The sequence below is a fragment of the Drosophila eugracilis genome, unplaced genomic scaffold (assembly GCF_018153835.1).
Source record: "Drosophila eugracilis isolate 14026-0451.02 unplaced genomic scaffold, ASM1815383v1 contig_2154, whole genome shotgun sequence".
NCBI lineage: Eukaryota > Metazoa > Arthropoda > Insecta > Diptera > Drosophilidae > Drosophila > Drosophila eugracilis.
In genome coordinates this window covers 10290565-10427340 of record NW_024573038.1, presented here as the reverse complement: position 1 = coordinate 10427340, position 136776 = coordinate 10290565, and the positions used below count along the sequence as shown (strand labels likewise).

The 136776-nt window shown below is 39.7% G+C and overlaps 23 protein-coding genes and 5 non-coding genes across 29 annotated transcripts; 9 read left to right on the top strand and 19 right to left on the bottom strand.

The window, feature by feature from the left end:
• Positions 1–23816: 23816 nt before the first annotated feature.
• On the bottom strand, positions 23817–24703 carry LOC108114095. The gene is made up of 3 exons (XM_017224854.1): positions 24551–24703; positions 24083–24486; positions 23817–24024 (listed from the first exon to the last, which is right to left on the bottom strand). The coding sequence occupies exons 1-3, from the start codon at positions 24701–24703 to the stop codon at positions 23844–23846; spliced, it is 738 nt and encodes a 245-aa protein (XP_017080343.1). The 3' UTR covers positions 23817–23843.
• A 318-nt stretch (positions 24704–25021) lies between these two features.
• On the bottom strand, positions 25022–26289 carry LOC108114035. The gene is made up of 3 exons (XM_017224781.2): positions 25770–26289; positions 25288–25712; positions 25022–25221 (listed from the first exon to the last, which is right to left on the bottom strand). Exons 1-3 carry the CDS (start codon positions 25914–25916, stop codon positions 25050–25052), a joined length of 744 nt encoding a protein of 247 aa, XP_017080270.1. The 5' UTR covers positions 25917–26289; the 3' UTR covers positions 25022–25049.
• Positions 26290–26313: 24 nt separating this feature from the next.
• LOC108114036 lies at positions 26314–27272 on the top strand. Its single transcript, XM_017224782.1, has 4 exons — positions 26314–26445; positions 26502–26621; positions 26699–26988; positions 27066–27272. Exons 1-4 carry the CDS (start codon positions 26344–26346, stop codon positions 27211–27213), a joined length of 660 nt encoding a protein of 219 aa, XP_017080271.1. The 5' UTR covers positions 26314–26343; the 3' UTR covers positions 27214–27272.
• Positions 27273–39947: 12675 nt separating this feature from the next.
• On the bottom strand, positions 39948–40767 carry LOC108114572. The gene is made up of 2 exons (XM_017225623.2): positions 40304–40767; positions 39948–40243 (listed from the first exon to the last, which is right to left on the bottom strand). The coding sequence occupies exons 1-2, from the start codon at positions 40392–40394 to the stop codon at positions 40026–40028; spliced, it is 309 nt and encodes a 102-aa protein (XP_017081112.1). The 5' UTR covers positions 40395–40767; the 3' UTR covers positions 39948–40025.
• Positions 40768–40873: 106 nt separating this feature from the next.
• On the bottom strand, positions 40874–42915 carry LOC108114570 (syntaxin-12). Its single transcript, XM_017225621.2, has 3 exons — positions 42785–42915; positions 41797–42468; positions 40874–41256 (listed from the first exon to the last, which is right to left on the bottom strand). The coding sequence occupies exons 2-3, from the start codon at positions 42464–42466 to the stop codon at positions 41078–41080; spliced, it is 849 nt and encodes a 282-aa protein (XP_017081110.1). The 5' UTR covers positions 42467–42468; positions 42785–42915; the 3' UTR covers positions 40874–41077.
• A 403-nt stretch (positions 42916–43318) lies between these two features.
• Positions 43319–45580, bottom strand: LOC108114571 (40S ribosomal protein S4). Its single transcript, XM_017225622.1, has 6 exons — positions 45512–45580; positions 45269–45301; positions 44878–45136; positions 44715–44812; positions 43881–44052; positions 43319–43652 (listed from the first exon to the last, which is right to left on the bottom strand). The coding sequence occupies exons 2-6, from the start codon at positions 45269–45271 to the stop codon at positions 43399–43401; spliced, it is 786 nt and encodes a 261-aa protein (XP_017081111.1). The 5' UTR covers positions 45272–45301; positions 45512–45580; the 3' UTR covers positions 43319–43398.
• On the bottom strand, positions 43708–43851 carry LOC121530031. The gene has a single exon (XR_005993734.1). It is a non-coding gene; the product is annotated as a small nucleolar RNA psi28S-3327 (small nucleolar RNA).
• Positions 44178–44320, bottom strand: LOC121530029. The gene has a single exon (XR_005993732.1). It is a non-coding gene; the product is annotated as a small nucleolar RNA psi28S-3327 (small nucleolar RNA).
• On the bottom strand, positions 44357–44499 carry LOC121530030. The gene has a single exon (XR_005993733.1). It is a non-coding gene; the product is annotated as a small nucleolar RNA psi28S-3327 (small nucleolar RNA).
• A 547-nt stretch (positions 45581–46127) lies between the features above and the next one.
• Positions 46128–47388, bottom strand: LOC108114553 (40S ribosomal protein S9). Its single transcript, XM_017225600.2, has 4 exons — positions 47297–47388; positions 46994–47239; positions 46684–46870; positions 46128–46390 (listed from the first exon to the last, which is right to left on the bottom strand). The coding sequence occupies exons 2-4, from the start codon at positions 47214–47216 to the stop codon at positions 46213–46215; spliced, it is 588 nt and encodes a 195-aa protein (XP_017081089.1). The 5' UTR covers positions 47217–47239; positions 47297–47388; the 3' UTR covers positions 46128–46212.
• A 296-nt stretch (positions 47389–47684) lies between these two features.
• LOC108114552 (serine/arginine repetitive matrix protein 1) lies at positions 47685–50392 on the bottom strand. The gene is made up of 3 exons (XM_017225599.2): positions 50002–50392; positions 49327–49934; positions 47685–49262 (listed from the first exon to the last, which is right to left on the bottom strand). Exons 1-3 carry the CDS (start codon positions 50211–50213, stop codon positions 48244–48246), a joined length of 1839 nt encoding a protein of 612 aa, XP_017081088.2. The 5' UTR covers positions 50214–50392; the 3' UTR covers positions 47685–48243.
• Positions 50393–52226: 1834 nt separating this feature from the next.
• LOC108114473 lies at positions 52227–59407 on the bottom strand. The gene is made up of 5 exons (XM_017225482.2): positions 59070–59407; positions 53354–53541; positions 53110–53267; positions 52823–53006; positions 52227–52710 (listed from the first exon to the last, which is right to left on the bottom strand). Exons 1-5 carry the CDS (start codon positions 59103–59105, stop codon positions 52527–52529), a joined length of 750 nt encoding a protein of 249 aa, XP_017080971.1. The 5' UTR covers positions 59106–59407; the 3' UTR covers positions 52227–52526.
• A 2282-nt stretch (positions 59408–61689) lies between these two features.
• On the top strand, positions 61690–63406 carry LOC108114470 (zinc finger MYND domain-containing protein 10 homolog). Its single transcript, XM_017225477.2, has 4 exons — positions 61690–62418; positions 62474–62663; positions 62724–63163; positions 63222–63406. Exons 1-4 carry the CDS (start codon positions 61748–61750, stop codon positions 63274–63276), a joined length of 1356 nt encoding a protein of 451 aa, XP_017080966.1. The 5' UTR covers positions 61690–61747; the 3' UTR covers positions 63277–63406.
• On the bottom strand, positions 63335–64623 carry LOC108114474 (40S ribosomal protein S12). The gene is made up of 4 exons (XM_017225483.2): positions 64582–64623; positions 64462–64504; positions 64122–64256; positions 63335–63725 (listed from the first exon to the last, which is right to left on the bottom strand). The coding sequence occupies exons 2-4, from the start codon at positions 64476–64478 to the stop codon at positions 63458–63460; spliced, it is 420 nt and encodes a 139-aa protein (XP_017080972.1). The 5' UTR covers positions 64479–64504; positions 64582–64623; the 3' UTR covers positions 63335–63457.
• On the bottom strand, positions 63798–63868 carry LOC121530032. The gene has a single exon (XR_005993735.1). It is a non-coding gene; the product is annotated as a small nucleolar RNA U18 (small nucleolar RNA).
• LOC121530033 lies at positions 64335–64405 on the bottom strand. Its single transcript, XR_005993736.1, has one exon. It is a non-coding gene; the product is annotated as a small nucleolar RNA U18 (small nucleolar RNA).
• Positions 64624–64688: 65 nt separating the features above from the next.
• Positions 64689–67958, top strand: LOC108114471 (adenosine kinase). Of its 2 annotated transcripts, XM_017225480.1 has the most exons (4): positions 64689–64778; positions 64979–65288; positions 66167–66650; positions 67102–67958. In XM_017225480.1, exons 2-4 carry the CDS (start codon positions 65272–65274, stop codon positions 67636–67638), a joined length of 1038 nt encoding a protein of 345 aa, XP_017080969.1. In that variant the 5' UTR covers positions 64689–64778; positions 64979–65271; the 3' UTR covers positions 67639–67958. The 2 variants fall into 2 exon arrangements, with proteins under 2 accessions (XP_017080969.1, XP_017080968.1); XM_017225479.1 differs by lacking the exons at positions 64689–64778; positions 64979–65288 and adding an exon at positions 66002–66099.
• Positions 67959–68451: 493 nt separating this feature from the next.
• Positions 68452–70058, bottom strand: LOC108114472 (protein-S-isoprenylcysteine O-methyltransferase). The gene is made up of 4 exons (XM_017225481.1): positions 69950–70058; positions 69506–69872; positions 69073–69444; positions 68452–68934 (listed from the first exon to the last, which is right to left on the bottom strand). Exons 2-4 carry the CDS (start codon positions 69746–69748, stop codon positions 68647–68649), a joined length of 903 nt encoding a protein of 300 aa, XP_017080970.1. The 5' UTR covers positions 69749–69872; positions 69950–70058; the 3' UTR covers positions 68452–68646.
• A 182-nt stretch (positions 70059–70240) lies between these two features.
• Positions 70241–70971, top strand: LOC108114501 (39S ribosomal protein L20, mitochondrial). The gene is made up of 3 exons (XM_017225521.2): positions 70241–70435; positions 70500–70708; positions 70765–70971. The coding sequence occupies exons 1-3, from the start codon at positions 70349–70351 to the stop codon at positions 70919–70921; spliced, it is 453 nt and encodes a 150-aa protein (XP_017081010.1). The 5' UTR covers positions 70241–70348; the 3' UTR covers positions 70922–70971.
• A 263-nt stretch (positions 70972–71234) lies between these two features.
• LOC108114503 (10 kDa heat shock protein, mitochondrial) lies at positions 71235–72098 on the bottom strand. The gene is made up of 3 exons (XM_017225522.1): positions 71972–72098; positions 71614–71775; positions 71235–71552 (listed from the first exon to the last, which is right to left on the bottom strand). The coding sequence occupies exons 1-3, from the start codon at positions 71972–71974 to the stop codon at positions 71406–71408; spliced, it is 312 nt and encodes a 103-aa protein (XP_017081011.1). The 5' UTR covers positions 71975–72098; the 3' UTR covers positions 71235–71405.
• Positions 72099–72689: 591 nt separating this feature from the next.
• LOC108114498 (MICAL-like protein 1) lies at positions 72690–76015 on the top strand. Its single transcript, XM_017225518.2, has one exon. The coding sequence runs from the start codon at positions 72878–72880 to the stop codon at positions 75899–75901; it is 3024 nt and encodes a 1007-aa protein (XP_017081007.1). The 5' UTR covers positions 72690–72877; the 3' UTR covers positions 75902–76015.
• Positions 76016–76116: 101 nt separating this feature from the next.
• Positions 76117–78767, top strand: LOC108114499 (cullin homolog 1). Its single transcript, XM_017225519.2, is given in 3 exon segments — positions 76117–78093; positions 78096–78301; positions 78363–78767. Coding segments are annotated over 3 exon segments (1998 nt in total). The 5' UTR covers positions 76117–76673; the 3' UTR covers positions 78735–78767.
• A 111-nt stretch (positions 78768–78878) lies between these two features.
• LOC108114500 (histone-lysine N-methyltransferase PRDM9) lies at positions 78879–80257 on the bottom strand. Its single transcript, XM_017225520.1, has 3 exons — positions 79956–80257; positions 79538–79898; positions 78879–79455 (listed from the first exon to the last, which is right to left on the bottom strand). Exons 1-3 carry the CDS (start codon positions 80158–80160, stop codon positions 79107–79109), a joined length of 915 nt encoding a protein of 304 aa, XP_017081009.1. The 5' UTR covers positions 80161–80257; the 3' UTR covers positions 78879–79106.
• A 9836-nt stretch (positions 80258–90093) lies between these two features.
• Positions 90094–92400, bottom strand: LOC108113963 (P protein). Its single transcript, XM_017224677.2, has one exon. The coding sequence runs from the start codon at positions 92384–92386 to the stop codon at positions 90263–90265; it is 2124 nt and encodes a 707-aa protein (XP_017080166.1). The 5' UTR covers positions 92387–92400; the 3' UTR covers positions 90094–90262.
• Positions 92401–115511: 23111 nt separating this feature from the next.
• Positions 115512–116718, bottom strand: LOC108113988 (malate dehydrogenase, mitochondrial). Its single transcript, XM_017224730.1, has one exon. The coding sequence runs from the start codon at positions 116614–116616 to the stop codon at positions 115573–115575; it is 1044 nt and encodes a 347-aa protein (XP_017080219.1). The 5' UTR covers positions 116617–116718; the 3' UTR covers positions 115512–115572.
• Positions 116719–116840: 122 nt separating this feature from the next.
• On the top strand, positions 116841–118128 carry LOC108113989 (malate dehydrogenase). The gene has a single exon (XM_017224731.1). It carries the CDS (start codon positions 116920–116922, stop codon positions 117961–117963), a length of 1044 nt encoding a protein of 347 aa, XP_017080220.1. The 5' UTR covers positions 116841–116919; the 3' UTR covers positions 117964–118128.
• Positions 118129–121364: 3236 nt separating this feature from the next.
• On the top strand, positions 121365–128640 carry LOC108114044 (putative odorant receptor 69a). The gene is made up of 4 exons (XM_017224792.1): positions 121365–122339; positions 125739–126713; positions 128377–128532; positions 128590–128640. Exons 1-4 carry the CDS (start codon positions 121365–121367, stop codon positions 128638–128640), a joined length of 2157 nt encoding a protein of 718 aa, XP_017080281.1.
• A 5746-nt stretch (positions 128641–134386) lies between these two features.
• LOC108113938 lies at positions 134387–136118 on the top strand. Its single transcript, XM_017224646.1, has 2 exons — positions 134387–135064; positions 135135–136118. The coding sequence occupies exons 1-2, from the start codon at positions 134387–134389 to the stop codon at positions 136116–136118; spliced, it is 1662 nt and encodes a 553-aa protein (XP_017080135.1).
• The last annotated feature ends 658 nt before the right edge of the window (positions 136119–136776 follow it).

Here is a 136776-nt window from a genome sequence, read left to right as displayed (position 1 = left end):
CCACCAAAGCTTCTACCTCCTGCAGAAAATCATGATGTTCTTCTGTCAATTACCATGCCACATCGAAATCAACTCCCAAGTCGTGAAGTGCATCTTTGCTTTGTCCTTGCAACTCGCCCACGGAATCACTTGGGACTCGAGATCTTGAGTCGAGAAGTGCACTTATGTCAATGCCGCATTAAATAACTAAATCAAGCTCAAACATGGACTTCACCATGAGATTGTACCACCAAGATGTGCAGTTGAGTTCGGCGGGTGTATATAGTATACCCAATAGGGCGACAAACATCGAAGGCTGTGGCTGTGGCTGTGGCGGCCCAAAGTGGATGCCAAATAACCATAATGGTGTTTATCCACAAGTTCATTTCGCTGTTTAAACATGCCTCCGAATTCAGCCCCGACACAATAAACAAGCCAACTGGATGCGAGATGCCATCGGCCGCGGCGCCCCAAACATTTTGGTGTGTGTGTGTGTATGTGTTTTTTTTTTTTTATTCCATTTGCGCTGGACCCTCTGGGGCATAGACTTTGGGATTCGATGGATGGATGGATGGATGAATGGCTTGGATGGGTTGGGGAACAGAGGCAGTAGCAGAAGGAAGAGAAGCAGATTGGACCACTCGAAACCAAACGCGGTAGCCACTCACGAGTATCGCCATCGAAGTGCATTGCGCTGTTATTTTAACGATTATGCTGATGAGCAGCGATGGCCAGCGATGGCGACGCGGGCGATGATCCATCAGAGTTCTGGACATGGAAATGCAATTTGTGTAATTTATGCCGATGCTCAGCGAACGCAACCAGATATTCAGTCAATGTGTGTATCTGTGTGTATGCCACCGATTAGCCAGACGATCCGCCAGATACAAAATGCTATCCAGCTATCAGAGATGCAGAGCCAAAACCACTTGTCTACCTCGATCAGACTCCACCTGAAAGCTATCCCCGATCCCCGCTTTTGATTTATGATTTCAACAACACACACAAAATTAAAAGCCTTTCGGGTTTTAGAGTTTTCTTTATTTTTTTTTTTCGGGATGATGTCTGGGCCTGACCTGCAGCAAATGTTGTCATCGGTATAAAGAAATGGTACCCGAATGCCATCATCAATTAATAAAATTCCTCTAATTCGTCTTCTCTTTGGATGTTTGTCCAACCAAAAGACGGACATCACATCAATCAGCTTATCATATCACTTCGGCTGAGTAGACAGTTTAAATGTCAATTAGAGGTAGGGCTAGTCTAGCTGCGGATCATTAAATATAAATTATGAGGGTCTTGAACTGGTCCAAAGCTATAAGCCAGTAAGACGGGTAGCTGGCTGCCTAAAGGCTAAGACAACTTTTCGGGAAAATCTCTGGGAGAATCAATCAGAATTATGGTAAGTGGTCGGAAGACTTACCTGTAGAGAAATCTCAACTTTATGTGCCATCATTTCCCACACAGAAGTATCACTGGAATGGTAATGGATTTTGTTTTTCTGTATAAGTTAAGGAACTTTTACAAAAAGTTAACTTTGTTAAACTTAAAATAGTGTCATTCCTTGGACCATCTACATAAGCAGTGCTCAAATTCGTGTTACGGCAGAGTATTTACTTACACAAATACAAGAAAACGTTCACATATTTAGTCACGCTTTTGTGTTGGCTTGCAGATATGCACTGAGAGAAAGGGAAACACTTCGTCTTGCTTACCAAATCATCATTCAATTTAACACTCACGTCGATGGTCCACTGCAAAATAAACTTCAAAGTGTAAACAGAAGTTATAAGGAATGATTTTCAGTGCAAGTGCTCGAGAATTATCGAGGAAGAAACAAGAAAAGCACTGAGAGAAAGAAAAACAGTTTGCCAATTCCACTGCGAAATAAACTCGAAAGTGCAAACCGAAGTTATAAAGAATGAATTCCAGTGTAAGTGTTCGAGAATTATCGAGGAAGAAACAAGAACAAAATACATTACAGTTATCGACGGAATGGGGCGGAAAGAAGAAAACGAAAATTTTTTAGTGGAATAGCAAGGAGTTTGAGGATAATCGAGGAAAGAAAGCTCAAAGCTACAAAACTAAATGAGCAATCAGAGCATAAGTGTTGAGCACCCCTGATCTAGATTATATTTCATCTTTTTATACATTTATAGTATATATTTCTTTCTGTGCAGTCACACGTAACTTGCAGTGGTTTTCCCCCAAACCATCGAAGAGCGGAATTTACAATTTGGCAATATTTTTGCTTTATGAGTGCATCAAGGATATATATGCGGGCAGGATGCAGGAAGGACGCGACGCAACCTTCGACTGAGTTGTGTTGACTCGGCGACAAATCGTTGCCAACTCGAGCGAGCGTTCCGGCCAAAAAGCAAAGCAAATCAGAGCAGTAAAATCTCAACTGCAACGAAGAGTGAGTGAGGCAAGGGGCAGGCAATAGCATTTCATTGACGTTAATAAATGACCGGAAGGACATTGTATGGCATGCCATGGCGTGGCAATAAACAAACAAAAAGCAAAGACTGGCCAAACGGAGTTGGGAAATGGGACCTGTTCGGAACCACTGTCCACTATGTCCAGTAACGCGAGTCCTGGATCCCTACCAGCGACCAGGTCCTGTTGCATTTTTGGCCAGCCGGAAGTTTACTGCAGCGTCTGGCACCCTTTTCTCCTTTTTCTGTTTGTTCTTCACTCCCGGATTGTTCCTGTTCTCTACTCTTCTCTTCTTCTCTTTTTTGTATCCTTTTGCCGCTGCTAAAAATTTCATTTCACTGCGAATTTTTCACAGGATGGTCGGTGGAAAAAGAAGGGAAAGCAGCTGCTTCCCAAGATGCTGTTTAGGTGTGGGAACCGAAATCGCCTTTTCTTGGCTGGCAAAAATCAATCGCAGTTAGTCGGAAGTACTTGCGCACTTTGCGCTGAACATTTTATGCAATGATTAATTGCCATCCTTGTTAGTGCAACGATACCAAGGAAAGAAAATGGGTTTTTTTCTGTTCTTAGCTGGATAGCGGTAAAGGATCTTAAGGAGCTGTGGAAAGATTTTTAAATTAAATTTAATGTTCTAGAGTTAAGGGAACTTTAAAAACTGTAGCTTAAGGTTAAATAGTCTTACCATTAAAGAAAGTATCTGCAAATTTCCTAAAAAATATCACTATTCCACCAGCATAGTTAATCCAATAGCTTATTGACAATCATCCTGTAAGACAATTTGTTACTCGTAACGTAAATTGTTGCCACAACCTACGCCACGCCAATCAAGTTTCAATCGGGGAAGCAGAGGAAGCTCTATAAATTCCTGGCTGGCCAATGTCAAGGCAGTTGGTTGGTTATAGAGAAAGGAGAAGGCAGGAGAAGGCAGGAGCAGCAGCAGCAGCAGCACATCCTGTTAATGGCAACAAACTACGTAATAATAATTGTCAATTGCCAACACGTACGATGATTACACATGTTCCAAAACGGCCAGCTGCAGAATTCAGACTTCAGACTCGCTTGGCTCTTGGCTGCTGTTGGCTGCTATAGAAGCCATTTAACGTAATATGGGTAATATGTGAGACAGGCCCCTAAGTAGCCTTAAGGCCAGGATAACACAGGGAATTACAGGCGGACACAGACAGAGAGAGAGAGAGAGAAAAGCGACACCGACATCGAGAGGAGTTGCCCCGTCGCAGTGCCCGGTAATCCCCAATTAAATTTTATTCTAAAGCAATTTGCCAAAATAGTTTTCCTTTCGGCAGGAAGATAAGCAAACAGCTCGCTCCCGTTCGTAACCATTCAATATTTTCCTTTGGGTTATTGTAAAAATTGTCATGGGCGCGCTACCCGTAAATAGCCTCGTAAACATGAGGATTAGCCTTTGTATTCCCTGCCGACAGAACGAGAGAGAGCAGAGTCTTGGCCAAAAGTGTCACTCACTCGAAAGACAAATATTGCCTTTGGCTTGAAAGGAAGCGGATATGTCGCAAGATTTTCCAATGGCTCAGAGCAATAACAACACTGCATGGTATATCCTGGCCTGTATCCTTATTTGTCGCTCACAATTGTATGCATGACATTGATGGTCCTTCGATGCGAAATCCAATTGCACAGCTGCCTGGGCCAAAATTCACACACACTCATTTTTTGACTTTTTAGTCCTGCTTGGAGAACACCTTCTTAGCCAATGATTTCACCCTGGAGACATGGCTGCTGAAAAATTGTCATGAAATTGGCCAACAATGAGCAACGAATTCCCATGTCATCTCTGGCATTCAATTGTATTTTTGAGACATTCAATCGGGTTTCGATTTCTATTACAGGTAGGTTTAGATTCTTCACCATCCGGTAGCATTGTGTCATGGGTCTAATAAGCGCATCTAATGTTTTGCGGAAGACTTATGTGGTAAGAATGAGGATGACACACAGGAAGTTGGCCGAGACAAATTCTCAGGAAGCGGCGGGATGGCATTATGTTCCCTAAGAAACTTTATGCTATATATATTTTGATTTATAACCTTATTTAATGGCTTTCCTATGGATTCTATTCTACATAATGGTCAGTTAGTTTAAGCCACTGCTAAAAGATGTGAATATGACTAAGTTAGAATGGCTTTATCCCTAACCATTTACACACTTACCAATAGTAAAACCAACTTAGCTTCTCCTTCAACCAAAGACGCATCCCTCAAATTCGATGATGGGCTTGTTTATTATTTAAGATTTCATTAAAACTAGATTAAGGCTAACCACAATCTTTAGGCCTTCACCTAGACCCTCTAATCGAGCACACTTAACAGCTAGGCAATCATCTCGAAGTGATCCTCATTGACAGCCACTCATCGAAAAAAAGCAAAATTGTAACAATGAAAGAAAAAATCACTGCAATTATGTGAAACGATTTTCCGAAGAGAAACAATTAGGTGGGGTAGCCAGTACAATGGATAAACCAGTTTCAAAGTCATATTTTGCTTTAATTAATACATTTCTGGGCGGGTATAAGGCAAGGCCAAGATCAGAAAGGGACAATGTATACCCCATGATGATGATGATGATGGTGATGGCTAGGCGACAGGTAAGCAAAGATCCACGTACCCGGTACCTTTAAGGATAAGAAACGCCTTGAAATCCATCCAATGTTGATGTCCGTTATTAAATAAGGTAAAAGGTAAAAACTGGTTTTAATACAGGTCTAGAGCACACGCAAGCGATTACGGAAATTATGGGGTCAGAGCCAGGACAATGCGTGAAGGCATTTCCTCCCGAACCCGATCCTTATCATCATGAGTTTCTGACATGTGCAGGTGCATTCCACTGAATGCGAAAGTGTTTTCCCCGCACTACTCCCGTCTCGCTGTTGTAATTAAAATTGCCAAAATAGTGCACGAATCCAACTCGGTGGCAAGCTGGAAAATATTTCAAGCAAGCAAGCTGATCCAGCTGATAGCCAGGTCGAGAACTACTGGCCAATGGCCAAGGGAAATGCACTTAGGAAAATGTGGGTTGTGGGAATAAGTGAAAATTTAACTTTAATTCTCTTTTTGGTCTTTACAAATTAACTAAAAACTTGTAATTCCTGAACACTACACAGTCTTTTAAGTCTTTAAAAAACAAGTTGCTTGGAAAATGAAGGCTTATTAAAAAAGTTTACAAATTCTGGTTAAATAAAAAGAGTAACTAACATTCGCTTCTACTTCTAGTCAAATATTTTCCAACTGCAATTTATTTGTAGACTTTTTAACATCAATAAAAAACTTCTTTATTTATTTTTAACGTCGATACTAAGAGCATTTTTATACTCCTAATAGGCATTAATTTACCAGAAAGCACTCAATTTTCTGTAAGTACAGGCATCGAAATTGGGCTGAGACGTGGCACACATATTTCACCCTCCACTCGCAAGTGTTTCTCTTGGACCAATAGCAATATACCCAATCCGAATCCGAATCCAAATCCAAGACAGCGGACCATTCCGCTGATAACGGCATGAATAATGTGTCGGTGCACTGCTGCATTTGTCTCTGCCAACAGCAGCTCGGTTTGGACTTGGCTTGGACTTGGACTTCAACTTTGGGCCTTTTGGATGCTGGCCAAGACACATGCGGGTCATTGGCTTGGAGACCTACGAGGGGTTTCTGTTTTGGGTTGCTTTGCTTTTAATTAAAAGAAACTTTGGCTTAGATAAGGCCGCGTAGATAGGAGCCCCAAATGAGCCAGAGTGCTCCGATTGACATTATCGGCGTTCTTTATTTTTTTTTTGGGTTGGAGAATATTTAATAAACGTTATCATTGAAATACGAGGCAAGTGGACGGAAATCGGAAAAAAAAAACAAAGTTTAATTTTCACCGGCAGGAGACATTATTAATGTGATTCTTGATAGGCCAAACAGGTTGTACTATCAGCCGCTAAACATGAGCTTTCCAAATTAAATTTATGTGGCAAAGGTAGTGGGCCAGAAGATCACAAATGGTAGCCAAACGAGTGAAAACATGTGCAGTTATAATTCTCAAGCTATTTAGATCTATTAATAGAAAGTTAAGGGAGTGGTATATGAAGAAGATTTACTGAAGTTTTGATAACGAAAAAGTTATCTTAAAAGGTTCTGAGAGTTGTTTTAGGTACTACTTGATAGGTTGACTTTGTAAGAAATGATCACTTTTATCATTTCTCTAATAGATTTTCTTGATTTTTGTTAAGTGTACTTGTTAATTACACATCATTTACCTTATTGAATTACTTCTAAAGGCCTGCTAATTACTACCTATCTAAGAGAAAACATTTACAATGAAACCTTACCCCAAAAAACCATTGCAAAAACCATAAAACCTTAGAGAGTTTCACCTGCTGAGCTAACCAAACTGCAAGAGCGGGCAATTAAACTAATTGAGTGCCTGAATCTGAAATTCAAATAACAAGAAAACGCATCTTTCGGCAATCATTTTTGATGGATGATGATCCACGACCGAACGGCTGCAATGTCAAAGGATTTCCAACGAGAGGCAGACTAATGCCCACAAACATATATCAAAAAAACAAATATCGATGTACGTTTCGGTTCTGGGCTGTCTGGGCAAGAGAAAGAGAGATGATGGCCCAGACAAAGGGCAGGAACAAAACTGAGGAAATCCAGGTGCATTTACAAATTTGACGCCGCTGGCTTTCAGCTAAAAACCAAAAACAAACCGAGTGCGAAGAACAGGCCAGAATGAAGAAAAGAAGATGCACAATGCCAGATAAATGCCACGATGTGAGCGATGATGATGTTGGTCGGTCGACCACGTCTGCGGTTCGATAATGCAGAATGCACCTTGCCAAGGCCCAGAACCCAGAATATCCCAGTACCGTAGCAATGCCCAAAAAACCAGTCCAGGCCAGCAGCATCGAGCCCGGCTAATGATTTCAAATGCTAATCGAGGCAGACGGGGCACGCGTTTTATACCTGCCTCATCGCCTCATCGAAAAAAAAAAGAAAGGTTGAAGATACAAGTATAGCGATACTGTTGCCGGTCGATTCCCTTGAAAGGATGCAGGTGGAAACTGATTTCTGAGCGAGGAGGACAAGGAAAAGAAAAGGGTCTTTTGTTTGTCTAAGGCGTGTGTGGCTGCGAATTAAGGGCGCCGCTAGCCCTGACCATATATCGACTTCTACAAGACAAACCCCTATCAGAAGTGGTACGGATAGTGATGGGAAAAGTTAGATAAGATTTCGTGGTAAAAACAATCCATATAGAAAGAACTGACCTCATATGAACTTTGCTTAAGCAGCTGACTTACACGTTAAATTTGCAAGCCCTTTGAGAGAAATATTTCCTCTTGCCATGGCTGCTTGCTTAATAAAATTTCCAAAAAATATATAATTTTCTTTCAATTTATAGTCTCTTAATTCTCTCGATAACTTTCGAACTTCAGCACTTACTCATAGACAGTCCACAATTGGCCTTCTGGCCATTCTGATCACTAATTGTCTGACATTTGGCGCGTTTTGGTAGAAGTTCACTTTTCAATTGCAGCTTTCTTTGGCCATTTCGAATGTCGTTTGTGTGAATTTATGCATAAAATATGAATATGTCTAGGCGAAAAGTTTATTGAAAACGTGTCTTCGGTACCCCATAGCTAACACCCCAACGGCTTTTCCGACTTGGACACGCTCTTTCCCATCGAGTCTCCACCCAACAGCATGCGTTATAAATCACCAAAAAGTTTCACAGAAAAGCGAACTTTACGCAGCACTAGCAGAAGTTTTATGTCATCAAGTTTGGCAAGCCACGCCCACCCATACACTTGCTGGCGAAAGAAGGGAAAAAAAAAATTACTTTCAACTTTAATTTTTTACTTCTCGCTGCTGGCGGCGAAGCGATCATAGTTCAATGAGCAAATTGCACGTTGATTTGTTAGACTTGAATGCTGGCGACGACTTCCTCCGGCGCTCCGATATTTGCCTTCTTCTTTTCGGTTCTCGGTTCTCGGTTTTCGGTTCAGAAAGTTCCATTTATAGGAGACCTGGTCCTTCTTTGTGCCCTGTGATTAATGAGCTAAAACCGCCAAAATGCAAAAAAAAAAAAAAAAAAAGCAAGCAAAATGGAAAATTTACCTTGAGCTCGAGCATAAAACGCAGCTCAGAAAGTTTGAACTTTTCGCTTTTGGCCTGAGAGAGTTTTTTTTTTTTTTTGCTCACCGGCCAAAAGTTATTAAAATCAACGAAGCAAAGTCCTTAGGTCCTTGGACGTATAATTAAGCCCTCCACGCAAGAAGTTCAATATCAAATCAAAGTTAATCGGCCTCGTCTGCATTTGAGTTTCAAAAGAAGGAAAAGAAAAAGGTTGATGGCTTGCGTGACAAATGTCATTTGACTTTGAATTCCTTCAAATGCCACCAAATCGAGTCTAAACTTTTGGATTTCGGTGCCCTAATGGGGCAGGGTATAATTTTCCAGCACACGCATTCATCCATCTCTCTCTCTCTCTACTCCTCTGGCTAAATAATCGACGGTGAGAAGTACACAGCCAACTGACAATTGTTGGTAATTATGGGTTAAGCACAAACAAGACGAAATAAACCAAATCAAATACCATTTCATGGCATTTAAATGTAATTGGAGTTGAATTCGCCTCCTGAGAGCTGTGATTAGCTGCTTGACTTGGCGTCCGATTGGGTTGTTGCTAAAAAAAAAAAAATAGCAGACCATTTAGATTGGCATGCAGAACAGTTAGGATTGGGGCAGTCGGTATGGTCTTAGATCCATCATAACTAAGGGTGATCGTTAGCCTAGTCTGGACTTCAAGGTTGAGTAGTAGAAAGGTTAAGAACTAGAGGCAATAAATGTTGGCTGAGAAATTTTTATGGATACTTAGAGTGTTTTGACCTGAAAGGAATCTTAACTGGGATAGTTAACTATCTACATACATATGTACATATGTACATACATACATAATTACATATGTCTGTATACCAAGGGAGCTCAAATTCGTCTTACGGCAGAGCACTTACTAACACAAATACAAAAAAGCTTGCATATCTTCTGTGAAGTTTTTGTGTTGGTAACAAATTCATCACCCATTTTACTGATCCGCCAAGTGCGAAATACACTCTAAATTGCAAACAGAAAGGTATAAAGAATGAATTCCAGTACAAGTGTTCGAGGATCGAGGATGATCCACAAAGAAAAGGATGGAAAAAACAAAAACAAATTATATTGCACTTGGCGTCGGAATAAGACGGAAAGAGGATAACAAAAATTGTTCAGTGGAATGGCGAACGCTCAAAGCTTATGGGCGAACAGGAATTACTGTATGTCAAGAAACTGTTCACACAAAGCAATTTAACTACATTTGTTTACTGCGCATTCAATGTACATTTTTTACATATTTTAGCTCTTATATAGAATGTGCTTAGTTAATAAGTGCAAAAGCTTAAACATAACAGAGCAATGGTAGGAAATAAAAAATAAAAACTGAAGTTTACACAAGTTGGACACTGTCAAGAGACTGTTTACTCACTCGTGTTTCTGGATTATGTTTTGCTCATCTTGAGAAAAGCGGTACTTTACCGTTAGAAAGGCTTTTGCATTGGGGCGATAATTTTGCTTTTATTTTATTTGCTTGTAAACAAATTGTTGATGTATTGTTTCACCTTACTATTGAAGTTAATGTTAACATATCCCAAGTTTACCTTATAAAACGCGTTCAAGAATTACCATCCTTATGAGTCACTTTATTTCCAGTCAATAAATAAGTTTTACTTCCTAGAATAAACTCAGATAGTCTTTATTACGACAGAAGTTAAGTTGTTTCTCGGCCTTCCCTGGAAGTCCAATTCCTTTTGGTAAGCTCCAGCTTAGATTTCAATTTAACGACTTTTCCCCAGCATAAACCGATCTTTACAGCTTCCAACAAATCAAAAAATAGAAAATGAAAACTTTCAATGAAATCCAAGCTGCGCCATAAATATTTGGACAGCAGAGAAAAGCGATCTTCGTTTTATCATAGCTCTTATCTATATGGGTTTTTCCATCCGCTCGAAAGCCGGAAACTATAGAGTGCACATTTTAAGGCCAAAACGAATAACTTAGGCGATTTTACGAGTATAAACTCGTAACATTCCGAGACAGAGTGGTGCCCTCCTGCGCCCTTCGCCCCGCCTGTTTAGCATTTAAATGATGGCCACATTTCCGCCGCCCTCAAGGGGAAAGCCAGCCAGCCAAAGGCAAACACAATCGACTCGAGTGCGATCCGAAAGAGTGCCAAAGAGTTGAACTTATTAACATTTAATTCGAAATCAAAGTACTACTCTGACTTGGCTGGCCTGGCCCCGGGCCAAACTCATTACGGATGCGTGTGCATTTACGGATCCTGACCGTTTGGAAAACTCTTTGTCGGCCGACGGAAGGTGACAAAAGTGTATTGCCTTGCATTTGGCAGGTGACCAGGTATGTAAGTAGTTGGCTCCCCAAAGACACTCCTTCATTAGCATTTCCAATGGGTTCGGTTTGGTTCTTTCTTTCATTCCTACAGCTAATGAAATTTAAGCAGCTATGAGCTGGATTGAGCTCCCAAAGAGAGCTACCGCCCAACTCCAAGGCGGGTTCAATAGGTCGACAGAATGTCTAAGGTTGGGTTTTTCGGCTGTTTTTTTTCTTTTTCGTTGGGCTTCCCGCTGACAGAATTCGTCTTTTATGGGTCTTATGCAAATGCCGCACGGGTGCCAACAAAGGAATTATTTAATTTACGCTACGCAGCCAACTTCTCAGTCAGTTTGCTTGATTCGCATTATAATTTACACGCATGTTAGGCGCTCGTCTTTCTACATTTGTGGTTTTTACATAAACGACAACATAAATATCATTCTTTTCTTGGTACGAGGGAAAGGGGAACTCCTTTGTTTGTCGTAACAAAAGGTGGAAAATTTGTTATTTAACTGGCAACGAAGAAAGAGAGAAGTTGTGAAAAATTGTTATTGATTTGGTAAGCTTTGTCTGAGCCCGATCTTTACGATCGTTTCGGTTAACGATCTTAGGAACTTGCCTTAAAGTAGCTTTACCAACTAACACTCAAACAATAAAAACACAAAAAGAAAGATTAAATTCTATGAAATGATCGCGAGAAAATTGTCCCCCAACTCGAACCAAACAAATTTTCACCGAATTTTCATTTGAAATTTTCAGCTGTTGGACTTCTCACCAAACAAAAGTTGGCTTAAATGAGGTTGGAGGGTCCCCCGGAGGACCTCCGGCTATCATCAGCTGCCGCTGCCTGATGATGTCGTCCTGTGACACATCAAAATAATCCTCGACAGCTTAATTATGTGCGCTCCTCTCTCTATCCCTGTGTGTGTGTGTGTGTGTGTGTTTGTGTGCCAAACAATAACCCACGAGCAAACACATCCTTTCTCTCATTATATCTACGTATATTTTCCACCGTTTTTTTGTGTTTTTTTCCGTCTGAGTCTGAACCCAACGGAATGAAAGGATTTATGCGCAAAATGCCACCCGCAAGTGCCCGGAACAGCCATTCAGCAACCAAAAAAAAAAAAGAATATATTTTCCTCACCGAGTCGGGGGGAATGAGTGCTGGATATTATGAATTTTCACAACGCTCGGCTGAGTGGCTTAAACGTCCTGGTAATTATTTGCCGCCGCTGGCCCCCACACACACACACAAATTGAGACTGGGACCCAAAAAAAAAATGTTTTAAATGACAAAAATTTTCACTGGCGGCCGCAACTTTTAATGAGAAAATTTACCTCGTGAAGAATGAGCAGCGGCAGCACATACCAGACCAAAAAAAATAAAATAAAAAAATGTATATAATTCTTATCATTTTTGGACTGTCAAATATCACACCATGAGGAGATGCCGCAAAGCAACCGCAGGCCGTAGGAACTAACACCTCCGTGCGGTGCGCATCCTCTTATCTGGTGGAAACAAATTGTCGGGATCAGGACTAGCAGCATCCTTATCACAAGCCTCGCTTATAAATAAATACTATATATGTATATTCTTTAAACCGTCGACCTCTGCATACGTTCCTGGTTGTTGTGCGTAGGTGTTGGACAAATGTTTGCCAAAGATTTACGCCGTCGGGCGGAAGTTTTCCTTTCTATTCTTTTTTTTGGAGCTGGTGCTTGTGCTGTTGTTGGTCTTACATGCTAAACGCTCTTCCAGCTAATCCTACGAAGTGTGATAATTTTCAGTGTGTGACATTGACATTGGGTGGTGTGAGTTTTGGTAGATAAGTTTCCAGTAACATATGTCGGTAATGATTACGCTGAAGCTGATGGATGTCGCGATGACGGGAAACCCAACCCATCCGAGACGAGCTATGATAATGAGCTGTAGAAGTTGCCAGCATCTAATGTCGGTTGGTGTGAGTTACCTCACATTATGCGGCTAGATAGTCAAAGTTTTATTGCGGGAATCGGATTCCTTAAGGAGCTCGTTGCAACCTGACTTGAATGAGCTATGAGTTTGGAAAAGTTAAGTATCAATGACAAACTACAGCTTATATAATGTGCAAATCCTTTTCAATTTAGATCATTCTCAGGGCAGTTAAGTATCAAATGGGACATTGTAGAGTAGTAAAAGGTTTTTGAATTGTACTCAAAATTTGAAATCCTAAATGGAACCCCTTAGTATATTTTTAAACTAGAAATATTAAAAAGTCTAATCCCGTAATGAAGAAAAATAAATCAAACAATTGGGATGTCTAAAAATCTTGGCTGCCGTTTATAATTTGATCTCATTAGTATGCATTTCCTTTTATTTTTTATAATATTCATTTTTTATTAATGAAAAGTACAACATACCTAACCATCTTCCTGTAGATTTTTCCTTTTTATAGCTCTCACCAGAACAAAAAAACGTTAGAAACTATTTCCCAGGCCCAAATGCTAAAAAGACGTTAATAATCGACAAAGGTCCATAAACTTCTGATTCAATTCGTTACGCAGATCTAGAAAGAAGGCTCCGTAAGGCGGTCGTCTGATGGCGGCGTTATCACCTTTTAGGGACAATCAACCCAGGAGGTCCTGCCGCCAGGACTCACCTTCGCTCCATCCTGGGCTCGTTAAAATTTCATTCGTTTGCCCTTTCATTAGCGAAGCTGTGATAATTTTACCAAGAACAAAAAAACCGAGAGTCTACGAAAATGGGAATCGTAGAATGGACAAGAGTCGGCGAATGGAACTGATCTCATCTGATCTGGTTTAAATATTACGGTGGCTGTCGGCAGTTCAAAAGGATCGGCGTTCCAATCGCAGGGCGAAAGAGAGGCGCTGCCCTACAACACATTTTGATTAAGCATGAAGTCGTGTCTCGGCCGTGGGTCTTTGGGCTCTCCTCTCTCTCTCTCTCTAAGTCTATTCCCTTTGTTTTTTTCCGCATTAAAATTCTTAATTTATTTCATCCGAACATCAATGATGAGCATCGGACGGAGTTAAGCAAACAGAACTCAAGTGCAGACCGCGCATTAGGCACAGTCATTCTCATTCTCATCGCCCTGCCCTTCAACTCATCCATCGAAAACCATTCCCCGAATCATGCTAGCAGTGTCTATTGGTGAATCTCCTTCGACACTTGAAGAAAATGAGCTATAATTGTGATTTGGAAATATAAAAGTTACTTTAAGTAGTCTAAAATTAAAAAAAATTAAACTGAAATCCCCAAAAAGAAATCAATTTTTTCATTAATTTCTCTTTCAAATCACACATTATTTTCCCCAGTGTAATCAGTTCTAGATTCTAGAGGAGATGGGTGTGAAGTTCGGCACATTTAACGTTCAAAGGTGTGTGTGGGCCCGATGCGTGAAGTGGGGCGTGGCGGCGCCCTCTTTGCAACTGCAGCACTTGATTGTGCAATAAAAATGGAAAAGCAAGGGCATTGCAAATTGCTCGACACCCCGCCCTTGAATTTTCCCGGCCACAGCTGTGGCCCATTCGACACGCTTTTCCATTTCGATTATTTATTTATGTTCGTGTCGCGATGCGGTTTTTGGTTTTCTTTTCTATTTTTTTTTTTTTTGGGAAGGCGCCAAGTCATCGACGATCGCTCAATTTGCCAAGCATCTGACGCCATATGGCGCCAAGGCAGAGTTCGCCCCGCTTAATAAGACAATAACAGATTTCTTGTAAATTATGCGAACAAGGGTGGCAGTTTGAAAAATGAGTTGTTAAGGTGGCATAACGCGTGCACCGGGGGTTTTCCTTAGGAAGTCTTTAGATTTAATTAAAAGGCACCACCCCAAAAGGAAGTCTAAAATAATATCAAAGGAAAACACAACCTGAATGCATAGCCATGAAAAGCTGCACGAAGAAAAGCCCAGACATATGTTTGCCCAAGGCGTACACAGGGAATATGCAATGTTTTTTACTTGAAAAAAAATAATAATTTTAAGTATTTAAAATGTTATAAATTACATAATAAAAAGTATATTCAGCTTAAATCTATTCCTTTTATTAAATTATGTTTAATATATCATTTACATACAGTTTAAAATTGACCCCTTGCTGACCTTATTCCCATTTAGATTGACATTTTTCCCTCTGTGCAGGAAAGTGCACACATGACGTAGGTGGCAGCTGGAAGAGATGCGAGGCAACTGAATGCCAATGACAAATTTATGTATAAACTTTAGCGCTAAAGTGCCACTAACTAACCTCTTCACACTCACACAGACACGCACACCCTCTAACACCCACCGTTAGATAAAAGGTGAGTGCAATGGCACGACGCTTTATGAAGGAATCAAAAGGATCTATGAATAGATGCACCTGAGCATCTGGATGAGGATGAGTAAAGGGACTCGAGCACTCACAATGAGCGCTCCCCCGTTGATTGCTATCAAAAGAGCGGCCTTCCGAAAGATAGAGGCCGGAAGAAAGGGTCTCCAAAAAAGGGGGTCTCCACCGGCGCACAGAGGGGGGGTCTTGTCCCCCTGAGTGGGTGCAAAGCCTCTGACAATGTCAATGTGCTGTGGCTGCTGCGCAGCTTTTAATGATTTATTTGAGAAAATTTACACGTGAGCGCCGGAGAAAAGCTGAGGTTGGGCAAGAAGTATGGGCTTCCAGTGGAAAACAAACACTAGCACAGACACCGGCAAACAGAAGATGAATGGAAATGGAACCCGCATGGGTGGCGAACAAGGTGGCAGCACCTCGAAACATATGGTTTCGAATGAAGAGGGAGGGAAGTGGGGCTATCCTGGTGAATTAAGTTGCCAGACCATGAAATGCTTTGGCACGTACGTAGCGCCAATTCCGCGAAGCTTTTTGCATAAACAAAGGACAGGGACGGTGGTGAGGGGTATCAGGTGAGGCCCTACCAGTTCGACCCCCTTTTTGGTATCTTCTCTTCTTCATCGCACTTTTGCCCTCCAGCCATGGGTCGCTTTTTGTATGTTATTTCTGTTACAATTCACGGGTTTCTTTTTTCATATTCCTTTAACGATTTATCATGCGAAAATTGTCTGGGGCCAAAGCCACGCTCACTTTGCATATGCCAAGCCACAGCTATGCACATTGGGGAAAAACGTATTTTTTCGGAAATATATATTTATTAACAATATAAAATACATCTAGTCAAAAGTTTTTGTTATTAAACACTTTTTATTCTGTAAGTTTTGGCAAAGCAAAACTTCGGAGCAGTATATTGTAGCAGGCGGTCACACTAACTTATCTATACACAGTTGTAAGCTAAGAATGTATTCCTCTCCCTTACTTTTACAAGACCATGCTTACGAACACTATGTGTGTCCTGTTCGCACGATTACAAATGTCACTAATACTTGTTCAAATTAGGATAAAAGAGAATAAGATAAAGGAATAAAGAACAGTTCCTTTTTGACCACAGAAGAGAACAGCACATTCAGTACGACGCTTGAAATATTTTAATTTTTAAAATATTGCATACCCCAATCGTCTTTTAATTTTTTTATTTTTGTTAGTTTTAAACCAATATCACTGCCCTCAAAATTTAATTTTAAGCATCCATTATTTTCGCCACCCTCCATATACACATATGGCATGTTCCATTGTGCAAACGTTTACTATTATTGTTTTACCACCTGCGGGTGTTTTTCTCCACCAGAATCTCACTCTCCTTTGGCACTACGTAAATTTAGTCACGTTGTTTAAATAATAAACTGCAGTTCACACACACGCCCTCGCAAAAACTCACTCATCCCCAGACGGCATTATGCAAAGTAAAGAAAAAATATGTATATGTATATCTGGGAGTCGGAATCAGAGACAATGGCCAGAGTTATGATGACAATGTGCATACGTCATGATGGCGGTGGTGGAGGAGTAAACCCAGAAAGGGGCACCATCCATCCCACGGTTTGATTTGGTTTATTGCGCCCGAAACCAACTGAAACTGATTCCACATAGATACAACTCAATCAGTGGAAGCTTGGATGTAGGGGAAAGCAGGTGGAGAACTAAGAGAAATAAGAAATAAGCACAATTAATTATTGTTTATCGCTAAACAAATATCTTGGCGTTTTAATTAGCATGAAATATACGAAAATCTACGATAAAATCTAGGTAATTTAATGTGACCCTTAGGGAAACGTTTGTGACCGTTAAACTCTAGTAGCGATATAGATCAAGTGGAAATGCCATCAAAAGTCATTTCGAATTGAGAGATAAAAGCCCAGTAAAAAAAAACCGCCCAGTTGATGGGAAATTAATGGGTGGAAGTGGGTTAGTTAGTGATGATGCCAGGGGTCGGGGTCACCGGTGTGTCCACCCCATTTGGGGCAACATAGTGACATAGCTGGCATTTGCAGTCGGTGAATTTGCATACGCAGCTTCTCCCAGGTACGAGCACAACAATTTGTTACATTGTTTTTTCCCAACTTAGTTGTGGACCAAGAATTATTACGCAGCATAAATTCCTGACTATAGAGGGGGTAGAGGACTGTAACCCACTTTCCTGCCCAGAGGCAGCAAAAGGGTTACCAAAAATAGCAATCCCAGCCATATAAAGCGACCGAGTGCCGAGTGCCACACAGCATCCTCCACACATAAGGCGGAAACAAATTGTCGGGATCAGGACTAGCAGCATCCTTATCACAAGCCTCGCTTATAAATAAATACTATATATGTATATTCTTTAAACCGTCGACCTCTGCATACGTTCCTGGTTGTTGTGCGTAGGTGTTGGACAAATGTTTGCCAAAGATTTACGCCGTCGGGCGGAAGTTTTCCTTTCTATTCTTTTTTTTGGAGCTGGTGCTTGTGCTGTTGTTGGTCTTACATGCTAAACGCTCTTCCAGCTAATCCTACGAAGTGTGATAATTTTCAGTGTGTGACATTGACATTGGGTGGTGTGAGTTTTGGTAGATAAGTTTCCAGTAACATATGTCGGTAATGATTACGCTGAAGCTGATGGATGTCGCGATGACGGGAAACCCAACCCATCCGAGACGAGCTATGATAATGAGCTGTAGAAGTTGCCAGCATCTAATGTCGGTTGGTGTGAGTTACCTCACATTATGCGGCTAGATAGTCAAAGTTTTATTGCGGGAATCGGATTCCTTAAGGAGCTCGTTGCAACCTGACTTGAATGAGCTATGAGTTTGGAAAAGTTAAGTATCAATGACAAACTACAGCTTATATAATGTGCAAATCCTTTTCAATTTAGATCATTCTCAGGGCAGTTAAGTATCAAATGGGACATTGTAGAGTAGTAAAAGGTTTTTGAATTGTACTCAAAATTTGAAATCCTAAATGGAACCCCTTAGTATATTTTTAAACTAGAAATATTAAAAAGTCTAATCCCGTAATGAAGAAAAATAAATCAAACAATTGGGATGTCTAAAAATCTTGGCTGCCGTTTATAATTTGATCTCATTAGTATGCATTTCCTTTTATTTTTTATAATATTCATTTTTTATTAATGAAAAGTACAACATACCTAACCATCTTCCTGTAGATTTTTCCTTTTTATAGCTCTCACCAGAACAAAAAAACGTTAGAAACTATTTCCCAGGCCCAAATGCTAAAAAGACGTTAATAATCGACAAAGGTCCATAAACTTCTGATTCAATTCGTTACGCAGATCTAGAAAGAAGGCTCCGTAAGGCGGTCGTCTGATGGCGGCGTTATCACCTTTTAGGGACAATCAACCCAGGAGGTCCTGCCGCCAGGACTCACCTTCGCTCCATCCTGGGCTCGTTAAAATTTCATTCGTTTGCCCTTTCATTAGCGAAGCTGTGATAATTTTACCAAGAACAAAAAAACCGAGAGTCTACGAAAATGGGAATCGTAGAATGGACAAGAGTCGGCGAATGGAACTGATCTCATCTGATCTGGTTTAAATATTACGGTGGCTGTCGGCAGTTCAAAAGGATCGGCGTTCCAATCGCAGGGCGAAAGAGAGGCGCTGCCCTACAACACATTTTGATTAAGCATGAAGTCGTGTCTCGGCCGTGGGTCTTTGGGCTCTCCTCTCTCTCTCTCTAAGTCTATTCCCTTTGTTTTTTTCCGCATTAAAATTCTTAATTTATTTCATCCGAACATCAATGATGAGCATCGGACGGAGTTAAGCAAACAGAACTCAAGTGCAGACCGCGCATTAGGCACAGTCATTCTCATTCTCATCGCCCTGCCCTTCAACTCATCCATCGAAAACCATTCCCCGAATCATGCTAGCAGTGTCTATTGGTGAATCTCCTTCGACACTTGAAGAAAATGAGCTATAATTGTGATTTGGAAATATAAAAGTTACTTTAAGTAGTCTAAAATTAAAAAAAATTAAACTGAAATCCCCAAAAAGAAATCAATTTTTTCATTAATTTCTCTTTCAAATCACACATTATTTTCCCCAGTGTAATCAGTTCTAGATTCTAGAGGAGATGGGTGTGAAGTTCGGCACATTTAACGTTCAAAGGTGTGTGTGGGCCCGATGCGTGAAGTGGGGCGTGGCGGCGCCCTCTTTGCAACTGCAGCACTTGATTGTGCAATAAAAATGGAAAAGCAAGGGCATTGCAAATTGCTCGACACCCCGCCCTTGAATTTTCCCGGCCACAGCTGTGGCCCATTCGACACGCTTTTCCATTTCGATTATTTATTTATGTTCGTGTCGCGATGCGGTTTTTGGTTTTCTTTTCTATTTTTTTTTTTTTGGGAAGGCGCCAAGTCATCGACGATCGCTCAATTTGCCAAGCATCTGACGCCATATGGCGCCAAGGCAGAGTTCGCCCCGCTTAATAAGACAATAACAGATTTCTTGTAAATTATGCGAACAAGGGTGGCAGTTTGAAAAATGAGTTGTTAAGGTGGCATAACGCGTGCACCGGGGTTTTCCTTAGGAAGTCTTTAGATTTAATTAAAAGGCACCACCCCAAAAGGAAGTCTAAAATAATATCAAAGGAAAACACAACCTGAATGCATAGCCATGAAAAGCTGCACGAAGAAAAGCCCAGACATATGTTTGCCCAAGGCGTACACAGGGAATATGCAATGTTTTTTACTTGAAAAAAAATAATAATTTTAAGTATTTAAAATGTTATAAATTACATAATAAAAAGTATATTCAGCTTAAATCTATTCCTTTTATTAAATTATGTTTAATATATCATTTACATACAGTTTAAAATTGACCCCTTGCTGACCTTATTCCCATTTAGATTGACATTTTTCCCTCTGTGCAGGAAAGTGCACACATGACGTAGGTGGCAGCTGGAAGAGATGCGAGGCAACTGAATGCCAATGACAAATTTATGTATAAACTTTAGCGCTAAAGTGCCACTAACTAACCTCTTCACACTCACACAGACACGCACACCCTCTAACACCCACCGTTAGATAAAAGGTGAGTGCAATGGCACGACGCTTTATGAAGGAATCAAAAGGATCTATGAATAGATGCACCTGAGCATCTGGATGAGGATGAGTAAGGGACTCGAGCACTCACAATGAGCGCTCCCCCGTTGATTGCTATCAAAAGAGCGGCCTTCCGAAAGATAGAGGCCGGAAGAAAGGGTCTCCAAAAAAGGGGGTCTCCACCGGCGCACAGAGGGGGGGTCTTGTCCCCCTGAGTGGGTGCAAAGCCTCTGACAATGTCAATGTGCTGTGGCTGCTGCGCAGCTTTTAATGATTTATTTGAGAAAATTTACACGTGAGCGCCGGAGAAAAGCTGAGGTTGGGCAAGAAGTATGGGCTTCCAGTGGAAAACAAACACTAGCACAGACACCGGCAAACAGAAGATGAATGGAAATGGAACCCGCATGGGTGGCGAACAAGGTGGCAGCACCTCGAAACATATGGTTTCGAATGAAGAGGGAGGGAAGTGGGGCTATCCTGGTGAATTAAGTTGCCAGACCATGAAATGCTTTGGCACGTACGTAGCGCCAATTCCGCGAAGCTTTTTGCATAAACAAAGGACAGGGACGGTGGTGAGGGGTATCAGGTGAGGCCCTACCAGTTCGACCCCCTTTTGGTATCTTCTCTTCTTCATCGCACTTTTGCCCTCCAGCCATGGGTCGCTTTTTGTATGTTATTTCTGTTACAATTCACGGGTTTCTTTTTTCATATTCCTTTAACGATTTATCATGCGAAAATTGTCTGGGGCCAAAGCCACGCTCACTTTGCATATGCCAAGCCACAGCTATGCACATTGGGGAAAAACGTATTTTTCGGAAATATATATTTATTAACAATATAAAATACATCTAGTCAAAAGTTTTTGTTATTAAACACTTTTTATTCTGTAAGTTTTGGCAAAGCAAAACTTCGGAGCAGTATATTGTAGCAGGCGGTCACACTAACTTATCTATACACAGTTGTAAGCTAAGAATGTATTCCTCTCCCTTACTTTTACAAGACCATGCTTACGAACACTATGTGTGTCCTGTTCGCACGATTACAAATGTCACTAATACTTGTTCAAATTAGGATAAAAGAGAATAAGATAAAGGAATAAAGAACAGTTCCTTTTTTGACCACAGAAGAGAACAGCACATTCAGTACGACGCTTGAAATATTTTAATTTTTTAAAATATTGCATACCCCAATCGTCTTTTAATTTTTTTATTTTTGTTAGTTTTAAACCAATATCACTGCCCTCAAAATTTAATTTTAAGCATCCATTATTTTCGCCACCCTCCATATACACATATGGCATGTTCCATTGTGCAAACGTTTACTATTATTGTTTTACCACCTGCGGGTGTTTTTCTCCACCAGAATCTCACTCTCCTTTGGCACTACGTAAATTTAGTCACGTTGTTTAAATAATAAACTGCAGTTCACACACACGCCCTCGCAAAAACTCACTCATCCCCAGACGGCATTATGCAAAGTAAAGAAAAAATATGTATATGTATATCTGGGAGTCGGAATCAGAGACAATGGCCAGAGTTATGATGACAATGTGCATACGTCATGATGGCGGTGGTGGAGGAGTAAACCCAGAAAGGGGCACCATCCATCCCACGGTTTGATTTGGTTTATTGCGCCCGAAACCAACTGAAACTGATTCCACATAGATACAACTCAATCAGTGGAAGCTTGGATGTAGGGGAAAGCAGGTGGAGAACTAAGAGAAATAAGAAATAAGCACAATTAATTATTGTTTATCGCTAAACAAATATCTTGGCGTTTTAATTAGCATGAAATATACGAAAATCTACGATAAAATCTAGGTAATTTAATGTGACCCTTAGGGAAACGTTTGTGACCGTTAAACTCTAGTAGCGATATAGATCAAGTGGAAATGCCATCAAAAGTCATTTCGAATTGAGAGATAAAAGCCCAGTAAAAAAAAACCCGCCCAGTTGATGGGAAATTAATGGGTGGAAGTGGGTTAGTTAGTGATGATGCCAGGGGTCGGGGTCACCGGTGTGTCCACCCCATTTGGGGCAACATAGTGACATAGCTGGCATTTGCAGTCGGTGAATTTGCATACGCAGCTTCTCCCAGGTACGAGCACAACAATTTGTTACATTGTTTTTTCCCAACTTAGTTGTGGACCAAGAATTATTACGCAGCATAAATTCCTGACTATAGAGGGGGTAGAGGACTGTAACCCACTTTCCTGCCCAGAGGCAGCAAAAGGGTTACCAAAAATAGCAATCCCAGCCATATAAAGCGACCGAGTGCCGAGTGCCACACAGCATCCTCCACACATAAGGCCATAAAATAGTTGTCGCTGGCTGGCTGACTCTCTGGCATCGGATAAGCATCTGGAGTTGGCCTCCTCTCTGATTACTTCGTTAAGTTGCATGTTCCTACAAATTGTTTCCAAAGAAAGGCAATGAAAATGAAAATTATTGCCCTTCCCCTACTCTTTCAAAAAAGGGGATCCGTAGACCATAAAGGGGTTAAAGGTAATCACAACATGAAAATTGTGAAAGGTGCATCTCGCCTGTAGTTTATGTTTTGGATCCCCATGATCCCGATCTAGGTCTGGACCCCAGACGACAGCGTTGACTCCTGTCAAAATATATTCCGAGCTCTTATCGGAACTTTGTCATCGCAGACAAGTGCCTCTGTCTGGGAACTGGGGATTCATTAGAGAAAGTCTCCCCTCCAGCCACCGCCCCTCTCCAAACCAACACGCTACTAATTTTTAGTAGCTTTGTTTTCTGTTGTATACATTTTGTCAAAGCTAATTAGTACGTAAGGGCATTAACTATGCAGCTACCTAGTGATGAATATATGACTGAGCCCGACCAAAACCCTAGGCCGAGTGTGAAATGCATATTTTGGTCTTTCTTTCTTTTTCGGGTTTCCTCAAGTCATTATGACATTGGCATTAGCATAATACGCGTATTATGCGTATTAATTACAGCGCAGACATTTGCATTTAAACGCCTATTTGTCCCAGGTACCATAAGCAAAGATCCCAAGACGGTGGTGGGTCTACCTCTATCTCTGGGTCTCAAAACATTTCCCCGGTAGCCAAAGCTCGGGCTGTAATTATTGAATTAGAAGACAATAGGCCCTAAAGAGGTTGATATGGCCAAGTCGGGAGATGCGTACGCTTTGATAGCTGGCGAGGAGAAAAGACCACCCGAGCGTGGCGAGATATCCGAAGATGATGATGATGAGGCCAGGACAGGAGAACAAAAAGAGTTATTATGTGGATATTTGCATAAATTTCACGCTCTTGCCGGTGAAATCAACCGGATAGGAAGTGCCATGGGTCGACGCTGTTCTCAGAGTCGAAAAAAAGGTCCCAAACGGAAGGCAGCAATCTTCTACAAAGAAGTATTCCTATAAGATAGGGAGGTAAACTCCAAAAATATATTAAAACATTATCTAATTATTAACGAGTTAAACTTTAGGTTAGCCTACCGAAAAATCCTTTAATATTAAAATCAATTATTAAATTAACTATTTTTTATAAATATCACATTTGACCAGCTTATCTAAGCCACTATCTCAACCCAACATGCGAAGGAACTCACTGCCCAGATGATGTACATCACTAAAGTGCTCCAGCAGGGACTTGGGACACTTTGGATACACCTGATCGCAATCGCTACCAGCTGCTCCCAATCTCTCAGCCTGCAGGTAATCGTTGTCCGAGTGCTCCGCCAAGGGATCCACAGAACTGGATGGTCTAAAAGGGAGATAGAGAGGAGGTTAACATAACGCCGATTCCACGATCATAAACTCACGTGAGCAGGATGTGAAGCAGTTCGCCCAGCAAACCATTTCGATCGTCGAAGGGAGCCGCCGCACTTTCGCAGATGCTCTTCAGGACACATACTCGGCCATTGAGCTTCATGCGAATGGCCAGGGCGGCGAAGGCCTCATACACCGACCAGCGATAGCTGCCGAAGGCCTGAAGATCTTCTTGCAGGATATCAGGATCCAGGCCCAGTTTCTGTTCAGACATCTGCATTACCTTATCGAAGATTGTGGCGTTCTCCAGCAGCCTTCCTTTAGAGATTTCGTGGACATCCTTGGTCCTCAGTTGCTTAACGGAGTATGGTAAGTAATATTGAGCTTTCAGAACGTAACCTGTGACCACAGATTCAACAGTAAGGTCATCTACGGGTATACCAAAGCCAGCTATCATCTGGAAAATATAACATTAACATTTTAATTTAAATTTGTCCTGATGCTACTTTAAGTTTACTTACCTCTAATCGAGTAGGATTGGCTCTGGGATATATTAAGGGCAACCATCGGGCCTTTCTTACTAGAATATCACTCTGACGGATCGAAGTATTATTAAAAGATCCAAAAACATGAACACAACTTATAACTAAAATCAAGGATAGAAGAAAGTTCATTATGAAGTCCTTAAAATACGCAATAACCTCTCCGCTTAAGAGAAGACTGCTGACTAAATTAGCAAACGCCAAAATGTTTTCACTTTAATAGCCTACGAAATCAAACTTCTTACTTTCTTCGATTGGGAAACCGAAAGTGTCATTAGATGCTGGCAATATGGCACACTTGAGTCACGATCAGAATTGGGAACATTATTTTCCACAGAGACTTTGAGCTTTGCTGCCTCTAAAAACGATCACGGCATCTTAATTAGCACAATACAAGTTTGGTTTACCAAGCCCTATTTGCCACAAAAGAACACTGAACGAAAGTTTTTGGTACCATTTATGCACTTCCTTTATTGGCTCAAAATAAAATCTTATCCAGGTTGTGATGGAGTTCACTGAAATGTTGGAGCAGACTTAATCGACATTCCTTAAAGACACGATCACAGCCAGCGCCCGATTGACCCACATTTTCCGCATAGTAATACTCGTTATCCGAATGTTCTGACAGTTTATCCACTGAGGAGGAGGGTCTGTGGGTTGAGGGTCAATTACTATATGGTTAGGTAATCCTAAAATGTCTTTCCTTCTTAACTTACGTCAGTAATATATGTAGAAGATCCGCAAAGAGTCCATTTGTGTAATGGAAGGGCTCCTCGGCTGCTTCGCAAATGCTTTTTAGGACACAAATTCTGCCCTGATATCCCAATCGATCAGCCAATCCCTCTAGTCCCTTATAGACTGTCCATCGATAGCTACTTAAGACTTTGTTGGTTCTAGTCAGCAACTTTCTGGTGTTCTTGCCGAGTTCATCTACTCCCACTAGAAAGTTCTCAAACATGGGTTTCTTCTGTTTTCTGGCTCCTGTGATGCCAGGTGTGGCCACCTGTGTAAGTGGCAATGCTGTGGGTGTTCTCAGTTCATCCGGATCGGTGGGCAGCCAGTACTCCACCTTCAATACATAGCCTGTGGTCACAGCTTCATAGTTGAGATCCTCCAAAGGAAAACCTATGCCACCAATAAACTGAAAAAATAAAAATAGGTTAGTAATGGAATTTCTATTAACTGAATTATTTTTTACCATAACACGAGTGGGTGATGTGGTGGGATATATAAGCCAGGGAATGGGAGCTCTTTTACTCCTCTGATGCTTGGAGAGGCTGTCCAGGGAGGCCATAACCTGGTAAATCAGGCAACTGGCCAATATGATAACTATGCTAAATTTCATTTTTTGTGTTCTTTTTTATATTTTGATCTACGCCCGAGCTAATCTCAGTGCGTGTTTATGCTAGCTCTGGTCTTAAGATACTAATCCATGTTCTTGATGTTCTTTTTCTTGCTCACGAGTTTTTCATTTTAATTTCTCAATAAAAACGGCTTCATCAATCGCTTGAAGAAGACTTTCTCGTCTAAGAATTTTACACATTCTAGCAATTAGCACCTGTTGGGTATAGACAACGGCGATCCATTGGAGACGGGGTCATGTGGTAACCGTGTAAATCTTGCATATTCCGGTTTCTTTCTCTTAGCTAAGGCAGTACCGTAAGCCACTTCTCACCCAGTTATTAGTGGGGCTCCCAATTCTAACGCCCATCGTTTGTGCAACCTGCAATTTTAGCAAACTGCATTTTAGTTGGCTTAGAACTTCGGCTAAGATGGGTGCCTTTCAATGGTATGTTTATTTGGGTGTGGTCTTGGTTTTAGGTTTGGGCTTAGCACATTGTTTTCTGGTGTTTCCACATCAAGGATCGTTTGGTGTGAGTATTATTAAAGAGAATCTCTTTAAGGTAAATCAATTTTGATGAGTTTTTAGTTGCTAGCTGCTGTGGCCATTCCTTTGGAACTTGGACCCAAAAATGTCTACATGGCCTTCAACTTTGAGTCCAACTATGGACTGCCAAACAATGACACATACAACCAGTTTGTTGATGAGGTAAGTTTGGCTAAAAATCATTTCCAATATTTATAGATAACTTATGATACTTCTATCTTAACAAAATACTTCCTTAGTGGGATCTTGATGATCACTACCTGGGCCTTAATGGCAATGTCACACCGATTAATGCACGACAGGATGGAAGAGACTATATAAACGACGAGGACAACGAGGTAAGGCGTCGGTCGGTGGGATCCCCACCACCCTTTAAGCGCCACGATTTCTACCGCTGTATTATAAACTTCCTGACCCACTATGGATTCAATGGCTCTGCCTGCCTGCTGCGAACAATCTGCGAGGTCAGCGAATCGCCCCTGGATGCCCAAAACGGACTGGTGGGCAGCCTGTTTCAGATTCTATTCATGTGAGTCTCCCCAACTTGTCGTGGCTTCAAAGGGGTCGCCACTAATTATGGTATCCTTTAACCCGATTTTGTTGCAGGCCAACGACGAGTGCTGCAGAGCAAGAACTACAGCACGTGGACGGACTGTACGAGGCCTCCGATGCGGGCACGCGTGGCCTGGGCTGCTCCGATTACGTGGCCCACTGCGAACATAGTGCTTTGGACTTGATAAGCATTGTGTTTTAAATAACTAAAATGGATAAAAAGTTGAAATTTTACATAAAAATGTTTAGCCTTGGGTCGAGATAGAGTGAAAATTTATAATAAAACTAATTATTTTATCCAAATATTATATTACGTATTACGACAAGGGTATATCATTAAAGCGTTTCAGGTCACATGCAGTTTTGATTTAAAGGATATATTGATATTCCACCTCAACAGCTTTGAGTTAATCGAAACTCGAGTTCGAGTCACCTCCTGCTGCGGCGTGAAATGTTTTTATTTCGCTTAAAGAGCTTAAAGACGACGACGCAATGTGGTGGCAACAAAGCAGATGAAACCAGCAGAGGAAAAAGAGTCCTAAGCTGGCCGCAAGGATCTGGTTTGGAATTTGGCTTGCTTAGGGGGTTTTCAGATGGGTTTACCTCACGTCGGACATGTGATGATGGCCCTGCTTTTTTTTTCGAGTTCTTTTCTTTTGCTTTTTGTTTGGCTCTTTGATCGCTTTTTCCGCTCCTTTTGTGCAAATCAGCTCCTCGGCTCCTTTGTCTGAGTGTATTTTGTGGTCTCCTTTTTTTCGGCGGCCTGTCAACAATACCATAGAGGAGTCTCCTTTTCCGTTGTTCTGAGTGGTTTTTGTTTGTTTGTTTGCTATTTCTTTGATTCGATTTGCCGCCTTTAAGGAGCCCCGAAAACGTCCTGGCCGGTGATGGTGAGAGCGAATTACGCCTTCTTTGATTTTGCCAAGCCATTGGAATCATAATTAGAAGACAAATGATTCCTCTGTTCTTCTCGAGATCCTCGAACAATGGCCAGGCATCGAAGCTGAAGTGCTTATGTACGTCACAGTTTGAGAAAGGTTTTTGAAAAAAAAAAAACAAACACAGAAACTTGAGTTTTAATAAGCTTAGAGACGATGTGTAGAAAGGGTTGGAGTTTGGGTAGAAAAAGAATTCAGATCGGGTTAGGTCTGATCCTTAAAATAAATTTGCCAAAGACCTTTAATGGTTTTCATTATTTCCTTAGCAAGTTAGTTATTTACTTTATTTTTTTGCTCAAACATTTCTAAAATAAACAAATTATTTCAACAACCAAATTCTTTCATCTTTTATAAGACAGATAAATTATTACCAACCTAGAGTATCTACCACAATTTCCTATAACTTATCATATCATAAGCTCCTATCTCACATGTCCAAGAACAAGATCCATCATTTCATCCTTAAACATATCTGCAATGCCCTCCAACAGACCTTTCATATCTCCATCTTCTCCTATATCTCAATTGTGGGATCATAAAAGACAGCCATCAAAAGTGATCCATCTCCTCTAGATTCCTTCGGTTTTTATGACTTTTTCTGCTGCCTATTTCGTCACTTCAACATCGTTGAATGTCTAAGTTGTCTCCTTTGATTTACGGCCAGGCTGAAATGTCAATTTATTTTTGTGTTTTCTGTTTTTAAACTTGGCATAGACACTGGCCATATAACATTTTAATAGGCGGTCGGGCAGGTGTTAAGGAGGTTCTTATCCCCACGATCCCACTTCCTGTGTCGTTGTGCGGTTAGCCTTGGGAAACTCTCTACGGAATTCATTTGGCTTTGGGGGCTGGTTCAAATTGATTTGTAATTAGTTGCAGTAGCAGTCAACAATGTGATTATCCCGGAGTTTTGGCATGGGCCTAACCACAAGGGATCTTTATAAAGGAGAAGAAGGAGCACTGGGAGCTGGGGGCGTACTGGGATCTAGGGTTACACAGATGTGCACAGGCATATACCGAGAAGCAGATCCACTTGAGATCCGTATATGCATAAATTACGAGGCAGAGTCAAACATTATCCTCAGCAATTGACAGCTCCCTTAAGTAGTCATCTAGCCATGACATATGCTGGGCGTTCTAGTGAGTTGTAAACGCATCTGTGGGCAGGATTCGTGGACAACCGATCCCCTGCCATGTGTCGGCATACTGCTCAAATCCCATATACTTACATAGTATCCATAACCGATGACAACAGTTCTGTGGTGTAAATCATTGTGCGGCAACTGTCACGCATTCTGAGGTTTTCATTTTAATAAAATCGAACACTTTGTTTTTGCTTTTGGTTTTTCCTTTTTTTGCGCACCCACCAGCTGGGTTATTAAATTAGAGTTTAATCCACTTCGGTCACGCGTCTGCGAACATTAATTGAATTCATAAATGAGCAGTTTATATGATATTTATAAATTAACTAATTACCGTATCATTTGATTGTTGTTTCTCTGTTTTTATTGCCGTCCTTTGTTGTTGTTTTTTTTTCCACCATCAACAATTGGATTAAATTCATAATGCAAAATGGCATTTAAAATGACGCTTTTAATAATGCTAAAGCGCTGGAAAAAATCTGAAAACGAAAATGCAAAATTCCATTTGACTGGTTGGGGATTTTCGGTTTATTTTAATTAACTTAATGAAATGCTTTTTGCAAGGCTTATGAATTTATAAAGCATAAGAAGATTGGATTGGTTCAAGATTAATTTTAATATATGGAAAAATTGGGAAAAAAAACTTACAACTTTCCTCACCTGCCTATCGAATCTATTTATGCTCCTTAAAAACGATCAAAGTTTCCCCAGCATGAAGACTTGAATTTTACCTTTCTTATCAATATCCAAATCTTAATTAAGAACTTTTCAGAAGGCAATATCTTAAGAAGTTCTCCCATGAATTTCTAGATTAGTTTCATCTGGCTGAACCACTATTAATACCCTAACCACCATATCAAATTGATGGCCAACAGTAATAAAAACCGAATCATTAAATGATAGCAAAAGGCATTCCCACAACTTCTTTATCGGGGCAACATCAACACCTCGTATTCCGGCCCTTTAATAAGGTTGAGGGTAACATCATCGCTCATAAAAACATTCGGGTCATATGAATAATGTCAAATTACTTCATTGCAGAAACCGCTGAGGTGGTTGCATTTAAATTTTGATCGATTGCAGGCGAAACCTGAAACTAGTTTGACATTAATTGACTGCCAAATATGCACAAGCGCATGAAATTATGGAAAATCCTATTAAAGTCAACCCATCCTAGACCAAGTCGCAGCCCTTGGCAAGTTGGGAAAAAATCAACTTGGCCAAAAAGTTCATAAATGCTAATGTGCCCCGTAGCCTGACGATGATTGATGGTGGCCTTCTCCTTCGACGGAGGAAGAGTTTCGTTTCCCGCTTCACATTTTCCGGTTTTTGGGTTCTTGGGGTTTCCCGCCAGGCCACAAAATTATGCGAAGGATCATTCCTTGATGAACTGTATTCATTTCACCTTTGTGCTCATGGTCCCATTTAAGCCAATTTAATCCCGAGCCGGCTTAGGACATTACGATCTGGGATTAGGCCATGTTGCAACATCTTCTCCCGCGCAAATTTACTTGTTATGCCTTGGCAAATATTTGCACAGGATTTGTTTGTAGGCGGTGTTCCCCTAATGATCTTTGCCTAGAAAGGAAATCAGATTTTCCAGTTCCTGGGAAAGTAGGCGGCTCACCCAAATATCCTTTTGTCTGTTTTGGGCCAGACTGAGTCGTTCGTGAAGGCCCTATCTTGGCCGTTGTATTTGTCTGTTTTATTTGGCCAACAGCACGTGGCGGGCTTTTTGTTCGAGCCCAAAGTTAACATGTTAATAACAGTGTTGGGCTTTTAGAAAGAAAAATTAACTCGTTATTAGAGATAAGGACTTAGAAAAGGTTATTAAAGTTACGGAATTTCGTAAGAGTAGTGACGCCGATCGAAATCCAGGAAGTTGCCTCTAACACTCCACCCTTTACCAACTTGTGGCGTAATAATTAGCGTTGTACTGAGCTTTTTATTCTGTTGGTGGGATATATGTATATATATATGCTTATATTTAGCATGAACTTAACTTATACTTACCTCAATACATCCTTCCTTTATTCTGGGGATCACCGATCGGTATGCCCTAGGCGCCAAACTTAACAAAGTTTTAGACCACAACAACAGTGTGGCCAATTAGAAACAATCACAAGTACAATACTGAACTAAAATACTAACTATCGATATACTTTTCGCGACAAATAGATTTTATGAATTTAATCGATTTCAAAGACATAATTATTTTTAAAATCGCCAAAAATATATTGTTTACAAATAATTTTTACGTAATTAGTTTGTTTTTAACATTTTTAGTTTTGAGTTTATCCAATGTTAACCCTTTAAAGCTAAAGGGACAGCACTAGGCATAAATCCTAGCTGCGAGTCCCCCACATTCCTAAAATCCCATCTAGCTCTGTGTTTTCCGTTGGAGTTCGCATCGCATAATTTTTCACTCGCTTGTTTGCTGCGTATATCCCTTGCTGTCTGCTGTTTTTGTGCCCTTCATATTTTTTTTCCATATATGTCCGTGTTGATAAATTTGCTTAGATTATTATCCTGGATCCTTGTGAGTCCTGGCGTGGCTAGCTCTGCTTGCTGTTATCTCCCTGTCGTAATTAGTCTCGAGCTTGTTTGCGCCGCATTTACACAAAATGCTTTTTCAGGCGCCGCACGCACTCACGGACAATGGACAGTGGGTGAGAGGGAACTCCAATCCGGACGGAGAATAAGGATGGGCCTGGACAGGCAAATTGCTCTAGAATATGAATAAGTGAAATTCGTTTTTTTTGCTGCTACCTTATAGTCAAAATAGATAACCCTAAGAATTGGAGGCCTTAAATTGCTAGACATCTCGGGGAAGAGAAAGACCAGCTCGTCGCCAAGTCAAACTGGCAACCTTTTAGCATAAATTTCTTCAGGCAGAGGAGTAGCAGCACGACAGGAAGTCGTCGCCAAACGCCTCCGCTAACCGCAATTTCCATTAGCAGCTCTCGATGGTATGGGTACAACATATGTGGGCACGGACAGAACGGATGGATGGATGAATGGGATGGTCCCCGAGAACATTTGACATTTTAAGGAGCGCCAAGTGAGTTGCTTGCCGAGCAGGTAGCTCAGGTAAAATACGCCACGGTAAAAGCCCCCAGACACTAACCAACACACACACACACACAGCCAACGCCCATTGGATATGTCAACTGTTTTTAGCACGCACAATTTGAGGGAAAGCCAAACACAAAAAGCTGGGAAAATGCTCTCTAAGGTAACATGAATATATAAACGATGGACTCTAACGCTAAAATACACAGCCAAGAGAGATTGCCAGCCAACCTGCTCCAATTCCAATTCCCCTAAGCCCACACCTGTGGTGGGAAGGTCTCGTATTACGAATGCAATGTTGAAATAGAAATTAAATGCCGGGGAAAACCGCATTTTAGACAAATGCCAAATACAGGGATCGCACACTCCCGTATCAGCTTTCAGGACACTGAATTCGGGTTTCCACCAGCAGCATCCCTTGCAAGGAGCAGGTAATACTCCGAATCAACCACAACATGTACACCTACTTCCTTTTTGTCACCTGAGAAGTTTGCCAAAATGAAAAAACACAAAAACAGAAAAAACGCGCCACAATGCCAAGGAAGTTGCGGCTTGAACAGGAACCGAGCCAAAAACCGAAGGAGAGGAAATGCGGCCAGATCGAAGATATAGATAAGAAGTATGTTAAGTGCCCCTGGAAGGCGATGGATTACCGATAAGTTCAAGATACAGATACAATTTGGTCGAAGCCAAAATGTGAAATTAGCGAACAAAGCGGCTAAACCGAAACGTTAAGTAAAGATTGATCTAGATTTCCAGGCCAAGATCAACTGTTAAAGATTATCTTTGATTTGGATTGGGGATTCCGACTTGTATCCTATTCTCAAATAATGAGATCCTGGAACTTATTAATCCCATTCCCCTTCTTACCATAATTTTCTTAATACCAAACCAATTTCCTTTTCCTCTAAAAGCTCACAGTTACGAACTCTTCCACGTATTTCCATTTCTCGAAAGAGAATGAGCTCACAAATCAAACTCCCATTGCGGTGGACAGTGGACATTAATTACAACTCAGTAGAGCGCCGACAATAGTCCTTGGGAGCCATGTGCGTACCCCCATACCCGGACCATCATCGAATGCTTTTCAATAAAAGTTGTTCCAAATGGTTGCCGATAAAGGCAGGCTGAACAATTGGCCAACACAAAAAAAAAAGTGGAGGTCGAAATTACAGCGCACTTTCGATTGCAAAGTAAAGAAGAGAGATGGGTGTTGGCCAAGGCATTTGTCATGAGCATTTCGCAAGCGGGCCAAGAGGGTCGAACAATTAGTATACGCCCCCGAGCTGTGTGGAACAGTTCTGACACTCTTCTTACACCTGGTAATTGCTCCGCAAAAACGTCATGTAATTTTTCTTTAACGAATCTCAAATGACTTTGCGACCTTTGTCCCTGCCGCCTTGGCCTATTGTGTTGACCAGAGACTCCTGTGGTTTGTGGCCAGCTGCAAGTGTGTGAGAAGAGAGGTCCTGTTAAAAATCAGCTTGCTCTATTAAAACTGCAGCGACATTTATGGCCTTGATCTACAGAGAATTCTGGCTTTTTTCTTGGTCAACTTATTGGCCCTGGAATTGGTCCTTGATGATTAATGTTGCTGTTGCATCCCATTGGAAAACCATTTCTGGCAAATTCCTTGTCAGTCAGAGTCTTCTGTTTCTATTCACGCATTGTGACCCTGAAGGCGTTGGGCACCTTTCAGATCCTTTGTCCTTGGGTCAGCACCTTTTCTTTACACCTTCGAGGCGGCAAACTCTTTTTGGTATTCCATAATTCTCTTACAATGAGCCTCGGATGACTTTGGAATTGTTTGTTTGCCAGCAGCTGAAATTGGCTTGCAATGGATCCAAAGAGAAGATCTAAGGATATATTTTGATTGGACTATTCTTGTCCAGAAAGTTCTTTACAAAGATCTTTTTTCACACATTCAAAAGCAGTTTTATTATTACTTTTATTTAAGCAATTTAAGCCAATTCATTTGCTAAATTTACAATATCTAGTTTTAGGGATTTACAAGGCTTTTTAATTTAAAAAAAAAAATAAAGAAAATTGCATTATAAAAGGTTTCCTTTATCTTTAAATCCACAATTTAAACATTTTCCCATAGAACGTAAGCCTTATTTAACCTTAATCAAAGTGCTTAAGTGTTTTCCTTTACAACTTTCCTTTTTCTTAATGGATTTTTCATCTTTAATCCCTACCCCAACCCCAATATATTTGTTTAGTAATATTGCACACTTTGTGGGTCAGCAGTGATGGTGATGCCTACCCTATAATAAGCAACTGTTTAAGCACTTACCCCATCATGGTAAGGGGAAGATTTAACATTTTGATGGATTTTCAATAAGGCCCATTCAGTTTGGGAATCACTTGGCCTGATGACATGCCTCATTATTATTATTCGCCAGGGATCCGCTTTCGCAAAGGGTCCAATTAGAGAGTGCAAGATGAGTTTAAAATTGAATTTAAAATGCATCAGGCTGTTTACCGTAATAATATCGACACATTTATGGGACTCTCCAATCGGCTCCACTCCTGTCCAAAATTCCCTTGACTCCCTCGAGGGCCCAATTCAAGGTGATCTTCGGTTCCAGTCCAGGTGCTATACCTTAATGGGCTTTTGTTTTCTGATGACCGAAGCCTGCGGCTGCTTCCTCAATGCATATACGATGCTCCTCTGCCTCCTCTTTATGGCCAACTTAGTTGGACGGATTTTTTTCTTATCCCTTTAAAAGCGGACAGATGTTTTTTTGCATAACTACAAAATGTATTCCTTTTAGTGGAATCGCTTGAAATAAATCGCAACGGAATTTGTTTCTCTTTTATTTTAAAAACACTCTCGTTAACTTACTTAAGTAAATCAATGGTGACAAATTTGTTTTAAGAAGTTCTTTTTTCATAAAATAGTAAGAGGAAATTTGAAATTTTTAGATATTTTTTAGTCAATAAGTAAGTGAGAAATTTATAATTCTTCTTTAATAATGATTTTTATGATTTAAGTCATATCTTACAGAATACCTTTTTAGATAGCCAAGTTCTGCTGCTTTAAGACCACACTTTTTAACCTTGTCGCGTTTTTTCTTGAGCTGGCTTAAATAAATTTCAAACCTGCTGCATGTTTTTTTTTTTTTGCTTACATTTTTTCTTACTCCTTCAAGGGAAGGACAGATGTTTCTGGCTTGTGCTTTTTTTGAGGGCCATGATTTTTTTATCTTTGCCATCCTCCCGCACTGAGTTAACTGATATTGTGGATGCTTTACTGTTGTGTGTGGAGCTGCAGAGCTATAGAGCTTGAGAGGTGTACCTGCAGTCGATGCCTTTCCGTGCATCTGTTATCCTGACAGCAGGACTCACCTCACCCGCACACTAGGGAGGTAATCGATCTCATGTGGTTTATTTACATCCGTTATTGAAATTCACTTTTCGCTCTTGCTTTTGTTTTTATGAATTGGCTTTGTATGGCCATACCTCACCACCCTCCCCGGAAACACCCTTCCCCCCCGTGCTCGTATTGATGACAATTGCAGTTTTTGGCATGCAGCTGGGCACATTTACATCCGCTTGTTGTGTGCGCCTTTTAACAACAGATTTTTTGCGCTTCGCTTTTCCTTGCTTTCTTTTCTTTTCTTTTTTTGTTTTTTTCTCATTTTGAGGAATACTCTGTTTTTTATTTGCAACAAGCGGAAGTGAAATGCTTCCCGGTGCTTTAATATTTCAGTGAGGAGAATAATGTGTTCGGTGATTTGGGAAATGATAAATGCAATTTTTATTTGCCCAAAAGTTGTGCTGGGTAGGGTTATAAAAATATTGCATTAGCTTTGAATAGTTTAGTTTTTAATTCAATTTTAACCACATGGTTTAACATTTTTTATCAAAAGCAGTAGCCTCATTATATTTGGTTCGTTAAGCAGGTCTTAGAAAATATCCTATCTTTATTTTTTAAACAAAGTCATACCCAGCAAGACCATGATAAGTCATTTTTATCTGACAGTTAACCAGATAAACATGAATATTTCCATTAAAAAACTATGTTAGATAGTCAAGGAATATGACTTTAGGGGAAACTCCGTCGAAATGGCTGTTCTTAACTATGAAATTCTCACCAACAAACACACCTTTCAAAATGTAAATGCCAAGAAGACATTTAATAACGAAACCATTATGTAATCTTGGTGCGCTCATATGCTTTATGGAGCACATCGGCAAGGATATCAAATTGTATCCACAAGTCCAATTTAATTATAAGCCAGGCAATGCCCATCAAAGTTCCGATCCGTTGCAGGTGCAAATGCAGAACCTTCGCTGACTGACCAGTCAACAGTCGTCAGCGATCCGAGCTCATTTTCGGTTCCACATTATTATTATCCACGCTCGGCACAGTCCGGTTTCTTTCTTTTTTTATTCGTTGGGAAATGCCGCCGCTCTACAATTCATTTGCAAAGCGTATCCAAAAATGCTGATGGGATTATTATATGTTGCTGGTTGATCTGGGACTGGTAATGGGAATGCGACTTGGAAGCGACTGCAGGTGGAATATCTCAATGACCGGGCAGGTCTTTATCTCCTTAATGCCGTGGATTGCTTTGTGTTTTTGTTTTTTTTTTTGTTTCTTCTTCTGCCCCTACATTTCGGCTTTAAGCCTTAATTTATGTATTAAAAGTTAGAAATCCGTGTGGACAGGTGAATTTTCGTTGCCTTCACTTCTCATCCGAGGTTCTGCCGAGAGCAAGGTGTAATTTGGAAGGTATTGAAGTTGTTCATTAATAATGCGGTGGGATATTAAAGGAACAGGTATGTGTGAAGAATTTATTGGAATGATAGCTATGCGATAGGAAAGATAGATCAATGGAGAAGAGTTGAAGTAAAATTATTTTCCTCAGCGATTTACTTAGAACACTACATTAGCCTTCGAAACTAGACTTTTAGTTAAATATTTAAGTACAGTATGAACTTTACAGGCACTTTCACATATATACATTTTTAAAATAAAACGTGAGAATATCCCGAGGATTAACTATAGATATATTGAAAATATAATAATAAGCAAACTTCCCCTAAACTCTGCACTGTCCTTATCATAAATAATCCCCCCATGAAAGGTGTAAAAAACCGAAAAGCGGAAAACTTAATACCCAAAAACGAAATAATAGGCAAAACCCAGCTCATTGTCATTCATCATATAAATCAGAATTCGCAGACAGACGGTCAGGACATAGAATTCGAACCAGGAACCAAAACGTTCGATTGTATGCAAAAACAAAAAACAAAAAACAAAACAAAATAATGAAAACGGAATCGAATGGAATGGGTTTTTGGTATGGTCATGGGTTTGGTGTGGAATGCCGCAGGTGGCCGCCAGCAGTGGGCCTCTGTCGCTCGCTTTTCAAGTGTTTGCCATTGCAGTTGGACAAATTTACATGCGCGCCTCGCACACAATGAGACAGCGGACGACCTGACCAGGTAACCAGGTAGTCGTGGTCCATTCTATAGTGCACTTGAAACAAAAAAGGGGGTGAAACTGATTGAGATCGATCTGATATATCTAACATAGGAATTTAATTAGAAATCAAAAATACGTCCTTAATTTCTATAGCCATTTGATTTGAATTTCATTAAAATATAAGTTTAAGACTGAAATAAATATTTTTCTGAGTGCATTAAGAGCTGAAGGCTGCAGAAGCAGCTACCTGGAATGTCCGACACTGGGACACACGTCGCTATTCAAATAGGTCGCCGACCGGCGGCTGAAGGCAGCCAGCAAATGCAAACGCAAAGGCAAAGGCAAACAGAAACGCATCATTTAAATGATGGAAAATGCAAAAAGGATGCTGGGCCGTGTGATTTCCGCTCTGGACACTGCTTTTTATCCTTTGTGAGTGCGGGAGTGCGTGAAAGGTGTCCGCTTCTTTTGTTCGAAATATATTTTAATTAAATGGACTGAGTTAAGCCCCATGGCCAGGGGAAATAATGGGTGAAATGGATGGTTGGTTGGCTGAATGACTGCAGAGGCAAATCAATCAATTCCTGCCAAATGCGGTCAAAATGCAATGCTCAATTAAATAAGCCATAAAATGAAATGCCAAAGAGCCTATATAAAACAATCACTTTGATGTGGGAACTACGGATTCCGAAACACACAGGTTTAAAGTTAAAATTCGTTGCATTGCGTTTTTAAAAGCTTTTTGGTTCGTATAAATTTCCAAGTGTTTCTGCTATTACCAATTTATTTTCTAATTGGAAAAGTGCGAAAAGATTGAATGCTAATCAAGTGAAACGTCAGACTAAAAGCCCCAAAAAGTTTGGGAAGTGTTTTTAGAAAGCATGTTAGTAAAAGGTAGATACTCTAGAAATTTAAAAAAAGCTCCATGAAACTATTTCTCTACTTCCACCAAATGCTAAAAGAATTTGTATATTTAAATTAAATGGATAAGTAAATCAACCCGATACTTAAGCAATTTATTAAACGATTTTACTTGAAAATGAATTATTGATCTTCAATTTTTAAATAGTTTTTATAACTACCTCCAAGACAACCTTATTGACAAAACCAACATTCTCGTATAAGTGAAGGGAGTGCGAGGAATAGGTGTCAAAAAGTTCCGAACAGCTTCTTTTGAATGCTAAAACTACATAGCCAAAAAGGTCTACTATCAAAACCAATGGCAGGTTGAGTGCAAAAATGCATTTGCATGCTGGAAGCACTTTAATTCTGGTGCTAAACTAAAAACGCAAAACGTTCAAAAAACGACTAACGAGCACCCGGGGATCCTGTCACCTTTTTCCACAGGTGAATGGGCGGCAGGGGGGCATGGCTCATTTGCATGCGATTGAAAAGCGCGCGGAATCAAAGTGCTTGATATGAGAGGGGGTTAAAGGAACAAAAAACAAAACAAAAACAACCAATTGGCTGTGGATTTTTCCGGATGCATGTGAGTACGGGATGCTGGCTAATTAAAAGCGCATCAAAAGCGGACAGAATTTGCATAGCAAACGAAACGAAACGTTGCGAAAATTAAATAGAAATTGTTAGTTGCACTTTTTCCTTTTCACTTCGTCAAAGCTGCCAATGCCAAAAAAGTTTGTCATGAATAGCTGTCGTTAAAGGAGCGGAATTACGAAAGGGAATTCTGGGCTGGCAGAGCCACAGCGAATCGTCCAATAAATGTCAGCGGAACAAACTTTGTTTGCCAACTATTTTTATAATTAAACAAACTGATTGTGATAAGTAGGAAACTGAATGTAAAAGTTATTCCAAGAGCGGGACCCAAAGGTCCGGTCATAAATTGGGCAAACGTCAAAGTTAGCAATGTAGTACTTGTTCAACAAGCCCTTGAAACAACGCAAGGAAAAATCCAAAGCTCACAACAAGAAAACTGAATGATATTAAATATTTGCTGCAATTTACATAATTAATAGAAGTTACAAGGAAAATACAACTCGTTGATAAAGGAGATTTGGTTGGAGCATACACAAATGTAAGAAAATAATTGTAATTGTAGCTATCGCGAATCTCAAAAATATTAAATACCATTTTCATTTAAAAAAATCAGGATTTAGAGAACAATCTTGTTTTTGGGCATTATAACTTCTTATTTCTGGAAAGCCTAGATTCTGACAGCGAAATTCCACAGATTTGGAACTACTACAATACAGTTTTAAGTAACCTTTCGATAACAATGAATTTGGCACTAAAACTTAACTGTTCCATAGATTTCTACATCAATGTTTATACAATTATCCTTTTTGAAAGTCTCGATTGGTTTTAGTTCAATTAGAAACTCTAGCACTTCAATTTGTTTAAAAAGGTTTTACTATCAATATGCAGGTCTTTCGGTTATCAACAATGTACTTAGTCCTAAAGTAAACTATTCTGTGGATTTGGAGGTGCTGGCCGCCGCAGCCGCCTTCGCCTGGGATGCGTGGTGCTTCGCTACCGCCTCCTGAGCCTTGCTCAACTGGATATATCCTTCGTGGGCGCGGGATCGTAGTTCACTTTCCACACTTTTGTTGACCGACTTCGAGATGACAGACTTAATTTTCTGGGTCTCATTAAACTTGGCCTTTTTCGCCTGAATAGGTGCATCTATAAAATATTGTAGATATTATGGTATTGCTGATGATAGGATTACTTGTTGATACTCACTTGAACGGCGGGTGAAGGGAGCCTGTTTTTGATTTTTCTTTTTCTGTATGCTGGCTGGCAGTTTTGCCTTCTTAAATTTTCCCTGTGGCATACTTAGTCTTTAGTTTATCGAGAAAACAAAAATTATTATTCTATTCCGCAGCACGTTGTTTTGGTTTTGGTTAAGTGTGACCCTACACCAATTCCACGTATCGATAGCCTACCTATCGATAGTAGGGTGCTGCTAACCTTTACCATTCTATAACTACACTTGGCGCTCTTTTTAAATAAACTTTTTATTGTTTTGTTCGATTTATTTTTATTTCGATTGCTGGCTCACTTATTTGTAACTTGAATCATTTAACATATATTGAAGGGATTCCTGAAATCATAGTTTGCTTCAGCAATCCCTCCATCGCTTGCTTTAAACTAAACACAAAATTTTACAAATTTCAATGCAAAACTTAAATGGTTCGCGATAATAGATTTTAACAATAATTAACATTTAAAAGCGCTGAATATTGTTTATATGCAATTTAAGTGGGATGCAGTATCCTTATTTACGTATGTATATATATATATATGTATATATATATTTATAAATATTGTATTTGTTTATTTTTTAGCTTTTCCTCTACATGTTTGTTGTCTTTGCTCACTTGGTGATTAAACAGAGTTCTCAACGTTCGAATATTTTGTTTCTTATAAAAATCGTTTTACAAAAATCTATGCATGTGTGGGTGTGTGTGTGTGTATGTTTGCGTGTGTTTGAATGTGGGTGTACAAATAAAACAATTAACTGTTCAGTTTGGCAACAATAACGCCAGTTACGATTAAACCTATTATCACAGCGATCACCAAGAGTATCAAGATCTTGCGCCTGTAGCTCTGACGACTCCTGGCCGCCTTGGCCAGCTGCGAGGTGCCATCCTCAACGTTTGCGGCCGTCTGCTCAATATTGTTCTCGATAAAATCTGAGAAAAAACATTAAAAAATTGTAATCAGTTACATTTTTTTCACGGAAATTGCCCATCATTCTCTCCTTATTTTGAAAAACAGACAAACTCATTGTTATTACCAGTTTTATATTGCTGACCCAATCAAAAAATTAAATGAATGATAAGGGTATGAAAGATAAGTTTAAACATGACTCTGTATTTAGAGTAAACTAATAAAAAAGGTCATTCACATTGTATATTAAAAGTTGTTTCACTAACGCTTGAAAAATAATATTCAAAATATTGGAATATATATAAACATATTTATTTTCACTCTTTTCAACTAATACATTTTTTTAAACAAAAATGCATTACTTATAAACTCGATAAAGCACTGATACACTTTCGATATTATGTTTCACGAATGAATTTCTCCATTTCTACACTATTGGATTGCAATGACCCATCAGAACATCGAAACTGGAGAACACTAATTACAGTTTGTGGTTTGTCAATTTGCGGTTGCTTGAGCCCCTTTAAGGGTCTGCTTTGAAATGCATTCAGTGGCTTACTCACCCATCTGCTGCCCCTGATCGTGCACCAGTCCACTAAGCTTGGTCATGACCTGGTTGACATCGATAATATCCGACTCTATTTGTTCGACCTGTCGCCTTCGCTCGTCGAGCATATCGTGCTCTTGCTGGAGATGGGCCTGCTCCAAACGCTGTTGATGGAGCAGCTCAGCTCGGGCGTTGGCCTCCACATCCTGATCAGCAAAATGCTGGGCCTGCTGAAGGGTCTGCCGCATGGCTGACGAAATACGTCGCTGTAAATTGGAATACTTTTCGACAACCCCATGAAACTCCCTTGTGAGCTTCTCCAGCTGGAGTTTCTGCTGGCGATCACCATGACGGACTACAGCCTGTAACCTTTGCAAATCCTGACTGGTTGTTTGCACCCGGGCATTGCACTTGGTGTTAATGGTGTGCACTTTCTCTCGCAGATTGGGAAGTTCCTTTGATGTCCCTATCAGTTTTAATTGCTTCTCCAACTGCTTAGTGCTGCTATGGATCGCAGTTATATTGTGGCCAATATCCTCGCTGAGAGACATGAATTCCGTAGGACTAAACCCCGAGGATCCACCGGCGGCTGCAAAACTTACTTCGGGAGTGGAATCTGCCATAGCTCCGTAGTCACGATGGGGGCCACCTCCGCCTCCTCCTGGATTGTTCAAGGCCTGGGACATGTCTGTAAGCACACATATCTCTGTGAGTTCAAAGCATGGGTCTTAAAAAAATAGGCCGACATTTAATACCACTCTAGAGCAAACAGACAAATCCCTACAAATGATTCATTGTTGTTGTTGCTGTTGTTGTTGTCGCTAACTTATCAACATATGATGTTTGCCTGTGTACGTGCGTGTCGGTGTAGAAGTGCATCGGTGTATTGGTGGGCAAAATTTACGTGTTTTCTTCTTCGCATATGATTTGCTTCTGGGGGCGGGGGTTCTTTTAGGGCTTCCTCCCGGCTGAGGAATGCACAACCGGGATAGCTTGGTACTTACTTCAAAGCGAGTTCTGTTCCGTGGACGCACAATGTCAGCGCACAAAACCAAAAGCCTTTCACCACACAAAATACAATGATAATACAATAAGCAGAAGCAGCAGCCCACTGAGCAGTGTGACCGGAGCTTTCGGTGCGGGCGTTCTATCGATGCTGTGGGGGGCGGCTTATCGATTAATTGGGCGCCAACTTTAGTCCCCACGCACCCCAAAGGGGTTAAATTGAAATCTAAATCTTCTAAATAAAACTTTCTATAAGGATGTTGTTTACTAAAAACTTGAATTAAATTTCAATATAACAACTTCCGTTTTATACAATAACGTTTATAATTCCAGATATGATACTGAAATTCATTTCTCTATGATATAATATAGTCAAACATAATTCAAATTGAGGTTAATTTATCTAGTGTATTTTATCACTTCTATTAGCGTTTCCTTTTGGCATTTACTTCTGGACATTCAAACACAATTTTATCTATTTAATGATAATTCCCATTGATTCACTTTTCCTGTTTTAAAAGAAAACACATTTGTTACGTTCTTGGCTTGTAATTCCGTAGCTTAACGTACAGAGTGTTATGCTAAAAGGTAAAAATCCTTAAACTCCTGGTTCTTAGTGGGTCTTGGCGGCCAGACGCTTGTCGCGCTCCTCCGAGATGCTCAGCTTGACACCCTTGCCCTTGGGCAGGGAAATGTAGGGCTTGTTGCCCTTGCCAATGATGAACACGTTGGTCAAACGAGTGGCGAACACATGGCCCTGGGAATCCTTAATGTGCACAATGTCGAAGGATCCGGGGTGACGCTCGCGGTTGACAACGGTGCCGACACGTCCCAAATTCCTGCCTCCGGTGATCATGCAGAGGTTGCCTGTGGATCAAAGATAATCCAGTTAGTAAAATCAAAATATTAATGAATATTGGGCGACTGTCATTGCACGTAAAAGTTACTGGAACGACTGTGGATTGCCGAATCAGAGACCGTCGTGACAAAAAATGCTTTTGGCTTTGTCAGATTTTGAACCACTCAACTTTGATTAACGTTTTGTGGTCTTCGAACCAGCCAATGAAAATCGCTAATAACATATATTTTTCTTACCGGAATCGAACTTGATGTAGTCGGTGATCTTGCCAGTGGCAATGTCCACCTGCACGGTGTCGTTGGCGTGGATCAGAGGATCCGGGTAGCGGATGGTGCGGCCGTCGTGTGTCACCAGGAATGGGACTCCCTTAGCGCCCAGCTGGTTCTTCTTGACCTTGCACAGCTTGTACTGCAATAGAGAAAAGGAAGATTGGGTTACTTTCGATGCTTCGATTTTTCTATTTTTTTCAAATCTTGTTTATAAGGAAAAATACTAATCTTCTGATTATTATCCTTATATATTCACGTTGAAGCCTTTGTAATTGCACGTAAAAGTTACTGAAACGACTGTGAAATGCCGAATCAGAGACCGTCGTATCAAAAATTGCTTTGGGCCTCGATTTGAACCAATTAACACATGGTTGCAGGCGAAAATCGGTCTTCGACGAAGCCCACAAAGATATTAATTATATTTTCTATATACACTTTGATGCTTTTGTAATTGCACGTAAAAGTTACTGAAATAACTTTGGTTTGTCAAATCAGAGACCGTCGTATCAAAAATTGCTTTGGGCTTCGTTTTGAACCAATTGACGCACTATTTGAAACGCAAAACAGTCTTCGACAAAGCCCTTTTAATCACTCAAATCTTTTTATAGTTGGATTACAACATAAAATACTCATCTATAGGCTGATATGAAAACCACTTTTAAATATTGTATATAATACCAGTCTTGATATGAAAATATAGCTTACTACAGTGGAATTTACTCAGAGTTCACTTGAACTAATCTTTAAATGGCAAGAGTAACCTTTAGATGAAACCTCACTTAAAATGAAACCAAATCTCACCTTGGCCTCCTCGGCGGAGATGCGGTGGATGGTGAAGCGGCCCTTCACGTCATAGACCAGACGGAAGAACTCACCGGTCTTCTCGAGGGTGATGACATCTAAAACGAGTTAAGAATAACATTACTTTGGGACACATCCTTGGCACTTTAATTTAAGAACTTACCCATGAATCCAGCGGGGTAAGTGGGGTCGGTGCGGACCTTTCCGTCAACCTTCACCAAACGCTGCATAACGATCTTGGTGACTTCGGCACCGTTGAGAGCGTACTTCAAGCGGTTCCTCAGGAAGATCAGCAGGGGCAGCGATTCACGCAGCTTGTGTGGACCGGTCGAGGGACGAGGAGCGAAAACTCCTCCCAGCTTGTCCAACATCCATGCCTTGGGGGCGGCTAAACGCTTCAAATGCTTCTTGGGGCCACGCGCCTGCAAAATAATTGTGTTTTAGTTATATCCACTATCCATTACAATAAATCACGAGATCCGTTGGCAGAATTGTCAAACAACCATTGTTTTTTACTTAATTTCATACCAGATCATTGAATTTGCAACACTCACCATGTTTGATTCACTATATTGTACGGGCGATCACTGCAAATAGAAAAATTAAACCTTTAGTTTCTTGTAAACATTCAGAGCCACCGCAAAAAGCCGCATCAAATCACAGAAAATCTCCCGGACTTTGCCTCCAAATAATACCACTATTGCTTTTTTTGGACTTTCGGCTGCCCCATTCCAATACCGATGAACAATAACAAACCCTGATGGCCATTATTTTATATGATGAAAAATTACACGTACCGTCCGTCGGGCAATACAACAGGAAAAGGAAGATATTTAAGCGTAGTGTGGCCAACAGCCAAGCCAGGCGGAACGGTAAAATACTAGATTTCTACCAGCACGCAGGGTTACTTTGCTCCAGTGTGCAGAATTATTGGCGGTATTCAATTAAAAGTTGATTAAAAATATTGGACACATTTTTATTTCTATAATTCTTGCTTACTTGGGGGAGTAGTTAAAAAAACTAAATCGCAGAAAATATTAAGAAAAGAATGAATTAAAGATACAAGTGAGGTAAGGTTTTATTTAGGGTTTGCGTGTATTACAAAATACAAACAAACATTTGAAAACAAACAGCATAGTATGGAATGTACATCTGGAGAAATTGTAATTTCTTAATATTTTCGTTATTTAATTCTTTATATATGATTTCTATTTTCAAATATTTTGATTTGTCTTGTTATTGTGTAGACTGGTCTCGGCACTGTTTTCTGTACTGTGTCAAAACTATTAATTAAAATTTTTTGAAATACGTTTTTAAGAACTGAAAAAGCATTTCAATATCTGCCCAACAACTTAAACTCATAATACTACTTAAATCATAATATATACACCCAAGAGAAAATATTTCAGAATATTTTACATTTGTTTGTGTAAAACAAGCATATTTTTATTAAAAGTCTGAGCCATGTATTTTTCTGGCTGCAGCTGGCTGTCACTGCTTAATCCTCCTCCTCTTCAGCAGCTCCACCGCCACCGCCCTGGTTCTTCTTCAGATTCTTCCTCTTGACGCGGCCCGGACGGCCGCCGCCGAAGGGCGACTTCAGGGAAAAGTCGATGTGCTTCTGGGAGTCCAGACGCACTACGAACGAAGGGATGTTCACCACCTGCTTGCGCACACTGTAGAAAAAAGAATAATATCAAATATCTATTAGTAAAGGGTCACAGGGATAGATAACCATTAAACGGCGACTGTAGGATTAGGACTAAAAAACGTTCAGTGCAACTTACGCTTGGCGACCATTTGGCTTTCTGGATTGGAGTGAACGGAGTCACATGCACAATCTCAAGACGTTGAGAGCCGGTGTAAGCATTGGAGCTTGTTCGACTCCCAAGTGGTCTTACTGAACAAAACCGAGTTATAATTGAAATAGCCGGACGACGCTGTCGTCGCTTTCCCAAGCGATATTTACCGAATGTGACGCTGTCGGATCAGGACACGGGCGTGATGAATCGACTTGGCCAATCCCAACTTGAACACCTGAGTTTGCAGACGGCGCTCCAAGAAGTCCTCGATCTTCAGACCCAGCACGTAATCGAGCTTCATGCGAGACTCGTCCAAGACTCCGATACGGACCAGACGTCGCAGCAGGGCGTTACCTAAGGTTGGAAAAAAAATACATTTAAAAAAATTCAACATGGTCCCCAGATTTTTGGACACGCTACTGTGTTAAGAGCGTATTAGAACATTTTCTTGTTGGATAAACAAAACGTATCACTTACCCTGGAACAGACGTTTCTCGTCCTTTTCGTCGAGGGTCAAAAGCTCACGGGCGGCCTTACGGATCTTGGCCAGGGCATATTTGACACGCCACACCTCACGCTTGTTGCGGAGACCATACTCGCCGATGATCTTTAACTCCTGGTCCAGACGCGCCTTCTCATAAGGGCGGCGGGGAGTCACGTAGGTCTTCGAGAAGACCGAAGGTATGCGGCCGTTTACCATGGTTCCGACAATTCAATCGGTTACTGTTATGTAAAAAATTTATTATTTTTAGTTTACATACAAAATTTTCCAATTACAACCTTTCCGGAAACGCAACAAAAGGAAAAGGAAAGAAGAAGAGTGGCTAGAGATGTGCCAAAAAAAATGTGACTGCGTTCTGCGGTAGTGAATATCGTATAGCACGAGTTGATTCATCCATTTTGTTGTAACCATTATTAATCAAAAATGTTCGTTACTTTGTTGACCGTTTAAAATTAACGTGGGAAAATTAATGTTAAAATTAAGAGCTGAGAACCCAAATGAATATAATTTTATAAAAATATTATAAGCGGAAAAAAGCCGAATGCTGCAGAACTTTAAGAATAACTTAGTAATAACAAAAAATACCAGATTCTGCACGGCTACATTGGGCGCGAGAAATCGGATAACCAGACCCATAAATTATCGAAATTTGAAAATATCAGTTCCTTTTCGGTAATTTTACAATTGTGTTTATTTCCTCTTTTAGTTAATGCCTTGCAAACACACAATTCGTGCTTTAGGTATTATTAATTACATTCTGTAAAACCTACTTATAAATTAAACTGCGGCAACAATACAATTTGCCAAACGGGTTTACGCTTGTTTTTGTGTATCCTTGCTTTTTTTGTTGTTTTTTTTTTACGATTTTATACGGGAATTTATGTATTTAAAACCACTGGGGGCTAAATAGTTTTTATGGTTAATTCAGTTTCTCAATTTTTTTTGTACATAATACAAACTGTATTCAATCGCTTAATGTTGGCTCGCTAATTTAATCGCTACTGTTTTGTTTAGGCGAAAGAACTTAACGGTATGTGAAATACATACATTTTAAGAAATACAATGCATGCAGTTAATGAAATGTATAGTTGGTTTAAATGTATATTTCTATTTTAATGGCTACATACGTCTGTCTGTGAGGGCGAGTGATTCTCAATGGGGGGATGAGTGGTGGATCAATATGTTGGGGTAAAGTGGGCAATCATACTCGCACATAGTCTGTCGTTCAGTCCAGCTTCTTCATGGATTTGAGGGCACGTTCTCGCAGCTGCTTCTCTAGGTCCTCGTTAATAACCCCAGGTCCAGAGCCGCCCGGCAGCAATAGCGGCAGCTTACCCGCGTTACCATTTCGCTTGGCCGCTACCGACGAGGGCTCCTCCTCTTCATCGCTGCTGCCCTGGGAACTGCTATCCGCACGCGATTTGCCGGCACTGATCTTTCGCTTGTGCTTCTTATGCTTCTTGCTTTTCTTGCTGTGCTTCTTGTGTTTCTTATGCTTCTTCCGTTTTGATGAGGACTCAGAGTCGCTTTCGCTTGAGTCCACCACCTTCTTGGACTTCTTTCGCTTCTTTTTGGGCACATGATCGTCTTCGGAGTCACTGTTACCGTTGCCTGCCTCTCCAACTGTCTCTTCCCGACGCGTCTTCTTATGACTGCGCTTCCGGCTGCTCGTCGACTCTTCATCACCACTAGATGTTGCAGCCCGCTTAGGCTTCTTATCTGAACGTCGCTTGTCCTTTTCCCGATCTTTCTCCTTTCCTTTCAAAGCTGTCACCTCTTTTACTTTTTCTTTTTGTTTCTGTAGCTTTCTCTTAAGCCTCTCATCTCCGCTTGAATTGTCCTCATCGTCACTCTGCTCACTGCTGGAAGAGCTCTCCGAGCTGTGTCGTGATTTTTCTTTTGTTTTACCCTTAGACGCATCCACATTAGATGGCTGCTTCTTACGTCGCGGCTTTTCCTCGCTATCATCGCTGTCTGCGCTACTGTCTGAGCTGCTACTCTGGCTCTGGTCGCGGGATTTCTTTGGTGGCACCGCCGCCGCTGCCTTGGCTGCAGCGAGCCGTTCGTGAGGCTTAAGGAACGGAGATGGCGTGCGGGACAGGCTGGCGTAGCTGCTGCGCTGTACAGCCGGAGCCTCGTCTAACACAATGATGGTTTCTGCTGGCTTGGCTTTTCGTTGCAGTTCTTCACGACAGAGATCGATGGTGTTTACTGACGGTCCAGTGAACTCAACTGAGGAGCGTCCTAAAGGAAATTGTGTACATTTTTTTACTTTCCTTAAAAGTGTACTTTATTGGTTATCACTTACCAATTGGACTATCTCGTTTGAGACTGCGCCGCGAACTAGACCGACTACGACTTCTCTGACGACTTTGTCGACTGTGGCTGCGACTGCGGCTACGTCCGCGATTTTCGGGCGGACTCAGGCTGCGCTGTCGTTGCTGGCGTCCACCCCCTGAGCTTCCCGATGACGAACGTCGATTTCTAACAGGTGGCGGGTTGTCCCACCTATTCATGTGACCACCGCCTGGTGAGCTTCGCCTTTCTCTGGAGTTGGGGCGACGATCTCGCGAATTTCGACGCTGCTGTGGTGAGGAGAAGCGACGTCCAGGACCCGGATGCGGAGAGAATTGCTTGCGGAACTGTTGGTTTTGCTGCATCGGCGACTGACGGTGATCGCGATTATAGCGATTCTGCTGCGGCGATTGGCGTCTGTCGAAACGACCCATCCCACCGCCACCACCACGCCCTCCACCGCCAGGACTATGCCTGGCCTGCCAATGGATGCGTCCGCCACCTCTGAAGTTGGGTGACCCACCGCGATGCTGCCACATCTGCCGATGCCCACCGCCTCGGCCACCACCACGTCCGCCGCCTCTGAAGTTCATCATGGGCGACCGGCGACGATTGTTGAAGCTGCTTGAAAATAGGTCATCAAAAAAGAATTAGACAAAGTTAGAAAGTCTGGTAATAAGACACTTACCGTCTTGGTGATCTAGAGTACCGCATGGGCGAGCGGGACAGACGACGGGATCTTGATCTACGACGAGAATTTGATCGTTGAAAGCGGTTACCACCACCTCCACCATTGTCCTGTCGCATGGGACTGCGTCCTCGTGGTGAGAAACGTCTACCCCCTCGACGACCACCGCCTCCCCCGCCAAATTGCCGGCCGCGATCATTCCCGCGCTCCATGGAACTAGCTGAATCACCTCGATTATTGCGGTACTGCCGCTTGTTCTGCACACTATTTTTGTTCCGCCGATGCTCGAAATGATCCTGGTTACGCTCCGGAGATAGGGAAATGCTGCTGGACCGACCACGTCGGCGACTGCGTCGCGACGAGCTGCGCGATCGTGACCTTTGGGGCTAGGGAGAACGGGATCGGCTGCGTACTGAACGGGATCGAGACCGCGAACGGGATCGCGATTTGTCCTTGGTGGCCGGCAAAGGAGACGACTTGTCAGTTGAGTGACGGCCGTTGACAGTCTTGGCGGGTGCGGGCTCCACTGAGCCAGTCTTTTTGGCCGAGGCTCTTGAGCGGGATCGCTGAATAGAACGTGAACGTGGCCGCCGGCTATTGCGTCGCTCCCTAGAGGCGGGACGGGCGGCCGAGGAGGAGCCGCGCTTGCGGATCTTGGCCGCTGCATTGGCTGCCGCTTCTCGGGCGGCACTGGGTACTGAACCGTTGTTATTAGTTGGCTTTAATGAGCGCGATCTAGAGCGCGAGTTAGATTTTGAGCGCTCACGCTGGCGATCTCGGCGAGAGCTACCTCGCTGGGAGCGGGAACGAGAACGGGATCTTGATCGGTCCCTCTGCCGCTGCTCCTCTTCCCGTTTGAGTATCTCGTCCTTCTTTTGCTGAATAAACTCCGCCGGAATCCCCGAATCGCTTTCCTGGGCGGAGAGAAGTAAGGCCCACAGCTCACCCATAAACTGCCGGGCATTGCGTCCATTAAGAAAACCCGTCATATTAATTTGCATCTTCTTGGGGCACGGATACTTTTCCTCCTCTAGCTGATTGTATACAAACTCCACCACTACGTCGTCCTCGATGTGCAGGATATCAGTGATCTTCTTGCTGATCCAGGGACGTAATACATCCAGTTTTACCTTGGACATATCCACCCGTTTGTTTAGGCAATCTCCAAACTTCATTTGTTTCATCAGTTTCTTCTCCTTGTCGCTAAACCGCGTATCCTGCTGTTGGTTTGTGCCCTATTTACGTTTTTGGGGGAATATAGGACATTTGCAGGATAGAGGCCAAGAAAAAAAATAAAAGCGAATGTATAATGAGGGAAACCATTTATCGATTGGTTTGCGGGGGGGAGTCGTTTGCTTTTGACTTACCGTGAACATCATCTTGGCTGCGTTTTTACGAATAGTCTTCTGCGGGAATTTGGGTGCACTGCCGCCAATTTGTGGCCAAACTTTAGGCCAGGCACATTTGTTTTTTTCGGAGTACGAGAAATCGAGTTAAAAATTCAATAAAAATATATGTAACCCGGCACCACGCAAGTCGATTGTCTACAGGAACACACACACACTTGCGCAGCGTCTTTTCACCGTGTGTATGTGTGATGACCGGGGATGCGATGCTCTTTTGCACCGATATAAACTATACGTTAACACTGTATTATTGCTTTTATCTTATGCTTCCACCTGTAGTCGTCCCAAACACCTTTAAGCAAATTTTTTAGCAATTTTTATCCACTTTTTCTTTGCAAAATATATTGAAAACGGTCTGCGACAGTGATGGGAGCAGTGACCCAAAACACGAGTAATCGGCATGAATTCTAAGCTATCGAATGCATATATCCAAAATTATCTGGCAACGCCGTGAGAACTGGGTAAGTTAAGTGGCATCATAATTTTTAATTTTTTGAATGCGGTCGTTACATTTTAAGTTTTTCCCGATTAGATAAAATTTAAAAAACTTAATCTACTTTTAGTAAAATCCTTATTTGAACATGGAATTTCAATCAGACATGCAATAGCCACAGTTTTTATGTCATTAAGATTCTGTTAGGCATAATAGCTTCCGTAAAATTTTAAAATTCTATTTTATAAAAGTATTAGACGCATTTCAACTTTAAGAATCTTTAATAAAACAAACCCAAATACAATTCGAAACGAATGTTTTTATTTTGCATTTTAAAATGCCGTAATTAGGGGTTCTAATAAATACAAACTACAAATGCACGCAGGCATTAAATCAATTTTTTGTTAAATTTAGACTTAACATTAGGATTTGATTATTTTTCGAGCAAAATTGCATTTCAATTTTATACAGCTGAAAGGGAATTAAAGGAGAATGAGAGATGGGGGAAAACATTAAATAACATTGCAAAATTGATTTCGCTACAAAAAATAATTCCTCTTTTTAAGTACACATTAATTTAGCCAGCCAGCCAGCTCAGCCCAGCTCCGCTACGACCCAAAACTCGCTCAGTTCTTTTGGTTGCTGTTGGTGTTCCTGGTGGTTACCGCCTTTTCGTCCTCTTTTTTCTAAGGTATCATATTGGGCTCCTGGGCTGCGCCCGTTGAATACTTGGGCTTGCACACACATCCGCTCTCTACCAGCACGTAATCTTGGCCAGTCAGCGTCACCGGACCGAGGGGAATGACCAAGAACAGATAGGGAACATAAGTTTGCGTACATTCGCCTCGAACCACATCACACTCAGAGGATCTAGAAAAGATCAAAGAAATCGTTGGACATAAATTTATTATGTTATTTATAAAAGTTATATTTTTATATATTTTTATATTTATATAAGTTATATAAACAAACGGTTACTTACTCGCACACTTCAAAGACCACCTGTTGGAGGAGATCGGGGAACTTCTGGACAATGGTCACCGGCTGTCCAGAGGTTAAGCTAACGCCGTACATGGGCGCCGTGGTGTTGTAGCGGGTCTTGCAGAGGCGCGCCGGCGTCTCGCTCTTGCATTGCTGCGCCGGCGTGGCATTCTTTAGCGATCGACCTGCAATATATCGGTTGAGATGAGATTAAGCAATCAATCAATCAATCAAATGACCGATCGTTTGGTCAATCAGTCAGTGGTGGTGCGGTGATGACCGACTTACCATAGCGACTGCTTCCGACGGCCTCGTTATTCACCTCGTCGTAGGCCCTCAGCAGAGCACTGGTGGTTATGGCGGGGTCCAGTGTGCTGGGCAATTTGCTCTGGCGGCCACGTCGCGAGTTTCCGTTCCAGTTGGAGAATGTGCGCGCCACGGCCGCGCTGCAGAGATCCCAATTAGGGGGTTATGGGCGTTAGAAAAGAAAGTTACTGACCGCTGACACACCTCTCCCATTTGACTCACTCACCTTGGATATGGCGCATTATTTGGGCCCAGGCAATCGAGCGAATCCGTAAGCGCATCGCCGGACAGGTACTTCAGGCCACGCCCACCGCTGCAACGGCTGGCAGGCGCATCATCGCTACTATAGCTCGGCCACAAAGCCGCGTTTGCGCAGGTGAGTGCGATACTGATGACGCAGAGAGCCGTTAGGTGCTGCAAGCGAAATGATACGGATATGGGTTATGAAACGGTCGAGAAAGATTATTCACCAAGTTAACGGAGTCTTGTCTTGTAATTGGAAAAGTTTAACTTTGCTTATAGGTGGTTATTTTAGAAGAATATAGATAGCTCTTTTTGAAAAAATGTCCAAATAATGACTCAATCTTGAAGAAGATTTAATAGTTACTTTGCTTTTTTCTTTTCTGCTTTCTATTAATGCAAAGCATTAATGAGTCACCACCATTATGGAAGAATATTGAAAATGCTTAATCTTCAAAGCCGAGTAAAAATATTTAAAAAATAATAATCCATAAACAGAAACAATTACTAGCATTAAATAACTGGGAAATATATGTAAGTCGCTTACGAGTATGTATAAGCTTTGTTAGAATAATTACACTAGGCCCGTGCGGATAACGGATAGGCGGTCGAGGGAACTGCTGTGTCATACAGAAAATACAACTAGTCTGTGTACTGCTGTTCCGTAAGAGTTGTAACGTGTTTTATGGCCTGTCGTTGAACCGATGACCCTGACCATGGCCCCGTGTATATGTTCTTGTCTAGTATCTGGCTGGGGACTCCACAGAGTTCTGGGAAAAGACTTAAAAGTACGCCAACCACTGCAGACGCAGACGATAGCCAGTTACAAGGGTTTTTTCTCGAGGGGCTCAACCGATGAAAAGTTTCTATTTTCACATACTTGACCCGCTTAGCCCCGAAATCCATAAACAAATTAATTAAGCTCATAAATAACCATCTTGCTGGGCATCGCACGTGAAAGTAAAAACAGAAACAAGAAACCCACATTGAGAAGAAATGTTAATACATACAGCATTTTTTCAACGGCATGGCATGCAAAGCTGACTTCTAATATGGTCTGAACTTTTTATTGCCTCTTCTTGCGGTTTTTATTTAGCCGCTCGCATGTATTTTCTTTCACTTTCTCTGTGCAGATTTGGCTGGTGATCAAGTGCCCGATCCGAGCCGAAAAACCCGTTTCGATTGAATTAAAATTGCAGCACAAAATTTGCCATTTTATTTATTTATTTTTTCTTTTATCGCACTTGACTTTCTGCTGAGAAAATCGCTGCACGTACGAGCATGCGAAACGATAATCGTAGCGTTTCTTGCAGCCTTTGTCCGACTGTCAATGGCGGAATACCGAAAATATTTCTTAATTGATATAAATATTTTCTTTCTACTATTATTGTTTTGTTTGTCGGGCATTGGGTTCGCACATTTGGTAAGTTTGTTAGCCGACTTTCTTTTCAGTTAGACATCTGACAAAACTAAAAAAAACAACATCCAAGGGGCCATATTGGTCATTGCGTGCGCGCTGCGGTGGTGGGAAAAAAAATGAAAGCGAAATTCTATTATTTAATTCTTTTCACATTCATTACACGAATTTAATGGGCCTATGGGAAAGGCGCTTACATACACGTGCAGAGTGGCCTTAGAGCTTGATAGTGCAACGGTGGCCACCGCCACTCTCACCGTGCCTTTTGTCGAATTCTTCTGTGGGCTCATTAAACGCGCTTTTCTCGGCATTGTCATTTCGTTGGTCCGACTTTCCGTTTTTATGACTCTTCAGCAATTTCGTTTAATAAATGCTCGCGGTCCCCTCTTAATTCGACATTAAAGCAGACGGTACGGACCCCTTTGGGACCCGGAGAAGCCATTGCCATTTGAACCTGTCACAAGACGTATTTCTACTTGGTAATTGCCCTCTTGATTGGGCCTCCGTCTCCTAATGAGGCGACTTTCTTAGGTCTGAGAGGGTTCATTGAAGTGATTGCGGCATGACTGTACCGAATGCAAATAATTTTGATCATAATTGGTCTTTGGAAATCGGCAAATCACGCATTAATCAAAAACCCATTGACGATCCGTTGACAATTTCATTTTGCCCTGTCATTAGGCTTACATAACAACAAAAACACGATCAACAACAAAGTGCACTACATGAATTTCTATGCTCTGCTTTGTATTTGCCCGCAAGGAAAAGAGATGACTAAACTAAGCAAGAAAGAATTTAGAGATGAGAGCATGGCTCCTTTTTGTGCAATAGCGGAAGAAAAATGATGCAATTTGTATTTTAATTTTAATATACTTATTTGCATTGAATTGTATATTTTTTATTAAAATCTTTTTTTAGTGTTACATTTAAATAAAGATCGTCTACTGGGACTCACGAGAAAAGCACGGCTTGAACCAATCTCTATAAAGAACCGAAGGCAGCAACAAACGGCAAAAAGAGACAAAGCGTCGAGCAAAACTGTCAAGAGCAGCGGCTCTGTTCGTGGATCAGGTGCCGTTATAACGAGGTTAACGACCCACATCGCCGTCTCCCTCTCTTTCCATCTTTTCCTCTCTGTCTCTCTTTCTTGCTGGGATAAACAAACATTGGCGTTTAATAACAAATGAAATTAAATTCTAACAGCTTAGCTGCACGGGTGAAAATTGGTTTCGGGAAAGCATGGCAATGACGACAGATTATTGACAGCTTACAAATAGCCGCCAGTGACTGTGACTTTGTCTGCGATTTCGATTGCGACCGTTGCACGCGATGTGGCTATAGTTGCAAGTTGCTAAGAACTGGTTTATTGATAAGCATAGCCCATAGCCCCGGGTATTCCTCTCAAAAGCCCCTGCCCGATCTTTGGCACTCGAAAGAGTTCCACATTCTCAATGGATGTCAGTGATAATGCATTGTGATTGAAACGAATCAAGAGAGAATTGTGCTTGGCCGTTGGCTTCGCTTGACTGACACAATTTCCCAAAGGCTTTTGTTCGACGATTGTGGATCAGTTGGTCAGGAAAAGCCGATGAAAAGCAAAGACCAATTGTTTGGGAGAAGCTGTCAACACTGGGTGTGTCGAGAAACTGGTAAGAAATGATGCTAAATGGAATTTTGGACTTGGAATCTTTAAACTTTTGCCATTGTAATTCTTGTTTTTTGTAGCAAATTTTCTTTAGTCATTAGTAGTCGTTAATACTTTACGTTGTTTTTAAGTTTTCCTTGAAGACCAATTATTTATTTTTCTGGGTTTAAAAGATTAATGGTCTTTAAGTTTAAAACCACCAAATAAAAAAGATAATTATAATTAAATTTATCTATAAAACGTAAGACTTGCAGTTATGCAATATTTTATAAATACTTTCTCTTAAAGACCAATTTACATCCACATTTTGCTTAATATTTGTATGTCGATTATGAAATTTTACTAAATGTTAGCTTTTAAAGCTGATGGTTTCATTTATCGATCATTATATCAACCCAAGAACAGTATTTGCGTGCAACTCTGGATGTGTTTTTGCTGGTTCTCAGCACCGTTGCGCATTAGACCGTTGTTTTATGTTGTGTATTCCATTATTTTTTTCGTTCCGCGACAGACAACAAAGCTCGATGCCGTGATAACCCCGAAGCGACAAAACTTTCAATGGGTTTTTTTCCCCGAAGAAGCAGCCGCTATGCAGATCACGTTTTCCCAGACCAGAAAAAAAGACCAGACCACAAAGCTAGAGAGAGACAGGTGCAATGGACCTGGCTTATTTCGCCCCTGAGCTATCGCCGCCCCTTTCACTCCCCCGCATTCGGTTTTGGTCGACGACAGCGCGACGCTTTCATTTTTGGACTGCGTCCATTGTCCAGATGGTGGGATCCGAATCGAATCCGAAGAATCCGTGGAAACGGGGCTAAGAGTCGGGCTTAGCTGACCAAAACTAGAACCGGGGTATTTTAATGACCATGGAGGTTGAAAGAAGAGATCTGCCTGCAAGCAACACTTTTACTCATTACGCTCTCGGTTTTAATGTCATAGATCTAGATACATATCTTCTGGGCAGAAGTTTCACTGAATAATTCGCCTCATTATTTTCTACGTATCCAAGTACTGTTACCTTTTGGCGCTACATTAAAGCCGGCAATTAACACAAATGCTTGACAATATTCTTAAACGTTACTTGCCAATCTGACAATCAGAACAAAGATGTTGAAAATAGTTAACCCATAACGCCGTTGTGGCTAACAGTTTATAACTCCGCTTTGCAAATAGTTATAGGCACCTAAGGTTCGCCAGTCAGACCAAAAGCCATATAACCAGAACACGAGACGCTCGAATGAGAATATTCTACCTGTAGGTTAGACCCAGAGACAGACGGCCGCAACCCATAAAAATCAAAGTATGAATATATTTAGCCTACTTTTTATAAAATTTTTATTTCGCTTTTGCCCACGGCACGCTCGGCACTCAAGCATTTAGGCGACGCTTAAGGAATCCGCTTTGAATCATCGCTACAGTGACACAAAAATCCGGTTCTTTCCATATTTTTCCTTTTAAAATTAACTTCGTGAACAGTGATTGTTGAAAGAGTTAATTTACAGAATGAACTATAATTGCAAAATGTGTTTATTGATTAAAGAAATACACAAATCCGAAAAATAACATGACACTTTCCTTTAATCATTCCTCATAACTTATAGTATATATAGTATTTAAAGTCACACTGATCATATTTGTTTCCGTATTGATTATGGGTTAAGCACGAATCGAATTGCCGAAAGAAATCCAAAACTCCATTCAAGGGAAATCGTTGACTAAGCAAATTGTTTGTGGGCGTGTTTTTGCTTTCTCGCTATCCGCTTGATTAACATTTTCATGAGTCCGAAGTCGGTCAAGTTCAGAGAGGTATTTTTGTTGGTACCTAAGGGTTCTTAGCCTCCTATTTAAGGGCTTACAAAACCTCCGTTTGTGAAAACAGACAAGTAATTCCCACAGGAATGCAGCTGCATACCGGATACACTGTGCCCAATCGCAGGGTCAGATCTCCTGCCGCATTCCTCGACCTCCTGACAGAGCCATATATCATTTGTAACCATAAGCGCGACCGCTCTCTAACCCACACACAACACTTCTTTTGCCAATTTGAGTGCCAGGGACTAGACGTGAGTCGACTACCTATGTAACATATGTAGTATACATACGCATTTGCGGGGTAGAGCGCATAGCCTAGTAAAAGTTATTTGGCTAAGGCAAATTCATTAAAAATTCGTCAAGACCGGGCAAAAAGAAAGTCCAAGAAAGGTGCTAATTCATGCCATCGGCCGATCGGGCCGAAAAGAAATGGGTCGAAGTGGGCGAAACGCCAGAGCCCAGTTGGAGAATTCCCAAGCCGTCCTATCACATCCAAAGTCAGCCCATCGGAACCCAACCCATGCCATTATTCCACACCAGGCACTTAGTGGACCACCGAAGGTGTTGCCTGGCTGTGGGCTGCATGTGTGCACCTATGGCCGCACATATAGCCATATTATATGTGTTCTTTATGCCATACTGGTTTCCAAAAGGAAGACGACGGAAGACGAGAACAATGCCAAGTTCAGGCAAAATATATATATATATAAAAAAAAAACTAAAAGATGTGTAAAGCGAAGAGAAGTGTAAGAGATCTTGCAGCTGCCTCTCCTTGTGGGCGCTACGGCTTTAGTGTCTTTATTTTTTGTGCTTATTGGGGTCACTTACTTTGACAGAACTTCTACTTAAGCACCGGTATTCCATTTTGTTGCTGCGTGTGTTGGCTGGTTGGATGGTTGATTGTTGGGTTATTGGCTGTACTTGGGCACTTGAGGTGTTCTGTCTCGAACGTCTCGTAAATCGTGTCTTCTGTCTGGGACTTGTCCGATTCGAATTGGCTTTTCACTACACTTCACGAAACGATGAATATCACACGAAACGTATCGCTTAAGCCGCTGATTTCACTGGAAGCCCCTTTATTTTTGAACTCTTTGAAGACAACGCGCGTCTAACAACCGACCAACTCGAGCGCTCAACCTGAACTGACGGACCAGGTAACGTTTACCATTCCTTAAGCACTTGGTGTGTCGCTGCTGCTAATGGGATCTTCGGCAATATCGCACTCGTAACCTGTTGCTGTCGTGCCAAGTGTTGCTGCTGCAGATGTTGCTGTTGCTGTCGATGTTGCTGCTGCTATTGCTGCAGATTGGGATGCCCGCTGACATTGTGGGTGCCGATCTGGATACATGTGAATGCTACGCATGAAACAGTCGATGCAAAAGCAAGCCAGGACTATCAGGAAGTACCACAGACACACGATCAGTACAAATCCGAGCAGAACTGATAGGATTACTGTCAATAGAAAAATCATTCTAAGCTATATTGATTACGTTAGATTTATTACATTTCGTCTTTTGGTAACAGAATCAAGGAGGCCGTCGTTATATACTTAAATTTATTTTGGTAAAAAAAAATAAAATTACAATTTATTATACTTATAAGATTTTGTTTTGGACCCCATTTACGCCACAACTTGGCTTTATTCACTCATATATGTATTGTTAACACTGCCGGCTCTGTTGTAAGGGACTCCAGCTCCACCACTTGTTGAGGCTGCTCTTGAGGACGAGCCACCGAAAGAAATGGCTTTAGATGAAGTGCCAATATTATGTTTCGGCAGTAATAAGAGCATAAGTAGCAAAGGACGCAAGCGGCACAGACAAGCAACACGAGGACTATAGTTATCACAACCAAAACCATGAAAAATCTACCGGTCATGTTTTTATAATTTTTATGTGACAGGAATTTTGATAAAGATGGATGCCCCAATAGACTTTTTACAAATTAAATTTAAGAATGTCTTCACATACACATTCAAAGTAATTTTCCTAATCGATCTTGGTCTTACAAATATTGATTTATTTTTTTAAAATAACGTTAATATCCCTCTTTGTCAAGACAGCTGAAACAGCAGCAATATCCAATGCAGAAGAGCAGCCCAAAAATCATCACTAAAAGCCCAAAAAAGGCAAGAAAAGTTAGATCAGGACCAATCCTATTGAAAGGATCGGAGTGGATATTAGGAGCACTGAGAGCCATCGTTTCATTGTATCAACAAGAAAATTTGTAAATTTAATGACAGACGAATTGAATTTGACAAATTTTCCCAAGACAATGTGAGAGATAATCACACTAGGTATAAAAATGCATTGGGAATTAATTTTTAAATCCTATTTCAAAAAGTGAAAATGAAGTTTTAATATTTCGCCAAGAAATCAATTTGTAATATATTTATAATTCAAGAAAAATGCAATAATAATACCTATGAGAAAAAATGTATAAATGACGGCAAAGGGTTTCTAACACCTTTAGATGAATCTGAAAGCATTGCAAACTTACTTATCTGAAGGGCTACCGTTAATTGGTTATCGATTAATAGCATTATGCAATCACATATTCTGTAAATGCTTCTCTTTCCTTGTCTGGCAATTAAAAGACGCTTTTCAGTTTTCTTTTTGGGAAAGTTATCAAGCTATATAAGTTTCAATTCGCTTCGGTTATTATCGAAAAATGAAGAAAACGCCGAAAGGCCACAAAAACTTTCATAGTGGTTGTAACTTTTTCCCCTCGGCCAGGCGACATTTAAAGTCAATTGTCGTCGCGTCGTGCAGAAAAAGTGCTCGACTGGTGTATGGTATATAAATAAAATAAAATTAATAATAACAATTGAAACAAACGCAGTGGCACAATGAAGCGAAAGAAAGATCGTACGAAATGAAACATGAGAGTCGTCATCCCCATCCCCAACCATCTCTCTTTCGAATGACACGACACGCATGCGCGCAGTGTCAACGCAACTTTTCAGCGAAAGTGACTGAACGAGTTCCAATTGTGCACGGCCGACGATCCAAACGTCTTTATCAGGGGGCCAACAATTAGCTGGCCTGGCGTAATAGTTGCCAAAATAAATGAAAACGAATAGCCAGCAGACTGCTGCCAGAAACATAATTTCTTTTCTAACAAGTTACAAGCTTAATGGGTCTAGACGCATAGTCTAAAATCTTTTTAATTTATTTATTAATTAACTAGTAATAAGCAGTTAATATAGGAATTGTTGCATTTTCAATAAATCAAATATATTAATACCAATAATTCGTAACCACTGAAGGTGGCCCTTAGTTACAAAGAACATTACCAATCCCTAACCTTTCCAACCTTTCCTTAATATGTTTTCAGGGTTGTATGTACCTTTGGATAACAATACAGAATCCTAGCAACCGTTGCCTGCCATGGTAACCCAAAATGTTTACTTTAACTTTGAAATTGTCATTAACAAAAGTAACTTGAAACAAACAAGTTTAAAAAACTTGCTAGAGAAATAAAAAATAAAACTTTTTATTACAAAAATGGTGAACTTTGTATATCCGGAGGAAATGTATCTCTTTGTGGAGAGTATTCGTCCATTTGAGGTGCGCGAGGTGGGCAGCAGTAAATGGCTAGAGGTGCACGAGATGATCATCAAATTGAGCCAGCAGGCGTCCTTGGAGCTGGCTCAGCATCGTGAGGAGGAAGTAAAGGAGTTCCTCATTTCGCGAGACAAGCTGCGCCTGTTGATACACGAAGCCTATTGCATAACCCTCTGGAAGACCCGTGTTCTTCCGCATCTCTTGGAGATCGATCCAAATCCACAGGCCACATTTCTCATCTACACGGTGCTTTATCATGAGGCTGCTTTGGTATCTCTCCTTGATGTCTGCCTCTATCATCCCAGTGGTTGTGAGACGCTGCAGGAATCGGTGATGGATTTGATTGATTATTGCGCCCAAGCGATTTCCCAGGTTATTGGCTTGGTCAGCATGGGTTATCATGAGAATGAGTCTAAGCTGGATGTGGATGAAGCGGTGCTCACAGAACTAGAGCGCCAGAAACGTGACTTTATCTATAAGATTGGGCTGCGCTGCATCTCTATATTAAATTATCTGGCCGATAATGTGGGATTATTTCACCTCAGCGCCGCCCGACGTTTACTTGTTACTCATGACATCCCTTGGCTCATGGTGGATGTGCTCTGTTTCCGGTAAGCATTGAAGATCCTTAGTGGTTAGTATATTAAATATTATTTGTAATCTTAGCCCATGGCAAAGGAAGACTAGCAAGGGGATGCAGAAGTTCATCGAAGAGAAGTGGACCAATGTGGATGATGTCGTCAAGATTGTCAAACCAGAGGCTCAAGCCTGGTTTTGTGTGCGTCAGCTTCTTCTAAATGCCCAAATCATGGAAAACTATACGCTTAATGAAGCCCGCTGCAAGCAGTTAAGCAAGGTAAATTTCGACATTACTTTTATTCTAGAAACCTTACTTACCATCTAGCTTTCCCTTTAGCTTTTGGGCCTAATGCATGAGACTTTGCTTGACCAATTGCCACCGCTAATAGAACTTAAGATGTTCCTTAGCCGCCTGACTCTCAGCGGTAATACAGCCAAGTCCCATTCTCTTTTGCTTGAGGACATTCCCCAGATCCAAGAGGAGCTACTGAAGGATGTAGAAGAAAACGGGGGCTTTTATCAGATAGCCCAGGAGCAAGACTCAGTGTTCCTTAACAAAAACAAGGATGAAATTTCCGCTTTGGCCTCTCGCCTGAGCAAAGCTTACGGTACGGATTTACTCTGCGAACTGGAGCAGAATATGGAGGACCTTAAAGTGGAAGAAGCAAAGGATACCGGAGCAGGTGGCGATGCAGAAGTTCAGCACAGCTGTGCCACTTGCCAGGCAAAGGCCAAAAAGAAGTGCGCCAGTTGCAAGCAAGTTCATTATTGCTCTCGGTGAGTTGGATTTAATCAAAAGTTTAATTTTTTTATTATATCTTGCTTTATCTTTTAGTGATTGCCAGCTCAAGGATTGGCCGCAGCACAAGCAAACCTGTCTTAAGAACTAATTTTTACCCAGTTTAAATTATAAAAATCAAATTATTAGAATAGAACATTCCAAAAATGTAAAAAGGTCAACTTTCTTTTATTTTCATCTGGATTCAGGTGCATTACGTTTATTTTCAATTAGCGAATAGCTTAAAAAAAACTTTCACGTAGTCTCTCATTCAACAGACAGGTTACAGCAGTTTAGCTGTTCTGTCTGAGATGGTCCTTAACCACGTCCAAAGCGGGTGTCTCCTCACCGAAATCCTTGATCACGACCACGGAGCAGCCGCACACCTTGCGGGGCTTGCCCTCCTTGTCGATCTTGCACAGACCGGACCATTCGCCCAGCTTCTTGTGCGAGTCCACGCGGATCAGGGGGATCTGGTGCTCGTTGCACAGAGCGGTGACCAGCTTCTTGTAGTTGGGCTCGTCGAAGGACTCGGCCAGGATGCACAGAACAGCCTGACGCCTGTAAATGAAAAAATACGTTTTGATTAGGCGACTTGTTCTATTTGTGTTTAATAATTCCGCAATGCTGACATTTGCTCAGTAATTGGAAGGTTTTTAATCAATATAAATTCATAAACACGGACCAATTAATTTCATCACAGACAGGCAGATGATCAAAAACGAAGGTGGGATCACTTCTTGGGAATTAAATTTAAATTTTATGTATCTCGAGAAAAATTTTAGATGGCAGAAAATCCCTATTTAAAGGGAGTCACCAGAAAGGTTAAGTAGAATGAAGACCGGCATTTTTAAAAACGTGGGTTTCAAGTCTCAGATTTTGATTAAAGGCAAGTTAAGAAAACTCAAGAAGTGAATAACTCTGCCACCTTCTAGACTAGATTATTGGACTACTTACTTGTCCAGGGCCTTGCAGGCCTGGTGGATGCCATGGACGAGTCCATCGGCGATCAGGGACTTCTTCAGGACCTCCTGCAGGGCGGTGTTAATGTCCATGGCGCCATCGAGCACAGGGGCAGCGGAGGGAACATCACTGCATCGAGAAAACAAGTATATTAGTATTAAATCATCGCTCAGACCACATCGCATAACAAAGAACTATTTAGCCTTGCTTGTTCAGTAATTGGATAATTTATAATCAATGGAAATTCATAAACACGGACCAATTAATTTCATCAACAAGCGGTTTGCCAAGCAAGGCATAAATTATGTTTTTCGTCTATGAAACATCCACTTACACATCAACGTCGGCCATTGTTTAGCGGTATAGGATGCACTGCACTGAAAATGAAAGTAAAAAAGTTTGTATTAGTTGGGATGCCGGGAGATTCGACGAATTAATTTTAACACATCTGTACCTTTTGACAACCGGAAAGAAAGAGACCAAAATTGGCTGAGCGATGGCGATGTGAGTTTTGACTATCGAAAGTCGCAGAGGCGCATTTAAAAATAATCGATGTGTGGTAAAAGACTTGTTCGCACTGTTATTTAATTATTTTATTTTTGCTATCCAAGGTGATCTACATTCTGTTTTGAATGTTCAGCAAAGAAAATGGTTAGTTATGTGTTTGATAAATCTACATAAATAATTTTAAAATAACATTAAAGATTTAAATATTCAGATAATATTACACATAAATTTAAATTACTGAATTCCAGTGCCAACCGTTTATGTGGTTATGATCCCATTTTTGAAATTAATGAACATTTTTTGACAATGTAAATTTTATCACCCGAATTTCAAATTTCTTACAGGGTCCAAGATATTACTAACTTACGCGTTAGTTAAAGATAACTGACCCATGGCACCTGGTAACACTGAGATAAACAATCCCAAATTCCCAAACGCCCGCAACTCGCGCTTCCAACTATAACCGCTATTCTAAATTGCCTATAAATATACGCATATATATTTTGGATTCTCACCCGGATAGCAATTTAATCAAGTTGAGTTGAAGGCGCAAGCTGGAGATTTGAAGTGCAATAACTTGTTTATGTTTACATAAGAAGGCAGCCGAGGCAGCGCAGCAACAACAACAACGAACAGAATGACGAACACGCTAGAGTAAGTTGTATCTGAGGTTGGGTTTATTATTAACAAAAAAAACTCACCATGTGCTCCCGATTCTTGTATCGCACAAATGTACACACAACTGCTATATAATTGCCGAAATTTACAGCGACATGTGAAAATCGTGTGCTTCGTTTGTCTGTGTGCGTGTGTTTGCTTTCGTTATCTGGAATTTAGAATCTACAACGTCTCCAAATGTTAATTTGTATCTTACGAATACAAAAAAAAAACTCGTGTTGGGGGGTGTGAAGATGGTTCGGGCGGCATATGAATGAATTAATATATATATCCGGCCGTGTTCTTCGGCGCCACAAGCTCTCGAGTCCGAAATATGCGAATGATAAGGAGGGCGAATTCTTGCTAGCAACTACAAATATAATCGTAAACAAGAACACACTATCGTCCCAAAAATTGAGCTTGGCTGATTATAATCTAGAATAGTTTGATAAGGAACCATGGTACATTTATTTCCTTTAAGTCTATAAATCCAAAGCAAAATTTGGTAGAATGATCTTTGTTAAATCGCTTATCTATTTGGAATGGAATGGAATAGGATTAAAAATTTAATAACTTATTTGAATATTGCTCTCCCAGAGTATTGTTCTTTGTGCACGGGCGTATGCCTAATATTTCGACATCTAGTCTTTCTTTTTACTGGGGGTAGGGCTATCTCTGAGGTTCATCGCATGCTGATTGCGCTGAAAGCTCTTTACGTACTTGGTGTTGAATGGAACCGTTAATTGGGCGCATTAGCGTCAGGCCCTCAGGCGAGTAACATGTGCGATCGTATCAATAGCAACGTTAGGTGGGGATTTTCGACGTTTATATACCCAAGATAAATATAAGAATTCCTCTAATTTTGTTCACTGCAGAGAAGGAATCCTAGTGGGTTGTGGCAATCCACTTCTGGACATCTCCGCCGTTGTTCCTTTGGAGTTCCTGCAGAAGTACTCCATGAACGAAGACGATGCGATTCTGGCTGAGGAACGACACATGCCCATTTATGGTGAGCTCGTCGAAGGTTACCAGGCGGAATTCCTGGCTGGTGGATCCGTGCAGAATTCGTTGAGGATCGCCCAGTGGATCCTGCGGCAACCTAGGGTAGCAGTCTTCTTTGGTTGTGTTGGAGAGGATAGGTATGCCGAAATCTTAAAGGAGAAGGCTCAATCCGCTGGTCTGGATGTCCACTATCAGGTGAAAAAGGATGTGCCCACGGGTACCTGTGCCGTCCTGATCACCGGCACTCACCGATCACTCTGCGCTAATCTGGCGGCTGCAAACCACTTTACCATCGATCACTTGGAAGAGCCCAGCAACAAGGCTGTGGTGGACAACGCCCTATACTACTACATTTCGGTGAGTGCAGTGCTTCTGTTATGAAATAAACCGTAGAATCGATGCCGGAAGTAATAACTAAGTAACCTGACGGGAAGTAAGTTCGCGATTGCAATTGTTTGATATCAGCAAAATTGTTAAATTCCTTGCTTTTTAATGTTCTTGTGACGTGCGCTATTAATTACTTAACTAACTGCTTTGGTCACAATGTTATAGTCAACAGACAAAACTATTAAATTGTTGTTTTTATGTTTTTGTCCTTTATTTAAAGACATTTGTTAGTATTTTTACTTCACCATTGCAAATGACACAACTATACTTAAAATATTTTAACAAACAAACAGGTCATTAATTTACTCGATATTATTTATTTGTAAGCTGGAAAGTTTTTAAAAGATCTCTAATTAAATGTAAATTATTTATTAAAACTTAAGTACCAATAATCATCCTTTGCTCTGTTTTATCTTCTTAGGGCTTCTTCCTCACCGTGAACCCACCGAGCATCATGCAGGTGGCGGCCACCGCCCTTGCCAAGCAGCGACCGTTCCTAATGAACCTCAGCGCACCATTCATATCGCAATTCTACATGGAACCGCTGTTGGCCGTGATGCCCTATGTGGACATAATTTTCGGCAACGAGGCGGAGGCACAAGCCTTCGCCGAGGCCCAGAATTGGCCAAGTGGGGATCTTCGTGAGATTGGCAAGCGTCTGGTGGCGATGGGCAAATTAAATACGACGCGGCCGCGCATTGCTATCCTCACGCAGGGCTGTGATCCTGTCCTGCTTATCCAACAGGACTCGGTACAGGAGTTCCCGGTCACGATATTGGCGGAACATGAGATTGTTGATACCAATGGCGCTGGGGATGCATTCGTTGGAGGTTTTCTGTCGCAGTTTGTGCAAGGCAAGTCGCTAGATGTCTGCATTCGGTGTGGTAACTATGCAGCCGGGCACATTATCAAGAATCCTGGATGTACATACTCCGGCGAACCAGAGTTTGTCGAGTAAACCCGGATACGGAAGCTACATAAACCTTACACACATCGATGACCGAGAAAGGAGGCCGGCAAAGCGCAGCAAGATTTGCAATTGTTAATTAAGTAAATGAGAGTGACTAAGACATTTTGTTAACACTGATAATTGTTTGTACATATAACCCACACACACAGACACATACAAAAGCATACACATGTGGAATGACATGAACAAATAGCGAGAGTGAGGCTTGTGTCTTATAGATAGAGCAATATTCGAATTTAAATTGATAATAAAACAAAAGTGACACACACGAGCGAAACACAAAAGTCAACAGTTTGCACAACTTCAAATCTTTGTTTTGTTTTTCAGATTAGCGGTGTGAGTGTATCAAGAGGATATTGCCTCATAAATATTGGGTATTGGTTTTTTATCAGACTGTTATCAAAATGATTCAAGAATTCTGATATCACTTTTCAGAATATCATTAGGCTGGCTAATAGGTGTAATAAATCTACTGAATTTGAGCGCTAAAGTATTGCGAAAGGTGAAATCATCTAAGCAATGAGATTTATAGAACATATATAAACATAAAAAATAAAACAAAAAGCTAAATTGGAGAATAACACAGAGGTATTACAAGTCATATTGATGTCCCAAATATATGATAACTAAGGATCGTCAGTAGATAAGATTATTAGCAACAAACTTTAACTGATACTGATAAATCATATAGATAGAAATGGCTGATACCTGGATTGTCAGCGAAAACCACGTAAAACCAAACATCTGTTAAAATGTTTCACTTATAAGCCCCATAAATTCACATTCAATTGACTCAATAGATTAGATTATCAGCAACATGCTTTGACTAGTTTATGAATACAAAACAACATGCAAGATATTAGAAAAACCTATTTTCAAAAATACAATGCGATTTTAAGATTTGCTCAAAGACAATTGTGTACGTTGTTTACTTAAATCTAAAAAAGAACTTGTTTGCTTTGGCGACTTGTGACATTGAACCCAAGATCAGTAACACTATTCGAGCAGATAGCCCTTGATGAAAGGCAGGCCTGTTGGAACACGCTTTTGATAGCGTACGTAGTCCGACTGGAAGAAGTTCAGCAGGGAGTATTCCTCGACGTAGACGCGATCGTGGAAGAAGAGCCAGCTGACCAGTGTGTAGATGCAGATGCAGATAGGGTTTAACAGAATGATCTGGGTTCCGATAGACCACCAGAACCAGCCGACATATGACGGGTGCCGGCAGTAGGAGTAGATCCCGCTTGTTATTAGTTTGTGATCCGAGTGTTTCTCATCCTGGACCTGCAGGTAAAATGTAGAAAATATGTACATACTAAAATAGAAGCTCTTTCTTTTTGAAATATCGTTAGTCAGTTACTTTTCTTTAAGTAGTAACATTTAGACAACATTATTTCAAGCTTCATATATAAGCCATCTTACCAAATGTGTGAAGCTCCGTCCGGCTGTGATTATAGCCGCCTTGCGAACCACTTCGCCTAATAAGCACAACACCACGCCCACCAGCCATATGTTTCCGAAAGTCTTAAACTCCGGCAGAAAGTAAACCTCCAAAGAGAATTCGATCCAGCTGGCTGCAGCAGCTAGACCATAGTGCACCGAGTGGTTTAACATAAAGGAATCAAGACTTAAACTGCGCGGATTTGCACAAGCGATTACGAGAAACTCAGAGTAGTGGAAGAAGGACATAAAGCAGCCATAGACGCCAAACTGTTGCCATTCGGTGGGGGCAAAGCAGATGACCAGCACGCTTACGGCTATGGCAAAACCCAGGAAGGACGCCCGAATGGCCACCTGTGGGATTGAGATAGTAATTGCTGCTGATAGGGTTTATATACTTTAACAAGTGACTCACCTGGTAGTCGTGGTTTCGCAGTACGAACCGTATTATCATGTTGATCAGGGCGTAGTATAAAGCAGGACCCCAGAGCACCGCTCCCCAGACCTGGGGTACCATTCCATAATAGATCTGGGGAACCGAGGGGATCAGAATCAAAGCTGCGGTGATTAAAAAGCAATATAAACTAATGCGGCCGTCTAAACAAAGGAAGGAGCCTCCAGTCCCTTGGACAGGAACTCGGGGAACATTTGCACACATGATCGAAGGATCAGAACTCTATTTGTGCTGGTAATGTGCGCCAAAACACAGAAATTGATGATTTTCAAAACATTTGCTCGTTAAATGCACCGGAATGTAAATAAACCGGCAAAGCTTTCGATAACTATATAACGATAACAGAATAAGCAAATAAAAGATGGGTTAGCCTCCAAAATTGCCTTGAATATTTTTAATATTTACCTTAATTATCAAAACCTTAATATTATACTCTTAATTCTGTAAAAAATATTTGATTTCCTAAATTCGTTTCACTTTGTATTACAAAATTGTTTATAGTTTTTTAGTCAATTCCCACTTTAGCTACAAACGATAGCTGTGTAGACGGTAGAACTATCGATATACAAGAGTTTAATTTTCAATAATTAAACTGAAAATGTTTAAGACGAAAAGTAATATAAATAAAATTTTAAATATGAAATATTAATAATATGAAATTATTTCTTTTTATTTACCACACATATTTTCGATATTTTATCGATAGCTTGAAGAGCACCGTGCAGGTTATGTAAAATAAAAAGTAAAATTGTTGTTCAATTAAAAAACCAAAGAAGGCGACCAAACTCCTGTTGATACCAAGCCATGGTCTTCCTAAATCTGCCACTTTTAGTGCGAGCCCGCGGTCCGGATGAATTCTGGCGGAAGAGACGCATCTTTAAATTGGCCGCGGTAGTTTCTCCAACTTTGCATACAAAATAACAATAATATACCGGTACTTTCATATTTCCTACAGCATTATAGAAGTCGCACCCGCAATGTTTACTCCTTCGCCATTAGGAGTGTCCATAGGGCATTGGCATATGCCACGAAGGGACGAAAACTTAAAAAATTGGACATGGCACAACTGTGGAGCACACGCGTAGAAGCGGGATGTCAGCAATATGGTGTGGATCTGGAAACCTTTAAGGAGGGCTTGGCACGTTCCGATATTTTGCTCAACAAGTACGTAGCAACAGTTAGTACACTGGTTTGTAAATGAAATAATATTAACTTTTCAGAAAAACCCTTTCCGATCTGGCTATTTGGGAGCCGCGATCCTTTGAAACTCTGGTCAAGATCTCCCGAGAGCGGGCCGCTGTCGAAGGAATGCCGGGTATAAAGCGGAGGTCGGCCTTTAACCAGGTTTACGGCCTAAGCAACTTGAAGTTGGATTAATATAGCCTTAAGTAGGAGTTCAAATATAGACTTTTATATATTTTAACGAATAACAAGGAGTATTATTTTCAATCTTTAGAATATTTTTACGCACTCATTTTTCATTTACTTATCGTGCGAAGTTGCATCTCCAAATATGTTATATAATATATTTCATATTGGATACCAAAGAATATAAAATTTTTTGGAATTTCTGAAAGAAAATGTAGTTTTTATTTACTATTAGGGCACCCGTCTGAACTAGTCTTAAAAATGTAAGGTTCCTCTCAACGAGCTCATCTCGTAAGATAAAATGACAAGTGTAACCTTGATGTAGATTTTAACAAGTAACTCGAAATTTATTCAATGGCGGTCCATGTGCAATGCAAATAAAAATATTGCATCAGCGTTTATTGTAGTTTTGGTTACGGGTTTGTGGGTGTGTTACGTACTAATAGAAAACATAGAATTCATAGAATTGTGAGACAGTTTCCGGCAACGAGATCTACTCAAGCTTGGCCAGGATGTCGGATTCGCGGAAGAGGAACAGCTCCTTCTGGTCACCCTGAACGTTGACCTTGGTGCCTCCAAATTCAGGCAGCAGGACACGATCGCCCTCCTTCACGCCAATGGGAATGTGACTGCCAGTTGTCTGCGAGTTAAGGTAAACGTTGAGATGATTCTTAATACACAGATAATGTTGAAATACTCACGGTATTACGAGTGCCAGGGCCAACGGCAACAACGGTGCCCTCGAGAACTTTGCCCACAGCATTCTCCGGCAAAACGATGCCGCCTTTCGTCTTGGTCAGAGCCTCGGCCCTCTGGATCAGGATGCGATCCAGCATGGGGATGATCTTCTTGATAGCTGCGGCCTAAAGAGCATTAAATAAGACCCAACAATTATTCCATGTTTCATGTTTCGTTTCTGTCACTGATTACACAACAGCCCGGTAAGAGAGAGAGGTGGACCACCGATAGTAAGTTGTGGAACCTTCTCGAACAACCGTGCATCCGAGAGATCTCCAACTTCGTTTGAATGACTTTCTAAGCCTTACATTCTTAACTCACCATTTTTGTTCTTAAATGCAAACTGGAGCGCTCGGAAAAAGTTAAAGATTGAACTTTTTACTGAACTACACGTGCCGGCGTAACTTCGATAGATGCAAGACTGATTATCGTAGGTGTGACCAGGCCTCCCGATCTAAGCAGACAAAAATTATTTCGCTACACTGAGAAAAGGAAAATAGAGAAATAAAATTTAATTATGTTTATGTGGTTTATGAACAACGGCAAAAATAGTTTTGATTACAGGCATAAACTCTATAACTTTTGAACATGTTCAATTTTATTTTGCAATGCTTTTTACGATATTAAGTTATAAATAAGCTTAATATTAGAGTGTCTGTCAAAGATTACAGTTTTCCCGTAATTTGCTTTGGTTTGCTCAAGTAACCAATAAATTTTAAATATATATATTAAATATATACATATAATTAATCAATAAAATGTTAAAATTGTAAAATCAAATAAAACCAAAGATGCTTTTAAAAAACTTTGAAAGTTTCGGTCAAAAAAGAACACTTAGAGGTGAAAAATTTGTCGTTGGCAATAAACTACTGATGATTACTACAATAAAAAAAAACAATAGTTTTAGTTTACTCTGCCGCTGTTATTAGGACAAGTACTTTGGTACTTAGGTCCTGTTGATCTCTATAATATAAATACGCATATAAATCGATTTGTATATCTATATATCGATAGATTTTTGGCAGTCCCACCACCAAGTCTGATTGTCTTGAGAGTTTTGAGTCACCGTTTTGCCTTGTTTACATTTAATGTAATATTTACCAGATAAATCCAAATTGATTTCATTTCCAACTTAAGTGGCATGTTGTTCGCTTTGTCAAAAATTGGTTTAAGTTGTTTTCGTTTAGTTTAATTTACTGATAAGACAACAATTAACATACTAAAATAATGGATCGTCGTGGCACAAAGGTTGGAACTGGTACTAAAGCTTTGGAGTACTGGTGCAAAATTGTAACACAAGGATATAATGGAGTTAAGGTGGAGAACATGACGACTTCGTGGCGGAATGGACTTGCTTTTTGTGCAATTATACATCACTTTCGACCGGATCTTATAGATTTCGATCGATTAAAGCCAACCGATATTTATGATAATAACGACTTAGCCTTTACTACTGCTGAGAAGCACTTGGGAATTCCCGCATTACTTGATGCAGCTGATATGGTTTCGTATGAAGTACCTGACAGACTATCCATACTAACGTATTTATCCCAGTTTTATAAGGTGCTTGGAAAGAGCCTCAAGCATCCGAAGCCAGATGAAACATTTCCTGAGGAAAGTGAGCCCCCACAAAAGATGATGCATATTGTGGGAATGCCCCGCAGAGATAAGTGCCAGAAATGCGATCTTCCGGTTTTTCTGGCCGAAAGAGTCCTCGTCGGAAAACGGGCTTATCATCGAACATGTTTGAAATGTGCAAGATGTTCCTCATTGCTCACACCCGGGAGTTTTTATGAAACTGAGGTCAATAATATATATTGTTGCGAGACGTGCCCCGATGAAGAAAGTGAACCGGAAAGCGACATTGTAAAACTGAAGACAGCCAGTATTGATACTACTAGTGATCCAAAACCTGTACCGGAAGCTCCTGATTATTCTAATAATCAACAAAAAGACTTGGAAGTAGATGCAAAACCTGTATCGAAAGCTCCTGAATATCCTAGTAATCAACAAAGGGACTTGGCCTCTTTAAGTACACGTGAAAAGGTTTTGATCTTTGAAACACCGTCCAAAATAGATAACAAATTAAATGAAACGGATAAGACAATAAGTATTGAACAAAATGATGAAAGGACAGTTGATCACTTAAAGCCTATTTTACAAGAGGTTTCTAATATATCTACTGTTCCTCTAGACGAAGAGGATGGTGGTCTTCTTGAACAAACTGATGACCAAGCAGAAGATCCTATTGAGCCTGATTTACGTGAGGATCCTAAGGATTCTACTATCTTATTAGGCAAGGAAGATGATAGTCTTCTTGGAGAAGCAACATCTTCGGACAAACTAGATGAAAAAGAAGTTATTAGTTCCAATAATACGTCAGAACTCATTCCAGAACCACAAAATGCTCCTATCTCGGACGAAAAGACTCAAGAAGTCATTAAACCTGAAAACAGTAGCACAGAAAATGAAATTTTCTCAAAACCAGAAACCTGCTCTAAGCAGGAAGGTGATATACCAGAACAAAAAGATCTCGAGTCTCACCAAGATAATATAAATGAGACTAAAGTAGCTGAAACAGAATATCCAGAGGACTTAAATCCTTTTAAGGATGATGATATATGCGAGGGTGCCAACCCTTTCGACAGCTCCGACGATGAAGTGGAGCTTTTAAAAGGCATTCCAGCCCATGAACGCAAAGGCTCGATTTTAAAAAGAGTCAAAGTTGTCCCTCCCCGTCCACCTCCACCTAAAATAGGCCTAGCCGTATCTAAACCATCAGAGAAACAACATTCCAGCCCTACACCTTCTCTAGGGAAAAAATTGCCGATGCCCACACCCAGAATATCTATATCTAAACCGCAGACTCCAGTACAATTAATGACTCACCGAGGCCATACAAGTAATATTTCGTCTTCGTCTTCGGATCATTTGGATGACTTGAAAGCATTTGACCGTGGTGCAGATGACCGTATTTCAAGTATCTCTTTGCCATCAGATAACGCCCCACGCAAGCCACTTCGTGCCGCAGTTGGGACTCCACTAAAAAGTGAAGATTCAAGTCCCACTACCAGTCTTAGCTCTATTACTTCTCCGATGCGAAAGAAGCGCCAAGCGCCCTTGCCCCCAAAACAGGGCGACTTTGAGAGTGATCCGGGTTTCAGTAAATTATCTGATGAACAAAAGGCCATGTTGCATAATAATCGCAATACTCCAAGTCAGAGTGATTCGACTAGGAGATTAATACCTCTTGACCAGAGCTTGCTCTCTGATGAAACAACCGAGTCGAGTAATTACGAAGATAGTTTGAACACTTCAAATGCAGATGAAGAGGTAAATATAGTATATCGACGTATTTTGGTTCCACCAACTCAGCCCGACAACACAATTGATCGAGGCAAAGAAGATCAAAAGTCTCCGATCGTTTATAATGATTTCGATAGCAACGTAAGCCCATTAGGGTACAATAAATCTACTCATGGTAAATGGAAGAGACGGAAAGGACCAGCCCCAGCGGTGCCTATACCCCCGCGAAAAGTTTTACAACGGCTTCCGCTTCAAGAAATTCGACACGAATTCGAAATTATTGCCGTACAACAGCTAGGTCTTGAAAAACAAGGTGTTATTCTCGAGAAAATGATACGCGATCGCTGTGAACGATCTTTAGATTCAGAATCTGTTGATTCCGAATCAATCGACTCTCAGATAACTAACTCAAAGGAAGTAGAAGATCTTATTCTGCAACTGTTTGAACTGGTAAATGAAAAAAACGAATTGTTCCGCCGTCAAGCGGAGTTGATGTATCTTCGGCGGCAGCACCGCTTGGAACAGGAGCAAGCTGACATTGAACATGAAATTCGAGTATTAATGGGTCAACCGGAGCACAACAAAACAGACTCCGATAAAGCTCATGAGGAAGTATTAATAAATCGCCTTGTAAAGGTAGTTGAGATGCGTAACGAAGTAATTGATAGCCTTGAGACGGATCGAGTTCGTGAGGCACGAGAGGATATGAGCATTAAGAACCGACTGCATATTTACAATTCGGAGCGCGAAGAACCAGTAGACACGAAAAGCGCAGACAAGTCGTCAAAAAAATTGTCTAAAAAGGAACGAAAGAAACTTAAAGAAGAAAGTAAATTGGGCAAGGGAAAGAAGTCGGATCTGGATAAGGATGTGGACGAGTCAGAAGCAACACCAGCTTTGGATAAGGTTAAAAAGAAGAGAAACTTGTTCTTTTTAAAGATGTGAAACAGGTGGGGGAATACTTTTGTATGCGTTGAACAATTATATTTTATTTTATGTATAACCTATTAAGTTTTTCTATTGCCATAAATGAGCATTTCAATAAATACAAGAACTACATATTTTTATTTAAAAATTAAAACGTTATTTTTCATGGGAATTATTCTTAAATAATTCTGAACATGTGGATGCGAATGTATTCAAAGGCGGACCTTCAGGGAACATATCATAATATTCATTTTTAAATCGCTTTTATATTTGATGTTGGCTTTAGTTAGTGACAACAAAGATACAAAGAAGTATCGATATGCACAGAAATCTTTCGATTTAAGGGTTCTGAATTAAGAAAAACTTTGCTTAAAGACGTTGAACTACCGATAAGTTGGAGGTTATTAACTTATCTTGTTAAGAAGAAATAAGGTTTTATAAAAAATGTCTATGGTTGTCAGTATGCTTTTGCATATATTGCTATCGATAGTGCAATTTTATAATATTAAGCTGTCGATAATAGAACATCTCTAAACTGATAATAGCAATAAACCTTTGTCTAGATATAAACATATTAGTAATCGAAAAAAGTGCAGCGTGAACTGTTTCTTTTAAATTAAAAAGAAACATAGAAATTAAGCAAAAAAAAAAAAAAAATTGGGAACAAATTTGGGGTTTAGAGAATATTTATTACTAAAGGTGCAGGTGATCTGGTGATTAAATTTGTGTGGTTCCCCTTTTAAATTTTTTTTCATGTCATTAATGTAAAATCAAAAATATATTATTAACAATGAATCGCAAAGAAAAACGCCGTGATCTTCGTAATTCTTTGGAAGACTTTTGGCTGAAGGAGTCCAAATTTCTGGAACAGATCTTCGATAGGCACATTCCCTTTGATTGCAAAAATCTGATGAAGTTCCACGACCTTGTCTATCACCACTGCTCTAGCTTTGTTCATGATCCAAGTGTGCGATCCCAAGATCCCGGAAAATACTTTTATGAAGGTCTGACTTTATTCTTAAATTCACGGCTTAAAGCAATAGCGTTGGATATGGAAAATATTGGGGATGACGAATACCTGATCACTAAATACGTCGAAGAGTGGGAGCCGTTTCGGAAATCCTGCGAGATATTGGACCGAGGATGTCGATACTTCAACAACAACTGGGTGAAGCGAGAGCACTTTGAAGGCAACAGCTATGTTCATGAAGTCTACCGCATGGCAATGATTCAATGGAAAGAGCTGGTGTTCAGCCCTATTGACAGGGCCTTGGTCACTGCCATAACCCTGGTGGTTAATCTAAAATCCAAAGATTGCACCAATATCAAATCCCTGGTCTATAAGGTACTTAAATCAATTGTAGAGCTATATGCCAACGATGAGAGGCAAGAAGTGCCGGTGCATATTAAACTCAAGAATGTGTTCACTGACAAAGTGGTGGCTTTCTACAAGTCGGAGACTTTGTCTGAATTCCAAAGGGTCATCTCCTCCTATAAATACGACGGGCTAAAGCACTTTTTAAAATATGCATATTTAGCAATGCCAGAACACGAATATGGAGTTCATTTTGAAGCAATTCTAAAAACACTAATCGCTCCGCACCTGCAGGAAACTATTGCAAAATCATTGGGTGGTAAAGACTACATTCAGGCCATCTTGGAATACAATTCATTAAAGAGGCAAATGCAGGATCACAAAAGGCTGTTGGCCGTTATCGATCAGTTGTGCCAGGATGAAATAAACAAAATGAATCAGAAGATGAATCCCATCAGTGTTCTGGTCTTATACTCCAACGAACTGATGATCAAGAAACACCAGACTGATCAAATGATTACTGATGAACTTAAACGAATCGTTCAAGTGGTGAGGTTTCTAAATGAAAAGGACAAATTTGTTCAACAATATTTGCAAGTCCTAAGGGCTAGACAAATCCAAGAGACATCCACCTCGGACGAACTTGAGTCTACTATGGTTTCCCTTTTGAAAAAGGAGTTCGGACATGATCTCACAGTTACATTAACAGAACAGTTGGCGGAATTAGATCGATCAAGAATCTTTAAGGAACGGTTTGAAAATTATTTGGATGGAAAAGGCGTAAAGCTGGAATTTGATTTTCGTCTCAAGTATTTTACAAACCGCGGGTTTGATGAAAATTGCAAACTTATTTTGCCCTTGGAACTTAATCGAGCTGTTCAGGAATTTACATTATTTCAAATCAGGTTATAAAGAGCGGAAAGATTGAATTCAATTACAATATATCGACTGGCGAAATAGTCTGCAATTTAGATCGATCGACTCATATCCTTGAGGTAAGCACTTTACAAATGGCGATATTGCTCCAGTTCAACGAACAGAAAACATTTACGATCAATGAATTGGCGGACAGGTTGGGCACAAAGATAGAGACTTTGCAACCGGTGAGTTAAAATCTTAGCTTAATTATTACTTTTAAGACTAATTATTGCACACGTTATGTAGGTACTGGACTTTTGGATAAGGATCAGCTTACTAATTTCTAGCGGCACATATGTGAAAATTAACACTAACTTCACAAATAAAAAGCGACGACTTAATGTAAGCAAGGTTGTAACTAAAACTAGAAAGATCGAAGTGAGAGATGAATATGAATTAAAAATAAGGCGGATACATATTACAAATGCAGCAGTAGTGCGCATAATGAAGAAGCATAAAGTCCTGGAACATTCGCAGTTAGTTGGGTATGTTCTTGAGGAGCTAAAGAATATATTTACACCAGAAATAGGATTCATTAAGGATAGAATCAATGATTTACTTAAAAAGGACCCGGCAGACTTGGAGCTTGTTGGGGCTAGTACGTACAGATACACTTAATTATCGTCTAACATCATTTACAGATATACCAATTGCCATTTATTTTAACTTGCAATATAACTATGTAATTAGCTTTCAGTAATTGTAGAATAACTGATGATGTTATGTTATATACAAAAATAATGGGTATTTGGAACTTCGTTATTTGTATCGTATAGAGCGTGCGATCGTATATTATGTATACAATATTGTTTATTAGATTTTAGGTTTTTGAAACTTATTTAACTTTAAGGTGGTTTTTAATAAAGTGCCAAAAATCATATAGCGTTTTTAGGGGAGGGTAAACCTAAAACTACAGTTATAAATATGGATATGAAGGATACCTTCGATGAATATTTTTTAACAGTGCTGAAGTTTTTAGTTAATCATGTTTTATGTCGGCTCCTCTTTCTCCAACTTAACACAGATTAGTTCTGAGCCATCGGACACAGCGTCTGGAGTGATGACTTCGTTCGAATTAATGATCTCAGAATGGTGATCCTTTAGGTGCTTTTCCAGATGAGATTCATTTGAGAAGGCTATAGGACAATAGTTGCACATTCGTTGTTGTTGAATACGCATTTCCCTGTGCATCATCCCTGCTCTCCGTCGGGATAACTTCCACCTTGGAGTAGGTGAGTAGTTAAACACGAAGTTAGTTTTGGCCGTAGGCGCCTTCTTTTCTGGTTTCGGAGGTTCCAATTCCGGTATGGTCTCGCCCTTTTGCAGTCTAAGGTGGCTTCTGTTGAATTAAATAAAAAATCGTTTCGATAAGTATGAGACTAGAATAAAATTAATGGCACAACAAAGTTTTTTTAACTCACTTAAGGTGTATGATTAACAGAGACTTGTAACGGAACTTTCGTGGGCAAATTCTGCATGAGAATCGATCCGCATTGATGTCTTTGCATTCGTGGGTAGGAAACTCATCGATGGGAAAGCCTTCTAAACATTTTGAACAGACTTTTGGTGGGCCTGCTAAATGATAGCTTATTTCATCCTCCTCTTGTGTTTGGTTATTGCAGACATGGTTGGAAAACTTTTCAATCGGGAATGCCTCCCAGCATTTTGAGCACAGTTTGGGTGGACCTGGCAAACGGTAGCTTATCTCCTCTTCCTCCTCTGGATTGTGTTCGTCCTCGTCACACTCCTCTTTAATAAGATTGTCAACATTTAGCATAGCCACTGTGATATAAAATGTTATTTAGCAAATTAAATGTTTAATCCTGGTTTCTAACTTACCCTCATAAAACTCAGTCTCCGGGTAGGCTTCTTCAGATGGATCTTCTGTTTTTATGAACACTGGGGTTTCTGCAACCTTATAGGCCATGTTCTTTATGTCTATTTCACTTGATTCTCCAGTATCTGGTTCATTTTTAATGATCTTCTGGATCAGTGGCTTTCTTGAGGGTGTATTTCTAGATTTCCTTCCCATGTTTCTGGTCATCCAGATTTAACATGGACCTAAAATATTTATTGAATGATATTGTTTATGTTCCCCATTCTTTCTGTACTTTCAGCTGATTTTATTTTGTATTTAGGGTGGCCGGATTTCTAGAATATCGATCGAAAAAGATTGGTAGTCGAATCGAGATCGATAAATTTCACCGGGTACACTTAAAAAATGTTATTAATATATATTTTGACACAATTTTTTTATAAGCTTAAGATATTACTTTTATTCAAAATTTACTAATTCTTGTTTGAATTCTATAAATGCGTTTTATAAGAAAATAGATCTGCAATGAAGACAAAAGTCTGGAAGGTGTACTGGCTAAGTGAGGAGTAAAACTATGCTATGTATGAATACGTAAAAATATGAATCACCCTGTATAATTATTTTACATGGCTTAGGTGAGTTCATGTTTAGCGGGGTTACCATTTACCTTTAACCAGTGCACTCTTCTTCACACTGTGCGAAAAAAATATTTCTATGTTGACAAATAAGATAATAGAGTTATCTTAGCATTCATTAGATAAATCTCTCTATATAATATCCACACCTTACTGACTTTGACACTTGAAATAAGTTCAGGTCTTTGAGGTCTTAGTTAACTTGTTTAAAATAAATTTTAGAACAATGTCAAAGCAAATAATTAAATTCTACCTTAAGATTCATGATGTTAAATCAAAATATTGATAATGGGATGCACCTTCCACTGCCCATTGCTTAGCCAAATTGAATGAAGCTTGGCTGCTCACCACGTTTTGAGGAGATTGAGAATGGAGCTGGATGGGTTGCTAAGATATTGATTCGCATTTGATTTGACCACAAGTTAATCGACGACCAAGCTCAAAGATTTGTCAGTATTCGATCGATTTGCTAATGAGAGGCTAAAGGCGAGGGCCCGACTAGGTCTGTCAGCACTGCAAAATGAGACAAATAAGTGCTTCGCAAATCCGCACCTTTTGGCCGGGCTAATAATGAAACCCGAAGCGATTACACTGCAAAAGGTTAATTGGTTTGTAAGCGCATTGGATGGGAAACGACAGAAACACAAAAAAAAAAAAAAAATGAAAGAAAGGCGAAGAAAGTGTGCACACAATACTGGCCGTAAGTCCAGGCAGCTGACTCAACCTAATTGGCGCACGCGGCGCATACTTAATGCGCTTAGATGCGGGCCAAGCGCTTCGCTTTCGTCATCACCATTTCCATTGCCATTTATATTGCCATTGGCGCTGCAGGAGCAGCTTTGGCCCTTGTAATTAAATCCCGGCCAAGGCAGCCAACTGCAACATCACAAAATTGAGCCGTTCAAAGGGCAAATCAGGTTTAATTTTAATACCCTTGCTAAGTAAATTGAGTGTACCAAATATATCGCATTTGCTCATCTTATTTCGGCTGTTGGAATTGCAAATAAATTGGAATTGGGTGCTTTGATGTTTGCCAAAGATATATTTGTGTGTTATATTGGTGGAAGAATCAAGAAAAATGTTTAGTATTAAATTGGATTATTAATATTGTATTAGAACTTATTTTTGTATATTTTAACATAATATAATTTTGAATATTAACAAAAATAACTTAATTATGTTCGTAGTTTGTATGGTAAGTAGGTAAACCTCTTTTACTATTACAACTTTTTTCCCTAAGAACATGTTATTATTAACAAGCCACCAAAGTTATCAGCTAGCCATTACGATACAAAAGAAACCAAAGAAGACAAATTCCCTTATCATAATTAATATCATAAACAGCATTTTTCCATTGAATAATGAGGCAAATAACCAGGACTCCAGTTCAAAGCTCCCCCCATTTTCGTTTAGTTTGCGTTTTGTTTCCGCTTTGCGCGTTGTCAATTATTGTTGCATACTTTGTGGCGAACAATGCAAAGTGGTTAATGAGCGCGGTGGTGCGGTGGTACTCAGGGTTTTAGTGGGGTAGTGGGGGTCTTTGGGTAGTGTTAGAAGGCTAACAAGAAAATCCCTCTATGCCAACACGCGCACACCGTAATTAAGAGACACTCCACTCCATTCCGGGCACTGGGGACGATGGCCCTGGGGCCGATGGGAAAACAATGGATGAACACACGCTGGCCCCAAGTTCTCCCCTTTCCATGCCCGAAGCTGACCCAATTAGTCGACGAGGTCCTTCCATCCTTCCTCCGAATCTTCGATATAGACGCTGTTGGATCTTTCTTTCTAGTTGCCAGGCTGGTTCGTGGGTTGCCACGTTAATTAAATTATCACGTGTCAATTAATGTTGCCCGGCCCAGCGAAACGCAGCCGGAAAAACCATTCACTTTGACGTTCGGCAGAGGCACAGGCACAGGCACAGCCACTGGCATACGGTGCGTATGAGCGATGCCTGTCAACTATCAGCTGTCGCAATTTCTCATAGACGAAGCTTTTTTCGTATTCGCCACAAAGCAACCAAAAACCAGGCGATAAAAACTGTCGCTCAAAAATCCGTTTGATGATTTCCCGTCAAAGTTTTCCCAGTTTTTATAACCAATTTTTGGAGAATGCAAAAATTCAATTCCAAAGCCTGGATTCAGTGGATTTTCGTTGAGGATCAGCAATGCGGAATGATTGCGGTTAAATCCAAAAATAAAAAAAAATTATTTTTTCATCAAACCAAAAAAAAATGTTTCGTTAATGAAATTGAAAAGAAATTTCCTTACAAGTAAAAGTTATATTTAGAGATAATTATTTTTTAATTTAAGTATTTAACTTAATATTAAAAAAAATAAATTTATTTTTTATCTGTCTAATAACTCGTACAGGGTATCCCCTAGTCTTTTTATTCATATAAAACTATATTTTTGTAGGGCATGGCAATCCAATTTCCATTCTGTTATTTTCTCCTCCACTCGCTTAACGGTTAAAGTTTTTCAATTAAACGATTAAAATTCCAACGTTTTTCGCGCGATTAATTAAACTCTGCCGGAGGCTGGCAAATCAGAGTCTAGCATTTGTTTGGATTTATGCTCAATTTAATTGTGAAAATGCCTTTGGGCCCAGAACTGAACAATTACCGATTGCTGTGCGACCACTTGATGATGATTTCTTTGTACTTTTTTGGTTAAACAAGGGACTTTACATGTTGTTTTAAAGGTAACATATTTATTTAATTTTATTCCTTTGTATTTAAACTTAAAATGACAAGAAATATTCATTGAGAAGCGGATGGAGAGCAATCGAAGGGATGACAAAAGTTGGAATTGGATTAATACAAAATAAATATGACTATTTCGCAATGTCACTGCAATTTAAACCAATATTTTCTTTAAATATTTTCATAAAATCCTTTCAAAAATGGAAATTCTTTTAAATTTTTACCTTAAATACAAAGCTGATAAATATGTTTCATGCTGAGATATCCTTTTACCACAATCGATTTGCCATTTCCCGGTAAAATGCTATTTATTTAATATGTAGCAAAACAAAATGGCAAAAATAGGCGCTGCCAAAAGCATATTTCACACCTAACAAGCTTACAAGCTATATACTATTATTGCCGTTGCAGGCTGGCTGCTTAAATGGGATGCCCGCAAAACCGCAAAATTTGTGTTACATTTGCAGGCCGCTGTGTCAGCGAATTGTTATACCCCTTCACCGCACGCACATGTAGCGATTGCCTTTATTTTTTCTTTTCTCTTTTTTTTTTGGCAGCATTTTTGGTGGTGGTCTTGTGTGGCGGTTGGATTTTTTCACCCTGTTTAATAGCATACTTCTGGGCGCTGCGCCAACCACCTGTAAAGAAGCAAAGGCACTAAAGGGGTGATGGTGGGAAGTAGGGTGCGCTATGGGTCTCAGGTGCAAAGTATCAACGACGCGTTATTGTCGCCATTGCAGTTGTCCATAATGGTTTCGGCCATAAGCTCGGCTTGGCGCCCCGCAGGACAATTGTCCTGGCTTGCCGGCGGCATAAACATTAACACGCATTTTTATCGCCACACCTCCACTGCCGTCGAATTCCGTCTGCACTGCCATTTGAATGCCCTACTGCGGGAAACCATCGGTCATTAAAAAATCCGATTTTGTTTGCTATGGCAACCCAATAAGGCTGAGAATATTTCTGATAAGCTTGGATAAAATCGGTTTATGTGATTAGTTAGTTGGATAGTTTGTTTCGGATTTTAAGTCTTTATTCTTTACCTATCTTTAGTTTGCTTTCCTGAGTCAAAAAAGATCAATCTTTCCTTCTTTTTATGAATCCATAAGTTAAGCAGACTCCATCCTAATAGCAGAGCAATGTTATTCCAGAGTTTCCCTTCTATTTACGATACAGAACGAAGCTAGAAGATAGTCTTTTACATTTATGTTGCCCTCAATTTGCATTGTTTGCGTGTGCGTGGGAATATCCTATAGCCTTTTTATAGACGGCATCGTTGGGCATGTAATTATGTGCAATATAAATGCTTAGTGGGGGAAATTATGATGCAATAACTTTTCACCCCACACGCAACCACTTACATACATTGAAAATGCCAATCGAATGCCATCAAACGCAACTGTGTGTGTGTGTGTGTGGGCATCCTTTGATCCTTTAAGCAACCAATGCGTATACTCAATTTTTATGGCTTGTCATTTGCTTGCCTGCTGCTGCTGCTGCTTTCCGCTTTCTTTCTTTCTTCTTCTTCTTCTTCTTCTACTTCTTCACTCTTGAAGACCCACTCGACTTCGTCTGAAGCAGGAAATATGAAAAAGAGGCAGTGGGCCAAGGGGTGGGCGAAAGTCTGACGTTTGGGGCTTCTTTTACGGAATTTTCGGGCCTGCAATCTCAACATTTGTTTCACCCACTTGGACGAAATTACGTAGCTTGAGACGCCACTCCCACCACCTATCCAGATTTTCCTTCTGCTTCCTCTTATTTTTTGCCACACTTTTCCCACTTTTCGGCTGAGCCCTTGTATTGCCCGGATTTTGTGCCTTTCATTTGCGGCTTGGGGATTGTGTGTTTTATGCTAACCAAAAGATTTTCGTTGCATTTACTTGACAAACGGGTGGAATCAAGAGGGTTTTACTTTGAGACTCACATAAGCTGCGCGTTAGTGAAATAAATTCCGAATTACTTTTATATTTAATGTATTTATTACTTTGTATTGTAAAAGATTAGAATTTATAATTTCATTCACTTCATTAACTGCAAATTTAACTTAAAATTCCTAAAATAAAATCCATCAATTAGACAACCAACTAAAAGTCTCCTGTCAAATTCACTTCAATCAGTAAACTCCCTAAGGAATTGTGATCCTTCTGCTATTGGAAAATTGTGAATCGGCATGCCTAAGCCATTTCACACATAAAAGTGGAAAAATCGGAATTGAATAAGTGTGTTGGGGAAATATGAAAAATACTGTAAATTCCGTTTGGTCCATTGGGGGAGGATTTATCAGTTAGGTCAGAATTTAATAAACGAAAACCAAAAATGTCCTTAGAGTAGGTTTTTCAGCCCATACACAGGCACACACACACACACACACACTAATCGACTTATCCTTGCAGAGAGAGAGTGTGTATGTGTGTGTGTGAGAGAGTTTGACTGGGCATCATTCAATTGCTTTGACTTGGATCGAAAAATTGAATCGAATTGCATAAACATTTTTGTCCCTCGGGGTAGCTTGAGTTTGAGGACACACTGAACGACGACAGCAGACGTCTAATCAAATGAAAGGCAATGTAAGGTTTTCTAGGGCAGTGGCAAGATGGTTATTTTCTAAGCCGTTGAGCTCTCAAGTGGCCCAGTAATTCCAAAGTCCTCCTTTCCGCCTCCGTCCTTCCACTCTCACCCAATAAACTTTGGCCAATTGACTTTTGTTCTTGGACTTGGCCAACTTAATATTCATGATTTATTTGCTTTTCTTATTTGAGTAGCACATCAAATGGTCCTTCTTTATATACCGTTTAATTTCGCTTTGGCTGTGTAATAATAATTTAAATACACTTAATGCGATCGTACTTAAATGGCCTGGGCCTCGTGATTTTGCCTTGGCCTCATAAAATAATTTGTCATTAATCATTTCAACGGCCAGGACAGGCAGTTGAGTGGTGTTTTTATTGTGTTTTTTTTTGGTTTTTGTTTTACTTAATGCATTTTAAATCGCGAGCATTGACCAATTGTCAAGCGGCGGCGAATTAATGAACATCTCTATGATTTATGAATTTCCTCTCTCTTAGCAGTCAAGGAACTTTCTTGTGGCCTTCTCTGGCTTGCCTATTTGGCATTCATTTTGATTTCCTCCTCCATTCCATTAATCAAAAGTGCAAAATAATTTCGTGGTTCTTCAGAAATATGATGAAAATTGTAAATTTCTGCTTTCTTGGTACCTTTTGAAATTCATTCATTTTACCTCAATCCCATTGTGTTTATACATTTATCAAATTATTTTATTATTACCGAGCAAAACTCATTTCCGTTTTAATGCAGCATTTTAATGGTAATGTGCTGTGCTGGCTTTCTCATAAAATATTTTCTTGAGAAACACTCAGAAATCTCACCATAAAACTGAAAATTTTAATTACCGTTTTTGCTAGGCAAAACCTCAAGTAAATAAATGGAAACAAATAGCTAAAATATTTTCGGTAGCTCGAAGCAAAGGCGAAGAAATCTTTAAAATGCTAAAGCAACCAGCTAAAATTTCCCGAATGCCAGAAAGACCAAAATGCGCAATAAAACTAAATGAGCGTGTTTCGAGGATGTGGAGTGGGCGTACGATACGAGTATTCTTGCAAATCCTGAGCAAATAAACCAAGAATGCCAACAAGGCAAATATTAACAAGGCCAATAAAACTAGCCCAGCAGAGTAATCCTCGAAATAAGTAATCATTATGACCATCAGTAAACAATGTAAGGCAGCCTCAGAAGAGCTATGTAAAAAATGCAATGGGACTATCAAAATAACAATAACACCAAGGACATCTCGTCCGAGATATATGTTCATGACCCATACCCCCTACCCAAAGAAACGTCTGTGTATTAGTCCGGAAAACTATGTCCGGGGACATTAGTGTGCGTGACCAAAGGATATTTCGTTTCAGTACTATAGATGGCATCGTGATGGGTTTTTGTGGTAAAGGCTGAATTTCAAGATAAATATTTATCATAATTGAAGAAGAGATTACATCAAGCTACAGCAAAAGATGTTATTAGTAAGCTGAAGTGGTTTCATAGTGTATCTTATCAATCAAAGGTTAGGCCAGAAAGGGAAAGTGCTGAGCTTAGTTTTAGAGAAGTTTGGGAATCCAAGAAAAGTTCTAACCAAAAAATGCAAATATTTAAGTCTCCTACCACATTCTTACAACTCTTGTTGTTATAATTCACTTAAGTAAGTCATATTGATTAGTTTCCATTTATCTACCAAACGTATTTTCCTACCAAACTAACCTTTCACTAATCCCTTATGCCCATCACCAGGCAAACAAACATTCCGGACATCCACAAAACAAGGATAATCACTGCCAGATTTAATGGCATTTTTATGTCGGCCTAAAGGATTTTTAACTGCTGGCGTGGTCTTGTGGGTGGACAGGTGAATTACACATTAGACGAGAATTAACACCAACTCCCGGCGGAGAGTGACAAGTTGGGAAATTGATGATGGCCTCGGGCATATATACCATCGAGGTCGAGTTAATTACTTTTGTGTCCTCAAGTCTGGGATTTCTGATTTAATTCATGATTGTCCATAGACCAGGTGAAAGCCGATTTTCTAAGGCTTTTCATGTGTGTCTCTGTGTGTGTTTTAGTTAGGTTAATTCTATGCATTCTTCAGTGTCCCTGTCGCTGCAGATGTAATTAGGGTCGACGTTTGTGTTTGCCCGTTGCCACTACTGCCAGCAGACATACATAAATCATTGCTGTGTGCGGCGGCTGATCCTCAAACATCTGCATAATTACACTTTCAGTTCGTGTTGCAGCATTGCCTGAAGTTCTGTTTTACTTGCCATTTTATTAAACAGCACAGCTCTCTTGGCTTGCCAACACGCCACATTCATATGCCGCAGCCCATTGCCCATTGCCCGCTGCCGTTTTGCTTTTTCGCTTTTCCGGCTGCGGCGGCATCTGCAGACAGCCAACTATTAAAGCGCACTTCAGTACAAAACCGCCAGCGGTCTGTCTGACTAACCTTCCCTCTGTCCTGCGGACTGCTTAAAATTTCATCTACGTGCGCGATCTACGTGCAAACCACACCTGAAACCCCCATCTTTCCCACTCTTATTTTCAACCAACAAAAAAAAAAAAAAAAAGGGTCAGAGGCGAGAGACAATGGGCAACCTGCCAGCTGCAAGTAAAAGGGTAAGGAGGCCAAGAGAAGCAGCGAGAATCCAATGTAATTTAATGTTTCATTTCTACACATTTGGCCGCCTTGGCGTATACGTTATATTACCTAACACACGTTGCCCCGCACGCGATGAAAACGTGACGATTTCGCGTAACCCGGCAACAAGCTCTGCTCCCCCTCAATGGAGTTGGCAAAGTGATCGGGTTAGTATATCGGTTTTAATTCTAAATTTAATAACCTAAAACTTCTTAGTTTAAATTTTAAATTCTAAACCTAAAAAAGTGAAACATACTTAAATAAGCATGCAATATTTTCACCTTAATCTTATAAATCAAAATAATAATTCATATTTTTAAGTACATAAACTAAAAAGTAGACATTTAAAGTAAAAATTGTTTAAATTTTTAAAAATGTTTTTCAAACACGCAATCACCACTAACCCGGGCACAGAGTTCCGGCCAAGTAACATTAGAGGCTAGAGGCCAAGTTAAAGTTTTGTCCTCATCGCCTTCATCAAGTGCTTCTACACGCCCTGAACAATTAAGGTAATTAGTGTTACGTTGCCATTTGCTTTTGCTTTTGTTGTTGCTGTGTTGCTGTTGCTTTTGTTGTTGCTGTTACTGTGTGGCTGCCACATATTGTTGCTTTGGTTTATTTTTTTTTTGTTTTTCTGTTTTCGTTTTTTGTTTGGCGTTCTGCTCACATGCAAAGCCGCTTTCATGTTTGCCATTTGGGGGGAGAAGCAAACCTCTAAAAGCCAAAAACGCCAACGCAATCAGACATTCCGTTTCGTTTCGTTTCATTTTATTTCATTTCATTTGATATTATTTCACTCATTTTTCCAGCTGTCGCGTGTTTTCATATATATATATATACATATATATATATCTGTTGCTGTTGTTGTTATTAACTGATGTTGATTCAAGTCGCGACATCAAATCAGAGTCAAAATGCAAAGGGTCGTTGTTGTTTAAATTTGCAAAAATCAAATACTTTCCCTCCGAATTGGAATATTTAATTAGTTGATTTATTGGCGGATTGCATGTGTTGTTGGTTTGGGTTTGCCCTTGTTTTTCCCTTGCGTTTTTACCAAGAATTTCTTTGATTGGCACAAGGCAATTTCCATTCAACGTGTACACGTGTATATTAAACATTCGAGTGGCTTTAATTCGTTACATTTGGCGCAGTTTTAGCTTAGCCTAAAAGCTACTCTAGGTGAGTTTTATTTCACTTAACTTAATTAGCTTTTTAAGTGACTGCAATTATTTTGCAACATTTAATATCTCGCTTGCACTGATCCTTGATACTATTTACAGTCGGATTTATTTTTAGCCACAAGGACGCTGCGCAGCAGATGTGGTTAAGTTGTTGCTGTAGTAAACACACAGATCTAGTCTGTTGTAATCGCAGTTGTTGCCTTTGTTGCTGCTGTTTATGCATATTTAACACCCTTGAGCTATTATTGCGCGATTAAGCGGAAGAATTTAGCCAAGCTACGCATTGTCATTGCAGCTGGAGTTGTTGGGGTCGTTGCGCACCAAAGTATGCTATATAAAATGTTACAGTGGGCCAAAAAGCAAGAAAATTATATTAAAAGTTTATAAATGAAAATATACTTGTAAATTATTAAATAATAACTATCAATCGCTTTAAAAAAAAAACACATAAAAATCTTTATATTGACATTTTTACCATATACTTTCCAAAATGTTTGCAGTATTTTTTAAGGTGATCCAAAGAATTGATCTCATTTCAGAATCTATTACTTCAGCCCAGCACAACTTCGAGAACCGCCTTTTGAAGGAGTTGCAATCGTAGAAACTATGTATCATGCCAACTGAATGCAGAGTGTGCGATTAGGAGGTAAACCATAGCGATGGAAATGGTGGCCAGCATCATTGGGAAGCCGTATCTGAAGAACTGTACAAAGGAGATCTTATAGCCATATTGATGGGCAATCGCCGCTCCGACTACATTGGCCGATGCTCCGATCAGGGTTCCGTTACCACCAAAACAGGCACCGTAGGACAAGGCCCAAACTAGCGGCGTTAGGGGGACTTTGATCTCGTCGTTTTGATACAGCTGAACGTTCAGTCGTAGGATCATCGTGGTCACCGGCACATTGCCAACGAAGGCCGCTAAGATGGCGCTCATCCAGAGAACTAACAGAACGGACACAGTTATCTGATGTTCATCGTCGACGCTCGTTATCAATTTGACTGCATTTTCACTTAACCAACGAATAAATCCCAATTGATCCACCGTTTCGGTAAGCACTAATAAGGCGGCCAGAAAGAGCAGGGCTGACCATTCAACCTGGTCGAGAATCGCTTCGATATCTTCCATCTTGGCCAGAATGAGGAGAAGGAAGGCGGCCAGAACGGATACCCAACCCAAAGTTGCGCCAGACATAAAGGGCAGGGAGTGCATTAGGAAACAAAGGACAACAAATACTAGAGTAAATATGCATTTGATCAGCAACGTCTTGTCCTGGATGCGATGATGTGCCTCCAAATAGCCCAGGGTTTCGAAATAATTCGGAGACGGTTTCAGCCATGGCCGGCTAGGCTGTGTTTCCCGCATAAGCAGGACTCGAGCTGAAATCTCAGCGCTCATGCGAGGTCTATTTGCCTCCCTCTCGGCAGCCAGCCTGAGTTGCTGCTCGTCCAGCTTAAACAAAGACTTCCTCATGGTTAAATAGATTATACCATATCCGATGATCACTCCGAACACAACTCCCGGCAGCATATGTATTGTGAAATTAAGAAAGTTGACGCCTTGGCCAATAACATGTGGATTGGTCGCTAGAATAACATTTGGTGGATCTCCCACCGGAGTGAGGGTACCACCAAGATTTGAATACAACACCACCAGTATCAAGACGAGTGACGTCTGCACTGCCATAACTTCGCACAAACGGATCGCAATGGGTGCCATCAGAAGCAACATGGTAACATTATCCAGGACACATGACATGACGGCGGTAATCGTGCAAAGTAATATCACTAGTGGCCAAGGATGACCCTTTGAAATGCGATAAGCCAGAACAGCCATCCAGTCGAATATTCCTGTCTCGGATGTTATGGCCACAATAATCATCATTCCGAGTAACAGCATCAATGTCTCAAAATCAATCCAAGAAATTATGGTTTGTAAGGACGGTCGATTTCCAATCGCTGTGATGATTGCTATGCCAGTAGTGGCCATCAGGAGAGCGGCGAATGTACGATCCGTAAGCTCAAAGACGATCAGAATGTACAGGCCAATAAGCAGAAGGGCCGAGTAGAAAACACCATGTTCTGTTACCATGGGGTATTCGGAAACCATCATTAGTAGGGAAACCGGTTGGTCATTACTACCCGTTAACTTGATAACCGCCTTGGTACCTTCCCTAATTGCCTTGGAGTCATTGTAATAAAAGGGAGGCAAGATTTTAATGATCTTGGTGACTTCTTCGTAACGTGATTCGTCCTTTAGCAGATAGATGGCCCACATGTCACTGCTCCGGTATGTTTTATTCACGTTGTAATCCCGATACTCAACTCGTACACCCACAGTGGGTGTATTCTCGCCCTGGGTCTTTTCCGAACTAATGGGACCCTTAAACGTTATCTCAATCGCATCGATTGGTAATTTCACCGTAAAAAATTCAACTTGATTGGGCAATAATGTGATCACCGTTGTACGATCCGGTGAGTTTGCAATCCGTACTAGAATGTAAGTAAAGAAACCCCAGACCAGTAACAAAATTCCAATCTTGATAAGTTTGAAGATAAGACGCCATACGGAAAATTTCTCCGGCTCATCTAAGTAGTTCGGTTCCAGTTGGTCCGGCATCCGAAGTCTACGGGGTATACTGGATTGGTACGACGAAGGCCATGCCTGGAACACTCCGTCTACTGGGCTTAAATTTGCTCCAAGAAAAGTAACACTCATGAATTTCATTTGATAGATACATCAAAGTGTTAGTTTAGAAATGAAATATATAACTTATTGATTGAAGTAGTGAAAGTACTAGACTTGACCATAGTAACTGTTTTTCTAATGAAAAACTTATATATAAAAATATTTATAAAGTTAATTATTACAGAATTCAAAGTAGTTTCTAAACAACTTTCCCACAGTACCAGAGTACGAGTAGGACGTGCTTTGAGCAGAAGTTAAGTGCCGTTTGAGCCTTTTTAAATATAGAGAAACCCCATGTACGGGTGCACAAGGACCATGGCATAACTGCAGCCATAATACGCACCATTGCTGGTACTGATCCCCCTCTGAATCCTGAATCCTCTACCCCACACCGCTTCCCCAATGGACCATTGTCAACTGACAATGCCGCTGGCAGATGTGTTGATAGTTTCAAGGAGGGCTGAGTGGTAAAAGGAGAAGAGTTCCACCAAGGGATTGCAGATGGGAACGGGGTACTTGGGTCTGGGCTGTTGCCAGTTGAATGCAAATATTAATAGCGCAAATTTTCTGTGGCACAACAACAAGGCTGAGAATATGTGCCAGGGCCAAAAGGAGCAAGAGATTGTGTGTGTGTGCTCTTTCGCTTGTTTTACAATTTTAAATGCATGAAACGCATAAATTTCTCAGGCCCCTCGACTTTCAGTGTATTTGTTTCGCTTTTGCACTCGTTTGCTGAATGCAAATCAAATTTATTTGCCATTTTGTTTACATTCACTCTTACACTAGCCTGGTATATTTGGTCTGTTTGTGTTTTTAATTTGAGTGCAGCAAACATTTTCGATTGAATTTGTTTCCCCTGTTTTTGTTTTTTCCTCTTGCCTTTTTTGCTTTTTTTTTTGTTTTCTTGTTTTTCGATACACATGCAACGCGAGGAGAACCAATATTTGCTTTATCTCTAGAGAATGGGGTGTGAGAACTCTATTAAATTGATTCGTGTTTTAATGGAATTGGGATTCGATGAGCAGTATGCGGGTTTATGTGGGGGGCATGTTGTCTTAGCCATTAATTGAAAACTGCTGATTGAATAATGAATGCATGGACAGGTTCCAGATTATTGTAAATAAGCAATGTGACTAAAAACAATAAGCATTCAATTTTTCATTTCATTCATTGCAATCCTCTAAATAGTTGTAATCCACATTCGTTGTTTAATTATCTGCACTCAAATGCCAGACTACATTTCCCTTCTTCCATTTCCACTCGTTTTTCCCTTTCGAAAACAGAGTAAATGAGCATTATTAAAAGAGACCGAGCCGGTCAAGTGCAGAATAATGAAAGTGCTTAATAAGGCGTTGGCGAGGAACAAATGTTGGCTTCTCCATAAAGTTTAATTAGAGAGACAGGCGGTTGACAGGGTCAGCATATGGAAATGAAATGTAAGAAAATGAAATGCAACGGCAATGGTAAGACTGTTATTAAAATTTTACAAAAGGTCTTAGTTCCATATGTTGTCAAAGAAAAGTTTAGGCAGGGGAAAAGGGTTAGTTCATAAATAGAAAAGACGTTTTTAATTAAACAGCTTAAAAGCAATGAACAGTAACATTTTATATTAAATTTATTATATTTTAAAGATATTTTAGTACTTATTAAGTATAAATTTAAGCAATTTTCTTTGAGTGTAACTCATTAACCGCTTCATATAATTTCAATCTGGGGAAACGCAATCAAATGGAAAGCCATGGCCACACCTTGACCTGACCTATGGTGCGGTGGTCTGATTAAATTTCGGCTACCCAATGCGATAATTATGACACCTCAACACACTCACATCCCTTTAGACATTACACAGTTAATTTTTAGAGTGGACCTTATATATGGGAAATACAAATATTACAAGAACTTAAATTTTTCTGTAACTTTAACTTATAAACTTAACATATTTTATATTACATTTTACTTATTAGAGTGGACCTTATATATGAAAAAAAAAATATTACAGGAAAATAAATGTTTTTGTAAATTTAACTTAAAAACTTAACTTAAACTTATAACCATAAACTTAAAAACTTTTAGCCTTTACTTTAAATTTAAGGTCCACCCTATAGCACACACTCGAAGGACACTGGCTAAGCTGAGCTAAGCAAAGCTAAGTACTGGGTAGGGTCCTTTGAAATATTGCACAATCAGCGCATTAAATAATTAAGTGCTTAATTAAATAGAGAGCATGAAGCAGCAAGCAGGAAGTAGGAAGCAGGAAGCAGCGATCCAGAGGTAAGCAACTCATTTTTCCATTGTATTACATTTCTGTGGTCAGTCTATGCATACAAATCGCAAGTTTTGGCCAGTTTTCGATGTGAACGAAAGAGTTATTTGTCTTCATTTATCCATGCCCATCACGTGCTACGCCAAAATTCGTAATGAAAACTAAATGAGAGCGAAGGCCACAGAGCTTGACTCGGCCTGTTGCACGCTGGGCATAATTAACTATTCGATTACGAAGGCAATTGTGGCAATTAGTTGTTACCGAGTTGATTGTGTTATTGGGATCAAAGAAGGCTTTAAATGTCCATTGAAATTAAAGTTAATCAGTACATGTAGAATAAAATTAAGTTCTTAAACTAGAACTTTAAGCATATATGTAAGATAATTTGATATTATCTATGTTTTATTTAATAACTGTTACAAAACGTATTTATGTTTAAGTTATGATTTAACAGCTAACTTTTCAACTTTATTTTGACGGCCTCTGGTTCTTAGTGCTGGACATTCTCAACGATCTGTTCGATAAACGGCACTATTCGATATTAGTAGGGCTGCCAACTGATGTGCATAACACCACCTCACATATACATATACATAACTTTAAGGATTTGTTTTTTTAACCCTTTACTTACTTTCCAACTCGCAATTGGACTTATTCCCTTTACAAGTCAGCAGCTTTCCAAAAATCTCTTTAATATTAAATCACCCCACTTAGTTGAACATAAAAATAGGGTTTCCTAATGAATCCATTAACAATCATTAGCCCAAGAACACTCCCATTGCGAATAACTTTGGCAAGCCTTTAGCACATTTACTTCAATTAGTAAGAAGCCTGCATCGCGCTCGTTCTATCTCCCTTTTACATCTCCTCCTGCATCTCTTTCTCTTACTCTAGGCTTCCCCCCGAGTGGGTTAAGACCAGCGCAGACATCCTAAAACAAGGCTCTCTCTAGATACAGTTATGTATGTTGTGTAATTACACAAATGCATTTATGTTTCATACTAAACAAGACACAATGTGCAGACGTTTTGTATTTGTGTAGCCATTCAGACGTAGAACAAAGCAACAAACGAATGCATGGCAAAATGAGGGGGGAAGGGAAGGGGAAAGGAGAAAGTTGAAAGGGTCTGAGTGTTGGCGGGGTGGGGGTTGCTAAAGTAAAAGTAGAAAAGTAAATGCATATTGTACGTACAGAAAAATCGCAAACAAATATGTGTTGTGCCAGCATTTCAACAGTTTAAGAGCCATTCAAGCATTATACTGGGCTAGGGTAGACATATAGTTACCTCTTAGGTTAAAATAGATTAATGTTTAGATTATTGTAAGGGTTATATTCGATACTGATTCATTTTTATACTTCTCAGATGAACTAAGCACATAGTCAATTGAATTTTCAGTACTTGCGAGGACCTTTTCGTTCTCTTATAATATATAATAGGAAATAAAATGATTTAATAGCCTCGCTTACCCTATCCCCTCTGAGGTAGCTAACGGGCATACAAACATAATCAGTGGCATTTCATTCGGCTGCATCAGCACAAAGCGAGTCCCAGCTCAGACTTAATTAAAATTTCATTGTGTGGCCCGCTTTGGCTGTTTCTGTTATTTCATGTTGTTGCGTATTTTTGTATTCGTTCGCCTTGTGTCTAAATCCCATTCAGATTTCACCCTTCGTTTGCTGGCTCTATTGTTTTGGCCAAAATGCGTTTTAACTTGGTCCATGGCATTCGTAAAGTACTTCTGTATGCGTGTGATATTGTTGAAAAGGCATATATACTACTTGAGACGGCGTTGACAAAAGTCAAGCTGTTAACCTTGCCAACAGCAGTCGACATTTGTGCATTTCGAGACTCAGACTTTCGCTCTCACTATATGCAATTGTCTTTTTGGTACGGTAATTAGCAACAGCAACTGCAGGAAAGTGGGCTAAAATAATTTGCATGGAAAAGAGAGAGAGAGAGAGAGAGAGAGAAAAGAAGGCTTGGTAATTGCCGCCTTTCGGGGGGCTAGCCAAAAGTGACTTGGACCACTAATTTGGCAAATTGCTCAAATAATTGGCCAGCATGATGTATTTCGTTTTAAATTAAACGTCAACGCTACCAAGCCAACATAGAACCACCGTTTTCCAACCAAAAACCAACTTCAATTGCCAGCAGTTTGGTATGCCCTTCCCATTTTAGCGCTGTTTTTCGTTTGCATACTTTGACCAAGAAGAGTCCTTTGAAAAGGTGATGAATTACCAATATGATGAATATGTCAATAAGCTGATTATAATCATAAACAATATTAGTACTCAGTCATACCTACTTAACAAATTAAAGTATACTTATAATTAATATATGTGTTCTTAATACTAGCTATGAGACGTATAAAATAATCTTTAAATTACATTTTCAATTAATTTTCCAATACTTTCTCCATTTATTGGCTAACTAACTGCCCCATTAACTTAACCATACTTAACCATAGAGTGCTCATAGTTTTAGTATATTTTTAACTGGAAAAAAAATGTTGTTTTTCCGTTGAGTTTTTCCAACTCGCTTTACTGCTTTGTGGCTCACTTTTTGCTGGGTACTTTTTCCCCTTTACTTTGCTTGCACACATAATTTGGCCAATTAAGCGCGTTTATGGGTAAAAATTAACAACGCGGGCAGTTAAATTGACTTAAGTTTAAAGACCAACCTCCAATAACAATAAAAAAAAACAAGCCCAAAGAATATATAACATCGTAAAATCAATAACAAATAATACATATAATGCAAATGGGAAAAAATTGCCAAGGGCTGAGTGGAATTTTTATGCCTTCAACGACGTCATCGATATATAGACATAAATTCTTGTAGCTTTTATGGCCAGTTGATTTGCTTGGGGTTTTCAAGGATCTTTTTGCCTTTTTGCGTTAACGGCATTATAAGTAATCATTTATCATCGATTGCCAACATGTGTTTGGCCTCAAGTGGATCCAGGCCAATGTGCGTTTACGATGAACTGAAGCGTCATGATGGAGCATATTTCGGTTCACTACCAATTAAGGCCATCGATTTCGATTTCGATTTAAGTTCCCAACAAGAAGCAAAAATTAAATGATTAAAATTTTAGTTCATCTCAGAGTCCAGCTGTAAGTGTATATTTATCTCTCCCCAAGCGAAATGAACTACATAAGTAAGCTATGCTCAACTTTTTCGATTTGACAAACTACACGACTAACGCCCACTGAGATCGATCAGATGAAAATGATTGATTGACATATCATATCATTGAACAACGACAACAACAACCGCTCTGACAGCCGGATGAGTGCGAATTTGAAAAGCGCATTGAGGACAAAGTACAGTGCGGAATCGTCAACCAATTAGTCTTACAAAAAGCTGATGAAGTTTTGTCGGATTTTGTGATTGGGTTATTGACTCGTGATATGAGTGCTCTCATTTCCAGGGGCACTCGCAGTCACCCTTCAAAATAGTTCACATAATTTGCAATTGCAGTCGAGTGATTTAAGTGCTTGGAGTTCACTGAATGGTATGGTAATTTATACTGAAAGCTGGAAAATATTCTTTAGAATAGAAAAATGAGTGAACCAAGACAGAAACTCTGCAATATCAAAACAAATATACAAATGTACATGAAAAGAAGGGTAAATCTTGTTAATATGTTGTTTAAAAGTATAAAACTCACTACTTGTTAGCTTTTAGCTTTTCTCAATTCTTGTTCATCCCTCTGTTTGCTTGTCCGTGAGCGAGACGGATGTACATACAAACCGATCTCTTAAAGCGAACTTACATGATAGAAAGAGATAACAGGATATCAGGATAATATTTACAAGTTAGTTGTTTCTTAATTTAGCTTACAGTGGGCTTCACACATATACGTTATGCTAAAAGTTGTACAGTGGGCGTTAATAGTTGTCCTACTACATATATTTTACCAGTTTATTTGACAAGCTCAACGTTTTCAACCTTCGCCCAAAAAGGATATGAAAACAACACGTACAAAATGCAAAAATAAATCCATTTTTATGATTTGCAATGCAAAATGATTCTTTTTACTCTGCCTGCCCTTTTTATCAGCTCAATCTATTTTTGGCCTTGGTTTTACTGCTTCACACCCATACTATATGTTTCCTTTAAACTTATTCTTAGACATTTTCCCCATATTGTTGCTGCTATATTGTTACAAAGTTGCTGTCACTGCGGCGGCTTTGTTTGTGTTTAGACATTTTTACACTAGCCATCAGGCTGGCAGTTTCTGGTGTTGCCCATATAAGTCCCGACAAACTGCGCAGCACGTGATAGCCGAGATAATACAGATATACACATATGTCTATATAGCTGGTAGCGCCATCCCACATTCTCCCCCTTTTTCGTTATAAAAATCATATACACACGTTTCTGGTTGTGGCATTTTATTGGCAGCACTTTTATTTGCAAAGCGTGAGTCGCACAACAAAATGTTTTGTTTTCATGTTTCGTGTTATTTTTTTATTTTGTGTCGTATAAAATAAAATGGAGGATGAAGATTTATTGCTGAAAGCAAGGCAGTTTTAATAATTTTTCTAGTTGCACAACGAAATATGTTATAAAATCTCAAACGCTTAACAAAGGAAAATATTGCCTTGAATTTGTATATGCTTTAAATTGAAATGTGAAAGAACTTTGAAAGTTCTCTCTTTAGTGTTAACCCACATTCTCCAAATGAGGGTTCAAAAAAGATTTAGCATTGAGCCAAAACAAGTTTTCGCCTGAAAATGGCAAATAAAATTAATGGATTTTATGCAATTAGCAGGCTTTCCCAAAATGCAAAGCTTTTTAAAATTCACTCCGAAATTCTCTGCCATATCTCTTGATTCAGCCAAATGTAGAGCTGGCAAAAAATCCGTGAATAATTTTTGCTATTCATAAACGTTTGCGGGGTTTGCGGGCAACCTGGTTGTATTTTCCGTTGATGCTCATATGAATTTTATTTTGCCATAAAACTGAGGGAAACAAGTGGGTAATAAATGTGAAATGTCAATTGGCTTGCCGGCGAGGGTATCGCAAAAATTTAATAAATAAATAACAAGCAAAATGTGATGGCATACTTGGCACAAACTGCACATGTGTGTCTGCAGCTACGGTAGTCTCGATTTATTTCAATCTGAGTGCAAAAATTGCGCATACGCCCCATCAGACAGGAACAAGTGCACTGTAGACCGACAGATAAAATCATTAAAGTAAGAGAACCAAGTCAACGCTAAAAAACATATATATATATAGATATCGACATGCTGCCTGACAGTTTGACTATTTGACTTAAGTACGCCCGGATGCCAGCAGACAGAGCATGTGCGTCCTACACCGATGCTCCACTGAGATCTGGAGCATGGGTATTTCCCCGAGAAATGCGGGGTCCGAGGATGAGGCTGATATACAGATGCTGTTGCCAGTACTGAATAAACTTGTAGACGATGAAAATCGCAAACATGCAGTTTTTCCCCTTCTCCCAAAGAACCTCAATGCACCACTTTTGCCATAGCCCCAGGCCATGGCAAAAAGTTTCGCATACCGATGTGTGTCCGTGTGTGTGTGTGTGTGTGTGTGTGTGAGCAAATAAAATTTGTTTAGTGCTGAGGCGCAAACTACAGTCGTGTTGACGTGATGCATTGTCGTTTGTTTACCCAGCCGGAGCGGTACAGCAACAGCAGCCAACGGATCTGGAGGTTTAGGGCCCAGTTAAAGCGGAAACCATAAAGTTTGCATTAAATTAAAAATGGAATCGTACTAACATTTTCTGCAGAGGGAAAAATAACATCATCGAACTTGGACATCGCATAAAAGTGGAAGCAATCTACTGGAAACCACATAAATTTTTAATTTTAAAGAAGTAAAACCATCATTATTGGTTTTAAGAGCAATTATTTTATATTTTTATCGGTAAATTTTCTTTCTTCTTTCTTTTTCTTAAGGAATTAAAATCATATCACCACATTAAGTTAGTTTTGTTCTTTAACAAAAGAAAATCATTAAAAAAAATTCTTTCTTTTAAGAAATTTCACAGAATCTTCCACTTTTTCCACAACTTTCACTTGGCTGACTCCAGAGAAAGCAGACCATTCCATTATCTTTTACCCCGACAGACTTCGGCGCTTGATTAATTACTGCTTGTTAACGCCTTGGCGGGATGCTCAAGGGTTAACCGGCATCAGCATTCGTCCGTCAAGGATTCGCTTTAATTTTACAGTTTACTTCCCACAACACCGATGCTACGATGCTACTTTCAGGCAGTCCATGGCCAGGTCAGCTCACTGAAATTGAAATGCATTTTTAATTAATTGAGAGAAGGCAAAAACTCTGCAGTGAATCCCAGAAATTCGTGACCTTTCGAAGGCTGTTACCAGTATTCGCAACTTGGCAAGGTTAACCACGATTAAAAAGTTACGCCAGCCAGTTGGGTTTAACTGGATTTGTTTTCAGTTAAGTCAACATAAAGGTACTAAGAGTTAAGTTATACTGTTGAATTAATAACTGAAATATTAAATATTGAATTTTAGGGTTTTATTTTGCAAAAAATGCAGTTTAAATTGGGGAAAATTAGATATAGGTTTGATAGCCATTATGATATTTCCCTAAAAACCAAACAATGTTACATGAACCTCTGGTTTTCCAGCTTAACTTGTCTAAAAAGATTAGAATTAGGTAGCTTCTAAGCAACCTGCTTAGACACAATGTTCTGCATACAAAAACCTGCTTAAGAAAAGCTAAGATCAAAATCAAGAAGCACATTCAAGTAGCTCCCAAATGAGCTGAAAAATAGCAGAGAAAGTTGTATTTCGTGCATTTTACTTTGCACTTTGAACTGGCACAAAGTTGTCAAGCTTTTTGTTCAGGGAGCCAAATGAAACTGAAAGTACTAAAAGCCGAATGAAAATTGGACCCAAAAATCGTGGACATTCTGCGATGATTTTGGTTGTAATATTCGCTTTTGGGCGGAGAGGTGAGTTGGATAGCAATTTGGGGGAGAAGGAAAAGTTTTCAACTGTGCCCAAGTACTTCAATTTAAACTTTTTAGCCAGGCCACAAGTTAATTTTTTTCTTCTTTCTGTTCTTCTTTTGCCTGCCATTCATTTGGCTTCAAGGACACTGAAGATTTGGCATTAAATGAAGAAGGAAAATCTGTAAGGTTTTCGGATTATGAGGCATTAGAAAAGGGTTGCAGCTGAAACTAAATGAATTGCTAATTAAGTTGGGCAAAACGAGGGCTAAGTCAAGCTAAGCCTGGCAAATTGTTAATAATCCAGAAAGAGGCAGCATTTTTATTTCAGTTCCATAAACGAATTTGCCTTCTTTGGCTAACTTTGCCTACTTTTTGGTCAGCGACGCGTGTCGAACTTCATTTTGATATGGGTCCAGGTCACTGACATATCAATTTGACCACAAAAGCTTTCAGACAAAAGGCCAAAAACCCAAGTTGGCCGCAAAATTCAATTTGGCCACGATGAGACAGACGAACATGAGAAATCCTCTAAAATATCTTTCTTGCCAATAGTTTTGGGGAATGCCTGCAACTTTTATATGTTGCCTGAGATCAAAAAGGTGAACATCTAGTGAGAAATTCAAAGTGCAAAAGAAATTTCTAAATGGATTTTAGGAATGGCAATTTCACATTTCGATATGGAAAATTCCAAGCAAGTCCGAACCGAAGCCATTTCAAGCCAACAAAATATGTTTCAAGTATTTGCTGATGATAAACTTGGCTACCAAAGTAGAGCATAAATATGGGAACAAATTTTTTAGTTTACACACAGAGAAATTAAGTGATTTTCTTTTGTGGTAGGACAAGTACTATTAAGGCCCACTGTAAAACTTTTTGCATAACCTATATGTATAAGGCCCACTGTAAGCTAAATTAAGAAAGAACTTAACGGTAAATATTATGCTGCTTTAGTGTTATCTCTTTCTGTCATTTAAGTTAGCTTAAAGAGATCGGTTTGTATGTATATCTATCTCGCTCTTGGACAAGCGAACAGAGGGAGAATAAGAAACGGGACTTGGGTTTTGTCTGCTATTGTTTGTGAGAATAAAAGACATAAAAGCCAAAAGCTAGCAAGTAGTTTTATAGTTTTATACTATGACGTTTGTATATAGCTTTAAAGGGGAAATCAATCGGAAGAAGGTATTATAGATATATATTTGATATTTTAGTTAAAAATGTTTTGTTATTTTCATAGAATTTCTACAAATTAATTACTTTTATGTTTATATTTGCTAACTTTTTCCTCTCCCTCCCTGCACATATTTGCCCAATGAATCATGCTGGTAATAATTTGCACAATTTAACAATCAATATTCAAATAAACACATTCATTTGTGCTAAAGTAGGGTTTTTTTTGTTTTTTGTTTGCCTGGAAATGGTCTAATTACGAGCATTTTATGTAATACTTTTCATTTGTGTAATTTCAGTTGAATTTACATTGCTGGTTAGGCCAATTGAGATATCACTAGAATTGTGAAATATTTATGGCAATAATAATATGGCAGCAGTTGAATATAGTTATAAGCTAGCAAAGGATCAGTTGCCAGCAGTTTACCATAAATTATTTATTGCAGAGTATAAAGTAGTCTTCTTTTTGATTGCCTTTGTCTCAAATTAATCACAATTAAAATGCTTGATTTACATAAAATTCATTGATTAAAATTCTGCAATTTGCTGAATATTTTACCTTTAACCTGAATTCCACATTATTTCATGTTTGTTGACTATTTCTACGCCTTTGCCGCCTGCAGGCACCAGAAATATTATAATTTAAACACGGGTAACAGAATAATTAAGCGGTCGCAAAATAAACAAGTTGGGAAAACAAAATGATATCAATTTTGGTTTGGCATTTTGCATCGAACTCCCCTGACCAGGTGGCTTTCCAGCGACCCAATTGACTCTCCACACGTTGACAATATTTACCCAACATTACGTATTCGCCAGAGTCGGCAAATTGAAAACGTTAAGTGCGTCATGGGGGAATTAGAGTGGTAGAGGGGGTGGTGAAATGTCTCCATAGCTGCGACATAATGACGCCAACAAATCAGCGACAAATGCATGGGCGGTGCACAAATCCAACCCAGCAATAACAAATATTGGTTGCTGGCACAATTTCAATTCTCGTCTGTATTTACCCAAAGTCATTGTCGCCCTCTCGATGGAGGTTTTCTTGTTTTCCTTTTTTTTTTTTTTTGGGTTGAAAAGTCAACCCTCCTTATTACTGAATGTGTGTGTTTGGATGAGAGTGTTGTGGAAAGTTTTCGTTTAGTTTCGGCCAAGTTAGCCAACATTTTAGTAATTGATATGGATGGCTAACGATCTTGGAAATTGGAACACAATCAACAAGAGGGCTGTTGGATTTGGTCTAGCAAATGGATGTTAATTCGCAAACACAAACCAGGCATTCACCAGGCAGACCAAATCATTTGCAGCCGTCGCTTGCTTGTCTGATTGAGTCGGAACTCCTAGTAAGAGGACATAAGCACTGGCATGTCCTTGCGCATGAAGGAATTAACGAAAATTCCGTTTTGGCGATTCAACTATGCTGAGTGCAGATGCAGTTTAGTACATCGAAAAAAAATCTAAAAAAAATTGTAATAGAAGTAAAGTTAATCTAAAAATAAGAATATTTCGAAATATTATTTATAAGATATTAGATTTGAGTGTAGACTTAGACTTAAAATTAAAAAGAGATTTCATAAAAAAGTTGAACTAAACATTATTTCTTTCAGTGTCCTGGCTGTTGTGGCCTAGGAAAACAACACCAACAGCCACCGCATCAGGAGCTATCTACATTTCGTAAAGGATGTACGAGTTTGTACGCACCCAGACCCAGGAAGCACAAATTTTCGCAATCGTAACCAATTTTTGTGGCTTAGTGCTCATGGTGAAGTTGGTGGCTGGCATTGCATGCTCTCTGCTCATTGATCGCACACACTGTACGAAAGTTTAGAAATAATTAGTAAACTTTTAATTGGAAACTACTACGCAATGGCGAATCGATTCTCAGCCACACTCGTTTTTGTATGTTCCCCAGCCCACTCCCAGCCATTGAGTGGCGGTCGATTTTGGTTGTTGGCGTTGATTTTTAAGAGCTTTTCGAGAATATTTTTTTTTGGGTGCTCTTTTGATGTTGTTCTTTACTGGTACTCCTCCTCCTTCTACTTTCGACCCATCCACTTTCTCTGCTTTTTCTCCTCTGTTTATTGCGTTGCATTTTTATTCCCATGAAATTTGTGGTTCTGCACAAATTTTTCAAGTCTTTGTGGCTTACAAGGATTTTCTAACGAAATATGCACTTCGTGCCTTGTTGGGTTAGCAGCACTAAAAGTTTTTATATGCCATACTTTAAAAGGGGGGTGGGGATGTGTGTGAATGCTTGTAAATTAGCTAAGGGGAGAGCAGCTTCCATTTGCAATACTGTGCGTATACGTAATTTCACTGAAAGCCTTGGACTTTGTTGGTTTTATTTCGGCGCCTTAAGTTCTTTAAAAACTATTCCGAAGTGGGTCACAGGAATACAATATGTTATTCTTAAGACTTAAACTGTTATTAAAAATTCATAAATAATTCATTGATTATTTTATTAATAAGACTTTAGCCTTTCGTAAAGCTCAATTTATCACCTCAACATTCTGTCTGGCTTTCAATTTGAAATCCTAATAATTTAAGTTAATTTTCTCTTGCAAACTGCATTTGCAACTGCATCTTAAATGCCGTTCAGACTAAAATCTATACCAAAAACATAAATATATATCTTTACTTTTACTCTTCTTCACCTGCCTTAGTTGCTTGAGCAAAGTCAAGTAATTTGATTGCCAGCAGCAATTTGATAACAATTCATTATATTTTCCAGCGCAAGATGGCAACCAGAGACTGCACTTTAAATCTTAAACTTAATTTAATTTCCAATGCAATGCAGAGACAGAGAGAGCGAGTACAAGGATCAACAGCAGCAAGGGAAAACGGGGAAATGCACCTGTGAGGCTGTCACACCATGAGGGCACAGATTGTCACACAGAGGGGTTAACTGCGTTGGTGGGGGGTTAAATACGATGAAGGGTTTTAAAAACGATGGAGACTAAACCCAGACGGGGCTGCATATTAGCAGCAGCAACAACAAGGGGAGTATCAGCAAGAGGAAAGCTTGAATGCGCTGTGCAACACTTGCTGGCAGGAATTTGCATATAGAATGGCTTGGCCAACGAGAAGGTCAATAGAATAGGAAATTACCTAAAAAAAGAGTTTGTTTTAAGTTAAAGTTTAAGTTAAGTCAAAGGGTTAAGCTGCTAATGGGAAACTAATACTTAAAGATACTTAATAAAAAGAGTTTTAGAGATTTTTCTAAGCTAAGTTGATTGTTGATTAAGCTAAGAAGTACGGTGGGGTACTTTGAACTTTTAAAAAGAGAAGATAAAACTTAAAACTTAAAACTTAAAAGTTATAGTCCTTATATACCCATCATCAAAATTGCCAGCAGCATTCACAACGCATTAGCGAGAATGTTCATAACCGTTGTCTGGCCCACCCTTCCCGATGTCTGTGAGGGATGGCTTTAGGGGGGGCGACCAGCCAACAGGGTGGGACTTAAGGGGATGTAGAAGCGAGTTCAACTGGCAGTGGGGCTCTAATGCATACACCTCAAGGCTTAATTCACAGAGTGCCGACGTTAACGTTTGCTATTTTTAACTCGTTTTCCATGCAGACCTCCTGTTTTCATTTTTTTCCTTTCTTTTCCCGCAGCGTTGCTTTGCGCATTCTTGTATTTCCAAGCCCAGCGTGAAAATGCCGCGTACTGTAATGAAATGAAATGTAATTTGCATTTAAACACACTCAACAGTAACACACACACACACATATATATAGTGTATATGATGACAGGTGAAGGGAGAAATAACCACCCGTAGCCACCCATAAACAAAAATGCAGAGGGGGGGGGCGGCGCTGTGCATGTCTGGCGGTCCATTCACATTTTCCACCGCTGAGCCCACGTGCATTTTATTTTATTAAAATTGCTGGAAATACATTTAAACTGAACATTTTTATTTATTTCCAGCGACTTTTGCACTATTTTCTCGGTTTCTCTCATTTCGCGCAGTGATTTCAGCATATTTTCACGTTGGCATATTTTATTATCTTTTTTTTTCCTGGTTGTTTTAAGCAAATAACTTGCATTTAATTAATTGCAATGCAACGGGGTAGCAAAAGGTAGAAGTTTTTAAAATCCCAAATGAAGCCCTTGCATTCCAAACTACAAACGAAAAGGCAGAGTTAAACATTCCATTTTCATTTTACTTTCAGAGGGAGTTACAAATATTTCTGCATTTTTTTTTATTAAATATTTTGAGTTTCATTTTTAATTTCAGAAACAGAAAAACATAAAGCCAACCAATCTTTTGATTTAACTTAGTTATTTTCCAGTTTCTATTTAGTTTTATTTTTGAGCAAACATTTTGATATTATTTTTTGCCTGCCCATTTTTTCAATGAATTTTCATTCATTCTCGCAGGACAGAAAGTATTTCATTTCATTGGTTTTCAATATGCTCCAAAAATGTTCGATAGGGCTGAAAGAGGCAGCTTGCTTGTCTTGTTTTTAATATTTACGGGCACCCTGTCCTGGCCACTACTGAACTGAAAACTATTATTTTTTAACGAACTAACGAATACGGTTGATTGAACATCAACAAAAGGGCCTCGTTGAGCAACATGTTGCCTGGTAAAAATAACTATTTTATTCACTATGTAAGTGGATTACCATGGATAGTATACACCATATATATATGGGGCTATATAGTGAGCTTTGCTGGCGGGCGAGTCAAAATATTTGCCCTTTGCCTAAAACAACAGACAATAAATCGCTTTTGCATGGCAATGTTGGAAAAAGTTAAAAAAAAAAAAAAAAAAAACGGGAAGAGAATGTACAGAAATTGGCTAGTGTAAATACTAGATAAGCGGATTTAATTGAGATCTCCCCTCAACCAGACTGAATTACGCTTTATTTGCATGGAGGTGGCCAGAGCTAACCAGTTGAAAATGGTGGAAAAATGATAACGAAATGCCCGGGATTTTGCTTTTTTCTTTTCAGAGCAGAACTTTAAAGTTGAATAGAAAAAGGGCAGAAGAAAGGGTACTCCATTTTCACCTTAGCCTTTTCAAGTTTATAAATTATATAAAAATCCTTCAAAGATATTTTAAAATATATTTGTAGTACTCTTTGCCCTTACAATTATTGCTTTGCTTTGCTTTCCATTTGATTTCATACTTTTCCAAAAGCTTTTCCCTAAGCTGACTGTGCATTCCGGTATCTGTGTAATTTCCCAGATTTTTCACAGCCCACTTTGAGTTTCCCGACAGCTGTTGCTTTACAGCTGAAATTTCTGCTTCTGCTCTGTACAATTTAGTCCCGAAAAATAAGTTGGCTATTTGTTTGCATAGTTTACTAGCCTGGTCAAGGCACGCCCAGACACGCCCAAGATCGAAGGGAAATGCAAGATTTTTGAGTCCCTCCCCCCCCCACCATCTCTCTTGTGGGGTAATTTATGCAAGGAAAACCCTTCGGTCGTGGCCCCAGCATGCTTTTAATGCTATTTGCTTGCCATTTGGGCCAATAAATCATTTTGCTACGCAGATAAGTAATTTTTTCTTGCCCTCTCTCTTTTACAATGTTACCTTCTTTTTCTCTGTTTTTTTTTTGCTTTAGGGGATGAGGGTTGGGGTTTTCCTTGTATGTGATTTTTTCTTTTCGGCTTTTCCTCGGACTTCGCTTACGTCTTCCGCCATGGCCCAATGAATCATGACTTTGCCATTCCCTTGGCCCGGCACAATTGTAACTGGGAATCTGGAAAATCTGTATCGCACTGGCCGGGGTTTTTCCTTGTGCGTGAAAATATTTCGCTGCCATTGCCGCATAACGCGGGGCACTCCTTTATCGATGGTTCTGCATTTATGCCAAAATTCATCATCGAAATTGGCCATGTGCGACCTTGGTTGCATCGTAAGCAGAAGTGTTTATATAATGAACGCTCGAAGGGAGGAAAATAACAGGAGAAAAGTTGGAAATGTTGAAGGAAAAATGTATTTTCATTTATGAAAACTAAACATAAAGTTAAATCTTGGGTAAGGTTGGGCAGGAGGATGGGTTTTATATAAAAAAGAAAGCTTATTTTTGGTTTTTCTTCTTCCTTTGATCTAGATTAATCCGTGTGATTACATTATAAGTAAAATAAAGATGTAAGTTTCCAGCAGAAATACAGAACAAGATAAGGTCTTTAGGAAAATCCTCTTTCCAAGGTTTAATCTCATTCTTCTAGTACTCTTATGACCTTAAGAATTTTAAGAAGGAATACCCAAATACCCTGTTCAACCTTCAACCGAGTATTGAACTCCCTAATTATGCGTAATTTGATTGACTTGATCTAAATTATATGCATAATGTTTATCCAGGCAAATTGTTGCTGCCATCTTTGGCTTTGCCAAGATACTTTTGCTGATATATTGACAGCTTCTCATACCATGTCTTCGATTATTGTTATACCCAGAAACTGTTGCCTGAAGTTTCATACGTATATGATTTACTTTGGCAGTTAGTTTAATGATGTCACTTGGTGGTTGGATGCTCAATTCAGCCCGCTGGCAAAATTCGCATTAGCATTAATGTATTCCTGGCTGTGTCTGCTCCCAAGTAGGCAATCAGGCGTCGTGTAGTTGCCAACACCTGTGCCCCAAAGTCTAAGAACTACCGTTGAGTAACCGAATATCTACCGTAACTATGCGCTGGTGTGTGTGTGTTCGTTGTGAATGTGTTTATAGAAATTGTATGTGTGGGGGCGTTGTTTGAGCAAAGTGCCACCCATCCACATTAGTCTGCTTGATTGAAATTTACGCCTGAAAGTTTCGCCCTGGAATCTGGGCCATTTTGGAAATTTTCTTCAATAGGTAGGCATTGTTCACTGAAGGAGGAAGTATTTGAAATGTTATAAATAAGGAGATACATCAAGCTGGAGATAGTAATGTTTAAGATGTAGAGTAATATGTGTATTAAATGTGGAAATATTTATTGATATATAAGCAATGGTTATGTTCCTTTGACTTACATGGGTCTATGTACATATATACAATATGAAACTGCGTATTACTTCATCTGCCGACCTTCAAAATTTTCCCCCTGTCTTTGAGGCATCTTCCAACGGTGCTCTTTTTTATACTAATTGTTCTTGGGTTTGCCCATCGTCCTGATCAAGCAACGCCTGCAATTCAGTGTCCTCAAACATTTTGGTGGTCTTCCACGCTCTTCATTCTCAACTCCAAATTTACCGCTCCGAAATTTTTTAAACCAGGCTTGGCAACTTCTAATGCTTAGGGAATGCATACCGTAAGCTTCCACAAGCATTTTTTGGGCTTCCACAGCAGTTTTCTTTAAAAGAAAGTAGAAAACTATGTCCGCGACATTTTCAATATAAGAAAAAAAATTCTATTGGAAAAAAAACTTGCATATAACGTTTGAGCAGTGTTGCCAGACGTCAAAAGCTGTTAAAAAAATTTTACCAAAAATTTATCGATAACTATTTTTACCGGTGATTAACAATGAAGTAATTAACCTAGATTTAAGATTGCTTTTATAATTTCAAAATATTTCTTACTTTTTCCTTAACCCTGATCAGGAATAAACATTCATTTATATTTGTTTAAACCATTTACTCTCCTTTACTAGATTTTCACCTTTTTCCCCATTTATTTCCCCTCACTTTTTGCTCTCCAAAGTTACTTTCTCTTCTCTGAATGTCAAAAACTTTTAGTGCCACCATTTTCGTTGGCCTGATTGCCCGGTTTTACCTTTTTTGCCGGGCAAAAATTCATGAAAAACTTAATGTCAACTTGACATCAGTTACAACTGTTCACCTGTCAGCAAGGGCAACGAAACAAAGGCGAAATCCAAAACAAGTTTATGCCCAAAAAAAAAGAGTGAATTATAGTTAATGTTGAACCTTAAACAGAGCAAGAGATTCCTTAAGATACTTTCACCATTCATCCTGTTAAATGATGCAGAAATGTTTTAAATGAAGGTTAATTAGTTTAATGGCTGGGATTTTCTACTTAATTGGGATTGTATTCATAAGGGTCTGCGAGGAATATGTTGGCTAGAATGAGTTACGCTTTAAAAATTCATCATAATTACGAAATAATTTCTATACGGGATTTACCAACACCATCCTGCTAATTCCAGCAACTTATTAAATGTTATTAATATTATGCGTGCTCTCGTTATGCTTTGTTGCCTTCGTTTTGGGGTTTCTTGTTGTTTTTTTTCTATCAAGTTCTAGCCATATCCAGCTGGGCAACAATTTCGTTTGTGCTTATTAATGAATGTTGTTATGTCTGGTCAGGGTTTTCCCATTTTCCTTCCGTCCCATTCCAGACCAAGTCCAACCAATTTGTTGTGCCTTTCTCTTATTTATTACATTTGCCTTGTTGAGGTCAGTATTTGTGTATTCGAACGAGTCTGGAGTGGCTGGCTATAGCCCCGCCCTCATTCTATTTGAGTCCCATAAAAGCTAACAGCCCCAGGCATTAAGTGTGTTCTCATTTGGTCCCGGGACTGAGCCTTAATTAATATGAATTAATTTTAGTGTTAATTGCAAGTGCTGGGGAATGGTTTACGCTCGCAATGCATGTGGAAGATTTCTGTCTGCTGCTTCACTTACAGCAAATTAAAGTGTTGGCACTGAGAGAAAAATGCCAGGAAAATACTATGATATTTATAAATCTAAATAATATTATAATAAACTTGTAAGTTAAGGGAGAGAAAAGCATATCCTTTTACCACAAATACATAATTTTACTCCCTGAAAGCCTCTTTAACTGGGCCAACAAAAAACCGTTTTCCCTAAACATCAATCACCTTCATCACCAGTAATTTTCTTGGCATATAACAAGTAATTAGCTTAGTTTGGAATACGATTCGGACATTATTCAGCAAAAAAGCGGCTCAAGTAATTTAGTTAATGACTTAATTAGGCTATTACTCAACTTTGCTTATGGAGAATCTCTTTTTCTGGCAGTGTAGAAATTCCATTATTGGAACAATGCTTATCGATGGGTCAGATCCTTTTACCTACAATGAAGTGAAAAAGAAAAATATAACAGAGTGTAGGCTAGATAATCGGGGACAATGTTTTCTCGCTGTTTGGTAAGAGTAATTAATATTAAGTATACGTCGTGTTTGACAGCTTTCAGTTTTTATCTGGCTAAAGAGCCTCAAAAACGTCACGTAGATAAATAGAGCCACTAAGACCCCGATGTCAAAGAGTAGCTAAATCAAATTTTCCCATTTTTTTAGTTTATTTTTTTTTTGTATTCTCCTATCTGGTGACTTGAAGGCCAAACAGGCAAGGTGGACGAGAGTAAATAATAAATAAATATTTGGAAAACGTTTCGCTAACAGGACACGTACTGGGAATTAACCAGGAGCAGGGGTATATAAGGACAACATTTTCGGCTAGAACGGAAGCAGCTGGCTGTGGCCAAGACGTGCCCAAGTCTTTGTTGACTAAAGCTTAGACACGGCCGAAAACTTTTGCCTGGCCATTAAAGTTTAAAGATGAAGGCGACAGCTTGCAAAACCGCAGAGGATTTGACCCCAGCGAATATAATCCATCCTCATACTCTCTCTCTCTTCTGCCAGAAAACCCCCCTCTCCTCATACACACTTTAAACGATTTCGGTGTTCAGGCCTTAGTAACCGCATTGGAGGTTTTCGGGCTGGCGGTTCTCTCGAAGCCCGCATAGATTTACAATCAGCTGCTGGTTTGGGCCTTATGCCACAAATCATAAAAACGCATCCACACACACACACACATAGTAACATATGTTCGTGTTAGTTCATCATGCGCCCTCCTGCGGCCATTTGGCCTGCGTATACGTGATATTTTATGGGTCACTCGCTTCGCCGACGACCCTAAATCCCATGGATGTCCTGCGAACCGATTTCTAACAAAGCTCGCACTTCGTATTCCGTTTTCCGTATTCCACTGAGGCCGTAAAAAAAACCGCTCCTTCTGCCATTTTTTTCTCTTTTCCCCGGGGAAACTCGTGTAAGTGTAATCCTAGCTCAAACTGTATCTCATTACATTTGATTTACAGATAATCAGAGCTCCTAGATGGCGGCTCTTTTCTTAAACACTTTCTCTAGAGGGTACTTAGGTGGTGGTGGGGTTGACTAAGTTGGCTGTTTCTATAGCCGCCACCAAGGTTTTGATCTTTGCTAAAGTTAGTAGCTAGTGTGAAGGGAATTTAATGCTAGGCGCCCCTCCTTAAATATGAAATTTATGGAAAAAACTAATTTAGTATATGAAAGTTGGTTAAAATTGGTTACTTATGGCTCTACATTTCAACAAGTAATAAATATCCAAAAAAATGTCCAAAAAATCCATTCTAAATGTCCTAATAAATTATGAAATACTCCTCCATTGAGTTCACTGTACTCCCCAACAGACACTATAAAATTGCATAAAGAAACAATTCAATTAACCAAAATTGCAAACGTTTTTACACATCGTTAAATGCCCAAATGCACAGAAATGTCCGAGTATTTTCCAAAAAGGATGTCAAAAAAAAATGTTGTTGTGAATTTCATTTATTTCCCAGGAGTCTCACATTTCTGGGTGGCACTCTGACAAATAAAAAAAAAACAGGATGGAACGACCCCCACTCAGTTGACCCGGAAATGGCATGAAAAAAGGTGCAACCACCCACAGCAAACAAATGCATGTATGACTAGCAGTCAAGTGTCCAACAAATTTGCACAGATTTTTGCATCTGCAATTTCATATGCCTCTGTTTGGGGCATCAAAATGGTAGCCAACCAATGAATAAATATATATATATATGATTTATTTTTAAGACCAACAGCCTGAGGCGAATGTTTGGCCTGAACAACATTTAACAGAAAACATTCAATTAAATATTACGAAGCGGTTTTTTCCCTTGCCAAGATTGAAAAATGTTCTCGCTCAAAGAAGCACGAGCTGAAAGCCAAACATTACACGAAAAATTGTGTGTAAAATTAAAAAAAAAAAAGGAAAGGAGAATGAGAACTGGATGTTGGAAATAAATTGAGCAAAATGGTGGCAGCTACTTAAGTGAAAATATTTTTGCGCTTGTAATAACTTGGCTGCTCTAACCACAGTCTGGGCCTGGCTAAAAAGGAGAGCCCAAAAGCGCAACACGAAAGGCGCTTAAGTGCTGTGGCTTTTGGTTAGAGATGGGAAAAGGGAATTCATGAAGCTATGAATATCACGTTAATGTTGGTTTAAAATAAGTTTAATTATTTTTCTTGAGATTATTGGAATTTGAGATGCCACAATTATGTTCTTTAATGTTGAGTTTTTAATTAATAAGATAATTAAGAAGATTGATAAGATTACAGATTCCTTTATTTCCTAGAACTAAGTATCCTTTTCGTGCTGAAACTTACCAACGGAAACCCATCTCTAGGCAGGCTTTTTAGATCTCGACTGCATTCATACATATTTCGATTAAGCTCGTTCTTGGTCTACTTTGCCGAAAAACGGAAAGCGGAAATTTACACAAAGAAAGGATGTAGCACACGACCGGGCTGCGGCTATAAGACGGAATCGCAGCTGTAGCTGCATCTATGGCCCAGGGCCCAAGACCAAGACCAAGCCCAAGCCCAAGCCCAAAGTGGGCTAAAATTGTAGCACGAGTATGACTGACAGGCCATTAATTTTGGATTACCCGGCCAGGACCACCGACGGTTTCAGGCAAGATTCGTCGACAGGAGGCCACCGACAAAAAACTGCACATACATTTCGCTATGGCGGTGGCCCTTAGACGAGGCTGTTAAACATTTCATAATGCCTCGACACACATTTCGGCCGCTCCTTCGGTTCGGCGGTCGTTAACGTTAATGACAACTTAAGTGGTCATGTATAATTTCTGTAAATTATTGCCTACCTATGCAACAAACTGGTAACAATGAAGTGGCCCAAACATTGGTAAAAAGGTTTAAGGAGTTTACGAAGCTGAAGCTTTAATGTTAAACTCGTCTAAGTTGTAAGATTGTTTTGTGGGTACAAAAATATTATAATCAGAGGTCTAGACTTGTATCTAAGCAATCATCTTTAAAAACATAAATTAACTAAATACCAAAATCTAGAGTAGAAAATTTCTGACCTTCCTGGGGGCAACACGACACAATAATAACACCAGTCATGCCATAACAAAAGGCGACGACAAATCTAATTACATAATAAGCCTTTTAAGGGCTTACAAGCCGAAAAACGTAAAGTTTTCATGTCGACGATTGCAATGAAAGTGTCGACTCAGACACTTTTCTGCCATCAACAAGATGCCATCTAAGCCAGTAGATCCTCCCTCCAAAAAACCAAAATTCAATTAATGTAATTCAGTTGAACATGGAAACTAATTTGGCCACCTTTGGCTGAAAGGAAAATAAAATTGCGACTAATTAAGTAATGAATACAGAAGAAGAAAACTTGCAGAAAGTTTACAAGATGGTTGGGCCTTAACCCCTTACCAAGAAAGTAAATCATGTTCATCAACTTAAATATTAAAGGGTACTCGTAGGCATAAGTCAAGCAGTATAAATGTACAAATCTGGAGGCATAAATCACAATTTCTTTGCCATTAAGACGAGACCGCAAGGATTTGTGGCGACTCCGCTGAGTTTGTTGATGGCGAGGGAATCTGCCACAGTGTTTGGTGGCGAACACCAGCTGTGTCTGTGGCATTTATTCCTCGTTCCCGACATTTAGCCAAGAAAAAAGTTATAAACACTAAGGGTTTCCATAATTTACCAGCTTTATGGCCATATAACTTTAGGGCTAACAATAGTAAACCATCTCTCAAATTCTGTAAAAAATAACCTTAATTTTTAATTGAAATAAGTTTAGGTAAAAACAAATTCAATATTAACAACAATCGACCATATCCTCTCCCAACTTGATACCTTTCGCAATACTCTCCTTCAAGATGGGCAGCATAAACTTCAAGGCTTTCTGCTCCGCATCGTCCAATTCCGGCAGTCCGACATTATGCTTGATACCCTTGGGGCCCAGGATCAGTTGGGTAGCAAAGAACTGGGCCTCAGTCACATCCGATTCCACATAGGCACACTCCACTATACACTCTTTTGAGCCCATGATAGCCTTGATAAGAGAATTAACAAAGGTAGCTGCAGCGTGGGCCATTGATAGGGTAGCGGATCCCAGACCAGCCTTGGCATTGACCACCTCTGTGCCCGCATCTTGGATGCGATGGATCAGTGCATCTCGTTCCTTGTCGTTGCCCTTGTAGGGAGGATCACACTGTGAGAGTATGGGCAGGATAGTGCGACCGGTATGGCCACCGATGACGGGCAAATTGACATTTTGTGGACTAACATTAAGGATTTCACCAACAAAAGTCTTAGCTCGAACCACATCGAGGGTGGTAACTCCGAAGAGTCGATTCGGGTCATATGTACCTTTGGCCTTGAGAATAGTGGCCACGATGGGTACAATCACGTTGATTGGATTCGTGATGAAGGCGAGCATGGCTCCAGGACAAACGGCGCTGGCTGCAATTGCAACTTCGCAAGCCACGCTAGCATTCACGCCCACCAAATCCTCTCGTTTCATTCCGGGCTGTCGGGGCATACCTGCCGGAATCACCACTATATCCGCCTTTTCAATTGCCTTTTTTAATCCATCCTTTCCCTCGAATGGGCACACCGTAGATTTCGTATTGATATGCGATAGATCTGCAGCAACTCCATTAGTATTCTTTATGTCGTGCAGAGTTAGCACCGAGATGTGGGGATTCTGCTTGAGAAGAAGGGCGAGCGGTTGTCCGATTCCACCCACTGCACCCACAACGGCGACCTTAAGACCGCGCCTGCTGCTGCCAGCGCATCCATACTTGGGGGGAACAAGAGGCACTCTGCATACCTGGGTGAACAACCGAAGACTAAACATTTTTAAATTTTTATATAAACTGATCAAAGCTTATTAAGATTACTGTAGAAGGCAAAGGAGAATTCAAATGTACAGCAAACCAGATTTGATGTATTTGTAAAAAGTACTTCAGTCACTTCCATAACTCTCAATAAAATCTTATGTCTGGTATTTTTATAGTTTTAAGTTTGTGTTGGTTTGTATTCTACATGCAAATGTAATATTTTATAACATATGCAAGCTGGTCACTCTAAACTTTAAACTTAAAAACTTTACTAAGAAAATATATCACTTTATCATCAAATCAATTTCATTCCGAGAAAAATGTTTCTATTTGGAGGTATAAAATCCTTAACGAATATATCACCACGGAATGTTGTGGTCCGCAACTTCAAGGTAGCCATAGTTGGTGCTGGAGGAGGAATAGGGCAACCGCTATCGCTCTTGATTCGTCGAATTCCTGGCATTGATGAGCTGGCTTTACATGATCTCTCCGATACTAAGGGAATCGCTGCGGACTTATCGCATATCAGCCAATGGGGAAGAGTTTTAGCTTTTAAGGGCGATGAGGAACTGGAACCGGCACTGTGTGGAGCGGATGTAGTGGTTGTGGCTGCAGGTATGCCACGTCGCCCAGGAATGGAAAGAGATCAGCTAATGGCCGTCAATGGCGGTTTGGCAATCAAGGTTGCCACTGCCGTTGGCAAAGCCTCTCCAGGTGCACTCTTGGCTTTCATCACCAATCCCATCAACATGATTATACCAACGGCAGCGGAAGTCCTTAAGGCCCAAGGGATCTTTGATCCTCGTCGTCTCTTCGGTGTTACCGCTTTGGATGTAGTGCGTTCGGAAAAGTTTATAAGTGATTTTATGAACATTTCCCCGAATGGAGTAAACATTCCTGTGATCGGTGGCCATGCCGGCATCACAATTCTACCGCTCATCTCTCAGTGCAAGCCGGGTTTTAAGGGTACTTCCGAAGATATCGAAAAACTTACCTATCGCATCCAAGAAGCGGGAACAGAGATAGTCAATGCCAAGGCTGGCCTGGGATCAGCAACCCTATCTATGGCCTACGCCGCTGCAAGTTTCGTGGAATCCCTGATCCGAGGACTTAATGGTCAGGAGGACGTAGTCGACTGTGCCTACGTCGCATCGGAATTAACTGATGCACCTTTCTTTGCTAGTTCTTTGGAATTGGGAAAGTATGGAATTAAGAGTTATCCGCCACTTCCACAAATGAGTGACTACGAAAACGAGTCTTTGGAAAAACTACTACCTATTCTACGACAAAATGCCGACGAGGGTGTTGCTTTTGCGAGGAAGTGTCTAAAGGATATATCTCCTATTCCAGCAGCTTTGCCCTGAGATCAGAAAGATATAAATATATATTTTATACACATTAAATAACTTTACTTAAACACTTTCATGGCATTAGGGTTAAGAGTTGTGATGGCAAATCTTTAAATTCATTTGGTTTTATTTCTGTTTAAATTGCCGCAAATAAATTGCTTCCAAAATATATCTGTGGGCCACCGTATATCGTCTGGCAGTAAATTACATTTGCACTGAGACGCTTTCTGCTCGACCTGCTAACAAATTGCTTGGCCATCTTTGGCTCCTCAACATCCTTCCTTTCTATGCGATATGTGGCCCCCAAAAGTAGGCAGCAATTTTCTTCACTTTATTTCACACTCACAACATAAAAACGAAAAACACATTGGGTGTGTCCATTTTATCTTTTTGTTTCATACCCCTCCACCCTCTTCAGTGCCAACCACAAAAAAAGAATGAAAGTGGCTGGCCCAAAAACTTTCTTGCGACCCAGTTTCACTTTCACGAGGAGTTCACCTGGCCAAGTTTTAGTTTGAGCTTGGGTGTGAGTAATTCCACTATTGCGGCTGCATTTGTTGCTGCCACACAGTCTGACAACAAGATAAATTAAGCCCAGGCATTTCAGACAACATGTTGGCCAGTGGGCCACCTACGCCAAACAGAGAAACCAGAAAATGTATTTCCAAATAACAAAACATAAGCCAAGCTAAAGGTGTCTCAGTTAAGTGGCTTTCCAAGTCATTACTTTGGAGAGTTATATGTCGCTTAAAGATTCGAAAAATAATATTAAAAGGAACATGTGTTATTTCGGTTAAATTATAATCTATACAATATATTATTCAGATTTCCTTAATACAAAATATTTCACATTTCAGTGTACCTTTTTCGCCTATAACAATTTTCTTTGGTATATCATAAATTTCCACTTTCTGGCCTCCTGGCAATTTGTTGTCGTTTTGTGGCCATATATTTCATACGCAACACTTTCTGTTTATGGGTTAACTAATTGCAGGAAGAATCTAAGCCACATCAGCAAACAATTTTCGGCCGAACTACTTTCCTCGAGTTTTCCGTAGCACTCTTATTTCTGATTTGGTTTCGCTGCTGCTTTCTATTTATTTGGACACAAACTTTTTTGCGGGTCATGGCAAGTGTTTACCTGAGCATTGCGAAACTTTATTTATTAGCCCAAGTCATTTGGTCCCGAGTTCGCCTCTTCTGATGTTGATCTTTCCGGGCATATTAAAAAACTTGCGCCAAGTAGCAAAATCATAATACTAAAACTTGGTTTTTTTATTGGTGAATTTCGGTTGGCTTTTAGTTTCACTTTTATTAAAAGCAAAAATCTATAAATATTTAGTATACATAAAAGTTAAATAACTTTTTTGAATTTGAAAATTAATTCCTTCCACACAAGTTCTTTCTAAAAGATTTATTCGTCGCATCCTTTTTCGGACAAATGTGAACCCAAAATACGAATCTGAACAAGCTCGCTTCTCGCTTATCAAAACAAATAAATTCCTCGGGCTAAATGTGTTCATTTATCTTAATTTAGCAATTTAGAATGCCAAGCGGGGGAGCTGTAGAATAATTTTTCACACTATTTTCATAGATCCTTGTCAAAATAGGATAGCGCCTCAGGAAGCGCAGGAAGTCCGAGCAGCTGGTCTAAAGCTGGCCCAGACCGTTTAATTTCCATGGAGTTGGACATAAATTTCCCAGTTGGCTGTAATTTCTAGCCATGGGTTTTGGAAAAGGCAAACCTTTTTGTGGGAGTAAACAAGGAAACCAAAAGTTGCAGCTTGGAATTCGCATTCGATGCGAATTTATGGCCATTGCCCTCACCTTTGGCCAGATGTTTTTTTTTTTGGGTAATTTATTTCGTAAGCGGCCAAAACAAACACGTTAATTTCGCAAATTAGTAGCATGTGTTGTCCCCCCTTACCGTGGCTTAATTAGTTTAAAAGGCCCGACCGATGGATCGGATCGATAAGTCCACCAGTTGCGAGTTGTCTGAGGGTCCTTTGGTGGGCCATAACTTTGCTATACTTTTGCACTTGTCAGCGTCCAGGACGAAGGAGATGAATTGGAGCGGCTACTGCCAAGAGCTTCCTAGTCGATGTAGTGGCCCTTGGCTCGCGGATCTCCATAAATTCCTGGCCAAAAAGGCGATGGCTGCCAAAACTATTACTCACACTCCTCCTCCGCCAACGTCGACGGACGGATAATTCAAATTGTCCATTACGCGCAGCTGCCGCTCGATTTGAGTCCTTTGGCAATTGGCCGGGTACTCCCCGTACTAGCCGTGCCAACTTTTCCGCTTTTGTTTGTCTTCATAAATTTTACTTTCAAACCGGAGGGGAAAAAAAAGAAAATTTCAACTGAATTTAAGTCGCCTGTTTGGGGGAAAATTCGGTTGGCTAATTGCGAATCAACAGAAGCTGGACTAAAAAAAAAAAAATGAAATGCCAATGCCAATCAATAAAAACAATTGAAAACCAATCAGAGTTTAATTACCGCAACAAAACGCTGATGAGACGTCGACAGTAAACAGAAAATCCCGCACAAGGAGCGAAATCACCAAACCATAAATCAATAGCAAACAAAAACGCTTCTGGACAGAGGGGAGTGGTGGTTCGTACATATATATGTATTTATATCCTTGGGGCATGGAGTACACAGCAGTGAGCATGGAGCATATGAGGCGCAACCAAGTAGACCGCAGAATAAAGGCAACAATAAAAATTGGCAATAGGATGGACTCGTTAAAGTGTAGGGGCCATGAGGATGGCCATAAACAAAGAAGTAAACAAGCGCCCAAGTAGACATACACATACTCGGAACAACATGCAGGCATAGCATATATGAGTCTGTACATAAAAATGTCTCCTTGGGTGGACTTCCGCCGGAAATGGAGTGCAGAACGAGCAGCACTTGTCTGCTGATATCACCATCGATAGACGAGGCGCATAAAAGCCTGCTAACCAGCTCAAAGGCATCATCATTACGAGCTTGACACGAATATAAAATGAATAAATAAACAAATCATGTGGGACTTCTGGGAAAAAAGGAAATTTATGCTTAGAAAAGTATCATATCTTTTAATATGACTTTCATCATTTGGTGATTATCCTGTTTGATTTTTGTGACAAATCTTAGAACACAAATTAAAATCATGTTTATGATTTATTTTTATGTTCCATTACTTAAAATTCAAATAAAGCTATCATAATCATGAAGTAGTTAAGCAATTTTTGCTATTTTAGAAATTTTGGTCGTTTTCGTACTAACCCGACTTCATGATTTCTCGTCTTACACCAGCAGATGGTTTTTCCCAAGACTTGATTAAATATTGCTCAATAAGGTCCAGCAATTTGGCCCCCCAAAGACCACTAGCTGTTTTCTTTGGCAATTCAGTCTTAGTTTAATACAGGATGCAGTTGCACGACTATATGAAGTATATAGACATGGCTTGCTGGATGGCATGCATACCGCGATACCAATGGACAGGTCGGACCGCAGACAGAAAATCATATAGTTTGGCGAAAAAGTCTCTCTTCATATTTGGAGTCATTTGTTTGATTTATCAGATTTTTGGACAAATTACCTATTTGTATAAAAATGGACGAAAGGAACAGGATACGGAAACTTTTGTTGCAGTAATATCGGAAACGTTCGGTTCTTTAATGCTAACCACTGTCGGATTTGCTAATATATATGCCTTGATGAAGAATCGTCATCAAATCGAAATAATGTTCGAGGAGCTCCATAAGATATATCCGAGAATCAGGGATAAGCACTTTCGCTGCCAGCACTACTACGACATGGCCATTCTAATCATGAAAATAGAGTTTATGTTTTATATGGTCTTCTATGTGTACTACAATAGTGCCCCTCTTTTCGTGCTTTATTGGGAATACCTACAGGAAGAACAGGATTTAAGTTTTAAGATGCAAACTAACACTTGGTTTCCTTGGAAAGTCCAGGGCTCAACCATCGGATTTGGTATGGCTTTACTTAGTATATCGTTGGCATCCTTTGTGGGCGTTGGCTTTAGTATAGCCACCCTGAATATTGTCTGCATTTTTACTTTCCAACTGAAATTGCACTATGATGGCATGGCAAGTCAGTTAATGGATCTTGATTCTCGTCAGTCTGGAGCCCATGAGAAGTTGAGGAATCTGATAGCTTATCACTTTCACATTCTTAAAATGGGGGACCAGTTCAATCAGATCTTAAACTTTATATTCGGGAGCAGTTTAGTTGGTTCGACTATTGCCATTTGTATGACAAGCGTGGCTGTACTTCTGCTGGACGTGGGATCTGCCTTTAAGTACATAATCGGACTGATTGCCTTTGTCCTTTACCACTTCGTCATCTGCTATATGGGAACTGAGGTCGCTTTCGCAGTAAGTATGACACGTGTTCATATATTTTTAAGATAATTTTACTGCTAAGTATCTTAAGACTCTACCATATGGCAATCTGAACAGTTGTCTGTTCTCAGGGAGCCCAATATAGTTGCTTAAAAATTACCCAATTAGACCTGCAGACTGACGAACTCATATAAAAGACCTTACACTTCCGGGCAATATCAAGTCCCTCGTAGCTTAGAACAGAATGCAGTTGATTGACAATATAAAGTATATAGACACAGCCTGTAGGTTGGGATGTGTACCACTCTACGAATGGATTGGAGGACCAAGAAAGAGGGATCAATTAAATCTGGTCAGAAAATATCTGTTCTTACTTGGTTGCGGCTTTTTGGCCTATCAGATTTTCGGCATATTAACTTATTGGTTTCTTTTTGGCCGAACTGAGAAGGATACGATTAAGTTTGTAAGCGAACTTTCGGAAACATGTGGATCGCTTATGTTAATCTTTGTGGCGAGCAGCAATGTCTTAGGACTGACAATAAAGCGTCCTTATATACTGGCCATGTTTGGGGAGTTCCAAAAGCTCTATCCAGATCCAAGAAATAAGAACTATCGATGCCAGCACTACCAAGAGATGGCGATTCTTACAATGAAGTTTCAGTTTATATTCTATATAATCTTCTATTTATATTACAATGGTGCACCGCTGTTGCTCCTCCTGTGGGAGTATGTTATGGATAAACAGGAAATGAGTTATAGGACACAAACGAATATGTGGTTTCCTTGGAGGGTTCAAGGTTCACCATTTGGCTATGTGATGGCTATCCTTATCCAAGCTTTTTCATCGCTTTTGGGAGTCTGCTTTACTGTAAAAACTTTAAATATCGTTTGCATATTTACCTTCCAACTGAAAATGCACTGCGATGCACTGGCAAGTCAGCTAATTTGCTTAGATTCCCGTCAATCTGAATCCAATGAGAAGTTAAGGATCTTAATCGCCTACCATTGTCGCATCTTTGAACTAATGGAGAGAATTAATTGGATTTTGAACCCAAGTTTCCTGAGCAGCCTCATTTTGTCCACCATTGCCATTTGTATGACCAGTGTGGCTATCCTGCTGCTCGATTCGGCATCTGCCTTTAAGTATATCAGTGGCCTAGTGGCATTTGTCCTCTACCACTTCGTCATCTGCTATATGGGCACTGAGGTCACCAAAGCGGTAAGTAATTAATTAAGTTAGTATACTAAAAAATGGAGTTTTAACTTATTTTCCCTGGCCGGAGTGTTGTTTTCAACGATTGCCATTTGCATGTCCAATGTGGCGGCTCCTTGATTTGTGATCTGTTATTAAATACGGAAATGGTTTAGTTCCTTTTATTTGCTATAACTTTGTTACCTGCTACTTGGGCACTGAACTTGCATTGGCGATCAGTTTTTAAATAACTATTATATTTACAAATTATTTTTGCATAATACAAATATTATTATGAAGTATAACCGTTAATGACGGTTATGATGTTACCCCTTTTCAAAAATGCGAAAATCGCCCTGTCCCGAATTGAGTCTCAAAATATCAGTATTTTCCTCATTACAAAGCCAAAGATGATCGTATCATGGAATGTTATATCTTGTTGAGTTCGTAATTAAATTCCCCGTCGAACTGTGTACCACACTTAAAAAGTGAGTTTTTTCAGATTTTTCAAAAATGCGAAAATCGCCCTGTCCCGAATTGAGTCTCAAAATATCAGTATTTTCCTCATTACAAAGCCAAAGATGATCGTATCATGGAATGTTATATCTTGTTGAGTTCGTAATTAAATTCCCCGTCGAACTGTGTACCACACTTAAAAAGTGAGTTTTTTCAGATTTTTCAAAAATGCGAAAATCGCCCTGTCCCGAATTGAGTCTCAAAATATCAGTATTTTCCTCATTACAAAGCCAAAGATGATCGTATCATGGAATGTTATATCTTGTTGAGTTCGTAATTAAATTCCCCGTCGAACTGTGTACCACACTTAAAAAGTGAGTTTTTTCAGATTTTTCGTAAAATTTTATGATGTTACCCCTTTCCAAAAATGCGAAAATCGCCCTGTCCCGAATTGAGTCTCAAAATATCAGTATTTTCCTCATTACAAAGCCAAAGATGATCGTATCATGGAACGTTATATCTTGTTGAGTTCGTAATTAAATTCCCCGTCGAACTGTGTACCACACTTAAAAAGTGAGTTTTTTCAGATTTTTCAAAAATGCGAAAATCGCCCTGTCCCGAATTGAGTCTCAAAATATCAGTATTTTCCTCATTACAAAGCCAAAGATGATCGTATCATGGAATGTTATATCTTGTTGAGTTCGTAATTAAATTCCCCGTCGAACTGTGTACCACACTTAAAAAGTGAGTTTTTTCAGATTTTTCGTAAAATTTTATGATGTTACCCCTTTCCAAAAATGCGAAAATCGCCCTGTCCCGAATTGAGTCTCAAAATATCAGTATTTTCCTCATTACAAAGCCAAAGATGATCGTATCATGGAATGTTATATCTTGTTGAGTTCGTAATTAAATTCCCCGTCGAACTGTGTACCACACTCAAAAAGTGAGTTTTTTCAGATTTTTCGTAAAATTTTATGATGTTACCCCTTTCCAAAAATGCGAAAATCGCTCTGTCCCGAATTGAGTCTCAAAATATCAGTATTTTCCTCATTACAAAGCCAAAGATGATCGTATCATGGAATGTTATATCTTGTTGAGTTCGTAATTAAATTCCCCGTCGAACTGTGTACCACACTTAAAAAGTGAGTTTTTTCAGATTTTTCGTAAAATTTTATGATGTTACCCCTTTCCAAAAATGCGAAAATCGCTCTGTCCCGAATTGAGTCTCAAAATATCAGTATTTTCCTCATTACAAAGCCAAAGATGATCGTATCATGGAATGTTATATCTTGTTGAGTTCGTAATTAAATTCCCCGTCGAACTGTGTACCACACAAAGTGAGTACCAAAAGTGAGTTTTTTCTGATTTTTCGTAAAATTTTATATTCATATTAATATTAACATATTTAATAACAGACATGCCAACTTAATAAAAACTAGCCAAAAATGTTATGCCCGCGAAGTTTAAATTGAACATTTTAGAAACTATTTTACATCTTGTTTTAACGATAGACATTTTGAAAGGAATCAATGATATATCAGAATTTATAGAATATTGCATATGGGGGCTAAGAAGCTGTTTTCTTCCTAGCTAATTTGATTTCGAATATATTAATAATCTGCTTCCAAATTATCCTGACTAAGTGCTTCACATTATGAATTTCAAATTGAAAAAACCTCCTAAAAGACTAGGACAGTTGCACATTCCCACAATAGATTGTCAATTACAATATTTTACAGCAGAATATGGCAGTACGCTACCATTCACTAATCCCTCAAGACCAGATGGAGTTAGAGGACTTTATGTGGTATCAGGACCTAGTGTGTCAGGTGTCCCAACTTCCAAGATTCGAATGGAGTGGGAGACGATTCGCGAGTGTCGAACGGAACCTAGCAAAACGCATAATCTTTTTATGTGAAGCAGTAAATCTGTTATATCACAATATTGGATGCATTATGTACGGCTATTTCGTTGTTGAAAATACACATGATCCGATTGAGTATTTAGCAGAAATGGCTGCCGTGGGCAGCATGCTTGGTTTTACCATTTTGGGAACTCTCAACTTATGGCAGATACTGAAACTTAAGCCACATGTTGAAGAACTATTGAAAGATTTTGAAGAGCTGTTTCAATTTGCAAAACAGAAACCATATCGGACAAGGCACTATCACGAGTCATATACGAGTTATGTAAAAATATGGTTTATTATCTACACATTTTCCGTTGTCTACTACAATTTACAACCTTTTATTCTCATGATTTGGGAACATCTGAAGGACTCACCAGAATTGAGCTATCAGATTCAGAGCGGCACCTGGTATCCATGGCGGATTCAAGGATCTATTACTGGCTTTCTTGTAGCGATAATCTGTCAGGGTTTTTCGTGCCAAGTCATCATGTGCTCCATTTTGCTTAGCCAGTTTCTAATAAGCTTCTTTGGCATCCAATTGGAAATCCATTTTGATGGTTTGGCCAGTCGACTTAAAGGCATTGATGCACGATATCCCATCGCCAGGGATCAGTTAACATATCTTATAGTGTATCACAGTAAATTATTTAATCTGGCGGATAGAGTTAATCGATTGTTCAACTTTACGTTTTTCGTAAGCTTCTCGCTATCCATAATTTCCATGTGTTTTTTGGCCAATTGCATGACCATGTTTGATTTGGTTTCGGGCTTTAAACATTTGCTTGGACTTCTCATATTCTTGATCTACAATTTTTCTATGTGCAGGAATGGTACCCACTTGATTTATGCGGTAAGTTCTTAAGGGGCTAAGAATATTTTATTAAATATATGTGAGGTGACGTTATGGGCAACAGTTGGCAGCCCTACAAAATATCGAATAGAGTCGTGTCGAGAAGAAGTCCAGCACTAAGAAGTAAAAATGTAAATAAGTATATTTCTTATATTAAGAACTTTGCAAGTTTCATCACTTTAAAGTTTTGCAAGGATTTTAACGAGAACAATGTAGAGCCTCGTCCTTTGCACACAGATTTATAATTGACATAATAATCCAATTATAAGAGTTGCATGTTCTCGGTACATTATCGCTGGTAGGCTGTTTGCTTAATTTTCCCAATTTTTTTCATGAAAATTCCAATTATTAACTGGTCGTCAGAGCGATGTAATACAAGGCCTGTGTGCACTTTAAGGACATGGTATGTCGATGGGATTTAATGCTAAAAACAAGAGGAAACGCTATAGTCGAGTGCCGCGACTATAAGATACCCGTTACTGTTTTACACAATTTTAAAATATTAATTTTGCTAGTGGAAATTCACAAGGCGCCACCTATTGTCAGAGGAAGTATGTTGAGTATGCTTATAGTGACGTCACTGCCCATGTGGAGCCTTATAACCTTAATTTCTTCATAAATAGCGAAATAATGTTCCGATTTGAAAAATCTTTTGTTAATCGATAGATATTAACAGAAATAAGTCACACAAGGTCAAACGAAGGCATTCATAATAATATTATAGACTCCACAGTTTTCCGCGGTTTGTGGGCGTTACAGTGGGCGTGGCCGGATGCAACTTCGTGGCAAGTTGCAGAGGCATCTCCTAAATACGTGTTCCTAAGCAAAATTGTGTAGCTTTTATAGTTTTTGAGATTTTTGCATTTTTGGTTTTTCGGGTTTTGTGGGCGTTAGAGTGGGCGTGGCGTGATCGGAAAAAAACAATTCGCATTGGGAGCATCATAGAAACATACATGCTTGATCCGAACTTTCTATATCTTATAGTTACCGAGATATCAGCTTTTCTAGAAAATCCGAAAACCGTCTTTTGAGCCTTGTGGGCGTATGGGTGGGTGTGGCCGGATAGTAGTAGCACTATAAGATACGCTGTCATATTAAGATTATACTTTCTGAATTTCAACTTTCTATCTGCAATAGTTCCTGAGATTTTAGCAATTTTAGTTTTTTGCCATTTGTGGGCGTTAGAGTGGGCGTGGCAGGATGCTGTAATAAACTTGCGCTGTCCCGGGACCTCAAGAATCTTCATGCCTAATCTCAGCTTTGTATCTGCTATAGTTCCTGAGATCTCAGCGTTCATACGGACGGACGGACGGACGGACGGACGGACGGACGGACGGACGGACGGACGGACGGACGGACGGACAGACGGACATGGCTCTATCGACTTCGCTATTGATCCTGATCAAGAATATATATACTTTATAGGGTCGCAAAAGCTTCCTTCTATCTGTTACATACTTTTCATCGAATCTAGTATACCCTTTTACTCTACGAGTAACGGGTATAATTAAATAAAAGTTACAGAGAGACCAGGAATATAAGATTTTTCAGTATTCCCTAGTTTTTGGTAACCTTTCTGAATACTGTAAAGTTTTTGAACAGTTTAGTTAAGCTAATTAAAGATTATATACAGTTATTTGCTAATGCTTCCCTCTTTTTTCAGAGCGACAAAGTTTTGCCAGCTGCCTTTTATAACAATTGGTACGAAGGAGATCTTTCTTATCGAAGGACGCTGCTTATCCTAATGATGCGTGCCACGAAGACTTATACTTGGAGAACCTACAAGCTGACACCGGTATCCATAACCACCTATATGGCTGTGAGTTTTTCTTGGATTTTAATAATATGTTACTTAAAGGTTTTCAAATTCTTGCAGACTTTGAAATTTTCTTACCAAATGTTTACCTGCGTGCGATCCATGAAATAAAAAGAAAAAGGAGGATGAAAAAGAGTTAAGATCTTAATATATATCAGTATAAAAGCAAAAAAGAATTAGAAATCTGTAGAACGATAACTTACCTTATTCTGCTTATAAATGATTTATAGTTGTTGGAAAAATATATCTAATCAAAGTATAAAGTAAAATTAGAAGTAGGAAGTATTGAAACAAAAACTAAATTATAAACCTTTATGTAGAATGCTATTCAACTTCAACTTCAACTTACCTAAAACAAAATATTGTTTTTATAAAGATATTTAATCGAAATACTAATAAATACGTTTAAAATAAATGTAATTTTCTGGGAATAAATTAATATTTCTTTAAAGAAATCTTACTTAATAGGCGTCGATCTAGAACTTTACAAATTTCTCTTTAATATAATTACAAAAATAAATAACTTAACATTTATTTTATGCCCGCTGCTAATTAAAAATTCCCTAAATTTGTCAGAAACCCCAAAGAGTTGACCCAGTAACTTCCTCACACTCAATGGCCCAACAATGCAAAAATGAAAAACAGAAATAACAAGGAAACCCCTGAACAAAGCAATTTAAGACAGGATGAAAGACAAAAACCTCGGGTTTTGCGAATATGGAAGGATATTTGAAAGGAAGCCAACTAAGTGCCCGCTTCAGTGCTCTTTCTGGCTGGCACTAAGCAAACTTATTAAAGCCAGACAAAGGTTGTCAGGGTCGCAGGTTTTTCATTGTGGGTGAAGTAGGAGGATGGTTGTGTGTCCAACTTTTCATTTGGGAAATGCAAGAGCGTAAAATTAAGTTCTTTGCTAAAAATTGTTGGAAATTATGTACAAGTCACCTGGCCGTACCTTCTTCTTCGCCATCTGGCGGATCCGGGGGGCTGGGACGTCGTCCGTCATATGCTGGGGCTGAGTGGCTGTGATGGGTGTGATTATCACGTCGTTATCCTGGATCAGTGGCAACAGCGTTACCATCGTATTTTGCACACCTCCATCTCCAGCTTTCTTCGACCACCCCCCCTCACTTGCCACGCCTTTATCTTCTTCTCGGACCCTTGTCCTTGTTTTATATAATAACATTTTAATTCCCTTAATACACGCTACGCTGCCCGCAAAGCCAAACAAACTGAAGGACCGCCCAGAATGCTGTTGCTGTCTCGTCGCTGCTGCCTGTTTTTGCTGGCCTGTTTTTTGGCTCTCAAGTTGGCCAAGAATTTTGATGTTTTTTCGGTTAGTTTGTTTGTGCGTGCAAATCATTAATCATGAACAGCGCATATTTATTGTTCTGCTTTCGATGACAGCTTTTTGCTGGCCATGGATTTTGCACGTTCCATTTAAGGCCCAGGCTCTTGCCTCGATTAAAGATTTAATATTTAAAGTGTTGGAGCTGGAAAAACTGCAAAATTGTATTATTTTTTAAGATAAGTTATACGTATTTTATGAAATTTCTTGTTATAACCTCTGATCTTGGTCATATTTTGAGGCACTATTAACTTTTCAATTTATTTTCCAAACCTTAAACTTTAATCCCTAACTATCGGCATAAATTCTCATCCCAGTGATTATATAGGCTAATTGCAATCGGGGATCTTTAGTTCTACTAAGCCCTTCCAGCTGACAGCTCACAAAAGCACGTTTGGCAGTTAATTGAGTCATCAGCTTAGACAACAGCCGGGGTGGCCATATGAAAAAGATTGTGAATTGCCCAATCATGTGGAAGTGACTGCCAAGACCTTTAAAGTACACACACATCCCAGTATGCCCAGAACAATGGCCAAAGGAATAGAGAGAAATCTGGCCAGAGGAGCACATCCTACGCCCGCCCACATACACACAGAGAATCGACAGTTTGTAGAAAAATTGACATAGGACCAGGACTGGAGGGGGTATACAGCTGCAGGATCATCATTGCAGGCCTTGTTGTTTACTCTGGGCTCAGGACCCTTTACCCCCGCAGAAGTCCAAGTCCAAGTCCTGACCATAGCCTTGATAAGTTTTTAGCAAACAAAAGCGGCTCGTTACAGCAACATGGGTCTTGGGAATTGGTCGGGTGAACCCCAAAACAAACCGAACTGAGCCAAACTGGCCCAAGCTGCGATGTGCATTTAAAATTGCATACACAAAACACGAAAATTCCCACAGCCCGGCTGCCAGAGTCAAAACCACAAAATGTACTCAAACAACATGTCTCAATTTCGTAGCTAAACTTGCCCCCATTTCGGTGGATCGAGGATATGGTGGAAGGGATGGCTGAGAGGGTATATGTGGTCTTGGCTGAATCACCCGAAATGGTAATTGAAAATGTTATGTAAGATTGGTGGACGGGGGGGTGGGTTCGTTCTAGCGATATTGTGGTCCAGAGAAACGGCAGAACATAATTGGCTTTGGCTTGGTATCGTTTAAAAGTTATAGACTAGATTGCAACAAACAGTCTTCTCCTGTGGCTATTTTGGGGAAATGCTTGGTTGGTTGGTTGGTTGGTTTGAAGGTGGAAGGTTCTAAGGGATGTGGTTTTAAGTAATAGAAGTTGTTAGCAATTAAGAAAGCAACTTCTGTTGTACCTTTCTCTTTAAATAATTGTTTTTATCGCCTAACTTTCCTTTTAAATTGAAATCTACTTAAAAAGTCTCTTTAACTTTAGAAAAACTCGCAACCATAAATTCTTTTTCAATATTCCACTGCCCTGCCTAAGTGAGAGCACTTACAAAAGCTAGTCCGTTGTCCATCAATTACTTAGCCTTATCTGCCGAGGCCATATGGTGTCGCCCCAACTTGGGCACAAAAAAAAATGTAATAACAACGAGATGGCGAAATTTTTACACACAATTTAGACACATTTCCGCACGTAGTTGGGTCCAAAGCCTAAGCTCCATGAGCTTCATAACGCCAAGCGGGAAAACAAAAGCCAAAGCCAAAGCCAAAGAGGAAAAACCACCACTGCGGAAAACGTCAAGAAATGCGACTGAGAGGAAATAATGTTAGGGGGCTTTTCAGGAAAAGAAGAATTTAATGCTCTCTCTATAAAGCTTATTAACTATTCTTCACTTTATAAAACTCTAACTTAAATCTAAAGTAAAAATAAATGATATAAAAGTAAATATTTATCCTTACAGAAATAACTAATAATTTTCATAATAATTTCTTAAAGTGTATCCAAAATTCTGTATTATCCCATAAAAAAGCGATGTAATGGCATGGTTTTATTTTAGCCAAGGCCTACTACTTGAAATAGCGCCCACCAAAAAATCTGTTAGCATTTGTGTCTATTAAGCACGAGCAATAAACTTCATAAATTTCACAAATTAGAATGATTAAATTTCATGTCCATGTAATTTCTAGCCAGCAGACGTGCCCACAGCTTTTGGGGTAATCAAATTTTTCACTGCCCCCTCCCCCAACGAACGAAATTAATGGAAAGTGATTTGGCAAAAGGCTAGGGTCAACACCTTTGATCTGCCGGCTAAACGCAAATACAATGGCCTGTCATCGGTGGGCTTAATCTAGCAATTGAATAATGTTTGGCGATCTATCTTGACGGGGTAATCAGGTTTAAAAACTCGTCACTTTTACAAGCATTTACAGTAGATATTGCTTAGGGGTAACAAATACATATTAATAAATGTAAAACCTAAGTGATTTCCCATTTGATGTAAGTGAAATTATGTAAGATAAATTATTACTTTTTTTCAATTTAATTTAAATTGATTTTAACCTGTTTTTTTTTTTGGCTTAATAGCACTTTGACTATAAGTAATGTCTACCGTTTATCGAGCATATAGCATGCGGCAATTGCCGTTTGTTCGGAAGCGACGAAAATTGGTCATATGATGTCCGGCGATAATTATTGTCAATTTATTGAATGCTCATTATTGAAATATCACTCATACGCCACAGTGGCATGCTAATAAACCCATTGAAACGAACGTTCGATGTCCGCAGTGAACTTTTAGGGCCGCAACCGCAACGCAGTTGCAACATTTGCATGTGTGTGTGTGAGTGATAAATGTTGCTGTATACAGTGGGGGTCACAATAATAGTACCTACTAAAAGGGGTAACTTTAATATCTTTAATGTTGAGAAAAATTAATTAAAAGGAAAGCAAAGAAACGGATTTAAACTTTTATAATAAAAGTAAGTTAACTAAGAGAAACCTTAAAGCTAGCTTACTAAATTTTTGATTTCCTTTAATATTTCTAAATGATATTGCTATTATTTTAGACCGCAATGTAAATAGTGCTGTATCAGTAGTGAGTGTCAGGTCGTGTCTATGTTGCTGCGGACAGGATGACCGCGCAATCACGATGACGATGCCACCTATTTCCAATTACCGATGATGCTGAGCGAGCACCAGCGACACATCAACCCACCGTCCTGGCCATGATTGATTGCAACAAAACCAGATTTTGGTTACTGTCATTTAAGCGCCAACTAACTTTCGAGTTGGCCAACACCCAAATCGAACCTCTATATGGCCTGGTCCATACGACCAACGTCGTATGTTTAATGCACGGGATAATTTTAATTGCGAACCGGCTGCATTTTTAATTAAACGCAAAATTAAAAAATTGATTGCTTTTTGACGCCATAACTTACATGGCGATAATGCCTGCTGCTTGCTCCTGCTGCCTAGAGCCAGTCGACTTTAGTATCTGTGTGGCATACTTTCCCACCGTTTAATATTATAAAATTTTAAATCGAAAAAGAGCAGTATGAGAAAAAACTAAATAAAAACAAAAAAAAAAAAAAGAAGAATGCAAGTGGTTATATAAAATTTGCATTTGCGTGGCACATGCGATGTGCGGATAAAGTTTGGCTATTTCTGGCTGGTTGTGTAGGTTCTTTTTTTTTTTTTTGCGACTCCTGCCAGCCGGAAGTAAAAGGTTTTAAGCGGAAGTGCGCAGAGTTGCAGCGACATATTGTGTTTTCGTATATGCATATGTGTGTGTGTGTGTGTGTGTATATGTAATTATATGGTAAATGTTGCGGAGACATGCAAAGCGACTCTTAGTTTGGCTGCTAGTTTGTTTTTTGAACGAGGTTAAATGAGGTTTAGGAAAAATATTCGAAACTGTTACGGGCAGTTCCTTAAACATTTTTATAACCCCTCATGGTGGTCCATAAAGATTATGCTGAATTTTAAATAAATAAAAGTATTTTCAGCTGGTCATTTCTTTTTTTTTTATTTCAATACAAGATTGATTGCGTTTGAATTGCTGATTAAATTAAGCATGCAAGAATGGTGATTTACATCAGGGTTTTGTTGTCCGGCTGACTTGCATTTATTACTCCTCCATCGAACCAATGACCATTAACATATAAATGCACCGACTCACCAATGGACCGTTTTTGGTATTTAATTAATGCAATTTTAATATGGCAAATTAATGAATTTTAATTCGTTCGACCAGCAACCGCACGGCGGCATTTAGTGAGGAAGATAAAAAAAAAGAAATAAAGCTGAATGCAAGGACATTGTCAATATGCCAACTGAATGCACTTGATTAATTTGTAAGAATTCTTTAGTCCCGCTTATTAATATTAATAGCTTCCCAATAACATTATTGAAAAAATGCATATAAATATTTGCAGCAATGAGTAGCCACTTAATCAAGTCGATTTCAATATTTGCTGTCAAATTGATTAAAATTTTAACAAAATAACTTTGATATTCGATCATAGAGTGTTATCTGATCCTTGTCGTAGATTTTTGTACTTACAATTTTGTATAAATTATATAAAAATATTATTCAAAAAATGGGTAAGATCTTTAAGCGAATTGGACCAACAGTGATCAAAAAAAGAGAGGATGAACCCAAGCTCCATGAGCCTCAGTTCATGTACGAAAGGTGGCAAAAGTTTATGCCACATTTGCGTTTCTCTCACATACCGCTCTACAAGAAGGTATCGATTTATAAAAGAATAGAACTCGTTCTTGAAAAAAACATTGGTCCTCATGTCTTTGTGATTATTGGCGATTCCCTCTACAAGTGCCAGCTCTGGGTACTTCGCAGCTTCTCTAAACGTTTAAAGAACAATATCAAGCAAAACGACTACATTAAGATACCCGAGGAAGTGATTGACAACGAGTTGTTTGAGATAATCTACGTCTGGATGACCTCCAATAAGGTATATTGTCCCTTGGGTAGGTTGTTGGATCTTCTAAATGCAGCAAAATATTTGAAGTGCATGAACTTGGCTGAGGACATCTTTCAGTGCCTTAACGATCATAGGTTTTTCAACGAACTAATGGCATTTAGGTGCTTTTTGGAGGCCAAACAAAGGGGCATCACTCCATTGGCTGATTCCATGCTGTACAGGGTGGACAAGAGCTTCTTGGTTCTGGTAGGTACGGAGGAGTATCTTAATCTGGATATCAATGACCTTTGTAAACTGCTCAGTTCAAATAGCTTGGCTGTGCAGACTGAGATTGAGGTGAGGTCTTTGGCTGAAAAAAGATAATTTTTATTTAATTTTATTTTCATTTTATTTATATGACTTACAGGTTTTTTATTCAGCACTTTTATGGCTGTATTCGGATTTTCAGAAGCGCAAACAGTATATTGGTTTAATCTTAAATCTAATAAGATTTACTATAATGCCACCTGAATTTCTTTTTAATTGGACGAAAAATCTCCAGGATCTGCGGCCAGAACTTGCTAATCATCTCTGTCACCAGTTCTATAATGCCATGATAGTCCAGCAGGAGACATTTATTGGTAGCTACACGTCAAAGTTTTATGGAAACTTAAATCGTAATTGGATGCGGGATCCCAAATGTCCTTACTATAAGCATCTTCATAGGAAATGCTACTCCGAAGTGACCGTAGAAGCATTTCTTTATTATCTAACACTTATTCAGAAATCATCGGATGACTTTATAGATCGCTTGGAAATCTTCGGAACTATATGCAATGGTCAAATAGTCTTTACTGGTTACGATAATGAGAAGTTGCCGTTGTACAAGTCCTGGGAATCGAATGGTGGTAATGAAGAAACCAATGAAGATAAGTTCCTAGATGACTTTGTAGAGTACAAGTCTTTGAAATCGAATTATAATATTAGCCAATTGGAACTTTCTGATACTGATACTGAAATTGAGGATTTAAAACCTCCAAGCCCGAAGGTGGCAGAAGTGGCTGCCAAAGAAAGCGTTCAGCGTGCTGCGGATAACGAAGATCCCTGGCAACCGAATTTCGTAAATGTTCATGAAAACCATTTCTTAACAAAAGTCACCACAAAATTAATAGAAAATTTAAATAATGTTTTCAAATGTGACTCCGACATGGATTCTGACTCGGACTCGGACTCCTCTAAGAGCTTTATTAAAGATGATTCTTTAGAATCCGGTAAGGAAATCCCTGAAGATAACGATACAGATTCCGATAGAGAAACCAGTGCAGATTCCTCTAAGTATAGCTCAGACTCTTCTGACAGTATCCCAACCGAAAACATTAAGTCTAAAGAATCAAATATAGAGGCCAAATGATGAGAGCCAAATAATGAGTATTTTTGAAATAAATTATAATTTTCCTTCACACTTGCATAATATTTACTTTTGGCTGAGATTGGGTTAAATTTCGCACATCTCGCCATGGAAAATTCTATGTTTTTTTTTGGACCAAACAAGGAAGCACTTAAATTGGGCGTAACAAAATGTCTGACACGCCAATTATTTTGCTTTTTATATAGGACAGACAGAAAGACAGACACTCTGACTCTACTCCTGTTTGTTGGTGTAACTACTCCTCCGGATCCTGGCAGTTCCTCTGCTTTTACTGTTCTGCGTGTTAGTTTTTATATATACGAGTTAGTATGCGGGTGGCTCTGTCTCCCTTTCCCTGGGTTCGAGGGAAATTTTCTGCTGCTTGCTTTTTAAGTGGTTTTATTGTTCACTTGTTTGTACTGCTTGTTACAACTTCGTTACTTTATTTTCATTCGCATTTTCCTTTACATATTGGTTTAAAAGTCAGTGAGCCATGGCCATGCAACGACGAGCAACGATGAGCTGCAATTTGCGATGCCCCAGATAGGTCAGCTTGTTGAGAAGTTGGTTAAGGTTTAACTGAAGGGAACTAATGATTGGCCATCTTTTTGAATGTAATTCATGTAAGATAATTTGATGTTATATAATAGTTATAAAAAGT

Excerpts from the sequence above, each read along its gene's own strand:
- LOC108114095 (XM_017224854.1), bottom strand. The coding sequence starts at position 24,703 with ATGAACTTTCTTCTATCCTTGATTTTAGTTATAAGTTGTGTTCATGTT. Across the intron at positions 24,487-24,550 it reads CCAATCCTACTCGATTAGAG|ATGATAGCTGGCTTTGGTAT; the intron begins GTAAGTAAACTT and ends TATATTTTCCAG. Across the intron at positions 24,025-24,082 it reads CTGCTTCACATCCTGCTCAC|ACCATCCAGTTCTGTGGATC; the intron begins GTGAGTTTATGA and ends TCTCCCTTTTAG.
- LOC108113963 (XM_017224677.2), bottom strand. The coding sequence starts at position 92,386 with ATGAAATTCATGAGTGTTACTTTTCTTGGAGCAAATTTAAGCCCAGTA.
- LOC108114044 (XM_017224792.1), top strand. The coding sequence starts at position 121,365 with ATGCAGTTGCACGACTATATGAAGTATATAGACATGGCTTGCTGGATG. Across the intron at positions 122,340-125,738 it reads GAACTGAGGTCGCTTTCGCA|ATGGAGTTAGAGGACTTTAT; the intron begins GTAAGTATGACA and ends CCTCAAGACCAG. Across the intron at positions 128,533-128,589 it reads CCATAACCACCTATATGGCT|ACTTTGAAATTTTCTTACCA; the intron begins GTGAGTTTTTCT and ends AAATTCTTGCAG.
- LOC108114472 (XM_017225481.1), bottom strand. The coding sequence starts at position 69,748 with ATGTGTGCAAATGTTCCCCGAGTTCCTGTCCAAGGGACTGGAGGCTCC. Across the intron at positions 69,445-69,505 it reads TGCGAAACCACGACTACCAG|GTGGCCATTCGGGCGTCCTT; the intron begins GTGAGTCACTTG and ends TCAATCCCACAG. Across the intron at positions 68,935-69,072 it reads GACGGAGCTTCACACATTTG|GTCCAGGATGAGAAACACTC; the intron begins GTAAGATGGCTT and ends TTTTACCTGCAG.
- LOC108114474 (XM_017225483.2), bottom strand. Across the intron at positions 63,726-64,121 it reads GCCTGCAAGGCCCTGGACAA|GCGTCAGGCTGTTCTGTGCA; the intron begins GTAAGTAGTCCA and ends TTTCATTTACAG.
- LOC108114471 (XM_017225479.1), top strand. The coding sequence starts at position 66,071 with ATGTGCGATCGTATCAATAGCAACGTTAG. Across the intron at positions 66,100-66,166 it reads CGTATCAATAGCAACGTTAG|AGAAGGAATCCTAGTGGGTT; the intron begins GTGGGGATTTTC and ends TGTTCACTGCAG. Across the intron at positions 66,651-67,101 it reads CCCTATACTACTACATTTCG|GGCTTCTTCCTCACCGTGAA; the intron begins GTGAGTGCAGTG and ends TTATCTTCTTAG.
- LOC108114503 (XM_017225522.1), bottom strand. Across the intron at positions 71,553-71,613 it reads GCCCTGGCACTCGTAATACC|ACAACTGGCAGTCACATTCC; the intron begins GTGAGTATTTCA and ends CTTAACTCGCAG.
- LOC108114572 (XM_017225623.2), bottom strand. The coding sequence starts at position 40,394 with ATGCCACAGGGAAAATTTAAGAAGGCAAAACTGCCAGCCAGCATACAG. Across the intron at positions 40,244-40,303 it reads TCCCTTCACCCGCCGTTCAA|ATGCACCTATTCAGGCGAAA; the intron begins GTGAGTATCAAC and ends AATATTTTATAG.
- LOC108114552 (XM_017225599.2), bottom strand. The coding sequence starts at position 50,213 with ATGGAGCGCGGGAATGATCGCGGCCGGCAATTTGGCGGGGGAGGCGGT. Across the intron at positions 49,935-50,001 it reads TACTCTAGATCACCAAGACG|CTTCAACAATCGTCGCCGGT; the intron begins GTAAGTGTCTTA and ends ATTTTCAAGCAG. Across the intron at positions 49,263-49,326 it reads CAAACGAGATAGTCCAATTG|GACGCTCCTCAGTTGAGTTC; the intron begins GTAAGTGATAAC and ends AATTTCCTTTAG.
- LOC108114570 (XM_017225621.2), bottom strand. The coding sequence starts at position 42,466 with ATGTCCCAGGCCTTGAACAATCCAGGAGGAGGCGGAGGTGGCCCCCAT. Across the intron at positions 41,257-41,796 it reads CGATCAGGGGCAGCAGATGG|ATTTTATCGAGAACAATATT; the intron begins GTGAGTAAGCCA and ends GTTTTTTCTCAG.
- LOC108114553 (XM_017225600.2), bottom strand. The coding sequence starts at position 47,216 with ATGGTAAACGGCCGCATACCTTCGGTCTTCTCGAAGACCTACGTGACT. Across the intron at positions 46,871-46,993 it reads CGAGAAACGTCTGTTCCAGG|GTAACGCCCTGCTGCGACGT; the intron begins GTAAGTGATACG and ends TTCCAACCTTAG. Across the intron at positions 46,391-46,683 it reads ATCCGACAGCGTCACATTCG|TGTGCGCAAGCAGGTGGTGA; the intron begins GTAAATATCGCT and ends TTTTTTCTACAG.
- LOC108114036 (XM_017224782.1), top strand. The coding sequence starts at position 26,344 with ATGGGTGCCTTTCAATGGTATGTTTATTTGGGTGTGGTCTTGGTTTTA. Across the intron at positions 26,622-26,698 it reads ACAACCAGTTTGTTGATGAG|TGGGATCTTGATGATCACTA; the intron begins GTAAGTTTGGCT and ends ATACTTCCTTAG. Across the intron at positions 26,989-27,065 it reads CTGTTTCAGATTCTATTCAT|GCCAACGACGAGTGCTGCAG; the intron begins GTGAGTCTCCCC and ends ATTTTGTTGCAG.
- LOC108114571 (XM_017225622.1), bottom strand. Across the intron at positions 44,053-44,714 it reads TCTCCGCCGAGGAGGCCAAG|TACAAGCTGTGCAAGGTCAA; the intron begins GTGAGATTTGGT and ends TCTCTATTGCAG. Across the intron at positions 43,653-43,880 it reads CTACATCAAGTTCGATTCCG|GCAACCTCTGCATGATCACC; the intron begins GTAAGAAAAATA and ends TTTGATCCACAG.
- LOC108113938 (XM_017224646.1), top strand. The coding sequence starts at position 134,387 with ATGGGTAAGATCTTTAAGCGAATTGGACCAACAGTGATCAAAAAAAGA. Across the intron at positions 135,065-135,134 it reads CTGTGCAGACTGAGATTGAG|GTTTTTTATTCAGCACTTTT; the intron begins GTGAGGTCTTTG and ends TATGACTTACAG.
- LOC108114035 (XM_017224781.2), bottom strand. The coding sequence starts at position 25,916 with ATGAAATTTAGCATAGTTATCATATTGGCCAGTTGCCTGATTTACCAG. Across the intron at positions 25,713-25,769 it reads CATCACCCACTCGTGTTATG|TTTATTGGTGGCATAGGTTT; the intron begins GTAAAAAATAAT and ends TTATTTTTTCAG. Across the intron at positions 25,222-25,287 it reads CTTCTACATATATTACTGAC|ACCCTCCTCCTCAGTGGATA; the intron begins GTAAGTTAAGAA and ends CTCAACCCACAG.
- LOC108114470 (XM_017225477.2), top strand. The coding sequence starts at position 61,748 with ATGGTGAACTTTGTATATCCGGAGGAAATGTATCTCTTTGTGGAGAGT. Across the intron at positions 62,419-62,473 it reads GTGGATGTGCTCTGTTTCCG|CCCATGGCAAAGGAAGACTA; the intron begins GTAAGCATTGAA and ends TTGTAATCTTAG. Across the intron at positions 62,664-62,723 it reads GCTGCAAGCAGTTAAGCAAG|CTTTTGGGCCTAATGCATGA; the intron begins GTAAATTTCGAC and ends CTTTCCCTTTAG.
- LOC108114473 (XM_017225482.2), bottom strand. The coding sequence starts at position 59,105 with ATGGAATACCGGTGCTTAAGTAGAAGTTCTGTCAAA. Across the intron at positions 53,542-59,069 it reads TAAGTAGAAGTTCTGTCAAA|CACCTAACGGCTCTCTGCGT; the intron begins GTAAGTGACCCC and ends TTTCGCTTGCAG. Across the intron at positions 52,711-52,822 it reads GTGGTCTTTGAAGTGTGCGA|ATCCTCTGAGTGTGATGTGG; the intron begins GTAAGTAACCGT and ends GATCTTTTCTAG.
- LOC108114498 (XM_017225518.2), top strand. The coding sequence starts at position 72,878 with ATGGATCGTCGTGGCACAAAGGTTGGAACTGGTACTAAAGCTTTGGAG.
- LOC108113989 (XM_017224731.1), top strand. The coding sequence starts at position 116,920 with ATGTTTCTATTTGGAGGTATAAAATCCTTAACGAATATATCACCACGG.
- LOC108113988 (XM_017224730.1), bottom strand. The coding sequence starts at position 116,616 with ATGTTTAGTCTTCGGTTGTTCACCCAGGTATGCAGAGTGCCTCTTGTT.
- LOC108114501 (XM_017225521.2), top strand. The coding sequence starts at position 70,349 with ATGGTCTTCCTAAATCTGCCACTTTTAGTGCGAGCCCGCGGTCCGGAT. Across the intron at positions 70,436-70,499 it reads GCATCTTTAAATTGGCCGCG|CATTATAGAAGTCGCACCCG; the intron begins GTAGTTTCTCCA and ends TATTTCCTACAG. Across the intron at positions 70,709-70,764 it reads TCCGATATTTTGCTCAACAA|AAAAACCCTTTCCGATCTGG; the intron begins GTACGTAGCAAC and ends TTAACTTTTCAG.
- LOC108114500 (XM_017225520.1), bottom strand. The coding sequence starts at position 80,160 with ATGACCAGAAACATGGGAAGGAAATCTAGAAATACACCCTCAAGAAAG. Across the intron at positions 79,899-79,955 it reads GGAGACTGAGTTTTATGAGG|TGGCTATGCTAAATGTTGAC; the intron begins GTAAGTTAGAAA and ends TTTATATCACAG. Across the intron at positions 79,456-79,537 it reads CTGTTAATCATACACCTTAA|AAGCCACCTTAGACTGCAAA; the intron begins GTGAGTTAAAAA and ends TTAATTCAACAG.